Consider the following 144179-nt stretch of genomic DNA (forward strand, 5'->3'; position numbering starts at 1 on the left):
GAATCATAAAGATTTTTAAAGTGAGAGCATAAGAGACACATTGGTTGTGCTCCAATCTGGACGATTACACTGGCTGCCTGTGGATAGGAGGAACTGGAAAAGGCAGGACTTAGTGGGAAGATCAGAGAGCAACTGCTACCCTCTCAGTTAAAGGTGGTGAGGCAGGAACGAGGGACAACAGCAGAGATTACACAATCAGTAACTGGATGTGGTGGGGAGCTGTCAACTAATTTGAAGCTTTGGCACCTTGTTGGCTGGTAGGACAGTGGTACCAGTAACTAAAATTGGAACCAAGTGGAGCACCAGATTTGGGAAGGGAAAGGAGTTTGGTGTTCAGTAAGGATTCTGTTCCTCTGTGTGTTCCTTTGGAGTCAGAACTGGGTTAACTCCTGTCTGAGATGGTAGGCAGAGGAGTGCTGCTGCCACTTTTCCATCCCATCAGCTGCCTGAGGGCTAGAATCCCTCAATGAATACAAAGTTCTGTTAAGGTTTCATTAAGTCAACACTGAGCTAGGTGAGGTGGATACAAAGAAAAATCTTTTATCATCTTTGATTTCCTTTCTAAGCCCTGATGCATAATCCTCCATCAACAGTATTTCACTTTGTTCATGTCCTTCTCGAACATATAATCAAAATGTTTATGTTCAACACTGTAAAACACTCTTAAGGGATTAAGAAAAAAAGAGAAGTGTAAGAATCAGTCCCTGTCCTCTCAGAACTTAAAATTTTATTGGGAAGCAGTGAATACAAATTGAACTGTAGTCAGATTCTGAGAAGCCAATAAGCTTATATGGGACAGGGAATTATATCCTATAGTCAGGGAGGTCAGTCAGGAAATGCTGCAGAAATTTGGACATGAGTTGATAAGGGGGAGGTGAAGATGTCTCTAGCAACTAAGAACGGAAATGCTTGACAAGGGCTGGATTAGACATTGAGTGTAAAAGGGAGTATGTCCACGCTGCAAGCCCAGGTGGCTGAGGCAGGTAGCTGCACATACCTTCACAGAGCACACGCTCTACAGGCCAGTCTGCTTCTTTCACTGGCACCTTGCCTGTACAGAAAATTAACATCCTTTCTTTCTTTGTGGGCAGAAATTTTGTTATTTTAGAAAAATAGGAGGATCTCAGCATCCAAGCCAAGGCTCAAGTTGAATAGCTTCTCTTCAGTTAAGGGAAGAACACAGCTATTATGAGAGTAGTTAAGAAACAGACAGTGTACTAATACTTCCCGGAAGGCTGAGGAAGAGAAAGGAAAGGAATTTATCACTACAAATATACGGTTAGCTCTTGGTGCTAAACTTGCCCTTCTGTGATTTTTTTTTTTGGATACGGTAGGTAGAGGATTTTATCAGCTCAGTAAAAAAGGAATATTTCCTTTACCAGGTAGCTTCAAGCACTGTATTATTATTATAGGGTTGAGGAGAATAATTCAAGACTGGCTCTAGTATACAGAATAGAGCTGGTGGGAAAAGGCCAGACATATAACTCTTGTAAATCCCACTGCCTTGAAGTTTATCAAAGCCAGAAATTCTAAACCTATTTAGTGAGCACCTACATGCCATATATTCTACTACACACAGATCATATCTCTAAAATGAAGGTAGAACAGAAAATTCTTGTGGGGAGTGTGGAAAGCAGGTGCACATTCCAAGGATGAGAAACTTTACTATTCTTCCTCCCACAACATCATCTTTCCCCTCTGCTTGGGCAGCCTGAGCTCTGAGAAGCACAACCCCAAACATCAACTACTGGTTCACAGGAGTCTATTCCTTGATCACTTCAAACAAGATGTTATGTGTAACCTATAACTCCATCCCTTCCCAACTTGAATGGGGCAACAATCACAAGAGACTCTACTAAGTTTCCACAAATCATTGGTTTATTAGAAAGTTCCTTTCCCTAATTTTACAGCATATATATCTCTATCATATGTGATAAAGTTAAATACAATCTTTTATGCTTGTAAAGAAGGATAGGCTACTTTGTTTTTCTTTAAGTTTTAAGATCACTATTCTGGAAGTTAAAGAAAACTGCCCCCAGGAAGGCAGAGGCAGCCAGAGTATGGCTCAATCTACAAGCTAATGGGAAGCAGCACAAAAATGTTAATACTGTATTATTTAAATTATTTACATGGGCTGCGAGCAAAGAAAAATGAGTCCCTTCACTTCAAAGACATGATTTCATTTTTCCAGTGCTAGTTATTAAGAGTGATGCTTCTGGATCACAAGAGGAGCACTGAAAAGGTTGGAGGGTCAGTCAAGACCCTTATTTGCCCAACACTTGCTTCTCATAAACTTAAAACCTTTTTTTCAAGAATTTGAGAAGAAAGGCAGAACACAGAGCCTTGGCCCAGGTAAGTAGGGTTTGTTTTCCCTGTAGGTGACAACCTAATCATTCTAGCCCCAGGAATAGATAGGGAACTGCCAAACAGGGAACTGCTAACTACACCAAAGAAGATGAGACGTGCAATATAAACACCTTTGGGTCAGTGTGTTAGGTCTGAGAGCCTGGGTGAAAGGCAAGAAGAGGAAGAGGAATGAAGTGGTACTTCCTCTGGTAGGTGTCATGGTGTCACACACAAAAGAAAAAAGGAATCTTTACTGCTTAAATTACGCTGGGCTGAAGGCATGAAAACTATGAAACAAAAGAATTTGCAGTATCTGTAAATGTGCTCACCTCCCAACAAAAAAAGAGAAGAAAACTGTCTCAACTCTATCATCCCCCAGTCTACTTCTACTTGTTTCTAGCCAACCCAAAAGGCACATTAAAAAAAAAAAAAAATTGTCAGAGGAGGCTAAGTACTAGGAAGGCAAATGCACTGCCTGGAACAAGGCACCCAGGAAACCCCCAATCACTCTGAATCTCACTGCTTTCAAATAAAGCTCTTGAATGACTTCCTCCTCTGTGGGGCCCACCTGTTTCTCTGTATAAAACAGCAAAGCACATAAGGGAGACTGTCATAACTGAGTATCCTTCTAACACTCCCAGCTGATTGTGCCCATTAGTTCAAAAATCCCAGTGCTGGAAGCACCATTTAATGCAAATTACTGAACATTTTGTCCCAGCAAAAATGTTAAACAATGTTCCTTTTTTGTTTTAACATTTTTATAGTTCGTAACTTCAAAAAATACATGAGCTTGATAAAATATACATGCTTAAGTCATTTTTGCATCTAGCAGAAAACAAATACTTTATTTTTTTGTTTTCATTTTATAGTCTTTAGTTTCTTAGTCCAACTAGGGCAAACATATTTACACAAAGCCACCAGAACAAGGATCACTTAAAGAGCTGGATGTAAAAAATATTATTGCAGTATACTACAAATATGGAACCTTTTTTATGAGCTACAAAAAGCAGCATTTATGTTTATAGAGTTCAGTGCAATTTTTTTTACATTAAAAAATCCTATAAATTAAGAAAGAAACATCAACGTGACAGAAGAAAATACACCCTTCAGACATACGAGCTCCTCTCTGGGGAAGCACATGAGCGACTCTACGTATGTTCCGCACAGCTTGTAATCACGACAGGATCTTCTTCTCTGGGATATGCCGATGTCTCTTCTGGGATGTGGGACACGAGGACAACAGTGCCAAATGTGTGGTTCTATGTGGGAAGTGAATTGAATAACAGCACGAGTAACATCTGATTCCAGGTCAGACTCCCTTTTCAACTCACCCGGATAACACAAGGTCACCAAGGGATGGTCAAAGACAATGGGAAGGCAGGACCAGATGGACAACCCGCTGACCAGAGAGGAGGAAATTGGTTTAAAATTTATAGAAGAGCAGAGATAAAAAAGTAGTGGGAGGAGGGGAGTATTTAAACCTGACCTTTTGGAGATGTTGCCTCAGAGGGGTGGGTAGCATTTACTGGTGTTCCCTAGCTTAGAAACACAGAAGAGGGAGGGACAAAAGGGAAAAACAAATCCCTGATAGTGAACCCAAAGCAAACCTCAAATCTAAAACCAGCCCTGCAAGCCAAAACTCAATTCTTTGGCTATCAGACACTGCCCATCCCAGCTTCTACTTGCTGGTATCAATGGCTCAACACCCCCAAGGGAAGACTTATGGATCACTTTCCCTGGTCCTACCTGGGCTCCATCCCCCTACTCACGTGCCATGGCTGGGAGGGTGCTGCAGGTCCTGACCTGAGAAGATGGGGTGAAGTAGTGGGTGCAGGTGGAGGGCAGTGGCAGCTGCTGCAGCAGGCCGTGGGGCAAGGAGGGTAGGGTAGAGGGCAGCATGGGGGACAGGGTGGAAGGTGAAAGGTCCAGGATGGATGGCTGAGGCAGGAATGATGTGAATGGGATGGCTAGCAAGAAAGGTGGCAGGGTGGCCCGGGATGATTGAGTGAGTGAGGTGGGACAAAGAAATGGGGGTCAAGTGGGGCTGGGGGATATGATGTACTTGGGCAAGTGGCTGGGGATGAGGGTGGGGGTGAATGCCAATGGCAGCAGCAGCTGCTGCAGCATGATGTTGTAGGATAGCATGCTGAACAGTTGTGATGGAGGTGGCAGAGGCTGTGGCCGGCTGCTGAATATGGATGGGCTGCAGAGCTGGAGCGGCTGGGGCCAGGGCAGCAGAAGCTGGAAAGGCCTTTACTTGCTTGGCCAGAAGTTGCTGTTGGATGTGTTGCTGTGCGGCCTGCTGGAGCTTGCTGTACTTCTCCATCTCCTCAGGGGTGAAGGTGATGGGCTGGCTCTCCAGGGGAGCCAGGGAAGCATCTTCAGCCCCATCAGCTGACTCAATACTAGGCTCCCCACTGGGAGGTGCAAAACTGGGAAAGTGCTCAAGTTCTGGCACTATAGGCAGCAAGCTAGATTCCACAGGGCCTGGCTGACTGCCACTATCCAAGGACTCTAGGGTGTCCCCGTCACTGGGGTCAGGGAGGTAGTTATGGGACATGGCTGGGTCCCCAGGATAGCAATCAGAGTGCACTGGGGTGCCTAGTGGAGCCACAGCGTGATCAGCAGTAGCTTCTTCAGACTTTGGCTCTTCTGGAGGTGGTTCTGATAGGGGGCCACCTGTTTCCTCTGGGAGGTACTGGTGTCCAAATGGGGCATCACTATTCCCTGGAGGCCCTTCTTCTGTTTCTGACTGTTCTTGCTCTTCTCCCCTTTCTAAGCCAGACTCTTCACATTTCTTAGTGTTGGGCTTTCGAGTGGCTGGGAGCTTCCCTATCAGTGGAAGGACAGGTTTATTGCCAAGAGAGGGAGGGAGCTTGGGCCCAAAGTAACCTTGTGGGGGGTCCTTAAGCTTGAGCCCAGCTTTATTAGGGGTGGCCAGCACCTCCTCACTCACACTGGGTTTCCTCTCCACTTTCCTTGACTGGATCTTCTCCAGTAGCAGTTTGGCAGTGAGTGAGTTCTTATCTTCAGGGCTGCAATCACCCTCTGACCCCCTTCCTGAGCCAACATTGCTGTTTTGAGAGGGTGGGCCTGTCCCTTTACCATCACCTCCTCTGCCATCTTCCTTCTTCTCAGGACCTTCTCCCCGGCCTGATCGGAAATAATGAGGAGACTGGGAGCGATAGATTTTTGAGCGAATAAAGTCTCGACGACCAGAACGCCTTTCCTCAGGGCTCTCGTGACCCCATGATCCCTTCCTGGAGCCTGATCTCTGGGAAGGGCTTCTGGTGCTGCGGCTGTGGTCCCGGCTATAGCTCCGGCTCCGCTGCCAGCTGTGTGCAGTGGTACTACGACTTCTCCGTTTGCTCCGGCTGCGGCTACAACTACTGCTGTGGCTCCGGCCCCGGGATCTTGAGCGCTCTCTGGTATGACTCCGAGACCGGCTTCGGGACTGGCTGCAACTGAGGCTATAGTCATCATCAGAAGATGAGTATTTATGCCGTTTGGACCGGTGCTTGGTGTAGTCCGAGTCGTCAGAGTCATGGGAGCGCTTTGAGTGCCTTCGTGATCGATCACTATAGTCACTATAGCTGTCATCAGAGTAACTGCGCTGCCTACTATAGCAGCTCTGGTCTGAAGAAGCATCTGAGCTACTTGAGTAAGAACGCCGAGAGGAACGGTGTGAAGAATGGTGCCGGTCTGATCGTGAGCGGCTATGGGAATGCTCACTGCCTGAGTCTTCCTCCTCCTCCTCCTCCTCCTCCTCCTCCTCACTATACTGGGATGGAGACTTCTGGTGTAGCCGGCGTGAAGAAACATCATCACTATCCTCATCTCCACTACTGGGTCGACTCCGATGGCTGGACCGGCTGCTCCGTTTGGTGCTAGCCCTTCGCTGGCAGGATGAAGTTGGAGGCTCACCTTTGTGTTTCCTCCCACCATGATCCTGGGAGCTGCCACCACCCCCACCCTCATCCTTCTTGCCACTGTTGCCCTCTTCACCTGGGAGGGATCTCCGTTGGGAATCATCTTGAGCTCGACGCCGTCTTCTTGGTGGTGCAGGGCTACCACTCCCAGGAGGTTCTGGTTTGGGTCCCCGTTCAGAATCTGCCTGGGCTGACTTATTCTTCTTTCGTTTTCGTTTCTTGCGCTTCTTAGACTTCTCCCCAGACTCAACCTTAGAGTTTTTCTCTTCTGGGTCAGCCTTGTGTTTCCGTTTGTGTTTGCTAGATTTTTTGTGCTTCTTTTTCTTTTTGTGTCGGTGGGACTTGCTGGATTGTTCTTTCTTGCTGGGAAGGCTTCTCCCTGTGTCTTCTGTTTCTGACCCATGGCTGCCACCAGGCTCCTGTTTATTCAGGCTGAGAGAGACAGACCCTGAAACAGGTGCATCCACTTTGTCTCCTGAGAAATGTTCTATGTTCTCTCCTCCTTCCTTGCTTTTGTTTGGCTCACCAGGATCAAGGACTTGGAGATTGTCCTTTGAGGAGCCTCCTATGTCCTTTGGTTTTTCTGTCCCTTTAGCTCTGGCATCTTTGTTCCTTGAAAGTTTAAAGTCAAAATATAAAGGGTTACAACTGTATGAAATGGAGGGTTCTGCCTTGGTGAAAATTAATAGCTCCGATGGCCACTGGAGGGCAGTGCTTTCATCTTTGCTTAAAACTGGAAAGAAGGGACCAGTAGGATGTTTGGGTCCCTCCTGGCTTTCTTTCCCTACTGGTGTGGTTTGAGAGGTTTCTTTACAAGGGTTAGACTCACACATTTGGACCTCTGAAGCCTTCTGACTCTGACTCTCTAATTTTGGCTCACTTATATCCCCTTCTGAGGCCTTCTTTGTTTCAGCTTTGCTTCCAGGTTCTGAGGGCTCAGCCACACTAGTTTCTATCTGCTGCTGGGAGATTTCACTAACTGTCTTGTCTGCTCCTTGGCTTGCTGCCACCTTGATGAAGCCTTTAGGCTTGGGAGAATTGCTTTTTTTGCTTTCCAGGGCATTCTTCGGGTGTGTGCTATTATCACCTTCCATTTGTTCACTGGCTCTCATAAAGAGCAGGAAGGGAAAATTAGGTTTTACTTTGCAGTGTGCTGGGGGGATGTAGTGGTAATACTCTGGCTCTGTAGCCCCAGCTCCTTCTTCTCGCTTCATTCTTTTTAACTTAGATAATGTTGAGGCAAGGGACCCTCCATCCTGAGGGTCTTCATCCTCTTTTTTACCATCGAGATTACTACTACCCTCCGAGTCTCCCACCTTCTGTAGTACCTGGTCAGAACCCTTCTCCTCAGCTTTTGTTCCATCTTCAGATGTCCCTTCCTCTGCATGGTCCTTGAAAACTGATGCTATTGATTCAAGTTTAACAGGAGCCTTCTTGGCAAAAGAAAATGATACTCCCAATTTTTGCAGTGGGGTACCCAGATTATTCTTAATGCCAAAGCTGACACCTTGGGAGGCTAACCCAGGAGCCTGTGCCAGTCCAGTGGTATTAGTGATTTGTATTGCAGTGAAAGGACCTCCTTTATCTGTGGAGAATTCAGATCCCAGGCCACATGAGGTGGTGGCACTGATGCCACTGTTTGTAACTGATTCATCTTTATCGTCATCTCCAACTTCTTCATCTACAGCCACTGTAGTTGGTCTGAACATAGGACCACTTCCAGGTGCACTACACAATGGTTTAGAAAAATAAAAAACAAAAAAACAGGTTTAGGGGTACATTTCATACTTATTAAATACTTACCTCATGTTCTATCATTCTTCACAGGTAGGTCTAAAAGACACCAAGTGGTAGTCGTTTCTTAGCCTTGTGCTAATGAAGAGAACGCCCTCAGTGAAGTGAGGCAGTCTCATACTACTAATCTATCAAGCTACATTTTCAAAACTAGACAGTTACCGCTATTTCTTCCTAAAGTGTCCAAAATTAAAATACTTTATCATTATTATATGGTACAGTCCACCCATCCTATATCCATGCTCATTTCTTATTGTATCATGCTACCCATCAGTTTGCTATCAAATATATGGCTGAATATTTATTCACAAAGGTTTTATTCAGCTAAAAAAAACCAAAAAACAAAAACCCAAACAAAACCGAAAAAAACAAAACTGAATTTCCTCTTTCAAATTTCATTTTTATTAAAAAAATTTTCAGGGTGCTGGGTGGAGGGGAACAAGGGGGAGAAAATTGGAACTGTTGTAACAATATAATCAATAAAAAACATTAAAAAAAAAGAAAAAAAATTTTCATTTTTAAAAATTGCTATTCTATTACAGTTGTCCCAAAATTTCCTCAAATTCCATTTTTAAAAATGTACATATTCTCTGAGTTTAACATAGCTAGAAATCTCCACTGTGCTACTCTACGGCAATCTGTGATTAGCATGCCTGTTTTAGAAACTAAGTCTCTGCCTATTTCCTGGGCACCATACCCAAGCATTTGTTTTGGTTTTGTGACTATCTAGGCATTCCATTCAATGATCATGATACTACCAAGGACTTTCTCAGCGTTGAAAACAGGGACACTGAGAAGACTCAAAGCCAGTGTTTTAAACTTCTGTTATGCCTGAAATTTATACAGTGTGTGAACTATAAAGGTATCTCTCAAGGCAAACTGAAGAATGAAGAGAATTAGATATCTACCTGGATGAAGTCCCTGTTAACCTGAACCCTAGTTGTCCTAAACTCAGGAATCAAATATATTTGGATCACGTGGCATCCCTTGCTATCTGAACTTCTGCTACTGGAAGATGGAAACCTAAGAGACTTGGATAGCAAGATACTTACACTGTGTCATGAAACCTACCCCACAGCAAAGAAAGCATCAAATTAAATAAAAAGGAGATTTTATTTTGATCTTTTGCTTAACCTTTGCTATGCTACTTCAGTAATACTATGGGGTCATGCATTACTCTTAAGGTAATGAAATACCTTGATGCGGGTTCAAAACCTTCTTTTATCCACCCAAGAGATTACTTGGTCATCTTTTAACTGTTTGTTTATAAAACAGAACTAAAAGTCATCTTTGAAGAAAAACATCTATTAAAGTATGTCCTGAACTAGATAATGGCCTTTTATATAGTTTTTTGGGAGGTACCCTTGCAACACGCCCAAGAGGAATATACTTACTACATACATAAAAAGCTGCCAAAAAAGGAATCTATAGACAGTTTAGCTCAACATTAGAGCTCACAGGTTAATTCTGTTTCAAAACTTACACTCTATGTGTTCTCACCCTTCCTTCTGCCTCCAAAACACACGAGAAGTACGAAAGAAAGAAAGAATCGAGAATCAAGAGGGAAAGATAAACCTAGTAAGTCTAGGAACTTCAGAAACTCTGACCCCAACTGGGCTGTAAACTTTTTCTTTAAATATTTTATTTATTCATTTTAGAGAGGGGAAAGGAAGGAGAAAGAGAGGAACAGAAACATCGATGTGTAAGAGATACATCCATCAGGGACGTGGCCTGCAACCCAAGCATGTGCCCTGACCAGGAATTGAATCAGAGATCCTTTGGTTCACAGGGCGGTGCTCAATCCACTGAGCCACACCAGCCAGGGCTGGGCTGTAAACTTTTAATAGTCACAACCGGTTTCTCCTTTGACTGTAACCTGTTCCTTCCTTTGGTCCTGGCCAGCCATTAAAAACAAACATAGGGGGGCCTAGTCCTCCTTTTTCTTATTTAATCCTCACCTGAGGATATGCTTACAATTTGAGAGAGAGAGAGGAAGGTAGAGCAAAAGAAAAACATTGATGTGAGAGAGAAACAATGATCAGTTGCCTCCCATACCCGCCCCATCTGGGGACTGAACCCGAACTCAACAGTGCTCCAACTGAGCCTCTTACCAGGGTGGACCTAGTCCTTCTGATTGGAATGTATATACCTCATGAATCCTCAGGTGCCCAAAGACTGGGCCCCCAAAGTCTAGTTGCTTAAAAATTTAGCCCTAGGTGGAATAAATTCCACCCAAGGCAAAATATCAGCCCCAGATTGTTAATCAAGAACCATGAAGGAACATTAGAAAGAACATTCAAGAAGAAAAGAACCTTAGGGAATTTCCTAGGTTTCAGAGTGGTTAATACTAACTGTATAGTACTTAAAAGGCAGTTACAACACTTGAATCTGTGCCCCAGTACTTTTTAGCTATAAAATAGAATACTGCAATATATGTGGTTTTCTATATAAGAAGAACATTGGAGACAGGAACAATTAACAACTCCATAATTTACTAAGCATCTTCTATGTGCTAAGCACTCTCATAAGCACTTTCTATGTAATAACTTAATCACTCCTCACAACAACTGTAAGTAGTAGACTTTTATTACCATCTCCATCTTATACATAAGATGGCGTAGAGGTTAGATAATTTAATGTCACAAAGACTGTAGGATATGGCTTCAGAAGAGCATATTCTTAATCGGTATAGTATACTCCAAGTGTAGATATGTTTTTAGGTTGAAAGAAGGATCTATTAAAAACTTAAATATCATACTTCTTAAATTATAATCTTAAATGTTAAGGATTATAATTATCTGTGAGCCTTTAAGAGAAAATATCCTCACCATTCAGCTTGTTTTCGTTGCTCTGCCAACTCATGGAGGCGCCGAAGGGCTTTTTCCTGTTTCTTCTCATCCTTGCGGGATCTTGAAGAAACATTTCGAGCAAACTCTCTCTGCTTGAGATCTTTCAATCTCTAGGGTAACAAAAAAGGGGAACAGATGGTAGGTGATTTAGAGTAACTTGGGGATCTTGGAAGCAAGGCCTTTAAAATTTATCCTCAATCAATGGTTATAGTGCTAGCGTAGGATACATTCTTAAGCTCTCTTCTGGTAACTGAAAACACAATGGTTCATTACTTTGGCTAAAACACTCAGAGTATATGCCTTTCTAATTAGGATAGCATACCAGTTGCTTTATTGGGCAAACTTAAATGATGTCAGAAGCAACAAGCAAATTTTAGAACACTAGGAGGAAAGAAAAGGGACTATTTAATCACCTGCTCTTCCAGGATGCAAAACTAGACAAATTGAACATGAGATAAATTGTAATAACACAAGCCAAGGAGAACAGAAAGGGGTTAAGCTAGTACAGAAAATTACCCAGGTGTAAGATCTTAAAAAGCAATGTACAGCTTACATGGGAAGTTATTTGAATCAGAACAAAGAGAAAACATGCTTTAATTTCACCGTAAAAAGGTGCTATTATTTCTTTTCAGTATGAACAGTTTTCCTGTAACTCTCAAACAAACCGTCTTCCAATGCTAGCATGTTCAGAGCTCACCAGTCTGACCATAGTTCATCAGGTCAGTCTGCTGAAATTAGACAGTAGCATGTGTAGCTTTTCATTGCTGCATGGCCCTGAGAGGAACATCCAGGGGATAAGGAGGGAGAATAGAGATAAGTCAAAGAATTTATTACTTAAAATCCTAATAAGAATGGATCTTTTACTGTCAGAGCTATTATATAAATTTTCTTAAAACAAAAGTACAATTACCAAAAAAGAACAGTGTTATGACACACTAATGACAGAGTCCAGACATTTCTATCTGCAATGCAGAACTAAGATTATTTTTGACACACTAGATAATATAAAAAACAAACAAACCAAACCAGAACACATACATCATCTTATGCTTTTACAACAGCATTGGGAAAAAGAACTTGTCCCAATATAAAATGGACATTGCTTTGTGGAAAGGCATGATGTTCAACAGACAGAGGAATTTTCTTATCTTATATTTAAGAAATGTGCATTTTGCATATTTTTGAATTGGGAGGAGAAAAGGGAGGAGACACACACACAAAAAAAGATATACAGCTAAAAACACTAGTAGAAAAACTCACTCTTGTGATCTGGGCTCCCAAATTAGAAGGATTTGCTTTCATTACATCAGCTGAAAATGTCACATCACAAAGAAAAGAAAGTAAAAAATAAAAGAGGAGTGGAAGAGAAAAAAAAAAATAAAGCAAGCATTACTACATAAGCTCTCTTAGTGAATCTGCAAACTATTATACTGAACAATCAGGGACAAAGCCATCAACTCTACAAGGGCTGGGAGAAGGGAAGCACCTGCACAACACATATATGTGTACATACATACAGACTGACACAGTAATAATCCCTCCTAGATAAATGGAAGTACTGCATCTTTTTAGGAAAAATGATTATAGAACTTTAGGTAAGACCGCTGCTGTCTAAAAGCAGTTAGTCTTATTTTTATTTACCTTTATTTTGGGGATACTCAAGTAACCAACAGTTGGCAAAATTGTTTTACTGAGGCTTGCTGCTCAGAATTACAATTTTTTAAAAAAGATTTTATTTATTTTTAGAGAAAGGGGAAGGGGGAGAGAGAGAGAGAGAGAGAGAGAGAGAGAGAGAGAGAGAGAGAGAGAGAGAGAGAGAGAGAGAGAGAGAGAGAAACAAACACTGATGTGAGAAACAATCAGTTGCCTCTCTACTGCGTCCCGATTGGGAATCGAACTGGCAACCTTTCACTTTGTGGGATGATGTCAAACTGAGCCAAACCAGGAAGGGCCAGAATTAACACTTTTATAAAAACCACTTTAAGATGGAGGATCAACTATTTTAAATAAATATGAATTCTAATTTCCTCCTTCTGAAGAAAATGAAACAGATATAAAGAGCCTGTCAGGACTATTGTATGATTACTGTAGGCCACAAACCTAGTCTCTCTTTTCTTCTGCCCACTTAACGGGCTCTCTAGCCAAGATTTAAATAGAATGTGTTTTTTTCCACATCTGCTGTCTTCTCTCAGCCACTCAATCAATAAGCCTAGAAAATCTCCCTCTGTCCAGTCATTCCCTTCCCTCTTACAAATATTAAATCACTTTTAGGAGTTATTTCCCAAATCCCAGGAAACTGTCTAAAGAATGAGCATTTTATCCTGGAGTTCCCAGGATAAGTCAGAGATTAAGCTTTCCAAGTTGAAGGGGACAGCCAAGACCGTCTATCTCAAATTCCTACCACAACATGGAGGCAGGGAGGGAAGAAAATTAGATGTTATCAATAAAACAAATCCAAGGTGCAGCCCCTTCTGTGCAAAGTTATCCTGGTACTATATACGGTGTAGCAAATACCTGTATCACCTTTACTAACTTTATTTGAGGTCTCTTTCAGGTAAGAGCATTCTGATGATAAAAATGAATTCCTAACTCAAACTCTGTTCTTTCTACTCAAGGTCAAACTAAATTCCCCTCACAAAATCTCTACTCATCTCTCATAAGATAGGATTCTTTTTCTTTTGAACTATCTTATTAGCACTTCATTTAGCAACCATGATATTTTGCTGACTAAATGCATAAAAATTTCAGGTCAGAAAACTTTGGGTTCAAATCCATTAAGTACTAGCGAAAGTGGTTTCAGCTCTTTGAGCTCCAGTTCCCTCATCAGAAAAAGAGGATTATCTAGCAAAAGATTTATGAGGTGTCAAAATAAATGTAAAGCACTTGGAATGTCAAAACTGTACAATACTGTCTCCCCCACACCTTCACTTGAGGAAAGGACTAGGTTTATCTTTATAATAAACCCTGCAATGCATGGAGCAATACTGAGACTACAAAATGTGTAAATGACTGGTGAATAATTTGGCCTAAACATTGGATCCTTGACTTTTCCACATATAAATTTTTATCATTTAAAGAAAAATCTGATTAGGAAATATTTTCATATCTCTATCAGGGACATATTCAAGTTATATGACACTATGGGTTTCCTAACTATTACTCTCAAATAGCAAGGAGTCTCATTCTTCAGAGAATCAGAAAGTCTGAAAAGCTCCTTACTGCTAGACAGAACTGGGCCAAATGCCCCAAAAATTCTGACCAGAAACTCCTCAATTTCCTATCTAAAAAGTAATTTTTATAAAAAGGTACCAGACCATAATTCAGAGTCAGGTTTTCTAAAGTTGCCTATTTTATTCCAAAACACTACCAAGCCTGGGCTCATTTGCCACTGAATATCCGTATGAAATTCTTTCTGTGATTTCTACTTTCACCTTCCTCTTAAGTTCTAAAGAGAAACACAACTTTAGACAACTTCTTCTAGGTGAGACTGGAGAATTCACGCACCTATTAGAGAAGAGACAGAGCTCATGCAAGGAGAACAAAATTACAGATGTACCATCAATCCAAAGCTCTTTTCAAAGGCTGAGCAAATTCCATGTCACACACAAAAATTCAAGTTAGACTCCAAACTGGGACACGATCTAATCTGAATGGCATCATTAATCATTTAAGCTTATTTCAAAGCCAATATATACCCTTATCTCTGAAAATTATAAAGTATGTTAATGAATTTACTTATTTATTAAACTACTAATGCTTATTAATAAAAAGTTAACACAAATAAAACATTTTTAGCTGGAAAATATTTGATTCACTAAAAAGGAGACTGAACCCTATTTAAATGAAAAGGTCTGATGACCCTGTTTTCCTGAAAAAAACCAACAGCATGTTTCCAAAAAGATAGATGTTTGTGGCAAGAACACAAAGAAAGAAACATTTCTCACTGATTCTGAGTCACATGGTAGCTAGGGTTTCCATTAAACTTCTCAAAAGACAAGTAGAGGGAAGGCCTTAACAAACAAGCCGGCGCTTTTAGTACCCATCCACATAAACTATGGCTATTTGAGATAAAGACCACTTCAAATATAAATGACATTTCTGTTCTTAAAACACAGCTAAATAGCTCTATGTTGGCAGAAAAAAATGTCTCCTGCAGAAACAAACTCCTGCTCCACTATGCAACTGTAAACAAATTACATCAGGGAAATGAATCTGGTAAATCTTACCAGGTTTTTAATATGGGTGATAAATTTGCCCTCATCATCAATAATTTGAAGTGTCAATAGCAAGGAATGGCACTATGTTTAAGTTGAAAATGAATGAAATATAGTTCTGTACAGCTTTCCCTAACAAAATCATAAGGGTCTAATAAAATATTTTGTTATCTTTTGGTGCTACTCTTCTTTCCTCTATCAAAACAAAATTTGATGCCACAAACTTGTTGAGTATACTTTACTAGGAATAAATCTTTCTCAAGTACTTTATATCTATTATCTCAGTTTAAGAAATAAAAACTATTGTTTCCATGTGAAAAAATAGGCAGAATATAGTCAAGACTATTTCCTATCACCACTAAAAGTCTTATGTTCTAACATTTACCTCAACTCTATAAAGAGAAAAACTAATTTTGTCTCTTTAGAGCCGTAAGATTATCCATGGTCTCTTTCTCTTACTAGATAGCAACCCCATTTTCCCACAACAGGGATTCCTTTTTAACTAACCTTGCAAATGCACACACCATTGCCTATGGCACAAGAAATGCTCAATAAACACTTATCAAACTGGTTTCAGTTTTAAAATGAGTTGTTGGGAGAGGCAACACATACATATACTTCTATGTATTATTTCCTGGATATGAAGAGAGATGAGAAATAGTAAAGAAGGGCTGGTTGTATATAACCTCAATCTCTTTTTTCTGGCTAAGTATAATCTGACCTTTTCTGGACCCCAACCACTCACTTTCCGCTATATTAACAATCCTGCACACCCCAAATCCACGGCCTCATCTTCCCACTGTTCCTTACTTCGCTCTCATAACATAACGTTAATGTCGATTTCCTCTTCCAAACTGAAGTAATATAGTTGTTACTTGGCCAAGTTACTCTGATTCAAGTCTGATATTTCCGGATGAGATCATCCAGGACATCACCATGTTTGGTGAGGGAGGGAAGACCAGGAGAGAACACAAAGTCTCAGCATTAAAGTACTCAGAGAAGGAAGACTATAGTTAAATAATTAAGGAAGTCCAAATTACTAGATAGATGTAATTCTTTTAGCACATGCATGTCAGTAAGTGATGAAAATGAATTTTATTCTGTAACACAGAAAACCAAATGTTTGGTAACAAAACACTAAACGCACTGATTATAAATACTGGAAAAAAATCAGAGGGAAAGAGAAAAATACACATTCTTTTTGCTGGGTAATAGTAGTACTAATTAGTCATTTATGATAATACTTATCTTTTATGCTCAATTATTTTGCAACATAATAACTATTAATATCATTTAGTAAATATCAAATAAATGTCACAAAAAATCAGTTTTGTTGTTAAAAAATTCAGCAAAAGGCCTTAAAAGTATGGTATATTCTTTAATACCAGATGTGCCTGTTTTAAAGTATTTTATACACATACACACAAAGGTATAGACAGTCACCATCACCACCAAAATTTAAGGTGGGAAATGAGGTTTTAAAAATAATTTTATTGAAATAAAATGTATTTACCATAGAATTCATACATTTAAAATGTAAAATTTGGTGGGCATAGTACATTTACAGAGTTGTGCAGCCATCACTACTGAATTTTAGAACATTTCCCTACCCCAAGGAAACCCAATGCCATTAGCAGTCACTCCCCATTGCCTCTTCCCACTCAGTCCTTAGAAACCTAACCTATGTTCTCTATAGATCTGCTTGTTCTAGACTCTCCATATAAATTAAAAACATACAATATGGGAGTCTTTGTGACTGTCTTCTTTCACATAGCTTAATATTTTCAAGGTCTGTGCATGGTAAATTTATCAATAAGCCATTCCTTTTTATTGCTGAAGAATATCCCACTGTAGAAATATGTCACTATTCATTCATTCATCAGTTGATGGATATTTGGGTTGCTTCCACTTTTTGGCTATTTGTGAATAATGCAGTTACAGACAATCTTGTACAAGTTTTTGTGTGGACATATATTTTCATTTCTATTGGGTATATACTAGTCATATGGTAACCCTATATTTAACATTTTGAGGAACTGCCTGTTTTCCAGAGGGAATATATCACTTACAACCCCATTAACAATGTGGGAGAGTTTTGATTTCTTCACATCCTCTCCAACACTTGTTAAAGTGTCTTTTTAATTTTAGCCATCCTAGTACAATAGGTGTGAAATGGTATGCCATTAAGGTTTTGTGTATAATGAGTTGTGTTTTTTTTTTAAGACTTTGTCTATTTTTAGAGAGTGAGGGAGAGAAACATCAATGTGTGGTTGCCTCTCACGAGTCCCCATCTGGGGACCTGGCCCTCAACCCAGGCATGAGACCTGATTGGGAACTGAACCGGCAGCCTGTTGGTTCACAGGCTGGCACTCAATCCACGGAGCCACACCAGCCAGGGCGATAACGAGTTTTAAGTTAGGCCTCTAGGTCACATCTGGAGGTAAAGATTTGCCCTCTATGTAACATTTGAAGGTTCATAAGAGCTGGGTGGGCCAAAAGAAAATGGAACAGCAACCCAGTCCAGAGCTCTTTTCAGCATTACCACTCAAACTTATCACTCCTTGAGTTGCTTTACGTTTCAAATCTTCACCACAGTGCAATACTGTGATAAATATGAGTATACAGCAGGTCCTTGAATAATGTCATTTCATTATAATGTTGATAAGAAAAATTGATTCCTTGCTAGGGCCACTGTCTGTGTAGTTTGCACATTCTCCCCAGGTCTATGTGGGTTTTCCTCTAAGTACTGCAGTTTCCTCTCACATCCCTAAGATGTTGGTGTATCTACACATTGTCCCAGTCTGAGTGAGTGTGAGGGCGTGTAGGCGCACTCTACGATGGAAGCACATCCTGTCCAGTGTGGGTGCCTGCCGTGTTTCCTGAACTGCCAGGAGATGCTCTGACCACCTTCAACCCAGATTAGAAAATAATTAATCTTATTTGTTTTTATTACTCTTTCTTAAATTTATGTATAGTTCGCATTTATATCAACGTTTAATATTAGAAGTATTTTGGGCCTTTATTTACAAGTGTGGTGATATTTCTGTGACCACAGAATATGCCATAGGAACTTAGCTTGTCTATATCCATTAGCCTATGGCAAAATTGGTTTCGTTACATGTTGTTTTGCTTCAAGTTGCAGTTTTCAAGAACCTATCGACAATGTTAAGTGAGGAGTTACTTAACAGGGGCAGAGAAGGGCTTGAAAACTGTGGAACACTCATAAGGTAAAATCATTTTTACTCAAATTTGGATTGTGTGGCAAGATGAAGAGTTAGAAATACACAGTAAGAGAATACAGGGTTTACCAGCAACCTTAGCTCCAAAAAGGTCTGTTTAGGGTTACCTCTGCTCATAAGCAAGACAGCTTTCCTAAAAAGATGCAGAGTTTTCCAAGGTTTACCAGGTTGTGATAGCTAAGTCTAAGAAGTCTATTCCCAACAAAAGCAGAGGTGGTGAGTAGGTAAGATTTAATAGGTGAAAAGCCTTAAAACATGCTCAATTTTTAGAAGATTGGCCAAAGGATGTCAATTCTTTTATTAAGCAAAACAGTCCCAAATAAAATGGCATCCATAGTGGTACAAGGTATCACCAAACCTAAGACTTTCATCTCTCTGATACAGGTTATTAAAATAAAACTACAATGTGTTCAAGTTATAAGATGTATACTTCTCTTCACAACTGCTTTACTTTTCGAAGCATGACCTCTTCAGAGGTGAACTGTGCTGTTTAAGTCAAATTTATGAAGCTTTGGAATTCTTAAGTACTTTAAAATTTTCTTAGCCTATTTCACATCTTTAAAATAACTTATGGTTTTCTAAGAATAAACATTCCATAAAGACCCAAAATATAGAGTACCTATGGAATATCTTCATGTATACGATCTTACTGGTTTCATTTCTTAGAAGGGTCATTTTCTTTTTACGTTAGCCCTAAAATTATCTTCTCTTGCCTTGGTTTTTTAACTTTTTGAGTTCTGTGTTTCTCCTCATTGAGTATCAAAGTAGCTCTGAAACAGGGACCCAGTCCACATTTCTTTAAATCTGCAGTGGCTTGCCAGAGGTCCAGTTGGTTTTGATGTGATTATTGTTCCTGATGCCAAGCACACAGAGGATCAAATGCAATAAAATATCTTGAGAGGCAAAAATCCAACCAGTAAACAATGAAAACTTCAAGTGGAAAGTGACCACTCCATACTTGAATGAAAGCTGTAAGTGATCATTCCTCCCATCACCATGGAATTTCTCAGAAAACACTTAAAGTCAGAACTTACTTCATTTCTAGAATAAGAAAAACTAATAATATTTCTGTTCCTTGGTGATATACATTACTGGGTACTGAAACAGTCAACTAAAAGTATACAATACTATCAAAAAATAATTCTAACAGTTAGACAAAGTTTACTAAATCATATAGTGATAGAGTCTATTCTGCACAATTTAGAATAGACAAGTTACTGATGGTTGCTACAAGTTTGGTTCAGCTATTTAAAGCTCAAGAAACCACCGCTTTTACAGCTAAAACTGACCTTGGTATTAAATGAGCTTTCAGTCTTCCCTAAAAATGTAAAAAAGTCAGGGGTTTTCATGCTGAAGCTATCTGCAGAAAGAAGAGGCCGTCTGAAAGCATTCTTTCCTCTCACCAAGATATCGATTCTACAAGTTAAAGGAATTTCTCAAAGCTGCTTTACAGTACCAGATTTTGATAACTGGATCTGGCTACCACAGATAGTTTTGAAATTGCAAGGAAGTTGCACCCAATCCTAAGGCATCTTTTGAATGTGCTACTTCCCCAGTAGCACTTAGAACCTGTGTTGAGGAGGGAAAGGTCTAAGACTGGATCACAAACTCAAATGTTTAGAGGAGTGTGTTTTGGAAGGCAATATAATGAGTCAACACAGGTTGGATGCAAGAGAAAAGATGAAGTAGAAACAACAGCTAACTGGAGAGTTAGTGCATATGTATGCCTTTTAAGAGATGGCAACTATTCAGCATTAGCCAAATGTTATGTTGAAAATGTATAACTAATGTTCTCAGATATTTTAATTTTTCAAGATAACCCAAAGCCTAAATTATATAAAATCTCATTTTTAAAAAACTGGGAACCAACTAAAATTAAAGGGGAAAAAACTGACATCACAAAGGCCAGACAAAATACAGCTATGGGACAATTTTTGGTCTCTGATTTATGTATTAGAGGCTGGTGGGCGAGGAGGCCCTTAGTGGCACAAATAAAAGAGAGTAAGATTGAAAAAATCCTGAGTAGGTAACAAGGCACCAAGAAAGAAAAGCAAAACAACAACAAAAATAAGGCACTATTACTGTGCCAGATTTACCTCTGGGAAAAAAAAAAGTTCTTTGGAGTTTGAAATTTAGGCCCTCTGAAAAGCTTAAAAAGTTTCCATTGTGATATCAATCAGCAGTTTGTTATTTTTTAAATAGAACTTTAAAAAAACCAAAAACCAAAAAAAGAAACCCTCACCCAAGGGTATATTTACTGGTTTTAGAGAGAGGGGAAGGGAGAGAAACACTGATGGGTTGCCTCCTGTATGCGCCCTAACCAGGGATCGAACCCGCAACCTTTTGGTGCACAGGAAGACGCTCCAACCAACTGAGCCACTTGGCCAGGGCAGCAGACATATTTTAAAAGATATTCAAAATAAAGAAAAAGGGAAGTAGAGATGGAAAAATGTTTAGTTTCAAAGTCAAGTTTAACTTATAACTAAGTCAACAAAAGTAGATGGATATTAACGCTTATTGAGCACTCAGGTATATCAGAACCAACTTACAATATAAAAAGGAATCATTGCGCTATCTGTTGAGGAATGTTAAAGCATACCTTTGAAGATCTCAAAATGTACTAAAATTATTACTTTAAAACAAGGTTTAAATTGTGGAACAGAGCCAAATGTCTAATTGGCTCTTTCATCTTTGAAGATGAAGCTGGGTCTTGATATTTGGGTATTAATGACTTGCTTCACAAAATATCTTAGAAAATTTGAGGAAAAACCAGTGGAGAGTGAGATGGGGAAAAAAATCACCACAAAGGAGGGTGACTCCGTAGCCCCTTTTTGAGAGATTATTTGTGTTTAATGAAGATAAGAGCATGGTCAGAATCCTGCCTACACTAGTAGTTGACTAAATGTAATTGATAATTTCTCTGGAAAATTTTAATGGTGAAAATTTGATGGAAGATGCAAACTAGGGATTACTAACATAAGGTTGAATGTACTTACCTATTATCTCAGATTCATAATAATCCTGTGTGCCTTCCTGGAAGACAAGACAGGGTGTCTTTATGATTTTAGAGCATAAATTTGGAAAATGGTAGGTCCATTTGTATGGTAAGTTCATGTCCATCAAAGAGGAATAAAAAGGGGACCTACCTCCTCTTAGGATTATTTAACTGTATTGTACCATGGTCAATTAAAGGCTCCTTAGACATTCTAAGTGAAGGGAAGAGTGTAACTACACAAAAACTGAGTGCTGTGCATTTTTCTGTTATTGTATTTATAGTATTCTGTTTCAAGATTCTGCCATTTGCATTGAGAGCAGTATAAAGAAAGATGAAAAAGCCTACACTGCAACCAAATAAAGAACATGACACCAAAAACAAAATAAACTCATACTACATTGGTTTTAACACCTAAGAGGGGCTTTTGATCAAGGTGGAAAAATAAGCTAACATGTATCTGCGTTAATTATACCAGCTAAAGATTATTTTCGTAGACCAGGGATCACAGATACGTTCTATATTAATGAATAAGGTAGTCCATGAATCCTCTATAGGAAATTCTGATTTTGTATTTTCATTTTGATTATAATCTAAAAAAGAATAATAAATAAATATTTGAGATCATCTAGATGAGCACTTTATAAATGTTTATAACATAACTGGGGAGTTAAAATGATAGTGATTTGTTTGTACCAAGCAAAGGCCAAATGATATCACAATACCATATATATTTGAATGTTTTCAGTTGTCCTAATAGTACAAGGTGTCTCAACCTCAGCATTACTGATTGACATTTGGAGCCAGGTAACTTGACTGCAAATAGCTTTCTGTGCATTTTAAGATGTTCAACAGCACCCTTAGCCTCCACCAATCAGATGCCAGTAGCCCTATCCTCCTGTAGTTGTGATAATCAAAAATGTCTCCAGACACTGCCAAGTATCTCCTGGGGGACAAAACCTCCCCAGGTGGATAAGCGCTTCAACAGGAAAAGTGGTGAGAGAACTGAGTCAAACCTAAATGCATAGGAGAATAAACACATCAAATTCAAATGAACTAGAGCTGTAACAATTTCTACTTCTCTCAAGTTGCATGAAACATCACTAAAACATTGTCATCTATCACATTAATGTTGTCAACGTGAATTTTATTAGTCCTACATTTAATTATGAATCTGTTTTGCTTTGACAGATTTCTTCCATCTTAAAAAACAAGTGTACACAATATGCAAATTTGAATTACACGTTTCCTGGTTTATTCTTTTCTAATTAAAACTTTACTCAAGAGACTGCTCATTAACTAAAAATGTAACCTTTCTAAATGCCCCTTTGGTCCATAAAGTTTCTTCTGAGTCTTAAACTAATCACAGCGCTTAACTGGAGAAATTCTCAAGAACCCAAAAAGGTAATTTATGTACTTAGGTGTAAAACTGTAAAATGCCTTTGTTAATTCCATAAAAAATAACCCAAAAGTTTGAATTATATATACACTGAAAAGGTGGAAAAGTTACTGAGTTAGTATTATTCACTGTTCCATTCTTCTTTCCTGACAGATGATTCTTTGAAGGAGTAAGGTAATTGCTAATATATCTTGTCCGTATATGTGATCTATCAATTTCTCTTTTTCAAATCAGGCAGAATTGACAATATATTAAAATAATGTACAAAATGTTGAAAAGTTGTCTTAAATAAAACTATCAGTGAAAATCTTAAATTGGTTAGGTGTGGCTGAATGTGGAAGAGATTACTGCATAAAGAATAATACTACAATCAACTTGAAAATTATCCCTGTGGTAGTAAAAGGAAAGCTTAGTAAAAGCCTGCCTTTTTCCTGTGCTCTGAAATCTTTGGTTGGTTGAAAAATAAAGCAAAGTAAAGGTTAAAATTTTGTTTTTGTTTAACAGGACCAGCTTAAGAGAGCATTCCAGCAATACCTATAAATCTTATAAGTTTAACAGATACAATATGTACCCCTCAAAAGACCTGACACCCAAGATCAAATGGCTCAAAATTCTTTAATAAGGCAGAACTGTGCTATAGACTTAAAGATTAATTTCCTCCTTCTAAAACCCCTCAGAGGCATTATTGCTGCCTTCTTTATGCCAGTAACTAGTTAGGTACAAGTTTCGCCCCTCCCTAAATTAATGGGGGTGGGGGGGGAAGGGCTGCAAAGAAAGTTAATTCATTTTTCAGCAAGCTCTTCAACATTTGGTGTCAGAGTTTTTTGTTAAAGTTAAAATCCTTCTCAAGATTTATCTACCTTCCAAAGGTATAACAAAATAACTTACTGATAGGAAAGAATACCTAATAAAGCATGAATTCTTCTATACAGAAGATTAAATGACCAGTCTGGGATAACTGTTTAATATGTTCAGAAAGGGGGAGAAAGAAAAACAAAGCTCCCAATGATCCTCAGTTGAATTACCAAATCAAATACAAATTTAGAAACCACTCAAATAAAAAATTTTATGCAAGATTTAAACAATTCTTCAGTCTATGTTAAATGCTGGAAGGGTGGGTCAGGATATTCGTCACTGAAAAAAAGTCAAGTCAGTCAGATGACTTCATATAGAGACCTGCAGATACAACCACAGTCATCAAGTTTTTTGGATCCACTCAAAATTCAATAGTTGTAACAACAAATAAAGTATTTTTTGTTTGTTAGAAAATAACTATTTCTCACCTGCTTGTGTGCATGATCATAGGAGTTAATATGGTTGTCAAATTCCTGATGTTTCTGATATTGCTTATCACAGAGTTCACAGTAAAAGTTGGCTCTGAGGTCTTCTAATGCTTTGGCAATTGCCTTTTCTTTATCAACATAGTCCTGTAAAGAACCACAAAATAACATCAAAAAATGAACTTGGTAGGATTTTAAGTGAATGTTGTAAAAAAGTAGTCTTACCTGAAGAGAGGCTAAATAAAAATATGCACCTGGACAAACTTTAGTGAAAGTACAAGGGACTAAAGACAGTGAAATCATAAAACTACCCAGGAAAAAAAATCACCCACAGTAAGATTGATAACAACAGGTGGAAGACAGTGTGCTTCAGTGTGCCAAATAAAAGTATTTTTATACTAAATAATTTTTCAGAAATGATGAAATGAAGGCATTTCTCTATATAAAGTTACCACCAACAGATTCGTCATTTTTCTCTTTCTCCCTTCCCCTCTCTCTAAAAATAAATAAAATCTTAAAAAGACAAAAAAAAAAAAAAAAAAAGAAAAGAAAAAATCCAACTGCATGCTGATTAGAAGAGATCCCCCTAAAACATGAGGACTCAGAAAGTTAAAAGATAAAGACAGAAAAAGATATGCCAGGCAAATACCAGAAGAAAGCTGGAGTAACCATATTAATATTCAACTTTTTAGACACTACTGTGTGGCCAGTTACGGAGTTAAATATTACGAGATTGTTTTCCAAATAAGCTGCACTGCTAATTTTAAAATGCCAACACAAATATGTTGGTTATTCACCGGTTTTAATGAGGTTCTGGCTCAAAACTGTGGGACTGATCCAAGAGATGGTCCAATATGCCTCAGAAAAAGTTCCACTTAAAAACTAGACATCAAAAGACATCTTAAAGCAAGTCGAGTATATTCATTTGATGTATGCAGAACAGAAGAATGAGAAGGGGAAAGAAATAATAAATGATTTACATATTTGCTCGTCTTTTACAGCAGGGTAGATGTACTATTCTCACAATGAGTAGCTCCTTTTAGTTAACAGACCTAAAGAGAAGTCTCATTTCAAAGGCTTCTAAAATTGGCCTTTCTTCTATTGTTAACTTTTGGATATACTTTCAAAGCAGCTTTAGCATCTATAATCTCTCTACCTATTTCTCACATGAGCTACTTCGTCAGAAAGAACAGGTTGTTATATTTTTGTGGAATGCCAGTATAGAACTACTTTGGATAAATTTATTAAAATTAAAAAGTGAACATACAGCACATTATGATTTTTGCCCTATTCAATCCTTATAATAATTTTCTCTAAATATTCTGGGCAGTTTCATGTTGCATGGCTGTTAAGCAACTTGTTGATATACCTCCTTACCAGTGCTGGTTTCCCCTCAAGATAGAAATCAGAAAGCTCACTTTCCCAACCTCCCTTAAACCTAGGATGCAGGAATGTGATCTACCCTCTTCCTATCAGAGGTATCTACATAAGACTTTGATTTCAAAGTGAACAGTATAAAGTAACAGGTACCAAGCAGAATCCATCTTCTAGCACCAGTGACTGCAGAAAAATATCTTAATTCTACCTTGGTTTTTACTTAATTATATAAGATAATCTTTTTATAGTGTTTCTATAGATTTAGAAGATTTACTCTTCCAAAAAAGAGATCAGAACACAGGATTTAAAAAACCACACACAACCTAATTAAATTTTGATTATAAGAGATTCCTTAGCCCTGGAGGGATGGCTCAATTGGAGCATTATCCTGTGCACCAAAAGGTTGTGGGTTTGATCCCCGGTCAAGGTGTGAACAGGGGGCAACCTATCAATGTTTCTCACAATGATGTCTCTTTCCAATTGACTCTCTCTCCCCATCTCCCTTCCCCTCTAATATCAATAAACATATCCTCAGGTGAGGGTTATAGAGAGATTCCTCATCGCACCTCATGCCTTTCAATGCAAATCACATTTCTTCTTCCTAAAGTATTTCCCTAGAAATTTCTTTAAAAATTTTTTTAAATTATATTATATTGTTTATTCTATTATAGTGGTACAGATTTTTCCCCCTTTGTCCCCTCCCTCCTGCCCCCCCCCCCCGGCAATCCCCACACACTGTCCATGACCATGGATCATGAATATATGTCTTTGGATACTCTACTCCCTATGCTGTACTTAACATCCCCATGACTATTCTGTAACTAACAATTTGTACTTCTTATTCTTTCACCTTTTTCACCCATCCCCCAACCACCCTCCTATCTGGTAACCATCAAAACATTCTCTGTATCTATGATTGTTTCTGTTCTGCCTGTTTAATTCTTTTAAGATTCAATTGTTGATAGATATGTATTTACTGCCATTTTATTGTTCATATTTTTGATCTTCTAAATAAGACCCTTTAATATTTCATAATGGTGAACTCCATTAGGTTTTTTCTTGTCTGGGAGGCTCTTTATCTGTCCTTCAATTCTAAATGATAGCTTTGCTAGGTAGAGTAATCTTGGTTGTAAGGTCCTTGCTTTTCATCACTTTGAATATTTCTTGCCAATACCTTCTAGCCTGCAAAGTTTCTTTTGAGAAATCAGCTGACAGTCTTATGGGAGTTCCCTTGTAGGTAATGAACTGCTTTTCTCTTGCTGTTTTTAAGATTCTCTCTTGGCATTTTAATTATGATGTGTCTTGGAGTGGGCCTCTTTGGAGTCATCTTGTTTTGGTACTCTGTGCTTCCTGGACTTACTTGTATGTCTATTTCCCTCACCAGGTTAGGGAAGTTTTGTGTCATTATTTTTTCAACTAGGTTTCCAATTTCTTGCTTTCTCTTCTCCTTCCAGCACCCCTATGATGTGAATGTTCATATGCTTTAAGTTGTCCCAGAGGCGTATTCTACTGCTCTTCTCATTTTTTGGATTCTTTTTTCTTCTTGCTGTTCTGATTGGTTTATTGCTTCCTTACGTTCTGAGTTGCTGATTTGAGTCTCAGTTTTACCCACTCTATTATTGGTTCCCTGTAAATTGTTTTTTATTTCAATTAGTATATCCTTCGTTTCTGACTGGATCTTTTTTATGCTGTTGAGGTAGTCACTAAGTTCCTTGAGCATCCTTACAACCAGTGTTTTGAACTCTGCATCTATTATAGATTGCTTGTCTCCATTTTGTTTAGTTCCTTTTCTGGAGTTTTGTTCTGTTCTTTCATTTGGGCCACATTTCTTTGTCTCCTCATTTTGGCAGCCTCCCTGTGTTTGTTTCTATGTATTAGGTAAAGCTACTGCATCTCCAAGGCTTGGTAAGAGTGGCCTAATGTAGTAGGTGTCCTATAGGGTCCAGTGGCACAGCCTCCCCTATCACCCAAGCTGGGTACTCAAGGTACACCCACTCTGTGGGCTGTGAACACCTTCCTGTTGTAGTTGAGCTATGATTGCTGTTGGCACATCCAAGGTCAGCCACCACATGTGTTCTGTCTGGGGTCATTCAGCATAAGCTACAAAGCGATCTGCAGATGACCGCTAGTTGTGCTGGGCTTGGAAGTGCCCAGGAGGGGCCAAACTGTATACCAATGCTGGCTGCTGCTAGTGCTGGGCCTGAGGCAACTTAGTGAGAAGTACAGGGCTTGCTAAAGCCAAGTGCTGCTTGTTTGAGAGAATTAAGGAAAATCTGAAGCATGGGTCAAAGTAAGCCATTCATATGGAAAAGCCACTGTAAACTGCTTGAGTGGGCCTGAAAGTTGGGTGGGGCAGTGCTTCAGAGAATCACCAGGGTGGGGCATGCAGCATGAGCCAGGTGTGGTGCCTGCCTGCAGGCTCTGTGGCTCTGTGTGGGGCTCAAAAAGGAACAATGGCCTCTGCCAGCACTTCTATCTGGAGAAAGCCCACCCCCCCAGCTCTTACCCTGATACTGGGCAACTGAGTTCCTCCCCATCTGTCTCTGATGCCTTTCAACCTGCTGCCCTAGCGCTGAATCTCAGAGACAATGAGTCCAAGTAAGCCTCTGCACAGACCCTTTAAGAGAAACTGCCTGGGATTCCAGCAGTTTCTGTTTTCCATAGCCTCAATCCCTGCTGGTTTTTACATCCAGAAGGTATGGAGACTTATCTTCCTGACACTGGAATACAGGGCTGGGGCCTGCAAGTGAGGTATGTGCCCTGACCGGTAATGAAACCAGCAACCTTTTGGTTTGCAGGCTGGTGCTCAATCCACTGAGCCACACCAGCCAGGGCTGTCATCTAACTCTTAACCACTCTCCATATTTTCCGTTTTTCTCTTTTGCCCTCCCTCTTTCTACTTTTTGCTGCACTGTGGATATTTCTTCAGATGTGTTATAATTTAATATTCTGCCTTGTAAATTATGCTATTAAAGCCTCTCACTGAGTTTTTATATGGTCTCTTGCTCTTTACTCATAATCTCAATCCTTTTTATTTCCTTAAGTACATTAAATTTGGTTTTTATATTGCATTTTTCCTTTCTCCTTGGGTTATTTAATCCATTCCTGCGACTTTAAAATCATCAGTATGCTAGACACCTCCCAAACTTATATCTCTTGCTGACACCAATTCCCCTCTTATAGTCCAGGTTTGAATATTTTGGTTATCTTTATTGGATATAACAAATTTCCACAGATGATGCATTACAATTAAAACTGCAAAACAAACAAGAAAACAAACTACTGTGAGAAGTCAGGAGAAGAAATAAAAGATAAAAACATATATCAAATATTACAGATAACATAAAATTTGAAAGGAATTATAAAATAAGACCATTTAAAATGTTTAAAAATAAAAATAAACAAAAATAATAAGCAAAACGTAAAAGCAGAGCATTATTAAAAAACAAAAAGCAAAACAAGGCAAATTGGAAAAAGAATCAAAGCGCTATCTTAATAATTTTAAAAACGCATTGAGTGTTAGATCTGTTTTTTAAAGTCACTGATATGTAACAAAACAGTATTTCTAAGAGTTAATTGTAGAATACAGGTGGGTAAGTATATGGGTGTTCACTGTACAGTTCTTTCACTTTTTCTGTATGCTCAACAATCTTCATAATAAAATGCTGGGGAAAATATTACTAACGTGAAAAATAAGAAAATCGTTAAGTGCATGAGAGACTCCTCTATACTATATTCTAAAAGCTTTGATTTTTCCTTTTACATTTAAATCTTTAATCCATCTGCAATCGATTATCCTATGGTATGAGGTGGGGAGTACAAATCTATTATTTACCACATGGGCAACAACTATCTCAAAATCTTTTATTGAAAAGTTCATTCCTTTCCTCAATCTGCAATACTATGTTTTGTTTTATCAAGTGGTCAAATATATAAGGCATCTGTGTCTGGACTTTCTTTTTTTGTTCAAGTAATCTATCCTGGAACAAAATATCACGATGTCTCATTTACCATAGCTTTATAATAAATTCTGATAGCTGGTAAAGCAAGTCTTTCTATTTCATCATGTCTTGAGACTGCTTTGACTATGTTTGGCCCTTTATACTTCCATATCAATTTTGAGATAACCTTGTCAAATTCCATACAAAATCCTGTTGGGGTTTTGACTTGACTGCATTAAATACATGGAAAATTTTGGGGAGGACAGATTTCTTTATAATATTAAGTCTTCTAACTTATCAACAAATTATTTTAAATCTTTTTATTCACTGTTCTTTAATATCTCAATAATGTTTTTGAGTAAGTCTTCCTCATCATGTAGTCTTCATTTTGTAACTCTTGTTGCTCTACAGACACATAAATTTATTATTTTGCATCTAGCATCCTGCTAAACTGTTATTTGTATAATTTATCTGTCTGTATATTGTTTTGGGTATCTATATACATAATCATACCTGCAAACAAAAAGTTTTGTCTCTCCCTTTCACCTCTTCTACCTTTGTTTGTTTTTGCCTGTCTACCTTACTGTGCTTAGGACCTCCAGCATAGAATTTAACAGAAGCAATGACAGCCAGGCATCCTTGTTATGTCTCTTCATCTCAAAAGGAAAGCTTTTGACTTTTTAATCTTAAGTATGATTTCTCCTACATGGTTTTTGAAGGTATTCTATCTAGTTAAGGAAAGTCCTTTCTTTATCAGGTTGAATAAGGCTAATCATCATAAATGAATGCTGAATTTTATTATAATGCTTTTACTTTTTGCATCTATTGAGATAACAATATTTTTCCCTTAAATCTCTTAATGTGGCTGGCTACATAAACTGATTTCTAACATGAAGCAATCTTGCATTCCTGGGATATCTTGGTCATGATATACCCAATTTGCCCTGTGTTTGCTAGTATTTTAAGATGTACTTTGTGTTATAAATTATAGTTGTCATATATAATTATCCTTCTGATACTACCCTTATCTGGATTTAGCATCAAGGTGGTATTACTAATCTCTCATTAAATAAGGTGGGAGTTTTTCTTCCTTTTCAATACTCTGAGAATTAGAAATTGCTAGTTAGGACTTGTCATTTCTTTCATGAATATTAACAGAACGCACCGGTAAGGTTATTGGACTTTATGTTAAAAACATTTTTAACCACAGATTCAATTTATATAATAGTTATAAAACTATTCAAGCTTTCTGTTTCTTTCTGAGTCTACTTTAACAATTTATATATTGTCCCCCCACCCCTGATTTTATTTATTTATTTTTAGAGAGACGGGAAGAGAGGGAGAAATACATCAATGTGTGGTTGCCTCTCGTGCACCCGGAACTGGTGACCTGGCCCACAACACAGGCATGTGCCCTGACTGGGAATCGAACCGGTGACTCTTTGGTTCACAGGCCAGCACTCAATCCACTGAGCCACACCAGCCAGGACAATTTATATTTTTAAAGAAATTGTTCCACTTAAATCCAATTTTACATTCAGTGGCATGCAGTTATCTTTTAGTGCCTGCTTCATCTGAAATAATATCCTCTTTTTTCACTATTGATATTGGTTTTTCTATATACTTTTCTTAATATCACAACAAGTATATTAAAGAACTAAGTTTTGGCTTTGTTGGATGTTTGTTTTCTGTTTCATTAATTTTTATTCTTATCTTTACTATTTCTTTCCTTTTACATTCTTGAGGTTTATTTTGCTATTTTTTTTAATTTCCTGAGAAGAATGTTTTTACTTCGTTTGTCTCCTGCTGTTCTTTTTTCCTAACATAAGCAATAATGATATGTATTTGCTATCAAACATCATATGGCTCTTTAGCTTATCATAAGTTTTGATATCTGTTTTTATTTTTTTATTTTAAAATATTTTCTAATTACCACTGTGATTTGATCTTTTACTGATAGGTTATATAAATGTGTTTCTTAATTTCCAAACAGAGATTTTTGAATTATCTTTTTATTTGACTGCTTTATGGTTGATAACTTGATTTCAGTTCTTTGAAACTTGTTGATACTTTTATGACAGATGATAAAAAAAAAAAGGTTTGTTTAAATAAATGAAGTACTCCTTATGATGGAAGTTTTTTATTTTCAAAGTGATTAGATACATAATTCCTTTTATGTGAGGTTTGTTTATTGTGCTAAGTCTTCCAACTATCCTTGCCAATATTTTTCGTCTACTTCTTCTCTTAATTACTGAAGTATATTAAAATCTCTCACTACTGTGGTGGCTATAAACATTTCTCCTTAAGAGTTTTTGCTTTATATGTTTTTTATGGTAGAACACATTTAAAAAATAAATCTCTTTCTCTCTTCTTACCTTAAGTATCATCACCAAATCAGTTTCTATATGATAATCTTAGCTTAGAGTGTTTCTTACCTATTTAAGACTGGGCATACATACTACAAAATCTTGATAAACATATTCCCTGATCAATCTTTTTGAAAGCTATATTATGACATGTTCTAAACTGCAGTTTTCTATAACTACACCCTTTAAAAAGGAAAATACTGAGTGAAGTTCTCAATTTGTTCGCTATTCTTAAAACACCTCATCCATTAAAAAAGAAAAGGTTTATCAATAGGTATCAAGCTCCTAAAGGACTCAACAATTTTTACTGCTATTACTACCTACTGTACACTGGGCATTGTGTTTTCAAACACTAATGCAATCTTCCCAACAGATGTATAAGGTGGGTATTATTACCTCTATAGTTTTTACAGAGGCAATAAATAGGAAAGTTCAGAAACTTGAGATCTACTACTCATCACCACCAAATGTCAAACAAATGCTGTTAAGAGAGATCCGTTTCACCAAAAATACCTCTTTCAGTGTGAGCACCCACATGCAAAAAAGGCTTCATTTAAGTACCTTGTACTTCTGTCTCAATTCTTCTGTGTCTTCTTTTTCCACTTCTAGGACACGGCGCCGTTCGGTAGCATCTTCGGCATAATCAAGCTTAAGAAAAATAGATGCAATTAGCCTTAATTTCTAAAGTACCCCCAATTAGCTTTTAAAAGGCATCTGCACAACTACAGTACTCTACAAAAATAAAAAACTCTGTGTTTGCTCAGCAACCTCTTGCTTTATTGTCACTCCACAGAGAAAACAGCGTGCAGAAAAAGTTCATTAATCCTTTCATGCTGGTGGTTCCCAACAGGCACATTTTTGATGAGAACAGACTTTAATTCAATGTTCGATGCCAAAGAATTAGGAGTAAATGGAGGCAATATTTTAGGCAATGAAAAGAAGATAACACAGATGACAGCTGCACACATCTCCATAGGGATAAAGCTTCTACCACAGCAAATATTCTAAGAGTTAAGCAACACTGCCTACTGAAATGGGTACCAGGGTCTGGGTTTAAGCCTTATTTTGCGTTGTGGCATAACCTTGGGCAACCACTCAATTTCTTTATGCCTCAGTTAAAACAGAATTATTATTTGCAATCTACCTGCCTCAAAGGCAGCACTAAATAAAAATGTAAAATATATTTTTAAATTTCCAAAGAAAAATATTAGAACTACATTTTATCTAATAAATGTATTCTTGCATTGGCATCTGAATTTGGAATTAATATCTTTTAAAAATATCCCATAAAACAAGTGAACTAATGAGATAAATTTACCTCCATTTCCATGCGACCCATGCCCATGACATCATACTTGACAACAATTGGAATGGGATCTGTTCTCCCTGTAACAGGAACACATAATCAGGGTAAGATGCAAAGCTAAGCCGACAGCTCACTTTACACATTAAGTTTGGGTGGTTAGAGATCTTGCCTTGGAGTGCAGAGACCAGAAAGCTACAGTGAACCAAACACAAGCCATTCTCACAGCTTACAACCAAATCTGCCTCTTCCAGTTTAAGCCCAACTATCCACCTTAATTGTCTTTCCAGAGAGGATAATTCCAGATTATATGGCAAAATTAAATAAGCAATTCAAAGCATTTCTAAGCTTTGGCACCAGGAGACTTAAAACAACTTTTCATCAAGAAATCACTTCACTCTTACTGTCCACTGACACCCTCCCATACACACTTTTAAAATGGGTAATAAATATCTTAATTGACATACTTAAATTCAGAGAAGCACAGTTTCAAACATGATACAGGAAAACTCTGTAACTGCAACTCAATATATCTAATATTATTTTGTTTTCAAAAGATGCTTTACAGTAAGTGGGGCTATGAAATATTTAAATAAAAGGCAACAATTAGTTGCCCTTAGAAACAAAGAATAGTGTTTCTTTTGAACTGGTGCTCTGAGGTCCCATTTTCCAGAGTGGATTTAACACTGGCTATGGTGAACGGTAAGCTGTGAAAAGGACTAGTTGCGAAGAAAATTGACTTTAAACTAATCGATCTATGCTGAAGATCTTAAAAAATGTATATTTAATCCACTCATAACCAGCCAAACAAAGCAAAATGGGGCAGACAAGCACTTTACTACCACAGCTGTTTTACATCACAACTTGCGCTGTTTATTGTGATGTAAGCCCACTGATAAGAGGACTTACCTTATCCGTTGTACACCTTTAGTGAAAAAACACAATATTTATTTCCCTCATCATTTCACTCAGGCTGGTGTAAACAATTGGTTTTTGTTTTTCTGTTTTTGTTATACACACATAAATATTATACCTTTGGGCTAAAAGTTAAGCTTTGTCAAGATAAATCTGAGGTATCACCAAAACCAAATTAAAAATGACAAATGCCATTATCATGACTAGGCTTGGTCCTGGAGAAAAAAGAAGAAACTGTTTTCAAAGTGACCGGCAACCACTTGCATGTAGTTGCTCTGTATTTGTGGGATTACTTTTTATCTTTAAAAAATAATGAAAAACAAATTCATAAGTTTACTTATCACCAATACCCCATTATTTTATAACCAATAAATAAGGATATAATTAGGAGTAATTATTATAGAGAAAAAAGTTTAAGTAAATAAAGAATATCTCATGCCAGAAAAAAAAGAAAAAATACAGCCTTCTTTTAGATACTATCAAAGACTGCCAGTAAAACAAAATGAAAATGCATTACTACCTTATGCCCAATGGTATAATAAATAAGCAGTGACTGCAATCTTTAGCAAAAGGACCAAATTAAGACAGGTTATAAAAATGACTTCCTAGGTGCAATATCACTTTCATAACGTCTCAATCAGGGATTTACTGGTAAAAACAAATGATCCAATGAAAGAATTGAAAAATGACATAGGAATTTACTTTTTTTGTTGTTTGTTTGGTTTGTTTTTTGTTTTTTGTTTTGTCTATCAGAATTTGTTAAACAAGAATCAAGAAAGTTTTGGTAGATTCATTACCTCTGTAAACCCCTGTTTATAAACTCTGCGTTAGTACTTTTGCCTTCTAAGGCAGTCAACATTTGTTTTAATTTATTTATAAATTGCAGTAGCAAGTGCTAGTGCCCATTACATTGTGGGGAAATCAAGTTTTTGACAGTATTAGAATTTAATGTTTTAACTGATTTTTTTTTTGTAGTTCTAACACAAACAGATACAGCCCTCCTTAACATTACCCTTTAATGAACGAGGATCAGACAAGTTGCATAAGGAAAGGAAAGGAAAATGAAAAAAGACCAAGCAGAAGGATGAAGGCTACAACAGAGAAAGTAAGCCTAACATATTGGTGCACTGATGACAAAGGAGTAATTCAGTCTGAAAATAAAAAATTACCACTGCTAAGTTTACCATCACCACAACAAGTCCAGGATCATAATGCTGTAAAAAAGAAACACCATTTGTTAGGCAGAAACCATTAAGGTAGAAAACAGGCCCTCTATAGCAGGCAGACAGGATGGGGTAAAGTAACAATTGGACTTGGTCCCTCCCCCGATTTCAGCTGGGGACAGAGGAAGGGCACTTCTTGCTACAGTATTTTCATACTGGTTGGACCAGGGTGTGAGATTTTTCTACTGCTACTTGAGGATATAAACAATCCCCTCTTTAATAATGCAGGGGGTAGGAGAAAGTGTTAGTTCAAAGTGAGAGAACTAGCTCTATATCTTCTAATCTCTCACTACTCATTCTGCTAAATCAGTATTCAGGGCCGAAGGTGTAACTTTTCCTTAAAAAGGTAACATCAATGGCAGATCAGCCAGACCGTGATCAAGTTATTTGCTTCACTAAAAGAACTCTAAGAGGTTTTGAGGGGCAGGAAGGGAATCATCAAGAGCTTCATATATATATATATAAAATAAGTAAAAGGTCTGGAAAATAACCACAGATCTTCAGTGCCTGGAAAACTAAGTGCATTTGAGTTCTATTATGAATGACTAAAACTTGAATTAGCTTTCCTTAGAACTCTGGTCTTTTAATGAAGTCTTCTTTCAAGGCCTGCAAACATCTTTCTGCATACAACAAAGCCAAGCTTTGAACTGGACCAGGAACTCCAGAGAAAGTGGCATCAAAGGGCTGTTGCAGTTAATTTAATCCATTCATAGGTAACTAACAGAAAATAAACAGTTTGACTTTAAAAACAATCAGCAAGTGACACTACTGCCCAGGCCAAGTAGTAATTTCTTTCCATTATTAAAGAGTTTCCAGATCAAGGAATAATCTCAGAGGGAAAGACACCAAACAATACATACAGGAAGAAGTTAGAACATTAAAAAAAAAAAAAAAGAAAAAAAAATCCCTTCAATTTATTCATTTATGATCAATGATAAAATCCTATCATAAAAATACCACTGTGGAACACCTGAATAACAATTTATAGTGATGAATTTCCAAAAGGTAGGTAGCAACAGAATGTTTGCTAATATGATATTCTCTAGGAAAGTCAACTTCTTTTAAAAATAAATTGAACTCTATCCAAGTTCCATATTTCTTGGTTTCCTTTAAAGGGGACAAATATTTCTTAAAATTAATTAAATTAAGGATTTTTGTTTATTTCATTCCAAAGAAGGCAACTTCAACCAAAAAAACCTACTTTCCTAAAAAGAGATAATCCTCCTTAGCCAAAGAACTAGATACTATGACTATGATCTGACCAACTAGAGAAGGGAAAGAAAAAAGAAAACACACCAAATCTAGAATGTGCCAATAGTTAATTCATGTGATGAGGGAAAAAACTGATATTCACAGTTTAAAATCAAAACTTTAAATATATATGTATATGTATCAAATTATGGTGTATACCCAAAACTAATATAATGTTGTATGTTAATTATACCTCAATGAAAAATTTTTTGAAGAGAAACTTTGTTTCACTGACCAACAAGAATTGTACTTTCTATATTTTAAAAGGCAGTTTTACTTCCACAATGACAAAAATATTAAAATGTTCATATATGCATCTCCTGCTAAAATGTAAAGGTATTTATTATGACATTATTAGTGGAGAATAAGACCAAATATAAAAACCCACTGATTGCCTACAGCCACCCTGTTTCTAAGAACAATCCCTCATGAATTAGTTTTTATTTTAAATTAGTTAAGGATATACCAGTCTACAAAACTGGCCCAAAGAACTAGACTGTAGAGAAATACCCTTTTTTGAGAAACATTTATGTTTAAAGAGACAAAATTCAGGAACAGAACAATTGGGAAAACATATTAAAGCACCAATAACTGGTAATCACCTATACTTCAGAAACAGAAGGCACATGATTCTCACAGAAATAAATTAGAAATGAAGAAGCTTCCAAAGTGATCAACAGATATAAGAACATAATTTATCGCCACTGCCTTTCCCGCTACTGAGATTCATTCAACAATAAATATTTACTGAATTGCTACTACATATCAGGCACTATTGGAAGGCACTGGGCATATGGAAGTGATCAAAACAAAGTCCTACACTCCATGAATTATCTATAATTAGGAAAAATAACCTTATCACTTTAAACTTCTGGCATGAGGGGGAAAAAACAGAACATTTGTGGAGCCAAAGCTTAAAAAAGGCTGAAGTTGTCCTTTAAAGATATCTAAAATTGTTTTTAAAGACTAACCCTATATAAAAGCCATCAAAGTCAAAAGGTCAAGAACCTGACATCTTTAAATCTATTTCTTACTTTAAGCAATTTAAATACATATATGAAAACCAAGAATAATACAATATTAGAATGATGACTATTCTCTGATTTATAAAACTATCCAAAATAGGTATCTACAGTAAATTTTATGTTGGTGCACTTAAATATAATTTCATTTATTAAAATTATAATTACAGCCCTGGACAGTATGGCTCAGTTAGTTTGAGCATTGGCCCATAACCAAAAGGCTGTGGGTTCGATTCCCAGTCAGGGCACAAACCTAGGTTGCACGTTTGATCCCAAGTCTGGGTGCGTACAGGAGGCAGCCAATCGATGCTTCTCTCTCGCATAGATGTTTCTCTCTTCCTTCCTCTCTCTCTAAAATGCAATGAAAAAATGTCCTCGGGTGAGGTTTTAAAAAAGGCTTTTTAAAAATAGTGATTACATACAATTTTGAGAAACAGTTACTGAGTAAAAATGGTACATCTATTCCAAATCAAAGCTTTACTTTTGTAAACTCCTGAAACTAATAGTCTTCATAGCATAAAAACAATAATCACTTTTAACATCTCTGAGGTATTTTTTCTTAGTAACTATGACACAATACCTGCTGCCTCTCAGGAAACACTAACTGGAAACATCAAGCACATTAATTATTCCCTTTAGTTCCTACTTAAGGGGAGGAAAAAAAAGACTTCTAACTCAAAATAGAATTCATATTCTCCAGTACTACAAAAACTAACTATTCTTGCCATAGTCTCTTTAGTGACTAATACAACAACCAGATTAATTTATTTGCAAATATAGACATTTTCTAAGGGCATAGTTTAATTGTGACCTAAAGGAATCTCCATCCTTCCATCTTTCCAAAGTATGAGAGCTGGCTTTCTAGAATAAAGAAGTTCAAAAGGAAGTTATACTTTTACTCCAGATAAGACTGTTTTGGCTAAAAATTGTATCAACTCACTGAAGCCTATCTCATGCTAACCATTACGCTAAGATAAATTTATTTTTTAAATGAAAAAACCAATTTAATAAATACAATTTCAGGGTGAGTAATCCAAACCATGAGACTTAGGGCAGAGGGAAAAACAATGTTAGGTCTGGTGTTTAAAAAAAAAAAGATAGGAAAACACTTTTGTGCCCCCAGCTTTACTTATGTTTGTATCCTAACTAATTGACACAGTATCTGGGAGAGAGTGGCCACTTAATTTAAAAGTATTTATTGACTCAAGAGAATGAACATGCTCATATAATGGGTCTCAAACTCACTCAAGTATAAATACAGGGTGGGGCAAAAGTAGGTATATAGTTGTTTATATGGAAAATACTGCAATACAATAATTAATAAATAACAATACAAGAAAAAATTCTGTGTTTTGTGTACTCACAACTGTAAACCAACTTTTGCCCCACTTGTATTTAGTCATCCTGGTGTTTTCTGCTTAATGCCACAAGATATTGAAGATTTATAGTTGTCTTGTAATTAAGGAATTATTTTATCAAATAGAACATATGGCTATATTTATTATACAGGTCTCCATATCTCAAAAATATGCAGCCTATTATAAAGAAATATTTTGAATTTTGCATTGCTGTTCATTAGAGGCTTGTTCAATTTGTTTTATCTACGGTCACTGATTAGCAGTCAAGGAGAAGCAGGCATCAAATGTTTAAGGAGTAAGAATTAACGGTTTCTAAGGTTCATTTCAATTCTTGAGTTTGAAGAGTGAAAAATATTTGAGTAGAAAGTATTTGGGGGAGTTATGCATATAGTAGCCAGTTCTGTGGTATTGTAATAATACAATAATCCAATGCCTTCTTAGAGTTTTATTCTCTTACTCTTAGTTAAGTTTTCCATAACAACACTGAGAACTTTTTACTATTCCATGATCACTCTATAACTCAAAAAAAGACTTGCCAGCTTCATTTAAACTGTTCCTTCTTTATTTTCCACAATAACCCTTTCCCTAATTCATTTTTAATTATATTCTTTCTATATACTTGTATTTCTAGGGAGTCCCTAAAAAAGCTGGGATACAAAATCTTAGTTCTCTAGTAACAGATAATCTCTAAACACTTGTATGACTTTTGACAACCAGAACCCATCTCAGCAGCCTCCCCTGAAAAATGGAGGTATTATCCTTATTGTTAGGATCATCACACAATCAAAAGAGATAACACACAGAAGAAGCTTTGTAAACCATAAATTATTACATATAGGAGGTTGTTAAACTCCAACCCAGTCATCTCCGTAGGCTTCAGAAAATTAAAAATTAATTTGTTTTCCTTTAATTTCCAGAGTTGGCATTTTTGAAAATAAATACCTTAAAACGAAAGATACTCTAAAACAGAAGCTGTGATGTCTAATGTTTTACATAAAATTTGGTGATAATGAAAGAACTCTGATGGACAGATGGAGGGAATTATTATCCAGGATCAACAACCAAAGTACTATCCAAAAACCCTTCCCATATATCATTCCATTAACTAAATGAGTAAATAGTGAGTTTGAAAAGCAATTTTATACAAATATTAAATCCAAGCCAGAAGAATGAACTTAAAAAAGCATAATTTTAGTAAGAACTTCTCCAAATTAAATCTATAGTACAAATCACCGAAGAAAATAAGCCTAAGCAAAACAAAATAAATTAAGCACTGTCAAAATGCTTACTATTTTACTATTATCATCACTTGGAGGAGGACCATAGCACCGATGTATCATAAATAGGAAGTATTAAGTGTGGTATGTCAAATGTGTACTAGATGAAGTCCATGTGGAATGTCACAGTAAATTCAGAAAGTCAAGTAGACTAAAATCTCGAAAATTGCCTTACTTCCTTTGAAAACTCTGCTAAGACCCAGAGATCTTAGGTCATCCCTAGAAATTTTCTTTTTCATTTCTATAGTCTATGATGCCAAATAGCTTTGAAAGCACTAGTCTCCTCTTAGTTCCAATGTATCAAGTATTAACTAGTAAATTTTTATATTTTCAATTATTTTCACCTAATTAGACTATTCTACTTACAAAGAAATCACCAATACCATATACTCAATATTGCTCATTTTAAGTTTCTTGAACACTCTTTCTTGCCTAAGAAACAGTTTCTACATAAACCAGTTTCATTTTAATCATGCAAATTAATCTAGGGCAAAAAGTACATATGTAACAAGGTAGGAAAAACATAAATCAAGCTAAGGATAAGACTATTAAAAAAAAAAAGTATTAAACTAATCTAGTCCAAAAATCACTAACACATTTTGAATGAGTAAAATAACTGTCAAGTCTACTTGCTATAATAAAGGTAATTTTCTTAGAAGCCTATTTTATTCATATGGTCAAAGCAAATTATGTTAGGGAGCTTGCTTAAAATGTGAATTTCACGAATCCACTCCAGACCTCCTGGGTTGTGCTGGCTGGGAATCTACATTTTAAACAAGTACCCAAGGTAATTCTGCTGCTTCACTAATGGAAAAAGCATTGGGATAGAGGTCAAAAGACGTTGCTATAAACCCAGCTCCTTTCTTTAGGGGTTTGATATGAATATACACCTAAGTTTCTCAATTTATTAAGTGGCATTATCTCTCACTCTACATACTGGAGAGGAAAGTGAGACAGTATACAGATATAAAACATAGATATATACCATCATGCTTAATTCCCAAAACAACCCGCAGATCTTTTAAAAATATGGGTATACCTGAGGGTATATAGCAAGGTCACACTGCTTACTAGTGGCAGAGCTCAAATGTAAACCCAGATCAAATTTCTAATGAGGTCACAAAGCGGTAACCTGTGGGTCAAATGTTTTGTTTCGTTTATCCCAGAATACCTTAAACTCTGAGCTAATATTTATTAGAAATTTTCACAAAAAATAAAATAAAAAAAATTCCGGTTTCTTTTTACAAGTTGAGAAGCTCTAACAACACCTGAGACTATATGCATATTCCTACAGGGTAAAACAATGAGCAGGAGCTAGCTCACACTCCTTCCCACTGTCTCACACTGAGTGGACTTCAACTGTGTATGTTACCACCTGGCCCCAACAATATCTGATCTGCAACTCCTACTCCGAAGTCTATGTATTCTTTGCTCCTTCCTTCTGAGCTCCCACTGGATTTTCTCTGTAACTCTTATTTGGTAGCCAGATTTTGTCTCTAAATGCTGCTCACAATGCCATCATACCCTACACACCAAGTACTTTTATACAAAAATAAACGAGAATCTCTACTTTCAAGGAACTTAAAGCAATCTGTCAATTAAATATTCAGATCGGCTCTGACTGGTGTTGTTGGCTCAGTTGGTTGGGCTTCGTTCTGTAAAGCAAAAGGTTGCAGGTTCAAGACCCCAGTCGGTCAGGGAGCATATGAGAGGCAACCAATCGATGTTTCTTTCCCTCTCTTTCTCCCTCCCTCTAAAAATCAATAAATAAAATATTTTAAATAAATATTCAGATTGATCACATAATTCTAAGCATGGAAAGAATACATAAAAATATAAAACAGGGTCTCTAGACTCAAGAAACCTTCAAAGTTTACAGTAGTTAAAAAAGCAAGACTTGGGGACTAGAAAATAATCCTGAAGGGGAGGAGTAATGTCATATCTACTCTGTTTATGGCTTATGATATTTACAGTGGATATGGCTAAAATATGTTATTAGCTCAATCAGTATTTGTTGGTTGTTTTATTGAGATATGAAATAATATAAGGCCCCATTCTTATTTTGTAACTTTTGAAATGTTTTAATAAGCACTAAGGGAGAACAAAAGCGAATACGGGAAATTCAAGTACAAAAATAAACCCACCTCACAAAGTAAAATTTTCTATCCTGCCACAGAGAATTTTGTTCCTGAGTCAGCATGCACTATTCCCCAATCTATCTAGTGACAAGATATCTGCACTATAGCCCCAAGAACTGGCACTTTGTAAAAACCTTGCATGGGTCAAAATAACTTTAAACATTAACAAAAAAATCCTGAAAAGATCAGGTTTAAAGATGTTAGAGCCCTAAAATCAAATAAGGAGCTGAAAGTTAACAGTAAACTAGTAAACACAAAGAACTTACAAAATCATAAGCCTAGAAATTCTATGCAGTGACTAGTTTATGCAAAACTAAGGCGACATTATCATTTTCACTAGAGCAACAGGGCTTTATTCAGTGGTTATTTATAGCAAAGGCTAGGTACAATTTAAAAAAAAAAAAATCTGCCCTGGCTGCTGTGGCTCAGTGGATTTAGCGTTGGCCTGCGAGCGAAGTGACGCTGGTTCAATTCCCAGTCAGGGCGCATGACTAGGTTGCATGTCAGGTCCCAAGTTGGGGGTGTGAGTGAGAGGCAACCACACAGTGATGTTTCTCTCCCTCTCTTTCTCCTTTCCCCTCTCTCTAAAAATAAATAAATAAACAAGTTATAAAAAAATCTGTTGTGAGTTATCTCAATATGCTGTAAATGTGGCTATATTCTAGGTCAAAGCATGTGTTTACTACAGGAAGTTATGTAAAAGAAACCAGCACAATGCCTGTACACTGTTGAATCTGACACTAAAAAATAAAGGGCTATTTATAAGACAATTAAACTTGGCCCTTAAAGTTGCAACAGAATAAGGGTTCCATTCATTTTGAAGGGTGAAAACACTGTACTAGCCATTCAAAACAGATGGGCTTTGCACAACAATGTGAATTTAACCCTACTAAAGTGTACACTTAAAAGTAGCTAAGATGGTATTATTTTTTTTCCACCACAACTCAAAAGAAAAGATGGGCTTCAAATTTCTCTTGTATTTTAAACAAATAATAAATTTATGAGTTATTGAGTGCTTATTCTACACCTTTTACCATGGAGATGGAGGCAAACTATGGGTAAAACCTAATTCCTCTTTTCTTAAATTCATTCCCTGCCTTTCTGCAGGTTCTAGGTATACTTTCAAGTATCTGATGATTACAATGAAAAATTCTGGGACTCAACCAGATTAGCTAGCCTGTAAGAAATGTCCCAAAATTCTACTTCCAGTATGCCTGAAGAAAATAAGATTAACAATGCTACCAGGCATCTCTGAATAGGAAAAAGATGTTTCAAATAGCAGGGAAAGATTCTAGTCTTCAGACTTTCTTCTGAGCAATCATCTCCATTCAATTCAACCCAACACTGAGAACTATGCAAACCACAGGGAAAAATCCTATCAAGAAGTCATTTCTGTTTCAGTTCTGATTACCCTACTATCTCTCTTTCAGACTATTAAACAACCTATGGTTAATCCTATACAAACTGCTCTTTACTGTATTTTTTTTATTGTTTGCAATGCATTCTTGTGCCACTGGGGAAACAAACTTAATGGTAATCAAATCTTTCTATATCCCCAAAAGAACAGGCTAATGCTTACTAATAAACATTAATTTGAAATATATTTATTAAACATCTCCTTTGTGTCACCACTGAATGGAATTTGTAGAAGCATAATTTAAAAAACAAAGGTTTTAAAGACTAAAACGTTCTGCTTCATACCCTGTCCTCTTGTTCTCTTTCCTAAATGTATAACCTGTTTTTCACATTTTGGTAGTCATTTTTATGAAATTTTTTTTTTTAGCTTTTGAAAAAAAAAAACAGATTTCTTATAAAACAATTTTTTACTTTGTGTTCTTTCCATGTTTACATTTGGTACTACTTTAAAATACCAATGCTTCTATATGAAAGAATGAGGAGATTCTACAAATTCACTAACAAAGTTGTGATGTAGTTGCCTGCTTCCGTATTCTCAGTCTGAGATTTTTCACTTAAGTTATTCAAGAAATAAACTGAAATTCTATGTTCAATTTTCTATGAAACCCCCACTGTACCTTTAATTTCACAATTATGATATCATGATACTGCACTACATTTATTTGTTACATTTGTCTCTCTATCAGACATGTGCCTCTGGAGGACAGAGGTTATTTATGTACTTGAGCTCTTAAAATTTTTATTTTATTTATTTATTTGAGACATGGGAAGGGAGGGGAAAAAGAGAGGAAGAGAACATCAACTGGCTGCCTCTCACACACATCCCAACCAGGAACCCAACCTGCAACCTAGATATGTGCCCTGACTGGGAGTTGAACTGGTGACCATTCACTTTGTAGTATGATATCCGACCAACTGAGCTACACCAGTGAGGGCATCCTCGAATTCTTAAGACTTAATACAGATCTGGCACATTCTAAGGATTCAGTAAATGTATGCAGAATTTAAAAAAAAAAAAAAGAATATATATATATATCTATATCTATATATATATAGATATAGATATATATATAGATATATATGAAAAGCCACAACAGAGATACATGTAAACACAGAGCAATCACTACCATTTAGGAGTTTATAGTCTAATGAAGGTTAAGAGACTCATAAATAAAAGTTATATAAGGTAGAACATTAATAATGCCACAAGAGAGAAAGTATTAAAAAAAAAAATAAGGGAGGGAATAACAGTATTTTTTTTCTCCCTAGACACCAATTACCAACCATTCCTAAAAATGAGGCCAAGGTTCTTACCACTCAATTTAGCCTCAAGTTTCTAGTTAATATATACAAATCTATATTAATCATGCCCTGAGGTAAAAATATCACATTCAAACTAATCTCCAATTTGGGGGGCCAGAATAACTATTTTTCAATTCTGAAATAACTATATTTCAGTTCTGTAGTACCTGCATTGCTCATCACCATCACATCCTTCTAGAAAACAGAGTTTACATCCATTACAGAATTATCACCTATAGCACAGGTTTTGGCACCCTTATTCTACCCCTTATTTTTTTAAAAGATCTTGGGCAGAGTATTGCTCAAAATGTCAATTTCCTCATCTGTAAAATAGGAATGATACCTACCACAAAGAGGATTTAAGTAAAATAATCCATGTGCAAACACTCAGTAAACAATAACTTCTTATTACAAAGGATTAACACTAAACCCAGGAAACAAGGGCTTGCTGTACGAGAGGGGACCTCCCCCCAAAAATGAAACTTGTGGAGGACGGGCCCCTTGTAGTACAGGCTTCCCCTGCTAGGTCAATGTTCTAGGAACTTATCTGTATCAGTGTACCAGCTGGCGTTGTTGTGAGAGTCTACGTTAGGCTTCAGTGAATTTTTTTGGAAGCCTCTTTCAGTGCATTTGCCCATTTCATGACGGGTGATTTACCAGTGCACCTCCCACACCGCGCTGTGTTCAGTTTCTGAGCAGAAAGGGTATGATCCCTATGCACCATGCTCCCTAATCACCCAACCTTACCCCAAGGGACTTTTTTTTGTTTCCCCAGGTGAAAAAATGTCCTCAAAGGGAAATGTTTTGCCAATGTGGAAGAGGTGAAACAAAAAACGGTAGTAGCACTATCAGGCATCAAAATGAGTTCAAAAACTGTTTTGAGCAGTGGAAAAAATGTCTCAATAGGTGTGCTGCATCAAATGGAGAGTACTTTGAAGGTGACTGAAATTTTAACATGTAAGAATACATAATTTTTTATAAATAAATTCCTTTTTTTGGGTCCACTCCCTCGTACACTGTGCTTCATAGTTGATGTGTTAATCAACCTTTATTCTAGGCCTTCAATTCACACTCAACTTCCTAACTGGTTTTCCATCTTCATTTTCAGACATATTTTGACCAGACTTTCAACTTCTACCGCAAATGCCCTGGTTGGTATAACTGAAAGAACAAATCACAAGTCAGAGAACTTAGGATAGTTTTCAGCACTACCACTAGTATATTTTGGAATCTTCACCCTAAACGTCTTCATCTGTAAAATGAATTTTGGTTATTATCTTTACTATCTCTTAATATAAAATCTATGCCTCTCCTGCCCTGGAAGGGTAGCTCAGTTGGTTAGAGCATCACCTGGATAGACCAAGGTTGTGGGTTTGACCCCCAGTTAGGGCACCTACAAGAGTCAACCAATAAATGCATAAATAAGTGGAACAACAAATCAATGTCTCTTTCTCTTTCTCTAAAATTAATAAATTTAAAAAATAAATAATTAATTAAAGTCTATACTTCTCTGATCAAAAATTGCCCTTGGCTTACAAAACGTTCCAAATTGGAGGATCATTAAAGCCTTTCACGTTCAGTGTGGTAGTTAACAGCATGGGTTTTGGAGTCAGGAAGACCAAAATTTGAATTCTGATACTGTCATTTACTGATTGCTTTTTCTTAGGCAACTTTCTGAACTTCTGTAAACTCAGTTTCTTCTTCTACAAAATGGGAACAGTTAATTATCTCACGTATTTGTTGTAAGAATTAAAGTAGATATCTGTTAAGTGCTTAGCACATAGTAAATACTCAGTAAGTACCAATCTGTGCCTATTCAAACCAACTTCCCATTAGTGCTTTCTAGTTATGGTTTCCAAACTACTCCTGGAGCCCTAGAACTGTTTTTTAATCAAAACAACTGTGGTTCACCCCTCCCTTTTATATATTAAGGTTAAACATTAAAAAAAATTTTGGAAGGTTCTTCTGCTAAAAAATATATGTACAAAATCCACTGCCCTATGGACATTCTCTGATTCAGCCAGCCATGCTGACTCTTTGCCAAATATAAATACCTTATATTTGTTAATACCTATTATTCTTTCATCTTTAAGATTATGCTATGAAGTCTGCCCTAGTTATCACTCCTCTGAGCCCCTTAACACACACTTGAGTTGATTAAGACTTCCCGTTCAGATTATGAAACTCTATTTCCAAAATGCAAATAATTAAGTCAACAGTAGCACACCTCTCTCCAAAAATTATTTTATACAATGACACCCTTCATGACCAGATGTAGAAGTATTGTATAATGATTCCTATCATTTCCGAGGTAGTGTTCAAATCTGCAAAGAATAAACAGTAGCTTTTGAATGTGAGGGAGAGAAAAAGTGAAAGAAGTTGGCTGGTTTCTAACCAGCAAGAACTTGGAAGCAGAAATACTAACTAGTATTTTGTCTTTATCCAAATGATTAACATAGTTAAAAGAAAAAAAATAAATGTAATGGAAACTTTAAGCCATGTTATTTTCGACAGCCTGATCTGAATCCAAGAAATGGCCTCTCTGTTTTGAGAGCCACAGGAAACCTCTGCGTCCATTTTATGTTTCATATAAAATGTGTAAATTTTTCTCTCTACCACTATATAGAATCTGACTGCAGAGAAAAAGAGCCAAGGCAATAATCAGTTTCAGGAGAATGTGTGTGTATGGGGTGTAGGGGTGGAGAATAGCACAAAAATTAAACTGCTGTTGAATGGTTCTCTTTATAACACTGAAGCCACAATGTAACATCACTAAACGACACAAAGCACACCCTGCTACTATGTATTTCTTTTATTCCACCCACCCATCACCTCCACCAAAATAATTTAAAACAGGTTGAGCCATAGACAATATGTTTGAACAGAAAGTATTCATGACATAGCAGCTTACTCTTACAAATTTTTAGGCTAATAATAACTTAAAATACACTTTTAGGAAAAATAGACTGTTCTAGGAGGGGGAAGGCAGATGGAAAAAAACGCAAACACTTTTTTAAAAAAGGACAACAAATATATTCAGGCACAAGATCTACATCAGAAACATTCTTTTCTTTATTTTTTTCTTTCTTTTTGTACATTAAAAAAACTTACCCTGAAGAGATTTTCCCAATCCCTGGCCCAGCTTCCACCCATGTTTCTGGAGTAAGCGATGTCCAATATTATCCTGACAGACAGAACAGAGAGACAAACCAAAAATATTCCAATAATATATTCTTCCCTTCCTAGTGACATATAAATAGGTGATGAGCAAGAGATAAGTCTACATATATGCATGCAAAAAGGTGCTAATAGTAGGGTAAATGTGTCCAATAAAGGGACATTAATGTAAAAAGAAATGCTGGCTAGTATTTTATATGGAAAGAATATAGAGGGCAAGGGTCCTTTCTGATGGTGTGCTGGGCAACTTTTGTACATAACATTTTAAAAAGGAGAAAAAGGGGAAAGGGAAAAGAGGGGAGAATACATTTATGAAGTTTTAAATTAACATTAAAAAAGCATAAAAATCAAGGTACTTATACAATCATATCCACCACCTAGACAGCACCACTTCAAGATTTTTTTAAAAAGAAAATCTACATTGTGTTTATAGTTATTTTATGTGTCAGACTTTCAGGATACAAAGTAAGTCATAAGTATAAGACTGCCCCACCACTAGAAATGAAAACACAATCAGAGCAAAATCCAGGCTAGACTTGATTGGTTTTTAAATATATATAAAATATAAATATTTAACTAGCATGCAGCCAATATTAAACTGAAAAAACAGTGAGGTTAGTAAAACAAGAAATTAAACTGATTAAACAAAAATAAAATGAGCTCAAGCACAGACTGAGTGATGCATTTCAACATGTAATCTAACAAAAATGCTAAAATGTTAGAATGAAACAGGCCTAGCAATAAGTTAACAGTAAAGAACCATTAGTGCATGTAGGGGGAAAAACCAATATACATAATGTCTCATCTTCCTAGGAGCACACTGGAAAAGGTATTTCAATGTAAATTGTATGAAAAGACAACAGAAACAACAATTAAATGTCAGCTTTTGTGTAAGGAGTCATGATCTTAGAAGCCTCTGCATACCTTTGTCCAATTCTTTGCTTTTTACAAATACTGTCCAGTATAGAGACAAAGCTAAAATAACCAATAACTGTACCAGAGAAAACAATGCTACTTATTCAAAGGAAGACATTCAAAAATTAACACAAAGTGTTCTGTATGTATTAAAATGTATTTTACAGTGCTAATCTGGTATCACCATTTGAAAATAATCTCGTATTTTCTGAAATCAATTTATAAAGCTAACAAAACCATAAAACTCTGTATAAAAAGCAAACATCTCATATGAAACAACCTTTCATCTTCTTTTTTATTTAGCCCCATATCCATGATAAAATGTTCTTTGGAGTTATAAAGGAAAGAAAAAAATTATTTTACTGTTACCTTCTCTGACAGAAAGTTAGAAATGGAAGGTTAACCCTCCCCAAGATTCTGCTTTTGTTTTGTTTTGTTTTTTTGTTTTGTTTTAAAGGACAATTTTCTTCTACAAGTTTATGACAGCATATAAACTGGATAACTGGGCTGAGTAGCTAGCTGATTACTTCACTGATGGGGGAAAAGATATCAGGAGACTTTTTTAAAAACAAAAATGAAGCAAAAGATAATGAAAAGCTTGTTTCTAAAACAAAAGATACTACTATTTTAAACATATGCATGTCTATATGTATGTACATATGTGAGTATACACAACACACATACATACACACACACATGCACACACAATCATTATGGTACAAAAAAGGTCACTAGAATTTTTTGCTAGAAACTGAAAGAACTGGAAAATGCTATGATTATGTCATCCCAGATGATAGCTTCCATGTTATTATACGTCATAAATACTTAATCTAACACTGGTGCCTCTCCTTCCCTTCTCTCCTCCCAAACGAATTGTCAAGAAAAGCATCACCTTAACCAGTACTGAGTACCTAAATATTTATAAATAACCTCATTGTAAAAGATAAATAAATAAAAAGTCTTAATACAAGCAATGTTAGCAAAATATAAAAAGGTAAAGAGGCCGTTATTATACTACCATGAAAATAAACTTACCTGTATATAAAATCCTTATTTTATATCATAACTCCTACAACTGAATAACTACAGAAAGGACAAAGAAAGCAGAATGACTCTAAGATTATGTGGTTGGTTAAATTATTGCTTAATCTTTTAATAGATTAATGTTATAACTATAGTAGGCACAGAGATTTGAGGTGTTTAAACCATGCTGACAAAAATTGCTGCCTCCTTTTTTATTTAAGAAAACTCAATCTTCGGCTAAGTGGAGATGAGACATTATGCTGACTGTGTTATAGTATGAATGCACTAAAATAAACAGACAGATGAAGCAGTATGCTATTTCCAAAAGCAGTGCAAGTGGAGTGAAAGCATTTCCATACGAACCTGGCTTTAAAAACTGGGCTGTCAAAAGAACAGTTAAATGTAACACAAAGTAAGAAACTGTCCATTCACTAATGGTCGTTTTTTTTTTTTTTTTTTTTTGTCTTGTTTTCAATTCACTGCTTGCAATTAATGTATTTACTAAAGAGTGAAAGCATAAGTAAATTCACGAGTCAAGACCAGCTGAGAGGTTCAAGAGCAGCGTGTTGTGACTGACAACAGTGAAAGGAAAAGCAAATGTTAAAGGGAAAGGAAGGAAAAAGAAAAATTTAGAGTTATACACATTAGCACCACTTTTACAAAACCACTCAAGATGGCTGTCACCTTCTCAAAAAAGCTAGATACAAAATGGTAATGGGCTTTCACTTCCAAAACTTTAGGTGAAAATGGTTCTTTAATTAAATCTACTTTCCTAAGTATGAATAGGGAATGAATCGTCAGGGACTATATTAAAATTATTAAAATGCCACTCTATGTCCTTGTTGATTATAACAAAGACATATATCCCAGAAACAACAGACATACATCCTAGAGCCTCTTATTCATCAACCTCCTAGATTAAGGGAATGACTAATAAGAGAAAATCTGGACTCTTCCTATTTTTCTAGACTACCTGCTTTTGAAGGAAAAAAGGCAGCTCTGTGACTCTGCAGAAAGGACTAGTATTCAATATAGTCCCTTTTCCTACTAAAAAAGAAAAGAAGTTTTACAAACACTTGTCAAAAATCCAATAGGTTTAAGGATGATGGTAACACAAGGAAGGCACATCAAAATACCTTATACAAAGTAGGACAAAGCAGACCTGTCTACCTCTGAAATGATCAAAATGTTCATTGAACTTCCACAGTTAAAGAACACAGGTTTCAATTGCCAGCCTGTGAAAATAATTAATCTACTCTCTCTGGGTAGGACTGTGATTTTGCCAATTATTCTCATTGTTATGTATAGCCCTAACAGGTAATCTAGACATAACAAGAGCAATGAGCCCTAAATTAATTTCTAAAATAGTAACAATTACTATTTCAGCCACTATAATAGTTGAGTATAAACTCTCTTTCAGTTTTTTATTTTTTATTCTTTTTATGTTTTTAAAGATTTTAAAACTCACAACCCAGGCATGTGCCCTGACTGGAAATCTAAACAGCAACACTTTGCTTCACGGGACGATGCCCAACCAACTGAGCCACACTGGTCAGGGCTTCAGTTTTTTATTTTTAAGTAGAATGTAAAATTTGGTGTTTAATTATAATCTTATAGAACTAAAAATAAATAATTTTTTTTCCTTTTTAAACAGTCTAGTTTATGATTAACAAAGGGGCACCATAGCCTAATTTAAATGCACATGGAAGAACTATGGGAAAATATGAATTGTTAAATAATAAAGCAACTGAACTTTACCCAAGGGTGGTAGGCAAAAAGTTGGTTTTCCAAAACCTATTAGCTACCATCTATGCTCAAGACTCCAAAATGGTGGCTGGGTGGCATTTTCTTTGGTTAGGCATGAAGTTCTTCTTAATTCTGGTTAAACTATGAAGCTGAGATGAAAATCCAAACTATTTTTACCTAGATTATTATCTCACAAGTTAGCTTTTAAAACCTTTTTTTTCCAGTTCAAAACTTACATGTATAATTAAAATGCTAATTTTTATCCTTTGTTCCCCTCTATGTATGAAAATATAATTTTTAAATAAGATCTTTAAAAGTGTATTATAAACAATTATCAATATGCTGAAAACACACCAGCAAAAATTTAAAAATTTAAAAAAAATTAAACCATTATTAATTGTTTCAGTTATCCCTCAACATTTTTTCTATTTACTTAATATCAGGTAGAAAACATTCCCAGGAAATTTTGCTCTGCTCCATAAAGTTGTATACTGTTCAGAGTAACAATAATCATTTTGGCAATAGCACCACCAATCTGTATAATGTGAGCCTGCCAAAAACACAGATAAAAATTTACTTCATTGTATGGGGCTCATTCAAAGTTTTAGAATAGCAATCATGTCGCAAAAGAAACTATACTACAGTTACATCAGTGACTGAATTAATATGAATTCCACACTGAATTTTTAGTTGACAGCCACATTCAATTTATACCATTTAGTCTATATTCAACAGTGACAAAAATGGTTAAATCTCTTGAGTGGATTGTAAGCTTTGCTGATTGTGTATTAAGGACTCTATAAGCAAAAACCAAATGCTACTAAGGTGAACCCATGCAAACAAGTTGTAAAAATTCCCAAAACAAAAGATCTATAGCTCACTACAGATGACACAATGAAGACTAGAGAGAAAAGCCATATAGTAATGCTACACCATTCAGCTCCAAGAAGCACATTATTTATAGTGCAGTTCACATATGGTCACTGCTGAATGTCAAATCAACAGTCTTACAGAGTTACAGTTTGGAACTAGTGGAGTCCACAGATCTAAACAGATATGTAACAGGACAAAACCCAATTACAGACTTCTAAATCCCTAGTGAACGAAGTGAACATCAGCAACTGGAGTCTGAAAACTTACATTAATTTTTTAAAACCTGCTTGGTCAACCTGAAAACTATAAAGATAGAATTTTAATCAGTCAGGTAGAACTAAGACCAACTAATAGTTGATGCATAGTTTTACTTCCAACTGCAACAACGACAACATATTTTAAGTCTATGATGCAGGCATTTTGCCTCATGTATAGCTTATAATCACCCTCCCATCTGATTTCTCATCTTCTTTCTATGGTAAAGGTCATATAGAACCATATACCCTAAACTGCATCAATCAATTCTTGGAACTATGGTGGAATCCTAGATTGGGCAATCTACATCTTTAGATTAAGTTTTATTTGTTTTCTAAATATTTTATCTTTAAGTACGTGAAGGTCATAATTATTATAGCTGGGACCAAAAAAACCTCATTAAGCAACAACTTAAAATTCAAGTTCTGTAAAGTTTTTTGTAATAAGGGTAAAATGTTAACACTTTCCCCCTTCTCCTTAATTCATATAAACAGGTTGTCTAGTGATTCTTTCATAATTTTCTTAGATGGTATTTTATTCTTGACCAGAAATTTTACTATATTTCATTGGTTAAAATATAGCTTTATAACAAAGATTATGAAATACTTTAAAAATGCTAGGTTTTTAAGTGCTTTCAACATTTCCTGATTGAAATTAAAATACCTCTATCATCTCACTAACAAATCCAAGCTTCAGAAGTTTACTAAAAGCATAATGCATTATTGCATCTTTGTATCTCATTTCCCATCTTGCTGGTTTGCAACAAATTTACCCTATTACAAAACAAAAGACCTTAATCCTATACTCACAATAACCTTTCAAACAGGCAAATTCTTGGCACAAACCTGTGCAGAGACTTCCACGGTTACCAGCTGCTGCAGATTACCTTTGTTAAATAAAAAAAAAAATGACTAGACCTTTAGCTCCTGCAATGATCTGTAGACTCCCAAAGCTGCATATTTCCAGCCACTTTTGAGTTGCATGCTGTAGCAAAACAGTCAGCACCTCTCATAGATATTGCTGCAGAGAAAGATTTTAATTCAGCAGAGACTCTTTCTGTGTTTGAAGCAACTATTTCCCCCCTTAGAACAAGACAGCTCAATATAGCCAGCCAGTCATAAAACTAAATACACACCTACTCGGTGGGCATTCCTTATGTTATAGGGCACTTCCTTTTTTTGAAGGGAGGGTGTGGAGGAAGTGGGGATACCACACTACCTACTTTAATGCCAATCATTTTAAATGTCTTTATAAACTTAAAATTTATCCCCAAATGATTTCATAACAGAAATAAAATCCCCCTATCTTGTGTGTCCCACCTCTATTTAACATAAAACATAGGCTATGAAGTTCCTCCTCCTATTTAAACTACCACAGCACAAATAATAAATATATTTATATATTTCAGGAACAAATTTGTATTAGAAGTATAATTTATTGATATATATCTCTGAACATATGCTTTTTTATTTAAAAATTAAATATACAGTCTGAGTGCTGTATAATTTACAATTTTAAGTCAGGAAGACAATACTATTTAATAAATGAGACATTTATCAATTCCACTCTAAAAATATTCTTCACTCAGATTTTCTTCTGATAGTGTTCTCCCTATGACGTGTGCTGGAAAAAAATCCTGGACAGTGTGAGAGAAAAAAGAATATTAATCTCACGTGCCAAAGGAATGAATGTTCCAAAACCCTTAAAATTAGCCATAAAAGAAGGCTTAAAATGTTATATACCATTTAATTTAAAAATCTTTGTTGAGTATAATGATAATAAATACTAGGCTGAAAACTCAGTCTAATTAAATTTCCTATTACTGTTAAGGCAGAGTACCCACAGAATTATAGCCTGTGTGAGACTATTAACCAACCATGTACCTTGTAGAATATGGTACTTGGACCTTCCTTCTAGTTCTGTTCTTAAACTTTGACCCCCCCAAAATTCAAATTAAAATAGGAAAATGAAATTATTTTTAAAGTACAAGATGCTGAGTAGTTAGCCTACAGACTTCATTGTAAAATTCTGCCTTGTGATAATTCCCAAGATGATATAGAACAAGGCAAAAACGTCAGTGATTTTTTAACTGAGCAAAAGGGGCTTGGCATTTATCCGTAAGTTGAAACAAGACTGGGCTTTCAGTACATCAGATGTGAATTCTACCTCTGCAGCATTATCACATGCGTCATTAATTACTGCCATGCCTAAGTCTAGCATCATGCCAGCACGTTAAGACAGAAGGTACTAAATGCAGTGTTCACTGGACCAGAAGAACAGAAATAAGAAGGGGAGGTGGGGGAGAAAGAAACCCTAGAGAAGAAATTAAAAAAAAAGCAGACCGTGCAATACAAACCAGATCATGGCTGCTTAGCTAATATGGGCCAACTGCTGTGGAAGAAAAATGTCGAACACCCCAAGTTGTGTAAATTTCTGTAAACATCTAAACACACACACAAACACACAACACCAACCTAATTAGGAACATAAATATATGTTGATCCTTTACTATGTTACAGTTGTGAAAATAAAAGCTGAAGTTAAAATATCTGTGCTCTCTAAATTGCCTTATTTTCCTGAGGGAGGAGAAGAAGCTAGTGTTTCTTAAAGGGAGAGAGGGGATGTCTTGATTTTTATAAAGGTTTAAGATTCCCTCTCTGATCATGTTTCACTCAAGCTTAAATAACTCACTGAAACCCATATTAAATATGTACACTTAAGCACAAATATTAAATACTGACAATACTGACAAGTTTAGACATTTTAACAATGGACCGTGTAATTTGAAAATAAAGGGCTCCTCAAAATAAAAACAATGATCAAAAATGAAGATTTTTTTAAAAATTAAGAGTCAGAAAACTAAATCTCCTTAATGTATTGCTTTCTATCAATATCCAAAACTAAACTATGTAAAGAGCTAGAAGGAAAGAATCAACTTTTGATAAAACCCAGACATCTCAAGCTATAGAAACCAAATTTATAATGTTTCACAAGAGTCTGGTAAATAAAATGTGTTAGTCCTTAACTATTCCTAATCGAACATTATATGATTGTGCTGCCCAGGAAAAGTGAAGCTTTTAAAGGATCAAAATACATTTTACTCCTTTATTCAATTAATAAAAGCACTAAACTTTTAACCTGCTATCCTTAACAGGATGGGCCAAAATGATATTTTTTATCAAAATTCTAAATTATTTCCAGATTTTTCAGACTGATATCCCAACATATTAGATTATACCCCAAACTCTATTTGATTACTGTCAGGCATGCATGAAAATGGCTCTAGACTATACTGTAAGTTACTTTATTAAGTTTTAACTTCATTCACATCAAGTGTCACACGAACACTACCTAACTAGCGATGACCCAAAATTAAGCACTGATCATCTTACCGATTCAATAGGCTTGTCAAGTGAGGCTTGTTCAATTTCCAAATGTCCTTCTTCATACTGATCAAAATGATTACCCTGAAAGAATAAGACTACAGTTATTTTTTCAAAAGCAATAAAATAAGGGGTTATTTTAACTTTTTACTCTTTTGTAGTAGACAGCCAAAACTGTGCCACAAATTCAGGCTTCTAAAAAATCTAAACAATTTATTAGGAGTCTAGTAATGTGATCTCTTCTTCCTAAGACAAGCATTGATATTGCTAAAACACTACCAACTGTATAAATATCAGCTTTCTTAGATCAACTATATTAGTAAGACTGCAGAATCTTAAAAACAAAGGACCCAATCTTGTACTAAAGAATATATGTCATAGGGACTTCCAATCAAGATGGAAGCATAAGGAGACATACTTCGCTTCCTTGCACAACCACAGTTACAACTACTTCTCAAAACAATTACAACCAGAACTGTCAGAAAACTGAGCTGTACGAGTCTGACAACCAAGGATTTAAAGAAGCCACATTCATCCAGACAGGTAGGAGGGGCAGAGAGGTGCAGAGACTCAGGGTGGCAGAAGGAGCGGTCCTACATTCACATGTGGTGGATAAAAATTGGGAGCAAGCCACCCCAGCCCCAGGCAACACTGTGCAGCCCAGGGTTCCAGCACTGGGAAGATATATCCCTATAACTTCTGGCTGTAAAAACCAGTGGGGGTTGGGGTGGCGGAAGGAACTGCTGGATTTTCAGGAGAATTCATTTAAAGGACCTGCACAGACTTAGAACATACACAGACGGACCCACTCTGGGATTTCATCAGGGCAACAGCTGGAAGGGCACCAGTTGCATACGGGAAGTGGGTGAAGTGTCTGGAAACGGGGCTAGTGCCAGGCAAACCTCCATCCAGAAACCAGGCATTGCCCCCTCCCAGAGCCCTCTCCCAACACAGAGCCACAAATCAGTAAAGCATGTTGCCCTGTCCTGGTAATTACCTAAGGCTCCACCCCACACAATTTACAGGTGCCTTTTACAGGGAGTCAAAGCAGCTCTACCTAATACACAGAAACAAACACAGGGAGGCTACCAAATTGAGGAGGCAAAGAAATATGGCCCCCAAAAAGAACAGAACAAAACCCTAGAAAATACTAAATGAGACAAAGCTAACCAACCTATCAGATGCAGAGCTCAAAACATCAGTGATCAGGATGCTCAAAGAACTCACTGAGTACGGCAAAAACAAGGGAAGAGACGAAGGTTACATGAAGTGAAATAAAGAAAATCTATAGGGAACCAACAGTGGAGGGGAGGAAGCTGAGAAACAAACCAATGATTTGGGACACAGGAAGGAAAAAGCATTCAATCAGGAAGGAAATGAATAAATGAATGAATGAAGGAACATGAGAACAGGCTTAGGAACTTCTGGGACAACTTTAAACATACCAACATCCGAATCACAGGGTTGCCAGAATGAGAAGAGAAAGAATAAGAAATTGAAAATTTATCTGAAAAATAATGAAAGAAAACTTCCCTAATTTGGTGAAAGAAACAGACATACAAGTCCAGGAAGCACAGAGATCCAAACAAGTTGGACCCAAAGAGGACCACACCAAGACACATCGTAATTAAAATGCCAAAGGCTAAAGATAAAGGGAGAATCTTAACAGCAGCAAGAGAAAAGCAGAGAACTACCTACAAAGGAGTTCACATAAGACCATCAGATGATTTCGCAGAAGAAACTTTGCAGGCAAGAAGTATTCAAAGTGATGAAAAGCAAGGACCTACAACCAAGTTTACTCTATCCAGTAAAGCTATCATTTAGAATGGAAAGACAGATAAAGTGCTTTTCAGACAAGGTAAAGCTAAAGGTGTTCATCATCACCAAGCCACCATTACATGAAATGTTAAAGGGACTTATTTAAGGAAAAAAAAAAATCAAAACTATGAATATAAAAAGGGCAACAAATTCACAACTATCAACAACTGAATCTAAAAAAACAAACTAAGCAGACAACCTGAACAGGAACAAAATCATAAGTATGGAGAGCATTTGGAGGGTTATCAGCTGGGAGGGGGAAGGGGAGAATGGGGGAAAAGGTGCAAAGATTGAGTAACATAATTGGTAGGTACAAAATAGACAGGGGGATGTCAAGAAGAGTATAGGAAATCGGTAAGACAAAGAACTTATATGCATGACCCATGGACATGAAATAAGGGGGGGATTGCTGGAGGGAAGGGGTACCAGGCGGAGGGGGACAAAGGGGGGATATTGGAACAACTATAATAGCATGATCAATAAAATATATTTTAAAAAAGAATATATCATAGAGAAATGCAAATAAAATTTATATTATAATACTGTTCAATGCTGACAACTTTGCTTTTAACTGAAACTGCTAACACATTCCATTTTAAATCAGCAAGACTTAATTCCCAAGATTCAAGAAATTAAAAAACACAATCTCTTGACACAGTACCCCAAATACAGCTACTACTCAAATGATTTGCCAAGAGAGATAAACATGCCTGTACAATGCCATATTTGACCATAATCAGGCGAGCTATCATCGCAACTAGAATAAATCAAAAACAGTTCAACTGAAGATAGGTAGAGACAGCTAGAAATTCTCTCTCATTGTGGTTTTTTCCTGATCTCTCTTCTCCACTAAAAGGAAGAATTAGTAATTTGGCTTTAAATCAGAATATCAATTTTCTTGTTCCCTTCTTGTTACAAAGTAAAAGGGAATGAGGATCTGAGTCCTGAAGTGGTATCAGTCAAAAGATTAGACTTCAGTCTAGCCTGAATTAATTTTCAGTCTAGCCTACATTAATTCAATGTGTGGAGTGGTATGACAAATTGAATGTTAACAGAAAGTTTGCTTTTTCAAGGCAAACTTTTAGTTGAATAAATAAACTTTAACCATAGAGAGCTCTAACACAATTTGCCACACTACCATAAATTTGTGCTTACTTGTTTCTTTCATCACACTATGAAGTCCTTTAAAACAAGAACTGAGTCTTGTCTGTCTCTTACAATCCCCAAGATCTAATATAGCAACTAAACATTAGAGAACAATTAAGTGCTAAAATTGTGTGGTAGTAATGAGAAAGTTCTGGAACTAGATAGTGGTGATGATAATGGTTCTGAAACATTGTCAGTGTACTTACTGCCACTGAACTGTACACTTTAAAATAGCTAAAATGGTAAATTTTATGTGTATTTTACCACTATAAAAATACTAAAAATAAAAACAAAGTTGTGTGGTAAATCTTTCCAAAAGGAAGGAAGGAATAACAGGACAGGAATCAGTTTTTCAAAGGCAAAAAAATTCAAATCTTAAAAAATAAAATAGAAGTTAAGATCAGGTATTCCAATACTGAGGAAAAGCAATCATCAACAAATACTAAAAATATGAAAAAATAGCTATCAGTCCTGAAAGTGTGTCTTAAATTAATCTCATGTATTTTGTTAAGTGATCTTTTTAGAAATAACACTTGCCTCTTGGCATTTTAACTTCTATTGCAACATTTAAAAGATTAAGTTACTTAAAAAGTGTTAACTACAAAGTACTTCTAAATTCCTACATGATAAACATTCAAATAATTAACTTAAACCTCACAATACTAGAGAACACCAATATCTAGCCAAATCTCATAATTCTTTTTTTCACTCTACAGCTCTGTATGATTTTTTAAAGATTTTATTTATTTTGTATTTTTAGAGAGGGGGAGGGAGGGAGAAAGAAAGAGAGAGAAACATCAATGTGTGAGAGAAACATCAATTGGTTGCCTCTCGCACGACCTGGCCCACAACCTGGGCATGTGCCCTGATGGATAATTGAAGCAGTGATCCCCTGGTTCACAGGCCAGAGGTCAATCCACTAAGCTACACCAGCCAGAGCTCTATATGATTTAATGTTAAAAAAAATCTCACCCCACCAATAGTTGGGTACTATTTTTAAAGTAATTAGGCCTTCAAAGTATTTAATTTAGGATAAGCATGCTTTCAATCAAAAAAGAATTGTCCCAAAATTTGTCACTACCAAAGCTGATTTAACCTCTAGCACCAGCTTCTTATGTATTCTAGATCTGTCTATGCATGTTTTTAATTTTATTTTGATGTGTAGATCTACAAATTTTAACATATATTCATGCAACCACCATAATGTATTTTACAGAAAGGATTTAAACATTTTTAATGCTTAAAGAATATTTTAAGGGGGAAGATTGACTCCTCCCCCCCTTTTTTCATTAAAAAATAAAAAAGTATTCAGATATAGTGAAATTCACCCTCATTGGTGTACAGTTCTTCCAGTTTCAACAAAATGTATTAGAGTGTAGCAACCACAATAGTCAATATATAAGGTATGTCTGGAAAAGTCCAGCCATTGTTAATATAGAAAGAATGAGTTTGCACAACATCAATGTAACCTGGTAGCCAAGGAGAGTGGGCTGGAATGGCCTGTGTGAACAATGATGACTTCACTGTACTAGTCAGTGCGGGTAATACACACTGTTGAGTGAGCGTGTGTACTGTGTGGCCGGTGAATTCAAAATGACTGAGCAAGTAGAACAACGAATCTGCATCAAATTTTGCATTAAGCCTGAACATTCCTCTGCAGAAACTATTTGAATGATTCAGAAGGCCGAAGCTATGGGTTAATGCTGATTGGCACTTTCATCATGACAATGCAGCTGCTCATGCATCACGTCTTGTGCATTTTTTTGGTGAAACATCAAATCACCCAGGTGATTCAGCACCCTACAGCCCAGATTTGGTGCCCTGCAACTTTCAGCTTTTCCCAAAACTAAAATCACCTTTGAAAGGGAAGAGATTTCAGACCGCCGATGAGATTCAGGAAAATACGACGGGGCAGCTGATGGTGACTGGGAGAACTGTGTGAGGTGCCAAGGTGCCTACTTTGAAGGGGACTGAGGCATCATTGTCCTATGTACAATGTTTCTTATATATTCTTCAATAAATGTCTCTATTTTTCGTATTATATGGGTGAATACCTTCTGGACAGAACTCGTATAGCCCCTGGCAACCACTGATCAGTTTTCTCTAGTTTTCCCTTTTCCAGAATGTCATAAATGGAATCATATAATAACTTTCTGAGTATAGTTTCTTTCATTTAGCATAATACAAATGAAATTCATTCATGTTATTGCTTATAGGAATAATTTGTTCCTTTCTTTTATCAGAAACTTATTTTAAACTGTATTATTTCAAAAATGCAGTTTTCCTTTTAAACATTCAAAGATAAACACAAAAAAGATTGTCATTTCTGTTTGGGTATTTGAAACATTTTTTAAAAGCTTATCATCAGATATAACAGACCATAAGTTCAGTTCATTTTCTGCCAGTCTTTGCAATAATTGACACCAGAATCACTCTTGCCACTGAGAACATGGCTATATATTTTTAAAAGGCATCTACTGATCATCCACAATGTAATCGCAATTGTAATAAATTTCAATTTACGAACTGATAATTTTAGATAAGAAAAAATAATGGTAAAAAATAACAAACCATCTAGATTCAGAAATTTAAAAATCTTATCAAAAAAATAACATAAAAATAAAAATTTCATCAGAAACTTAAAATTTTAAATGAAATGACCTTTCCATCAAACCAACAAATTTTATACATTAAAAAGTAAAAAGCCCTCCCTGCCCTGGCTGGTGTGGCTCAGTGGACTGAGTGCCAGCCTGAGAACCTAAAGGTCGCTGGTTCAATGCCCAGTCAGGGCACATGCCTGGTTTGCGGGCCAGGTCCCCAGTTGGGGATATGCCAGAGGCAACTGATCAATGTATCTCTAGCACATCAATGTTTCTCTCCCTCTCTTTATTCCTCCCTTCCTCTCTTTCTAAAAATAAATAAATAAAATCTTTTTTTAAAAAAAAGGGTAGAAAACCCTGACTTGTATGGCTTTAGTGGGTTGGGAGTTGTCCTGCAAACCAAAAGGCCACCAGTTCCATTCCCAGTCAGGGCATGTGTCTGGGTTGTAGGCCAAGTCCCCAGCTGGGGGCATGCAAGAGGCCACCAATCTTCTCTGGCACATCAATGTTTCTCTCCCTCTCTTTCCCCCTCCATTCTCCCCTCTAAAAATAAATAAATAAATAAATAAACAAACAAATAATTTTTTAAAGTAAAAATACCTTTTTAAAAAAAACGAATTTGCCATTTAAATTAGAGATTTATTTAGAAAATAAAGCTCAAAGTGAAACTCAATTTTAAGAATTTACTCCTGTAATCTTGCTAAACAGTATATTTGTAAAGTTATCTTTTGAGTGCCTATTAATAGGTATTAGGCATTGTGTCCTTCACAGGCATTATCTTAATTAATGCTCACAATGACCCAATAAGATAGATTTATCATTCATTATTTCCATTTTCAAATGCAGAATTCAGAGGGTGCAAGAAATCTGCTTGCTTAGTTAATTCTAAGTAAAGCCCAAATTCCAAACCCAAACTGCTATAATTTAAAAGTTCATGCTCTCTTATGCTACTTTGTGACTTTCTTTTTTTCCAGGAAAAAAAAGGCAAAGGGGAACGTTGGGAAAAGAGTATCACATTTTCCACAGCCATTACAAATTTAAAATGCAGATGATATGCACTGTAGCATTTCCCTAATGTGTATATATATATCGTCATCGTCGGCAGCCGTCCGTCTCGAGAGACGATGGTGTAGCTTCTTAAGAGTCTATCTGCACCGCCGAGAATGGCTGTGCAGTCCGACTCGGGAGTGACACGGTATCTGTCTCCTCCCGTGTTGAATCGACATCTTGCGATGACGCTGGAGTGTCCTCTCCAGTGAAGCTGAAGCTACAGAGCCTGGGCAGGGTGATATGGAGGGTCTGCTGTTGCCCATGCAGCAGACGCCCCCTCTCTTCGCAGCTGAAGGGTCCAAGGGAAAGACGGAGTCAATACAGCTTGGCTTCAGGTGCGCCGCAGGAGTTGCCGGTGTTGACTACAACGTCAAACCGCCTTAGGGACTCCGGCTCCGGATTTTCTGTCAGGGTTTACTCCCTTAGCCTTTCCCCTGAAGAGGTATGCCGCAAGGCAGCGGAGGTTTTTTGGAGTAAGAGTTTTCCTTCTCTGATGTGCCCTGACTGGAAGATCGAACCAGCGACACTTAGCTCGCAGCCCGACGCTCAATCCACTGAGCCAAACCAGCCAGGGTCTGTGTGTGTGTGTGTATATATATATATATATATATATATATATATATATATATATATATATATATAAAGTAGAAACAAATGTCCAATAGGGGAAGAGTTTAAGACTATTTTATTAAAGCAATAATTAGGGAGTTATCAAAAAAAAGTTTTAAAACTATGTTAATTTTAAGTTATATCAAAGGGGGAAAATAAAAAATGTTAGTTCATTGATTACAACTGTGTAAGACTATGTGAATGAGAACTAAGCAAGTGGTATTCTGCAAATGTAACAGGAGCCGATAAAATATATATGAAGAAAAATATCTAATAAACATCTAAAGTTTAGTTTTTTAAAAAATATATAAGCACCTGCTGATTTTAGTGACAGCTGACTTTAAGCAGCCCGAGAAGAAATATTCCACAAATAACTATAACTAACTTAGCAATTGAGAGATTATTTCTCATTTATGAGTAACTGTTTATCTACATAATAAACCAACCAACACTGGAAAAGTATAAACACTAGTTTATATTGTTCACTTCTTTTAAAACATACCCTAAATTTTAAACATTAGGAACCACAATATCCCATCACAAAGAACAATACCTACCAACAACAACAACCAAAAAAAAGAGTACTTTTCAAACAAGAAAAATGATCACATCTATCTTTTCAGTCCTTTAAACCAGTTCTCATAAATTCTAAGTCCTGACTGTATTGCTAATTTGCTGTATGACCTCATACAAATCATGTTATGTTTCCCATCCATTGTGGATTCACTTATAAAATGAAGGATTTGAACTAGACACTCTTTTATGTCATTTCTGGGTCTAAAACTCTATGAATTTGCAGATTTAAACTGAATTAAATTTGCCCTACAGAAAATGGCTCACTGACTAAAATATGTTAATACAAAAACATAAATACCTCCTTGGCTGGGTAGCGCAGTTGATTGGAGTATCATCCTGATACACCAAAACTGCAGGTTCATCCCCAGTCAGGGTATACACAAGAAGCAACCAATGAATGCATAAATAAGTGGAACAACAGATCAATGTTTCTCTCTCTTTCTTTCATCAATAAAATTTTTAAAAAATAAATAAATACCATCAGTTCCCAAAAAAGCAGGTGAAGCAAAAAACATTTTTCACCTGCCACCAAAATAAATGTAGCCTCATCCAATAACATTAAAAGCAAACAAAAAACTAGGTGACTTTGTGTTTGGTGATGAATTTTTAGATCAATACCAAAGACATGGTCCATGAAAAATTGATAAACTGGACTTATTAAAACTTAAAACTTCTGTTCTTTCAAAGACACTGTTAAGAGAGTAAGAAGACAAGCCACAGACTGGGAGCTAATATTTGCAAGAGACACATCCGATAAAAGACTATTATCCAAAATATACAAGAACTCCTAAAATTAAACAAAAACCCAATTAAAAATTTAAAATCTTAAGTGACACATCACCAAATACATACAGATGGCAAATCAGCATATGAAAAGATGCTCAACATCATATATCATTAGGGAGTTGCAAATTAAAACAAAATACTACTATGTATTAGGATGGCTAAAATACAAAATGCTAAAAATATCAAATGCTGAAAAGGATGAGGGAGCAACAGGAATTTCTCAGTCATCACTGGTAGGAAGGAAAAACAGTACAGCCACTTTGGAAGACAGTTTGGGAGCCTCTTAAAAAATTAAACATATTCTTATCAAATGATCCAGCAACTGCATTCCTTTGTATTTACCCAAATGAGTTAAAAACTTTTGTCTACACAAAATCTTGCACACACTGTTTACAGAAGCTTTATTCATAATCACTAAAACTTGGAAGCTACCAAGACATGTTTCAAAAATTAAACTAACCGTGGTATATCCAAACAATGAAATATTATTCAGTGCTAAAAAGAAATGAGCTATCAAGCCACAAAAAGACATGAAGGAACTTTGAATACTTATTACTAAGTGAAAAGAAGCCAATGTGAAATAGTTACACACTGATTCCAAATACAAGGGTTGGCAAAAGTAGGTTCACAGTTATGAGTATGTGTAACAATTTACTCATATTATTTGTATTAAAACTTTAAACCTACTTTTGCCCACCCCTGTATATAACATTCTCAAAAAATATGAAACTGGGGAAGGCGGGGAGAGGGATCAGTAGTTGCCAGGGAGGAAGAAGACATGAACAGGTAGAACACATATATTTTTTAAAAGATTTTATTTATTATTTTTACAGAGATGGGAAGGGAGAGAGGGATTAAAGAAACATCAATGTGTGGATGCGTCTTGTGCGCCCCCAACTGGGGAACCTGGACCACAACCCAGGCATGTGCCCTGACTGAGAATCGAACCAGCAACCCTTTGGTTCACAGGCCAGCACTTAAATCCACTGAGTTACACCAGTCAGGGCAGAACACAGTAGAGTTTTAGGACAGTGGAACTATACTATCATGGTGGATATGTGTCATACTATATTTGTCACAACCCACAGCACCACACCAAGAATGAAATCTATTGTAAATAAGGACTTTGATTGATAATGTGTTAGTGTTGGTCATTTCTTGTAACAAATGTACCAATCTGTTACAAAATGTTAATAGTGGGGGAGGCTATGTTAATGAAGAGGAAACTGGATATATGAAAACTATACTTTCAGCTTAACTTTGTTGTGAATTTAAAACTGCTCTAGGCCCTGGCGGGGTAGTTCAGTTGCTTAGAGCATCCGCCTGATACACCATATGAGGTTCAACCCCTGTTCAGGGCACATACAAGAATCAACCAATAAATGCATAAATAAGTGAAACAAATCATATTTCTCTCTCTCTAAAAATCAATAAATAAATACATAAAACTGCTCTTAAATATAGCTTACGTATATTTTTTTAATCCTCACCTGAGGATACATTTATTGATTTTGGGAGGGGGGTGCGGGGGATGGGGGAAGAGAGAGAGAGAGAGAGAGAGAAACATCGATTGGTTGCCTCCTTTTTGCACCCCATCAGGGACGGAACCGCAACCTAGGTATCAAATCTGCAACCTTTTGGTGCCTGGGACAACACTTCAACCAACTGAGTCACACTGGCCAGGACTAAAGTCTATATATTTTTAAAAAGTAAACAATAAAAAGAGGAAGTTAATAAACTGAGTAAACCCACAGTCAATATTTCTAAAGCATTTCTTCCGAACAATATGTCCATTTTAAAACTTTACTACAAAACTGTAAAACTGATAACAATGACTATATCTAAGACACAAAATGAAGGTAGTAGGGCTTTCTTTCACTTTGTACTTTGTTATGATGTAACCTGAACTATTTTTTTATTTACTTATTTATTTATTGAGATGGGGAAGGGAGGGAGGGAAACATTCATTTGAGAGAGAAACACTGATTGGTTTTCTTCCACATGCGCTCTGACCAGACCATACCTGCAACCCAGGCATGTGTTCTCATGGGGAATTGAACCTGCGACCTTCTGCTTTGCAGGACACCCAACTAACTGAGCCACACAGGAGCAGGCCACAGCTGATGTAACCTTAACAATATCTACCTTTATATCTGTTTTTAATAATACATTTTAATAAATTAAAGAAAGAACAAAGTTTCCTCTCTTGCAACGAAAATATTGGACTAGGTAACATATCTAGGTATAAAATTAAAGTTCTACTTACAAGTTCAGTGGAAAAAGACTTCTGGAGAAAAGTATTTTACAAAAACACTTTTAAAGGGCATAATTTATAAACAGTGCAAATAACCTTAAAAAAAACCTGAAAAAATTAGGGCAAGATCAAGGCTGTGGAAGTAGTCTTTACAGTGGTTAACTTAAAAAAAAAAAAAATCATCTTTTATTTACATAAAAGGACACAGCAGTCTAACCCAACACACAATATTCACTAATTTTCTGCCATCTGCTAGGAACTTTTCTAGCCCAGGACACATAGATGAAGAAAGAGGGCCTATACTTAGGAACATGCCTCATGGAGGAAGAAACAGGTAAACAGTAATTACATTGTAAGTGCCATGACAGAGGTGTAAATGAAAAGCTGGGGGAGCACAGACTAGAATGTCAGGCAAGACTTCAAAATAGAAGTGAGCTGGATCTTAGCCAGGCGCAAGGGAGAAGTGTGGGTAGAATGGTACAAGGCTGGCTTTATAAGGCATCGGGTTTATTCTCTATCTTTTACTCTGTGTAGCTAGTAGAATGGCATTAAGATTTGTTTTTCAAAATTGTTTGTTAGGATTTTTTTTAAGGAGGGGGGTACTTAATATCCAGAAAACAAAGGGGAAAATTAATGAAGAAGATCAAAGACAATGTAAATTTGAAGGGAATTGCCTTAAAGATTAGATAGTTCCTTCCTCAAAGAGAAGGACTATATTTGTTGGCCATTAAAGTGGTCAAAGATACATGAAACTCTCTTTAACCAAGAAAACTAAATATCCTTAGTTATTACAAGAGACACGGAAACTTTACAGATTAGAGACAAAGAAAAACTAAATGCAGTCAATGTGGAATTATAGATGGTATCCTGGAACAGAAAAAGGGCATTTGAAGGAAAAGTGCTAAATTCAAATAAGATCTATGGTTTAAATTATTGTATTAAACTTAACTTCCTAGTTTTGATCATTATAGTATGGTTATTGTATAGATACTGTAGTAGGGGAAGCTGGGTGAGTGGTATACCAAAACTCTCTTTACTGTTTTTGCAACTATACTATAAATCTAAAATTAGTTTAAAATAAAAACAAACAAAATCTTCTAGTTATCGGATAGTCTCCATTCATGTTATTAAGAGAAAAATGGAAAGTGCTGAAAAATGTGTTTGCATGCTATCTTTTGGAAAGGTAAAGAATGCTTGATTGTGTATTACGTATCTCTGAAAGAACAAACATATAATTTAAAATAGTGGTTGTTTTTGAGAAGGTAAGTGGTTTACTTTTCATTCTGAATCCATGTGTCCCTTTTGAATGCTGTGCTAGAAGTGAAATAATGAAATAAAAAGATGAAGGAAGGAATAAATATAAAATGTGATTTCAAACTCCTAGGGCACAAAGTATAGTAGTGGTGGTAGTAATAAATATTTTATTTCTTGCCTCTCTCCCCTCCTCCCAAATTTTTTTCAAGTCATTCTGAGGAACTTACGCCTAAGGAGATCATTCCTTCCAAAAACAGTACTGCATCTGATTATCTAAAGGCCTCAACAGAGAATTGAAGTGTTTTTTTCTGCTTTACCCTGCTTTCAAAACCTCATTTAAATCTTTCAACTCCCATTAGAGCTAGGGTGATCATATAAATAAATCATACAAACCAGGACACTTTGAGAGTAAAAGGGAGTGTTAATAGTAGTAACCATGCCAGGACAAAAGGCATAAACTGGAACATATGGCCATTCTTGTAAAAATTCACAGATTCCATGTTAGAACATCCCTAAAATTCAGCCCTGTCTTTTTGTATCTGGCTCTATTAAACTGCATATTGTAGACATTCCTGTCTCTCTCTACTCCAAATCTCTCCAACCAATATTTATCTTTTATACTTATTTACTATTATTTCTTTAGAGATGAGATGGTCTAATGTCACTAACTGAATCTATTAATCATAGACCGAAGTTACAACTCAAGTAACATACTTGCCTATAATTTGGACTTTCTAAATTCAAAACATATGATGCTGATATCACCTGCCATGAACAAAAGAAAAAAAAAGTATGTACGCATGTATAGCAGAGCCATACTAGATAGCTTCCATTTATGAACAAAACCAGTCCTCCCCTATAACCAAGTAAATGAAAGACTTCATCTCTGTCCCCCTCTCCTTTACTCATTCCAAATAAATTAATTGTACTATTATCCTAAACAATTCAGAAAAATGTCTCTGGAGGAAAAACCTATTCAAGAAGAAGAAATGGACATTCTGGGAGATTACTGGTGTCATTTTATTGGGATAGTTAGGGTTTATTTCAATTTAGAAAGTGGACAGGAACACCACTGTGGTCAATTCCTCAAAAACCCCATTCTTCACTATTGTTTTCATAATCATATAGTCTTATTTACAACAACATCCAGTATATTATTATAAAAACCAAAGACCTCTGAAGTCAGAGACACCAGAAGTCATTATTACCATCTATCAAGCTGTATAACCTTGGGCAAATAACCCGGTCTCTCTCTAGGTGTAGCCCTGTTTCCCCAGCTATAAAATCTGGATGACTACACTACAGTATTACTGCACAGGTTGTGAAGTTTAAAGAGGTACAAAGTAATAAATTATTATTTTCATGATTTTATTTATTTTTTAGAGAGAGGAGAAGGGAGGGAGAGAGAGAGGGAGAGAAACAGCAATGTGCAAGAGATACATGGATCGGTTGCCTCTCGCATGCCCCCAACCTGGGACCTGGCCCACAACCCAGGCTCGTGCCCTGACTGGGAACTGAACTGGCGACCTTTCAGTTCGCAGGCTGGTGCCCAACACACAGAACCACACCAGCCAGGGCAAATTATTAGTTTAAAGCATTGTTGAGGCCAGTCAATAACCCAGAAGAATAAATTCAGTTATTAAATTTAATTATTACATATAAATTGGTAGGAAAAATAATTGGCTGGCAATCTCAGCAAATAACTTGAAAACACATTGGATCATGGTTATGAACATAGCACACACTCATCTAAAAATACACATACACCTGTTTGACACATCAAATTTTCTGGATAATCTGACTAGAAGGAAGGACTACAAAAAAGCACTACACTGAAAAATCAGTAATTAAAAAAAACTTCCACAGGAAAAAAAATCAACCTGTTTTCAGAAATGCGTGTAAATACAGCAAACACTTCTTGAGGCATTCAAAACTATAGGGAGACAATAGTTAAGGATTCATCTGGGACCCACAGTAAAGCATATTATTTCTTATACCACTATCTGGTATGATAGAGCTCTATGCAGATGTTTAGCAAAACTTCTGTACAACTCCACATAAAAACAAATATATGTATGTACAAATATATCACACAAAAGGAAATTCACAACTAAAAAATGACTGTTGTAATTATATACAATTATAATAAGTTGAGATTATAACTATCTATAACACAATTTCAACACTTGAAATATTCCTCAATTGGCTTTATAGGATATCACAGAAATAACTCAACCTTGGTAACCCCACAGCACAGCAGGAAGCTGAGTCTCCGGTCTGGGAATTCTTCTTAGCCTCTCCTAAGCCTACCTATTTGTCTTTACTTAACCATAAATTTGAATACCTCAGCAACTTCTAGGTGCCAGACCCTGACTCAATGCTGGGGGAGTGGAGGTGAGGGACCCAAACAAAAAAATGAAAAACCCAAAATACAAAAACAAGAAAGACTCTCACTCGAAGGAGTTCCAAGTCCAGTGCAGTGAGATAAATTTTAAGCAAGTACACAGTAGGAGAGGTCATACAGCACAGTGGTTAAAGGCTGAGACTGGTCCAAACTACCTGAAAGCTATCTTTTCAACTAGCTATGTGAACATGGTTAAGTTTTCCATTTGTAAAATGGGTATAATAGAACCTACCTTACTAGGGGATTACATGAGATAATAGTGCATAACATAGTTCCTAATACAGTAAGTACCCTGTAGTGTTAGCGAGTAAAAGTGCTATTACTGAAATATGGCCAAAGGGCTGTGGGAACACAGAAGATGAAGCAACTAACTCTGCCTAGGGAAGATGTCAGCGATAACATCAAATTGAGCCTCTAAGAATGAGTAGTAGGAATTCCATACGGTTCAGAACTTATGTGAAAACAAGAATACTAACAGGTAACAGAAAGTGCAGAATGGCAAGATGAGGAGAAAAGAGATATACCTGTTACACGGGCATCAGATGATTAAGAGTCTTCTTATAAGCCAAGTTAATGAGTTTGGATCTTTTTTTCTTTTTAGTGAGTTTGTATCTTGAGACCACCGTCGTCGGCAGCCGTCCGTCTCGAGAGACGATGGTGTAGCTTCTTAAGAGTCTATCTGCACCGCCGAGAATGGCTGTGCAGTCTGACTCGGGAGTGACATGGTATCTGTCTCCTCCCGTGTTGAATCGACATCTTGTGATGACGCTGAAGCTACAGAGCCTGGGCAGGGTGATATGGAGGGTCTGCTGTTGCCCATGCAGCAGACCCCCCCTCTCTTTGCAGCTGAAGGGTCCAAGGGAAAGACGGAGTCAATACAGCTTGGCTTCAGGTGCGCCGCAGGAGTTGCCGGTGTTGACTACAACGTCAAACCGCCTTAGGGACTCCGGCTCCGGATTTTCTGTCGGGGTTTACTCCCTTAGCCTTTCCCCTGAAGAGGTATGCCGCAAGGCAGCGGAGGTTTTTTGGAGTCAGAGTTTTCCTTCTCTGTTGAGACCACCAGGAACCACATAAAAAGTCACATTTTAGGAGACATCAAAGTTCAAATCTGAGTTTATTGTGTGGCCTCAATTTCTTTTAGCTTATTTTCTCATCTATAAAATGAGGGATACCACCACCTGGTTTGGATGGTTACTTCAATTAAGTATCTCCAAAATGCCTTGGCATGGGACCTGGCATGTAACACGTACTCAACAAAAAGTAGTTGACAATATCATCACTAGATACCATAGCAGTCAACTTCTGATGTTGATATTAGTCAAAGAAAAATTTATAGTGCTCTCATTTGGGTTTCCAGGAAGTACCATTCTCCTCTTCTGGCAACTTTTTTATTTTTAATAGAACAAATGAACAAAATAGACCGATTTTATCTTCTTTACTATCCTTTTATGATGTAATGCTAACAAATGGGCACTCAATAAATGTTTGGGAAATGGAATGGAATTGTCTGCAAGACCTATAATACAGTACAAAGTCTGACAAGAAGCCATAGACAATCAATTAAACTTATAACACTGAGATGTTTCTGGAAAAAATATATAATATTTAATGATAAACACATCAACTAGGTCCTACCAGTTAGTTAACTGGTGAAAAATACTGCCAAGTATTAAAGAGAAACAATGCTTTATAATCTGTAGACAATACCAGCACTCATCTCCTGGAAAAGCAGCCAATGTATATACCATGGCAGAAAGAGCACTACAAAAGAAACCAGAAGATTAAAGTTCAAAGCCCAGCTCTATACTAGGCAAAATAATTTATTGGGACTCAGCTTCCTCATCTATAAAATAAAGAGTTATGCCCTGGCTGGTGTGGATCAGTGGACTGAGTGCCAGCCTGTGAACCAAAAGGTCACTGGTTCAACTCCCACTCAGGGCACATGCCTGGGCTGTGGGCCAGGTCCCCAGTTGGGGGCAACCACACACTGATGTTTCTCCCCTTTCCTCCCCCTGTCTAAAAAATAAATAAAATCTTAAAACTTTTTGAAAAAAAAGTAAGAGTTACCACCTAATCTATTTACCTCACTGAATTAGAAGAAGAATTAGACAAGAACATTCATAAGGGTACTTATTAAACCATAACAGCACACAACTATACAATATTACCATTCTAATATCCAGGTTAGACGATTTTACAATATCCTGCTGCCTCAGTTCCTTAACTTCCTTTTCTTTAATGATCTTGTCCATTTTACCTTAGCCATTTCACTCTCATGATCATTACCAATATTCTCAAGCCTTCTATAATCTCTATCTTTCCCAGTTCGTTTCCTTGAATACCTCCATTACAATTAAAACCCACTGGAACCTACAATTCACTGATCCACCCGCTACCCCTCAACCCCGAAAGTCCTCACTTATCTTCCCGTCAAGCTTAAAATCACAGAATCACTCCCTTGTATAAATCTTCTCCTCCCTTGTCCCCACTCTGGTTAACGGAGACTGGTTATCACAGCTTTAACTGTATGTACAGCACATCTAACACAATTGTATCTGAATTAATCTTCCCTGAAGGAAAACTGCTTTGAAGTCTATCCCCCTTTTTAAACACCTTAAATAGCTAGTTTCGTTTCGGCAGCCGTCCGTCTCGAGAGACGATGGTGTAGCTTCTTAAGAGTCTATCTGCACCGCCGAGAATGGCTGTGCAGTCCGACTCGGGAGTGACACGGTATCTGTCTCCTCCCGTGTTGAATCGACATCTTGCGATGACGCTGGAGTGTCCTCTCCAGTGAAGCTGAAGCTACAGAGCCTGGGCAGGGTGATATGGAGGGTCTGCTGTTGCCCATGCAGCAGACGCCCCCTCTCTTCGCAGCTGAAGGGTCCAAGGGAAAGACGGAGTCAATACAGCTTGGCTTCAGGTGCGCCGCAGGAGTTGCCGGTGTTGACTACAACGTCAAACCGCCTTAGGGACTCCGGCTCCGGATTTTCTGTCGGGGTTTACTCCCTTAGCCTTTCCCCTGAAGAGGTATGCCGCAAGGCAGCGGAGGTTTTTTGGAATCAGAGTTTTCCTTCTCTGATGTGCCCTGACTGGAAGATCGAACCAGCGACACTTAGCTCGCAGGCCGACGCTCAATCCACTGAGCCAAACCAGCCAGGGTCAAATAGCTAGTACATTCCTGCTTAAAGCATTAAAATAAAACTTACTTTCATAGCCCTAGTTTTCACTTTTCCCTAATGCCCAATGGTTTTATTCATTGTCCTAAAAACAAAGAAACAAACAAACAAACAAAAACTGCTTGTTTCAATTCTGTACTTTTGCCCTGGCTATTTTCTCCAACTGAATGCCTCCCATTCTTTTCCTTTGCAAGGATGTATTTACTCCCATCATCTTTCAACATCAGCTTAAATGCTCATTTCTTCATCAAGGCATGCCCAATCATACAGCTTTAACGGTTCTCTCCTTTCCTTAGTTTTGCATTTATTGACTATTCTTCTCATCTGATAATCATGCTGGCCTTATGAGTAATAAACTAAATATCACTGTTATTTTTTGTTGTCGCTCCATCTAGAACAAAAGCGCCTTGAAAAACACCACTTCTTAACCAACTTCTCCCACAGACATACTCACACATACTTCTTAGAACAACTATTATTCAAATAGTTTTATTTAACAATCTTTTAAAAAATTAGTTTATATTCTAGAAAATAATCTCAAGGTAAATACATCCCTCGGTATCTCTTATGCAAATGATACCCTCAAGTAGTATTTAACCAATTAAATTTTCAACCACTTTTGCTTAATCATATAAGACATTTCATATTATGCATAGCAACATGGGAAATTACTGATACTAGAGTAATATAATCCACAAACATCAACCTTAGCTTCTTCTGTAGTCAAGACCTAGGGTATGAAATTCATTTCTTGGTTTATGATCAGTACTGCCTACCAAAAGGGTGAAAAATTAAGCTTCTGTTCTCTCATCAACAGTGGAAAAATGTTACATGAGATCCTAGTACTGACTTTTCTAACAATTATTTAAAATGTCAGCCACAAAACATGACCAGTGACTTTTTTCTATTTCAACTTTATTATTACTATTCTTATCCTCACCCGAGGACATTTTTTCATTGCTTTTTAGAAAGAGGTAAGGAGAAGGGGAGGGGGAGACAGACAGACAGACAAGAGACATGAAGTGGTTGCCTCCAATTCACGACCCAGTATGTGCCCTGACCAGGGACTGAACCCGCTACCTTTCGGTATAGAGAATGACACTCCAACTGAGCCACACTAGCTAGGGCTCTATTTCAACTTTAAAACTGTAGAACTGTTTTGTATTTTGCTTCTATAAAACAGAGATAAAGCCCTGGCTGCTGTGTCTCAGTGGATCGAGCATCGGCCTGCGAGCCAAGTGTCACTGGTTCGATTCCCAGTCAGGGCACATCACTAGGTTGCACATCAGGTCCCCAGTTAGGGACGCGAGTGAGAGGCAACCACACAGTGATGTTTCTCTCCCTCTCTTTCTCCTTTCCCCTCTCTCTAAAAATAAAATAAAACAAGCAAATAAATTATTTTTAAAAATTATTTTAAAAAAAACAGAGATAAACTGAAATTCCTCTTTGAAATAAATGTAATTGCCAGAAAGTGGCAAGGATGACAATAAATAATTGATACCTCATGAGATGAGACCAAATGTACTATTACAAAGATAGTTTCTGGTTGCTTGAGTGACGCACAATCAAGATTTATCTGACCTCAACATTGTCAATAAAAATAAGAATTAGGGCAAATAACAGGAAACTCATGTTTTGGCCCTAATTTTAATTTCTTACTATCTATATAGAACTTACTAAAACATTATATGCTATTAACCTATGGAAAATGCCAAAGCAACTAACTTTTTTTCAATACAATCTTAAATTAGATATAAAATACTAAATGTATTTGTTAAATCCCCAAGAAATCATTTAGTATAAGTATGACAATACAGTATTTTGTCTTTCACCTTGAGCATTTTAAAATTTTTGCATTGACTAATACAATATGTATTAAGCACATTTTATTAGACTTCCATAGTTAAATGGACAATTCACTTTTTATAACTGGAAAATCATTACAACATCTTCTGGTATTCAAATCAATGACTTCTTTCAGTATTTGTGGTGGTCATTTGTAATTCCTTTGATAATTACCATGAGTCAGCTCTCATTTAATACTAAATGGCAGTGCTAATATGAAAAGAGAATTAAGGCCAGATACACAAACAAGCAAAAGCACCAAGTTGTTTCAGGGAAGGAATTTTAACAGAATTCAAGAATTGGATGTCTACCTCAAGCTGGAATCCATTTTCATTAATAAAATATTAGAAACTTATTAAATCACAAGAACAAAGATGAAACTTCTATATGGGTTTCAAATCCATAATTCAAGACCTTATCAACTTCTGCTTTCCTTTTCAGAAAATAGTAATTTTGACCATATCAAGAAAACTGTCCTTTTTTTCATTTTATCATGTACCCAAATACAGAAATTACATGGAAACGTATCTCAGCTATGAAGCTGCACAATCAAGAAAGCTAATTATGTATGCATTGTTTTTTAAATGTTGTCATAAATTTTAGTTCTAGTTATGTAGCTTATCTTAAAGACCCAAGAATATGTGATAAAAGAATCTCTCTGCAGTACATGCATATATTACAAGAAAACAGAACACCTATTTTCCTCTAATGTTGATGGCGCTAGAACAGCCCTATAATAATCAGTCTAATAATATTTGTTTGGATCTGTTTCTTCCTGATCTCCCAAGCATACTTTGAAATCAAATAAGCATACCATCACATGTAGCCCTATGGGCACAGTTCCTGTCATTCCCATTCTCCCTCCAATGCAACTTGTTAATGTCTTTCTCTGTGATGTTATTCCTTCATATCCCATGTTTTTAAGTGCCTTTTACCTTCAATATATAACCTTACCCTTCAAATCACCACCAGGGGAACCTTCCCTTATGCTAACCTTATTTGGTCACTCTTGATCCCCTGAGATTAAAGTAAACAATAATTTTGAATTTATTAATAATCATGATGATTCTTTTTCAGTATTTTGAAACCTGTACAGCCTTAGCTCCAATACTTTCCACCCACCACAGTATGTATGGGAAAAAGAATAGTAATGATTTTTTATAAGTTTCATTATTGCAAGCAAAGCTGGCACTGATTTTCATTGCTAGTGATACCTCTTCCAGATGATGGGAGAGAGACTCAGAAAACAGAGATAAGAACACTTGCCCACATGTCACCTCTAGCATGCCTGCATTAGAATGCTAACTCTATGGCACAGTACCTACCACGCAACAAATATACTAATATGCTACTGTGACCTAAGTATTTTTAAACTGTAAACCTCCTCATTTAATGGTCTCAAATAAATCTGAAGGTTGTCACATCTTGGTATCATACATGAAACACAAGGAGGGATCCTACAAACATATTACATAGAACTAATACATGATTTACTTGTTGTTATTTACCATTATGATTACTTATATAGATTGCAGAAAATGTTTGGGTAATTTTAATATTTTTATTATGACCTTTATTGATAACATTTGTTTCTCTAATTACTTTACCACTCACTATTATCATAGCTCCTTTCATTAGAAATCTACAGCAGAATGCATCCAGAACAAGATGGACGAGAGGCTCCTTTATATCACCAGTCTGCTGCAGGTACACTAACTGAAGAACATTGCCTCACTAGTATTCAGCTGCATCACATTAACAGTTGCACAATCATTAAATGCTAAGCTGTGTATTTAATACCTCATAGTTGTATGTCACTGTAATAAAACTTACTTTAGTGAATCTATTATTCAAAGTGCTAAATACATCTATACTTTAAATTTTAGTATATATTTTCCATTACTGTGTATAACATTTCAGTCTGTGAACAAGTATGCTTTAATCTGGTAAATGTAGAGAGAAGTCACGTCTCATTCAGAAACTAAGGACAGATTCTTAAAGGAGTAATTAAAACTCTCAAAGTATTTTAAAAAAATAAATACATCAGCCTAGATCACAAAGATTTCCAAAGATAAAATACCACTTAAAAAGGCTACACAAAAGAATGTCTAAACTAAAACAACAGTTAACAATATATCCTCTATGCCTGTGTATCTTATCACTGTCAAAGCCTCCCTAGAAGGCCTTCAGAGACCAACAAGAAACAGATCTGAACAGAACAGAGTAAAAACTAATTGTCTACTCTAAAAGCTTATTTATTCCTTGTGACCTATAAATTTATCCTCCATAGTTGATGACTCAATTAGCTATGTAAAATATATAACTGCCAGTAGAGATAATGGTCCTGAGCACAGGTAAAAAGCCAAAGTCTGAATCCAGCCATTTACCAGCTTTGGGTACTTGGTCAAGTTATATAACTCTCTGTGCCTCAGTTGCCTCATTAGAAAATGTGAGTAGTAGTACCTATCTCATAGAGCTATTGCGGAGATTGAGATAATACATATAAAGCCTGTAGAATAATTATTATTATTATAAAGTTATCAAAAAATTTTTAAACCTATAAGTTTATTAATCAATGTCATCCTGATAAATTTAATTTTAACAAAGTTTAAATGTATATCCCTGATAATGACTACTCTTTATAGTCATAAGTGCTTCAAATGACACACCACGGTTATGCTCCTCACTATACCATACAAAACACCCTTGAAACTTTAAGGTATTCACAAAATCTAATAGTGAACCCACCTCTGACTCCATTCTAAGTTCAAGAAATAACCTGATGTTGTCTCCAAAACTGGCACTTGATGGTAAATTGGCAAAGAAAATGATAGCCATCTAGAGCTTACCAGAGAAGATGCATGGAAAAATTTCCAATACTATAAGATCTGTTTAAAGCAACAGGATCTATGCACTGTGTTTTGGAAACCTACTTTGGATTTGTTTTCAAGTGTACTGGGTGACTTCACCTTGTTTATCACTTAAAATCTTAAAAGGAGGCCACATTTCATTTTGCATAACCTGACCTTGAAAAATGTTTGATAAGACTATATACAGAAGCGTCCTATTACATTTTCTCTCCAATAACTTAAATCGAAGGACATCATTAATGAAAATCAACCTATACTTTTCCCTTTAGTAAAACACCCAGAAAAATACTTTATTTTAATGAATGCTTTTTTATAAATGTTAGCACAATAATTTACAAAAGTTTTAACATATTATAATTGTCTAAGAGGTTTCATTCCCAATACCCTACTTATCTATCCATAACACTAGGACATCTGACTTAAAAAAACAACATCATTTCCCTGGCTGACTCAATAGAGCAGTAATTGGTTAGTCCAACATAAAAGGAGAAAATAAAATATATATAGTATCTTCAAAGGACTACCAAACAACTGAAAACAGGTTATACATAAGCCCAACAATAGCATCAGAAAAAAAGTCATCTGACTTGAAAAGGTAAAGGCTCTCTCAGTTTTTTCAGGTGACAGCTTTCATACTCTGCTATTCACTTTTCAAAATCTTTCAAGACCCTGCAAGTTCTGTTTTTGTTCGTTTAAGCCTACTGAAATTCTGCGGTTGACAAACATTTTCCCTCAAAACTTAATAGTTCATGGTATCTATTTTCAATTTTACTAGGTCACCTTGAAATTCTCCCCTCTGAAAGCAGTTGAGGGCTTTAGTTATCAACATGTCTCTTTAAAAATTACTAATATACCTCACACATCTTGCAGCCTACTTATGTTTTATGGTGCTAGCTAAAGAACAATTTTCCTCAGGGAGCAAACTGCTAATATTAACTGCTGCAAACTTCCCTGGACCTGCATTATATCTTTAAACACCTTGAGATCATGCACGGTGCTGCAGATCGCTGTACAGCAGGCACATGATCAGAAGGCTTTTCAACAACTCCCAGGATCCCTTACTGCTGCAAAACTTCTCTGAAGTGTTCTATGCACTAGGCTGTTCAGTGTTAGTTTTACCTGTTTATTTACCAACCCAGTCATCTCAGGGAATTCGAACCCTTCAAATTGCCTTCTGAAACATATCTAGCATATTCCCGTATTACTTGGAGGAAGATCAGCAGGATAGAAACTAGAGTTCTGATTCATCCCCTGACCCAAATTGCGGTTGCCAAGATATGCGGTAGTAATGCAGTGGTTTCTTTGAGACTCTAGAGGATGTATTTTATCCTAGAAACAGCCAATCTTTACTAAATCCCTTTTAACTGCCGAGATTTCTGCAGTAACAATGCTCAACAGGAAGATATTTTAAACAGCCGAAAGACGAGTTATTCTAACTTGCCTTTATTTTTTCCTCAATAATGCTTGCAATTACATGGGCATTTTTCATTTGCAACCGAAGAGAGAAAAATTACGCTTCTGCCACTAGTTATCACACGCTTGCAAAGTCCACTATCATTCTGCTTCTTTCGAATCTTCTTTTCGAGATAAAATTTGGGGAGAAGCTCACATCGCGGATAGCCCTATAAACTTACTATTTTTCAAGCCCAATTAACGGCCTAATAACAACAAATACAAAATATGTAGGCCACGAGAAATTTCAACGTTTGACTAACCAAGAAGGCATCTAATAACTAAAGCATTCTTTTTCTGGGTGAAAAACTGGAAGAATAGACAATGTAAGGGATTTACTAGAGAGATAAGAGGGATGACACCGCCCCCCCCCAAAAAAAATAAGTCTTGTAAGCAAAACTCAGGGGTTCGGAAACCCTGGACCAGCAACATTAGCCCCAAACCCTCCCGACCAACCCTCTTTCCCCCGGGGAGCCAGCCCCACGCCTCCACAGGCCGGGCAGACCCAGGGGAGCACAGCCCCCACCAGCGCCCAGGCCGGGGTTCCGAAACCCGAAGTACAAATAGGCCGAAGCCGCAAACCCAGTGGCCTGAGTTTAAGAGGTAAGAGAATAGGGGGTGAGCAGAGATGCGGCCTCGCCTCAAGCCGGGAGGCCCCTGGAGTAATAGGAGGCTGAGAAGAGCAAGCCGATTCGTAAGCCGGAGCAGAACCTGGACCGAAAGAGAGGTGGAGCAGAGAGGAGAGGAAGGTTTCGGTTCGGCCAGCGCCTTCCTCGGATCCTCGGCGACGCCCGTGTTTACCTGAAAGTCTCGATCCTCGTTGAAGCGGGAGAAGCGGTCCGCCATTTTGCCGCCTTCAGTGCTCAGAACGACACTCTCCGGTTCGCTCCTTCCCTCCCGCGACACCCGCTTCCTCGCTCCCCTCCCCTGTTCCCCGCCTCCTCCCACGCCCACCCAGCGCGCGCAGGTGGGGGAGGGAAGAAGCGAGAAGGCGCGTCCCGACCGGAGCCCCGGAGGCGCACGCGCTTTTCAGCCTCAGAGGCGGAACCTTCCCTTCTCCCTGCCCGCTACGCGCACCGCCCAGGGCGACCCCAGCGACGGCGCGTGCGCACTCGCGCCGGAGAGCTGCAAGCGCTTCCGGAAGAAAAGTCGTGTTGGTACGGTACGCACTGGTCCGGATGTTTTTCTACCTGACTACTTCCCTGGGTACAGTATATCTTTTATCACACTCCCGCTTCCCTGTGTTCGCAGAAGCAGTCCCGGCTCTGCTTTCTTCGTCAAGTTAGCAGCATAATGTAGTGGCTGAAAGCGCGGATTTTGGAGTATGGCTGCTTAGTTTCGAATCTCGGTTCTCCCTGAGGATTAAACGGTGAACGAGACAAGAAAGATAACTTATTTCATAGGGTTTACATTCCAGTGAGAAATATCAAATAGGTAAATAATAAAATAATCACACGACTGCTACATAAAGTAAAACTGGGTGCAGTATGAGAGAGACCTCTAAAACGACCCGAGGAACAGCAAAGGGCAAAGGAAACATTAAAACCAAAGACTCAATGACTGCTAAACACTTGGCAACTTGGCATTTTTAAATGGTCATTCGGGAGAAGTTACTTCTCTAGAGACCAAAGTTGATTCAAATGAATCAAAGTTGGGCTACAGTTTCCTTTTTATAAAATAAGGAAATTGAATTTGGTAATCACTACTGCCTGTGCCCAGCACTAATTTTGTATGGGTTGAAACAAATTTTTTCCATTTTATGACCTTCCTGAGGACCCCACCCAGTCCTCTTGCTCCCTTAGCCAAAATACATAAAACACAGGAGGGTTAGCAGGACTTGCCTGCTTTTGAAAAGAGTAGTTGACTGAAACAACAATGGAAAAATCGCTCTTACCTCCCTTGAGAGAGTCAAATTGCAATATAATTTTTTGGAGGGTGTGTATGTTCTGTTTTGTTACCCTGTGTCTCACCCAACCCCAAGTCCAAGCAGAATACAGTTCTAAGTGGTGGAAAGACCTCCCTACCTAAGAGGAAGCAGAACACAGAATTTATATTATAAAGAGACTTGAGGGTAAATGTGGAAAATTGAATGATGTGGCTACACATGACACAATTATCCATTCTCCCTCTACCAGCCCCACTAAAATGACAGTAAACGAATGAAAAGGGCATAAATTCACATAGACAAAGAGACCTGAAGAAGGGACAATAGCAGACAAGAGATGTCAACATTTTGGAAGCTGGAGAGCATAGATAAATGGAAATGGTTTTAGTAGAATGGAGAAAGCAAAGTTCTGGAGTGGGGACGCCAGGGAACAAGCTGAATAATGCTGAGATTAATTAGAAAGGCTCAGGAACTGGAATTATCAGATAGCACTGAAGGTGAGTGTGTAGATGAGGCTGAAAACAGGAGGATTGGTTACAAGGCAGTTTAGAGAGCAGTTAGACTAAATTACTTTCCCAGCACTCTGGAGGGTTCTCCTTTGGAAAGGCTAAACCAGAGAGACTAACATCTCTGGCACAGCTAAGGAAGGAACTACCATGCTGAAAATGAAGATTTGGTAACAACCAACATTATGGTTAAAGAGTGGGGCTTCTCCAGCAAGAGATCATAGGATGCCTCTCTGGGAAATTGGCTTAGAGGGGAAAAACATATATCAAACAATAAGAAATGAAGAGTGGAATCTCCACAACATAAAGGTCATGTTCCTGCCCAAATAGCCCACAGAATGGTCCATCATTTAAGAAGCCCCATCTACACAGAACTTCCACTCAACTTTTTGTTATGTAGGAATGGCTAGATTATTAGACATTTGAAGGAAATGTGTAACAAGAAAGATAAAGACACCCCCACCCCAAAATAAAACAAACAGAAAAAGGAATTCAGAGGAACCAGAGATAATGGAAGAAGCAAAAGAAACCATCACAAAATTATAATCAGTACGTATTCGTGAAGCTATAAGACCACATCAGGAAACAAGGGACCACATCAGAGAGCATGGGATGCCAAAAAAAGAAAAAAATATTCAGACATTAAGAAGTAACTTTTGGAAGTTAAAATTTCTCAAGCAGAAATGAAATATTCAATAGAAGAGTTAGAAAATAAAGTTGTGGAAGTCTCCCAGAACTCAGTAAAAATGTGGACCAAGCCACCTTCACTTCCTCCTTAATTACTGCAATAGCTACTAAGTGTTCTGCTTCCACCATGACCCTGTACTCTCAACAAAGGAACTTTGAGAGTCATGTAAAAAGATCAGTCAGATTACATCAGTCCACTGCTCCAAGCCTCCAGAAGCTTTCCCTATCATTCATGGTGTAATGTCTACCTACCATGACCTCACCTTTCAGACCTCAATTTCTTTTCTTTCCTTTCTTTTTTTTTTTTTTTTTTTTTTCAGATCTCATTTTCCTCTCTGCCCCCTGCTTCCCACCTCTCTGGACGCTGACCTCCTGGCTTTATCTTCATATTACGGGCCTGTTCCTGCATCAGCCTGCCCCACTTAGTAGCTTGTGTATATACTGTTCTTTCTGCCTGTCATTCTTTCCCAGATATCCACATTGTTTCCCCTTCATCTTCTGGTCTTTATTCAATGTCAGTTTCTTAGTAAGATCTACCCTGATCACTCCATTTAAAATTACGAAGTCTTGCATTCTGAACTCCTTAGCCTCTTTCCCTAATTTTTCTATAGTACAGTTCCGTTCCGGCAGCTGTCCGTCTCGAGAGACGATGGTGTAGCTTCTTAAGAGTCTATCCGCACCCCCGAGAATGGCTGTGCAGTCCGACTCGGGAGTGACGCGGTATCTGTCTCCTCCCGTGTTGAATCGACATCTTGCGATGACGCTGGAGTGTCCTCTCCAGTGAAGCTGAAGCTACAGAGCCTGGGCAGGGTGATATGGAGGGTCTGCTGTTGCCCATGCAGCAGACCCCCCCTCTCTTCGCAGCTGAAGGGTCCAAGGGAAAGACGGAGTCAATACAGCTTGGCTTCAGGTGCGCCGCAGGAGTTGCCGGTGTTGACTACAACGTCAAACCGCCTTAGGGACTCCGGCTCCGGATTTTCTGTCGGGGTTTACTCCCTTAGCCTTTCCCCTGAAGAGGTATGTCGCAAGGCAGCGGAGGTTTTTTTGGAGTCAGAGTTTTCCTTCTCTGATGTGCCCTGACTGGAAGATCGAACCAGCGACACTCAGCTCGCAGGCCGACGCTCAATCCACTGAGCCAAACCAGCCAGGGTATCTATAGTACAGTATTCCCTCACTTATCGCGGGTATTACGTTCTAGACCCCCCCCCACGATAGGTAAAAATCCGCGAAGTAGGAACCTTACATTTATTTTAGTATTTATATATAGTTTAAGGATTTATAAACCCTTCCCACACACTTATAAACCACTCCCCGTCCCTTATTATCCTTTTCCACACTTCTATAAACACTACTTACGTTCTTAAACATATTCTACACTCTTAAACCTACGTAACTAACAACATACGTATACAGTACCGCAAAATCTTCGACAGCGAAAAATCTGTGATAAATAATTAAATATAATATTTTTTAAAATCCCGCGATACAGTGAGGCCACGATAAGTGAACCGTGATATAGAGAGGGACTACTGTACTTATTACTTTATAAAATGTAATAAAAAGTCCATGAGACTAGGGATTTTTCTCTGTTTTGTTCCCTTCTATATCCCCAGCACCTAAAATAATGAATGGCTCCTATAGGCACTAAATAAGAATTTGTTGAATGAATGAGAGGAAAAATGGAAAATAACATAAGAAAATGTAAAGATTAATCCAATATCTGAATAGTAGGATTTCCAGAAAGAACAGGAAAAATGGAAGGAAGAACATATTAAAAAAGTAATATGACACATTTTGTAGTACTAAGGGCCTGAGTTTCCAAATTGAGAGGGCCCAACACAACAAATTAAAAATAACTTGCTGCCAGGTACAGTGTTGTGAAATTTCAGGACACGTGAGTCAAAGAGAAAGTCCTGAAGGTTTCTAAAGAGGAAAATTAGGTCACGGATTAAGAACTGGAATTGGAACAATGTTGGACTTCTCTAAAATATCAGAGGGAAGGAGAATGAGGAATAATGCCCTGAAAATTCTAAGAATGGATGGTTTCCAACCTAGATATCTATATCCAGTCAACCATTCATTGTGAAAGAAAAAAATGATACTTTTGACTAAAAAAATTATTTCCCATGAACTCATTCTCTGGAAGCCACTGGAGGATGTTCCACAGCAAAACAAAGGCGTAAGACAAGAAAAAGGGAGACCTGAGCTCCAGAAAGCAAAGATACAACCTGACAAAAAGGCAAAGAGAATTCCCAGGGTGACTGTGGTAGAGACATTGCAGGATAACAACTGTGCAGCAGGCCTAAAATAATCTGGTCTGGATGAGAACAGAAGGACACTGGAGGACAGAAGCCCCAGGGAGGCTGTTGGCAAGACAAAAAGAAATCTGATGGAATATCTAGTGGGTCTGAAAGAGATTTAGACTTCTCTAAAATGTGTGTGTGTGTAGGGGTCAGTGATAATAATATAGAAAACTAAGCAAATAAAAAAAACACATTAATTTTATGAAGGAAAACAGTACAAAAAATGTAATCATAGTAAGCCTACTATACAGTATGGTTTAATTGTGAATAATATTTACAGTCATAATAATATAAAGACCAAATATTGATCTAATAGAAATATTTGGTAAAAGCATATTGTGAGGGTGTGGGAAAGGGAGGATAATTTGATAGATCTAAATCTTCTTTCATAATAAGAATTCAATAGATAATGTCTACATTTTAAAGCAAATATTAGGATGAACATATTCAATATTATTTAGAAATAAGAAATATCTGGAAATAAGTTTTATAAAAATAAGGAAGAATGACATAAAAAAGTTGAAACTGGTTGGCTCCTAAAAATAAGAATTGGTGGTGATAAGAACTAGGGAAAGAATATAGAATTGCCATTTTTCTTCCAGATGTCCCCACCCCTCACCCTCACCCAAGGTCAGACTCTTGGCAGCCAAATGGCAAGAGTGGAACTGCGTCTGTGTACCTCCAGCCTGCAGAAGTGTCCGGTCAGTAAGCATGAATGGAGGGCTGTGCAAGAGATGAAAAATATCGTTTTCCTCTCCCCTTTCAAATTCTTGACTGAGACCCCTGTAACAAAAGATAGATTAACAAGAGAAAAACATATAAATTTATTTAAGATAAGTTTTAAGTGATATGGGAGCCTTCATAAGGAAATGAAGATCTGAAGAAATGGTTAAACCTGAGTAGTTTTATGCTAGGTCAGATAAAGAGTGGAAAGCTGTGGAATGATGTGACAGGACAAAGAATACGAGCTAAGTACAGTACACTGGGGAAAGTTAGCAAGACCTGTTCATTCAGTTCCATTCTGTGTTCCTTAGTTTTCAAAGATAAGGATCCTCATTTCTTCCTGGTATAGGGAAGACACTTCTCACATGAAGGTTTTATGAGCTGCTTTAGGGGAAGGTCAGACAGTCCTTCCTAGACATGCCAATTTTAAAATTCTTCAGCTTGAAATATGCCATATGTCACGCTGCCATACTTGGAGGGAACATGTTCTGATCCCCATCAGTTGGAACCTGCACATCTTGGAAGGCACAAAGGGTAGCTTTTCTTTTTTTTTTTTTTTTTTAACGTGGTCATGGGTGGGGAGACAATTTGCTTTGTGAAATCAGACTTTTGTTCCTTTCTCATCCTGGAGAAATGCCTTTTGGATAGTGAAACCAAAAGCTCTCTGTTTGGGCTTTGTGTACTGAGCTCTCTCTCTTAGGGGTTCCAGGGTACAAGGCAATGGAGTGTAGGCCCCTGGTAGCATGCTCCATCAAGGAAAGGTAAGAACATCTCATATGTTCATCTCAAACTTTCTCTGATAATCCCAACAATACTGCGAATAGCTGTCATTGTTTGTGGAAGAGAACAGGGAGTCTCAGGCTGGTGGAATCACTTGGCCAAGGTCACACAGATAGTAAGTGAAGAGCTGGAACTAGGACCCTGTGTCCTTCCCATCTCATCTCTGCCTCTCTTAAACTAATAACAGTGGCATTTATTAAACATTTAATATTTACCTAGTTTGTGGGTATCATTTTATTTAATTTGAAAATAACCCAAATAGCTGGTAGAATAATTATCCTCATTAAGCAGATGAAGCAGCAAGGCTCAGGGAGATTAAATAAATTGTTCATGGTCCCATAGCTAATAAGATTCAGACATGGTCAGTCCATCCCTACTCACCTAAACCAGAATTAGGATAGAATTAAGGAGTGGGAGGAAAGGAGCCTGTGGTATTCAGAATGCCCAAAGTCATTAAAATGCAAGTCAGAGTGAGGCAGGATAGTAAGAAACTAGGAAAATTGCTGGGCAAGTGGAATGGGGAAACTGAGACAAGAAAATTAAACAAGGCCAAACAGTTTGAGTAACTTACAGCCAACTGGTCAATCGCAAGAACTTCCTCCCCAAATCAAGGACGCTTGAGAGTGAATGGTTTATACTTCTCCTCCCTAACCAGTGAACACAGCTTAAATCTCCTTGGTCTGGGAAATACAGGACAGAGACCCAATTAATGTCGCTTGTGCCGCCTAAACCCAGGGACAGATGAAGTTGGGAACAAATAACAAAAAAACCATTAAAAGCCAGACAGACTCAAGATAAAAGTAAAACAGTATAGGGGACCAAAGAATATTCCCTAAACCCCACATTTGCACTCATTTTGATGCATCAACATATTAAAAATACATATGGAAAGCTAATGAATAGTCTGCTAAAACCCTCCCCTAAGATTCTCACTCACAGAAGAAAAGATAAAAAGCCCTTGGAACAAAGATGCAGCGTGGGCCTCATCCTAGAGCATGCCCATGCCCCTTCTCAAGTATGAACTTTTCTAAAAAAGATTTTACTTATTTATTTCTAGAGAGAGGGGAAGGGAGGGAGAAAGAGAAGGAGAGAAACACCAATGTGCGGTTGCCTCTCGTGTGCCTCTAACTGGGGACCCGACCCTCAACCCAGGCATGTTTCCCTGACTGGGAATCGAACCAGCGCCCCCCCCCCCCCCCCCCCCCCCCCCCCCCCCCCGGTTCACAGGCTGGTGCTCAATCCACGGAGCCATTCTAGCCAGGGCACACGTGAACTTTTTATTTCCTCCTAAACTCTAAGGGTCTCTAGGAGACTTGGAGCTAGGAGAGCAGTGGGCAGCAACAGCTCGACCTAGGCTTACCCCCCTAATGCTGTCTCCAGGGCCCCCTTTTTCTCTGACTTCCAGGTGAGCTAACAGCAGCCCTGCCTTAGCTCACTCCTTTCCTATAACATTTCTAGAGAGGCAAAGCAGCCCCGCCTAGGCTCTCTCCTGTTACAACTTCCACCCTAAGTCCTTCCTTTGTTTCACTGTCCCCAGCTTTAACAAACATACAATTAAAAGCACCTGGATTCATGTTGTGACATGTTTCCTACATGAAATCAAGAACCCACACACTACAAGCCAGCCTGAGGCAGACCCACTCCAGGCTGATGCCTGTTCAGTAGGTGGCCAATATGCTAGACCAACTTCCTGGAGTGCATTCTTCAGCATATTCATTCCTTTACTCATCAAATATTTATTATTGCCTAATTTGAATCAACCTTGCTGTAAGTGCTGGAGATACTAAGGTGACATAATGGGGTCGGGGGACAACAGAAAATACACAAGTAAACAAATGACATTATTTCATATATGGCCAGGTGCTGGGAAGATGATGTGATTGAGGGCGAAGTGATAAAGAGGAGCTGGTGAGGCTACTTTAAATTCAGCAACAATCAGGTGACACCTCTAAAAGAGGTGACATTTGAGCTGAGAGCAGGGTGCTATAAACTGGGGCAGACAGTGCCAGGCAGGGGCACAGGCCTGTTGCACAGGACTCTGTACTCAGAACTCTATTTGTTTTAATGCTCACTCTCTCCTTTTTCATACTTTCCTTGGCACTCTTTATCATATAGAAAGTTTAAGATCATTGTAACCAATTCAAAAAACAAAAACAACAAAAAATATTTTGAACTGAGAATGACTAGGAGAGCAGATTGAAAGCGAGAGCATTTGGCCCTGGCCGGATGGCTCCATTGGTTGAATGGTCCTGCCATACACCAAAAGGTTGTGGGTTTGATCCTAGGTCAAGGCACATAGGGAGGCAAGCGATCAATGTTTTTCTCTCTCTCTCTCTCTCTCCCCTTCTTTCCATTCTTCTCGCTCTAAAATCAATAAGCATACCCTTGGGTGAAGATTTTTAAAAGTTAAAAATAAAAGGGGAGAGCATTTCAGCAGGTGGTACAGAAAGGACAAAAAAACAACACTGGACCGGAAACTGGAACTTGGTGGGGATTGCCTAGAACGAGGCCAAGTGGAAGAGGGGACAGGGAGACGATTGGAGAAGAGGTTGTTTACTGTACTCTATTTTGGGCATTGGGGACTAAAAGGAGGTCCAACTTGAGACAACCACATTCCTTTGTGCCCTGTGAGGTCATGGCCCAACCCGGAAGTGCGCGCACAGTTCTCAAGGCTGCAACGAGAATGCGTGTGCTGCCACTTGCCGTCGTGCGGAGGCAATGCAACGGCTTTCGGGACTCCTCACCTGCCGCAAGGATAGCTCAGACCGGAAGCTCCCTCTCCCAGCAGCCTCCAGCTATGGGAAGAAGGTCTGTTGGGGCTAATAGGGGTTTAATGCAGCAGTGTTGGGGTAAAGGGTCTTAACCTGCACCCCCAAATTCCTAGTCAAACACCAGAAAGTGCTTCAAACCTATTGAACCCAAATCTCCCTCATCCTTACTAAACCCTCTAATTTGCCAGGATTTGGAGCCACTGGTCGGGGCTATTCCTGCCTCCCCTGAGCTGAATCTAGTATAGGAGACAATAAATCAATCCTTAAGTTATTGATGAGTTAACAATGCAAGAGAAGTCTCAAGTTGCTGCTACTGAATGGGAGACAATCAGTTCTAGTTCTGGGGCAGGAAAGCTCAAAAGGGACAGAAAGAGGAGGGCTAGTGGAAAAAGTGGAATTGGAGGAAGTTCTTGGAGAATGCCTCCAATTTGGGGAGCAGGGACTATATGCCAAGCAGAGGGAATGAGGAGGATGATAGAACTTCCATTTCCAGGAACGATGGGCTAAGTTATTCAGATCAACCCTCACACTAAAAACAACTACAAATGCTGTATAAAGGACTTTTTAATATCTACTTAACAATATCACAGATTTTTGGCAAGAGAGTTATGAATTCCCAAGGAAGAGCCTAAGGGAAAGTAGATCCCAGAAAGCCATTGGAAAATAGAGCAGATTAAATGACCCAGAATGCAGAAAAGTGGGGGGGAAAAGAGAAAAGAGATTGAGAGATACTGAAACAGTCTAACACAGTTTAATCAGAGGTCTAAAGTAAAAGACAAGAGACTGTGACAACAGCAAGATTTGAAAAATAATGTCTGAGAATTTTCCAGTACTGATGAGGCATCAATCCACAAGTTCTAGAAGCCCAAAGAATCCCAAGCAGAATAAATAAAATAAAATCCACAGGTAGAAACATCACAATGAAACTTCATAATGCCAACATAGAAAGAAAATCTTAAGAGCAGCCTTCTCAATAGCAATAATAGAAACTAGTAGACAGTAGAATAATATCTTGAACGTGCTGAAAAAAAACAACAACTCTGACCTAGAGTTCAAGAGTGAATTTTCAAACAACTAAAAACTAAGAAAGTTTGCCATCAGCAGTGCCTCAATGAAGGAAATTCTAAAGGATCCAATTCAGACAGAAAGAAAGTGATCCCAGATGAAAGGGCTGAGATGCAAGAAGGAATGAAGACTTGTACACAAATATGTGTAGCAGCATTATTTAAATAGCAAAAAAACTGGAAGTAACCCAAATGTCCAAAAATAGATTAATTCATAAACAAAGTGTGATATATCCATACAGTGTAATATTATTCAGCCATAAATAGGGCTGAGGGACTGATACATGCTATGACATGGATGAACCTTGACAACATTATGTTACATGAAAGAAGCCAGACACAAAAGGCCACATATTATATGATTCCATTTATACAAAATGCAGAATAGGCAAGTCCATAGAGACATAAGGTAGATTAGTGGTTGGCAGAAACTAGGGGGAGAAAGACGTGGGAGTAACTGATAATGAGTAAAGGATTTCTTTTCAGGGTGATAAAAATGTTATGGAATTAAATAGTGGTGATGGTTGTACAACCTTGTGAATATACTAAGGACAATTGAATTGTACACTTAAAATGGTAAGTTTATCAATAAAAATAATTTTAAGAAGAAGTAAGGGGTAAAGATATGTACATAAATATAAACAACCATTGACTATATAAACAATAATATGAATATCCAGTGAGGTTTAAAAAACACTTAAAATGTACAACATAAGTGATTAATGAAAGCAAAGTGATCTATGGTCCTGGGGAAAGGTAAGTATAGGTATTAATTAACTTTAGACTTTGATACACATTGTAGTTTTTAGGATACAGGCCGAAACAATATGCCCTGTATATAACTACAGGCTATAATTTGTAGGGAAATTACTAAAATAGAAACAAAGGCATGGAAATGGCAATAAGTTCTGGTGTGGCCCATCTGGGGAATCCAGTCAAATCTATTCACAATAACAACTGGCTGTCTGGGACTTGTTTTACAAGATAAAAAAGACAGACATTATAGTAATCACAAGAAGGACCTTAAGGGTTATTTGATTCAGTTCCCTATTTTCACATGTCCATTTGTTGTTTATCAATTATGTGCTGGTTCCTGTAAGTGCTGGCACCATGGTGGTACATAGTCTCTGTTTTCATAGAACTGCATGTCCAGGAGAGGTTGCTGGAGATGTGAACCAGAGCCCAGCCACACAGGGACGGGTGGGTCAGACTAAGGAGCTCATCATTGATGCCAAGAGCAATGGAAAGTCACTGAAAAGTTTTCAGGAGTCAGTGACGTGATCATTCCAGCTGCTGTGCAAAATGGATTGAAAGGAGTCATGAAAGTGGCAGAGAGCTACTCTAGAGATGTCACTGAAATACAGTGAGGAGTGGTGGGCAGAAATGAGAAGAACAAATGGAGAAGATTGGATGTGGAGATGGGAGAAGGGAAATTGAGAGACAGAGGTCCAGGCACTTGCCAAGATCTTCACAAAGAGCTGGTGGCTGAGCCAAGGCTGACAAGGCTGTCACCAGACCAGGGTCTTTTCACCACACTATTTGAGATGTACTGACTCCCAAGTGAAAATGAGATAAGAACCAGGTAGTCTCGAGTCAGGAGGACCAGATTTGGCACCCTCAACCTGCACGTGACAGTTGAACCTACAAGAGGCCAAGTTCTTTTGGGAAAGAGTATGAGGGAAAGATGGGAACCTTGTCATACACCTGAACTAGCACATGGAAGTGGAACCAGCAAGAAACAGAGTGGGGTGTTTCTAGCAGAGCCATTAACATTTCACCAACTTTACCACTGCATGACCTGGACCTCTACCTAACCTCTCTGAGTCTTAGCATCTTTGGTGAGCAGACTTTCAAGATGTTCTCATTTCCTGGTGTTCACTTCCCTTTATTGTCCTGGTGTTCAGGTGGGCAGAACCCACAACTTGCTTCTAACTTTGTAGAATATGGGAAAAGTGTATGGGCTATCACCGCCAATTCTAGAGCGAGTTGCTGGCTTGGTGATGCAAGTGGCTATGGGAGAAAGAGAAGGAGAGAAACATCGATATGTGAGAGATACATTGATTGGCTGCCTCGTGTGCGCCCCCAACTCGGGACCTGGCCTGAAACCCAGGCAGATGTCCTGACTGGGATTCAAGCCGGTGACCCTTTGGTTCACAGGCCAGCACTCAATCCACTGAGCCACACCAGCCAGGGCTAAACTTCCTACATTCTTGTCAAGGGATTTTGATTGTGTGATCTCCTCAAGACTGTCTGAAGATGAAAAAGGTCTGTAACTGGCACAGACCTTTCCCTGCACAGAATTTTGTCACCCCCCCACTACCCTAAACTACAGCACCACTCACTTTCGCTGCTGCCCTGGATCTCAAAATCCAGCAGAGGGCGCTGTAGCCTCAAAATGTAGCCCTCAGACTCCTCGAAGAGACCCACCGCTAAGACAGGGAGGAAGGGTACCTGCAAGGGGTGGGCCTGACTCCAATCGGACAGACCATTTGTCCTAACTAGCCTCTTTCTCCACGCACTCAGCCAACTCCTATCACCCGCTGCTGGCTCGTTTTCCAAACCTCGCCCTGCTCTGTAAGGCCTTTTGTTAAGTTTCCAGAGCTTTAGATCTCCCTACTTTGAACCCCAGAAGCTTCATTTCAGCAACAAATCATCCCAGCCTATGCAGCTCTGTTACTATTTCCAAATTCCATGGCAGCACATCAGTAAACCTGGGTCTGGCCCTGTAAGGAGCTTTCTGCCAGCCACCCACAGCCTTTCCCCCTCAGTCCTGCTCCAGCTTCTCCAGACAAAACTCGCTAACTCTGCCCAGCTTATCTCGCCTTGATCTGTGTCAGAGCAAAGAACTATTTCTTTCATTCGGTCTCTCACTAATTGTTCGAGGCTAAGGTTAGCATCATACAGAGGTGAAAACATGTTAACTTTTACTGAGCACCTACTGTGTGCCGGCTGTTGTTCTAAGCACTTGACATAATCCTTACAACAACTCTGGTGCTTGTTAGACCAATTTTATAGATGAAACGGTTAAGATACAGAGTGGTTAAGGGACATAGCTAAGGACAAAGCTAGTAGTTGAGCTAGTATTCAAGCTCAAGCAGTATGGTTTCAACAACTGGGCTTTTTAAACAAGATGCTATCTGGACTTTCAGTGTAGACCTGGGCCTCCATTCCTGATCTCAATACAGTGCTATCTGATACAGTAACTACTAGCCACATGACCACCGAGCACAGGACTAAGCCAAATTGAGTTGTGCTGTAAGTGTAAAATACACACTAAATTCCAAAGAATTTGAATGTAAGAGTTTAGCTATATTGAGTTAAGTCAAATATATTATTAGAATTTATTCCACTTGTTTTTTACTTTTTAAAATGTGGCTACCAGAATATTTTAAATGGCATTAAGTGGCTCACCTTCTATTTCGGTGGGGCAGAGTCATAGGAACTCTCAGTCCCGGGAAAAAACAGATAGGAGCTCAAATAATCCTAAAACAGGGAAAAATGTGGTGTGCATCCTGAGAAGTGAGAACGAAGTGGCCTAGGAAACCAGGGAAGTTTCAACATGAAGGTAACTTCAAGTCAGAGTTCCAAAGGTCTGTAGGATTTGGCTCTGGAGAGAAAAGCAACGGGGACAGCAGAGGCCAAAGCTGCAAAGAAGAGGGAACCCCCCCGGGTCAACCAGGGAGGCTAGGGCATCTAGTGTTCCCAGGATAAGTAGAAGGAGCCAGGGCTGGTAGACCTCTGAAGGGGGGGACTTTGACTCTGGGGCCAAAGGCCCTTGGCAGGATGGAACTCCAGGCACCTAAGGTTGGGAAGGAGCCTGGGGGGACTGTGGAAATTGCCAGCAAGAGGCTCCAGCTGGGATGGGAGAGGGGGTGGGAAGTAAGTGGCAGGCCCTGCCTCCTCCTGCCTGCTCCTTCCTCCACTCCAATTTCTCTCCCCTCCCCAGGTCCTCCGTCCTTGCAGCTCCAGGAGGGCAGCTCAACGAACAAACTCCTCTAAGGAGGTTGGCTCGTGGGAGGATGGCTCTTGAGGAGAATTTCCTGCCTTTAGCTCACAACTGCTTCCTGCCTAGAGCTCCAGCACTTGACCCCCATTAAATGCCTTCCTCCCAGGGGAGGTAGGTGGCTATGAGGGCCTCACAGGCTTTGCAGGTCCAGAGACCCAAGCACTTAAGCAGCTGAAGAAGGCAGGATCCCAGATGTCCAGATACCCAGCCTCCCCCATCCTCTGAAGGCCTGGAATCCAGGCAGAACAGGGGAACTCCCCTTGGACAGATTTTAGAGGCATCTCTTCCCTGGGGCAAGGACCTCACTTTCCTTTTGGTCTGTTTATCCCTTTGGGCCCCTCAGCTCTGGGTGGAAACTCACATCCCTTCTTCATTTATGGGTCATTTTTTCTTTGCAAACAGAGGTTGGGGGTTTCTGAAGGGAAAGGGGGTCTATGTGCAAATTTCACAGGAAACAAAGCTAAGTGATTCCTTCCCTAGAACCACCTGGGACCTCCATCTGATCTCAGTTTCCTCCCTGGTTCTGCTGTGAGGTTCTAAGGATATGTGTTTTGATTTCTTTCTTATTCCTAAGCTTAGACCATGCCCCCCTCCACATTTGCCTGGGTAGTGTAATCCTCCTCGTCGGCAGCCGTCCGTCTCGAGAGACGATGGTGTAGCTTCTTAAGAGTCTATCTGCACCGCCGAGAATGGCTGTGCAGTCCGACTCGGGAGTGACACGGTATCTGTCTCCTCCCGTGTTAAATCGACATCTTGTGATGACGCTGGAGTGTCCTCTCCAGTGAAGCTGAAGCTACAGAGCCTGGGCAGGGTGATATGGAGGGTCTGCTGTTGCCCATGCAGCAGACCCCCCCTCTCTTCGCAGCTGAAGGGTCCAAGGGAAAGACGGAGTCAATACAGCTTGGCTTCAGGTGCGCCGCAGGAGTTGCCAGTGTTGACTACAATGTCAAACCGCCTTAGGGACTCCGGCTCCGGATTTTCTGTCGGGGTTTACTCCCTTAGCCTTTCCCCTGAAGAGGTATGCCGCAAGGCAGCGGAGGTTTTTTGGAGTCAGAGTTTTCCTTCTCTGATGTGCCCTGACTGGAAGATCGAACCAGCGACAGCTCGCAGGCCGACGCTCAATCCACTGAGCCAATACTGAAAATGGGGAGAGGGCTGCCCAAAACAACCCAATTCATCTCAGCTCAACCACGAGCCTCCTGCTCTGGAGAGGGAGTGCCAGCGACCCCAGGGGAGCCTTAGCCCCTTAACCTTGCCTTATCTTTTGATCACCAGATGAACCAGTGTTGGACATCTCATCTCACCCCCCACATACACTGTAAAGCTGAGACAGGATCCCATTAGAGTATGAGCTCTTCTCTCCCAGGTATGCTCACTCTCCTCCATGGGGAAAGGAAATCCAGGTGGGTGTAGGGAAGTGTGCAGACCTAGCGGGATATCCCCACTCCTTGCAGGCCTGGGACCCCCTCCCCCACCCCCAAACCCCGCGCTGTGCCTAGGGCTCCCCCTAGTGGTGATAAAAAAAAGTCTACCAGAGACTTGGACGGAAGGGAGGAAGCTACTCTTGGGGATGAAGGGCTTGGAGCTCTCCCCTCTCCCTCCCTCACTTGTACCCTAACCCCTACTCTGCAGAGTCCAGACACCAGCGGGTGGATCTGTGAGAATCTAAAAGGGGTCCTGAGATTCTATCTCTACTTTTTCATTTTCCAGTCTGTACCACCTTACCGTTGCCTGGCTGGTGTTGAATCAGGCAGGGCTCCAGGCCCCCTAAATAAAGGGGGAGCCCAAATTGCAGCACCAAGGGTCAGGCCAGCCAGGAGAGAAGAAGAGGTGAGTCCTGACTTTAGTGAGACAGAGCCTCCTCCCCTCCCTCACCACCCACGCCCTATACCACCAACTCACCCTCTCCTTGTCCTCAAATCCTCAAATCTCTAAAAACTTCTCTTCCATATGTCCCCTCCTACTGATCCACAAAACTAAGCCCGATTTTGAGTGGGAGAGGCAAGTGGGAAGAGCAGAAGGAAGGGGCAGTGTGGGTTGAGGAGTCCCCCAGCCTAGGTGGTCCCAACCTCACCCCACCCCACCCTTGGTTTGGCCTCTCTGGGTGCTTCAGTCTTTGGACAACTCCAATGAAGCCAACATACTAGTTTGAGAGGTGGGGGTGGGACAGTGAGGAGGGGACTGGAGGGAAGAAGGAGAGAGGAGGGGGATGGGAGCCCAGGCCTAGAGGCTGGGTTTGGGAGGTGAGGGCACTTGTCCCCCTCAACCCCGTGGGTTGCAAAGAATTGCTAATTGCAACTAAACGAGGCCTCAGTGTGGGGGAAGGGGCAGTCTCTCGGCTGTCAGGGGCTACCGCCTCTTTGAGTGCCCGGGTAAGGCCAGGCCAGCCTGCTCTTCTCATGTAAAGCAGCTTTTTGTCTGGGGGAGCCAGGGCTGGGGCCAGGGGCTGGGGAAGGGGCCCAAGCCATTAGCAAGCTTCTTGTTCCCCAGAAAGGGAGAAGGGTGCCGAGGCCTCCTCGGAGTGAGGACAACTCCCTCCTCCTCCATTCTCAAGTTTTTTATGGTGGGGCTTGATGGGGTGCTTCCCAGCAGGAGGGGGTGGGCCTGGGATCCCAGCACCCCCTTGCCGGGCTGTGGGAAAAAACTGAGCACAAAGAAGGGGGCTGGCCCAGCTGAGTTGGGAGACAGGGCAGCTCTGATCCAATGATGCCCTGAGCTAGAACTACCCATCTCCAGAGCCCCTTGTCCCCAGAGAATGGCCCCAGTGGCCATGTGTACCTTATCTGGTCAGCTGGGCCCCCTTTCGGGCTTTCTCACCCACTTTGCCAACCCTCTGAACCCTTTGCACTATGGGGGGTGGGAAGGGTCTTGAGGATCTAAGTTGGCTTCCTGCTTGAACCCAACCAGGCAGGAGAAGGAATCAAACTTCAGGAGAAATCCTCTAAACGTAGCAATAATGTTTCCAGACCCTGGGGCCACATAGCTTTTAAAGACCAGAGAGTCTTACCTTCTAATCTGGATGCCCCATTTGATGAGTTTCTATAAACTTGGACAATAAATTACATAACCTATTGAGCCCTAGTTTTCTCATCTATAAAATGGGGACGATGGTATCATGCTCTTCAAGTCCTTGTGAAGATATAAAGAGATGTGAAGCACCTCACATGGCAGTCCCTGATTCTCAATCTTTCCCTGGGAGCATCCATCCATTCACACACACACACACACACACACACACACACACACACGTGCACGCGCATACGCCAGGGATAATGACATCTTGGTACTTCACATTCCTATAGCACTTTACAGTTTCCAGAATGCATGTCGGCTCTTGACAATATGCTAAGTGGAACAGATTTCTTTCTTTTGGTGAAATCAAAGTTCAGAGGGGAAGTCAGAGCCTCCGGCTCCTCCCCCAGTGCTCACCTCCCTGCCCTGTGGCCTCAGAAAGCCCATCTCTCAGATTAAACCCCGGAGCCTGCAGCCAGAGTGAAACCAGCCGCAGCTGCCACAGCCAGGCCCTGCTCAGGGTTTCGCAGTTGCACAGCTTGTGTTGGTGGCCACCTGGCCTCTTCCCCTAAATCGATGCTTGTGTGAATACTTGAGGACCATGTGGCTCCCCTCATTCTGTTCCACACTGGGGTCCCTGAGAAGCAGAGGGCTGGCTGGAGGGTAGGGAGGGGTGTCCACTCCCCACCCACCCTGGGGACCTCCGACAGGAAACCTCCTCTCTGGGAGGCTGCAAGGAGACACAGGTGAAGTAGCTGCGCGAGTCAGTTTGTTCCCTCCCCCCTTTTCTTACCAGCAGTTTGCTAGTTCATCCAGGAGTGTCTCCTCCCTTCCCTACTCTCCTCTATTTTGGGGACTCCTTGGTATCTCCTCATCCCAGTATGTTGTCCTGGCCGGGCTCCTTGGCCAGGTGGATAGGGCTGACCACCCGTCCCACTACCCGCCCCCCTCCCTGCCTGCCAGACACCCAGGGGCTCCTGATCCCAGAGGGCCTTCGGCCAAGGGGCTCTGGCTGTGGGCCAGTGCCTTTCTCACAGCCTGGCTCCCTCCCCACACGGCCCTAATCCATCTCACCCAGCAGGAAGCCAGTAAGCTGCCTTTTCAGCAGCCTTCCCCAGCCCGCTGCGGGCTCTGGGCCTTTCTATACCACCCTTGGCAGGAGCTGTGTTATACAAGCTGGAAAGAGCAGCCCCCGCAAAGAGGTCACCGTGCCTTAGGCAGCTTCCAGCTCCAGCAGCCTCTCCTCCCTGGTCACCTCCCCAGGGTTTCCCCTTCTAATACATTGCCTGGCCATCCGTGGGCACTAACAGCCCTCGCTAACTCAGATCAAAGCCCCAGGCTGGGTCCAGGTGGGGGCAGGGATTCTAAAGGGACAGCAGGCAGGAGGCCAGCGTCTGGGGAAGTGTGGCAGGCAGGAGGGGCCCCTCTGGCTCTGTGCCTTCTATCCTTTTGGCTGGTCTCTCCATCTTTTCTCTCATTCCAGCCCCTGCCCCCAGCTCCTCAGAGCTCATTCACAGCCTTCTCAGACTCACTGATGTAGCCCAGACTGAGGACTAGAGGATCTTGGCTCCTATAGGGGCTACAAGACCCTCCCTGGCCCATCACAACTGACTGCTTCAGATGGGCAGAGAGAGAAGCCAAGAATAAGTGGGGGAGGGGACTGACTGGGTTCTTTCTCTCCTCCTGGGTTATATTTGGGTGACTGCTTGCCAGTTCTGGGCTGGGGAATTCACAATTTAGATTATCCTAGGACAGACTCCACCTCAACCCCATAATCCCATAGTCCCTGCGAGTACACTTCTACTGGTTCTGATTTTTGGCTTAGAAAATATGGTCCTTGTATGGCCTAGTTCCTACCCTGTCCTCAGTCCTTCCCTCCCCTCCCTCTCCAGGAAAAGAGTACCCCCGCCTGGGCCCCTTCTCCCCAGCCCAAACCCCAGCCCTGCCTCTTAGTCTCCGCTCCAGGAAGCCAGCCTTTTGCTAGCTTGGAGTGGTTAGAGGAGAATTGGGGGTGCCTCTGGGAGGTCTGTTTGTAGTTCAGATTCTTCTCATTCCAGGCTCAGCAGGCTCTCTCTAAGGGAAGGGCTTGGGATGGAGGTGGGGGGGAATCTTTGGGGCACCAGCTGCTGGGAAGGAAAGCTTCCTGGAGAGAGGAGGGAAGTGTGTTTTCTTCTTCTCCCAATGACTCCCATCCACAAGGTAGGACCTGCCTCTTCCAATTCCATCCTTGGGGTTCCCCCAGAAGCTGCCTCAACATTAAGTCCCCTCCCAATAAAAGCAGATATTCAGAGGGCTCAGCTAAGGTCCTTATCTCTTCCTTTGCTTCGTAATGAGTCAGCTTCTCTCCTTTTGGGGTGCTTAGAGAAGTTTGGAAGAGTTGGGGGGCATCAAAGATAGATGCTTGAAGGGGGAGAGTAATGGGTCAGCCTCAGCTTCAAAGAGGCCTTGTCGCTCTGTCCCCCAAACTGAAATCCCCTCTAGATTTTGACTTTAATTCAGCATTAGCATATCTATCCCTCTATACTGCCAGCTCTCAGGCCACGAAATTCCTCCAGAGTTAATCAGAGTGACCGAGCCTCAGGGAAAAGCTTCTTGAACCCCTCAGGTCTTAGAAGTCTCATATCTGCCCTAATTTCCTTGGAAAACCTCCTCTCCAGCTGCCTCTACCTGTTCTAGGGAGAGGAGGAAAAACAAATACAAAAGAGTGTCCATCACGCAAAGTGACTGCTCACTTACTTCATCTGATCCTCCCAACCCTTTGAGAGGGAAGATTGACATCCGCATCTCCAAGATGAAGGCTTGAAGAGCTTGAGTCACCTGTGCAGGGGAATGCAGTAAGAAAGTAAGGAGCCGAGAGTCAGGTGGAGGCCCATGCTCTGCCCCAGCACGCCGCTGCCGCCGCATGAGCAAGTCTGGACCCCTCCTATGCCTGTGTTCAGGGCTCTGGGTGACCTCTGGTTAACATTCTGCTTCCAGGTTACCGAGCAGCCTGTGCCACCCTAAGCTTCCCTTCCCAAAGTAACTGTCCCTACAAATCCACTTTCTAATTGAATTCTCACTTCAAAGGGAACAAGACATTTTTTGGACCCATTCTGCAGATAGAGAAACTGATGCTCAGAGAAGCAAAATGGCACACTGAAGGTCAGAGAGCTAGTAAGTACCAAGGCTAGGACCCAAGCACTTAGATCTCCTTGGTCTACTCCATGGGTTCTCCTCCTGATGTTAAATTTGATTTTCCCTTCACACTAAGGGAATTAAATATTAATGTATATTGGCAATTAAATATGGCTTTAAGGAATTAGATAATCTTGGCAAAACTAGATGCTTGAAACTTGGACCTTAGAAACCTGGATTGCTCATTTCTCCTCCTCAGAGCTTAGCTTCTCTCCTTCCTAAATGTGGGTTCCAGAGGTGGGCAAAGCAGTCAGAATACGGGGCTCAGGCTGGGTGTCCAAGTTAGGATACTTTGAAGTCTCTAGACTACCCAACCTAGGGGGCTCTTCAGGCCCTGCCCTGCTTGTAGAAAGCCTTGATTCACTTAAATGTTTACTGAGCACCTACTATATACCAAATATTATAGGCATTAAGATGTGCACAAAAACTAAGGCACAGCCTCTGCCATCAAGAGACCATCTTGTTGAGACTGGGGGTTGTTAGACATACACAAATAACACATACCAAATGCTAAATGCCATAAGCATGAACCCAGAAAAAGGAGGGTGGGAATGGGATCAGGGAAGCACTGAAAAGAAGGGACCTTCAAGGATTTACAATGTGGAAGGGCACTGGGGCAAAGACATGGAGTATGAAAGTACTAAGTGTTCTGCTCTGTCTAGTTCATGGATAAAGTTAGTGTTTGGGGCAAGAAGGAAAACCATTCTAGGCGCTTTATGCAGAAGGATGTTTAATTATTTAATGAAGGTGCTGTGGACTAAATTGTTCCCCCCCTCCCCAATTCATATGTTGAAGTTCTAATCCTGTATTTGAATGTATTTGGAGATAGGGCTTTCAGGAGGTAAATAAGGTTAAAAGAGCCCTAATCCAATAGGTCTAGTGGCTTTACATGAAGAGGAAGAGAAAAAGATTTCTCTTTCTACACACACACACCAAGGAAAGGCCATGTGAGCCAGTAAGAAGGCAGCTGTCTGCACTCTGGGAAGAGGACCCTCACCGTGGACTTTCAGCCTCCATAAGGTGATAAATGTCTGCTGTGTGAGCCACTCAGTCTGTGGTATTTTTTTTTTACAGCAGCCTGAGTAGACTAAGCCAAGAGGGAATGAGGTGCTTGCAAAATTGTTGGATGGACTGGAGGAGCAGACTTTATAATGAAGCCACAGAAATTATCCTCCAGTAGGAGCTAGCACGTCTGCCACAATCAGGTAGGGAGAATCAGGAGGTTGCCACTGGAACTAAGATCAAGGATGGAACCCCATAGCCCCCTAGGAACCAGTCCATGCTGCTACTGCTGTCACAGAGACTGAACACTGGGTGCTGCTGCCAGGGAAAACCCTATTCCAGGACCTTGTCTACTAGCAGAAATAGCCGGAGAAGCAAGAACTTGGTCTCATCTCCCTTCCACCTCCCAAGTCTCAGGTATTAACCTTTTGCATCTAGAATTCTAGCTGCTAGAGAGGCTAAGAGATGAGGTACTGGGTGTTCCAACTTCTGCAGTACAGGAAGGTACCTAGAAGGAAGTGGGGATGGATGCAGTCCATCTTGTCCACCACAGTATGGCAAGTGCAGAAGTCCATGCTGGAAAGATATGTTGGTAGTTGATTTTGAAGGGTGGTTTGGAGTAGGGGAGAGAGAGGACTGGGCAGTTGCCAGGATTAACCAGGGCTCTGAAAGCTAATGTATAAGAATCACTGGTGTGGCTCAGTGAATTGAGGGCCAGCCTGTGAACCAAGAGATCACTGGTCCCCGGTTGGGGGCATGCGAGAGGCAACTGATGGATGTTTCTCACATCCACGTGTCTCTCCCTCTCTCCCTCCCTTCCCATCTTCCTAAAAATGAATAAATTGAGCTTTTTCAAAAAGAATCACTCATGGATTATAAATTCAGATAATTGGGAGGGCTGAGGAATCTGTATTCATAACAAGTGAACCCTGCCCCAACACCCCTTCTCCCATGATTCTAATGCTTGAACCCTGGTCTCTTAAGAACATTGTCCTGGGGTAGGAGCTCACATAATGCTGTGAGCGCTGAAAAGGTTTGATTGGGGCGGGGGGGGGGGGGCACACACCAAATTGGTCCCTTCTTTCTGAGAGCTAGTCCTGAAGGTTGGATGCTTGAACCCTGAAAAATATCACTGAGGTAGGGGGCTGCGCCTGGAACCCAGGCATCCAGGGATTTACACTCCACGCCTCCACGGAGGACGAGGTGTTTAATCAACAACATGCACAGCACCGCCTTCACTCACGGCCCACTTTCTTCTCTATTCGGGCCCTAGCACTGACCTTTAGGACCCTTTTATGACTACAGAGGTCCCATTAGAGACCACCTTAAACCTTGAGGGGTTTGACAGAGAAGGAGCATGGTGAAAGAGACACTGGATGGGAAAGGAACAGAGGGGAGAGGTGGCACTGCAGTCCAAAGTGGCTTCGAGTCCCCTGGCACCCAGTGTTGTCCGTAACCCAAATTTCAACAAATGAACATAGATTTTCATTTTCTTCCTCAGTCATTTTCTTTTCTTGGCTCTTTCTCTCTCTATCCCTGAGCCCCAATCCCCCAGTTCTGAGGGAAAGGCCATAGACGGATGAAGGAGTCCTGGCCTCCTCTTGATACTCCAACCCCATATCTCTGAGGAAGAGGGTCTGCCCAAGCCAGAGCAGGGCTGAGACTGTGGGGCGAGGCTGCATGGGCAGAGGGGCTTTTGTCCTTCCCAGGGGTCTCTTCTCGCACCCAGCTCTTGAAACCCAGGGCCCCCTTTAAAAGCATCTGCAGCCCAGCTTAGCCAGGGTCCCCCCAGGCCTTGTTCCTCCAGGCTGATTCTCCCAGCACAAAAACAGGCTTTCAGCCTGGGGGAGGGAGTCAGCCTCCCCACCCCCAGTTAACACCACAGAGCAAAGTCCAGGGAAGAAGGGGGATTGGACAGGGCTGGGGGGGATGGTGGTTAGAGAGCCAGGTCGTTGCTAGTAAATCAAAGTTGGTTTCCCAGATGGAGCTGCAGCCGCTTTGATTTCTCAAGTCGCCCCCCCTCCCCCTCTGCCTCCCCTTACCCCCAGCTCCATGGTTTCAATTCCTCCCTGAAAAGCAGTGGGGCCTCCTTTCAAACCAGCCCAGCTCCTCCAACTCCCAACAACAGCTTAAGTTACAGGAAAGAGAAAGGGGAGGGGGTGAGGTAGCCCAGCCTAGAAGAAAAGGAAAGAAATTCTGGGAGAAGCAAGGGGGACAAGGAAGAGTGGGACCAGAGAGAGAGAGAGAGAGAGAGAGAGAGAGAAAGAGAGAGAGAGAGAAAGGAAGATAGAAGGAAAGAAAGGACAAGTTAGGAGATGGGGTACAGCCAGGAATGGAAGGAAGCTTGTGCTCTGCTGGAGCAGGAGGGGAGCCCCAACTAGAAAGCAAACCTGTCTCAACCTTCCTTTCCCAGCGAGCACTCCCATGCTCATCACTCCTGAGGACACCTCCACATCTACAACTCTATGATTCAAGCTCTCCCATTCCTCTCCTCTTGGCATTAGGTTCTAGAAGATTCCAGAAGACAAAATATTTGACTGATACCCAGGGATATTTATTTATTGGGCCAAGAAGGCATAAGAACCTCACTAACCAAACTCAGCACTGATTTTTCAGCTTCGTTTTCTCCAGTCTGCTCTGAGCAGCCCACACCTTGCTTTTGCTCTGCCTAGGCCTGGGCTAATTAAAATCTTTAATTAATAGATCATCTGTTATATCACTTCAATCCTTTTATGGCTCATTTTGCCATTCAGAGACCTTGGGGAAGGGTGCTGGAGAGATAAAGGTGATAACAACTGTACTCTGCTAACTCCCCCTGTCCCTCTGTCCTCAGGGCCAGGGGCAGCCATGGAACTTGGCAGAGGGTGGGATGTGATGCACTGAAGGGGACCAGTGGGCAGGAAGTGGGGGCTCCAGGAGGCCTAGACGTAATTTTTCTGTGGCCAGTTCTAATCCCTGTTTCCAGAAAGCTAAATAGAGGATGGAGTTCAGGGAGAGGGAATTTGGTGTCTCACCTGACGGTGGATTCCAGGTCTTGGTGGCCAGGCTCAAGGAGAGAGCAGGAAAGGGAAGATTCTCACAAAGCAGAGGACTACCTTGTGGGTTGCGGGAGGGGGTAGCCAACTAGATTCTCTGAAAGCTCAAACCTCTTTTCCACAAAGTGCCTAAGACTTACCCCATTGAGAATAGACTGTTTTGCTCTCAAAGAATAAAACCTTTGAGGATTTCAAAGTATCTGAAATAACATTCTCTTCCTCGCTTCTCCCCATGCTAAACAGATTCACGTACCCCTTCTCCTTTGAGAAGGGAGGGACCTCAGTGCTTTGAAAAGGAAAGAATACTGACCTGGGATTGAGGAAACAAAGAGGGAACCCATTGTTCTGCTAAGGAGGATGATTTCTCTGGAATAGAGGGGTTCAGCAGGAAAGACACAAGGAGACAAGGGCACATGCAATTACCTAAACTGTCCCCTTGGCAGAGTAAAAGGCCAGAGACAAGAGGATTTTTGCATAAGAGTGGGGAGCCTTGGGCAGAGACCCCAGATTTCCTTAGTTGGGAGATGTTCCCTGTGCTCTCTGAGCACACCTGTGCTGCGGTGGAAATTACTGACAGATTTTCATTGTATTCATCTGTAACACACAAGCCTTTCACCTTGTCCAGGTGACATCAAGCAAGGACAGTTTCAATATTCCAAACATATTCTCATAGCTCTACATCAATCAACGTTTTTATGATTCTCTTATACAGATGAGGGAGCTGAAGCTAAGGAAGGAAAAATGACTTGCCTACGGCCACTCAGCAGGTATGGGTGGAGCCAAGCCTGCAGTCTGGACATTCTGAGCCTCAGACTAGGTTTCCTTTTGTTCTGCTCCTGCCGACCCTCTCGTAGAATGGAGTATGTGACATCTTTACAGTGGACACTCAACAATTGTCCCAGATATTGGATTTGTAAGACCAGAAATGACAGTAGCGTTCCAGGATGTGGGGTGAAAGTGGCTTTGCACCGTGCACTGGGGACACCTAGGTTCCCAGCCCATAGCGGGAGCCCCAGACCAACCAGAAATGTTTCTCAGTTGCCTGAGTCGCCAGAAAACTGTTGCTCCCCCTAGACTCAAAGCTCCCTGAAGCTGGAGCCTACATCTCTGCTGACTTTGTCTGCTTTGCATCTCGTAGGTGCTCAATAATTTATTGGATACAAATAATAACTATTATGTACCAAACTTTTAGCTTAGGATCAGGTCAAGTGAGTGCTATACACTATATCATTTCTCACAACTGAAACAAGGTAAATAAAAATTCTGACTTGAGGCTCCCAGAACAGGAATAACAAGGATTGTGATATTCTCTTCTGGCCCTACCACTCCTTTTCAGTTTCCCTCCTCAGTCCCATGGTCCTTAACTGTTGGCATCCTCAGAGCTTTGGTCTTTTCACCCAATCTACCTTCCCTAGGTGATCTTAGCCATTCTGACAACTCCCAGCTAAAGGTACCAAATCTAAATCTAGCCCAGAGCTCCCTCCTGAGCACTGAGTTAGACTATCTGCTTGTGTTCTGGACACCTTCCCTTGGACGTACCATAGGTTTGGACTGGCTTGACTGTGCTCACTACCCACCCTGTCCCTGTGTTTCCTAGCCGGTTAATGATATCAGGGTGTCTAGTCAGAACCCTTGGGTGGTCTCCTCCCTTATCTCTCTCCTCTCCACCCACAGCTCCGTTTATACCTTCACCATCTCTTGCCTGGTCTCTTGCAATCTATTTCTAACTGGTGTCTCTGACTCAACCAACTCATGCTCCTCATAGCTGCCTAAATGCACTGTCTATAACTTAAGTGAAACTACTTCTTTTCCCCAAACAATTCAGTGTATCTCCATCTCCAGGAGTCTAGATTATGTACATGGTATACAAAGTCTCTAGTTATTTAAAACCTCCTCTGTCCTCACTCTCCAGATGTCTAGGGGGCCCTAAAAGGGCCAAAATACTTGTATACTTGTGCTCCCTGCTTATTCTATTTATTTCACCTGCTGTGCCCTTGCACACACTGTTCCCTCTGCCTTGAATGCCTTTCCCTGCTTTGAGATGGTGGTTTCATATTTCTACACCTAGCACATTACCCATAGGATCTGATACTTGCTGGCCTCTCTTTCCCTCATCCTGCTTACTCCTCATTCCAACCACACAGACCTCTGCTACCCTCCCCCACTCAGAGTCCCTCCCCCATTATGCTTTTCCAGCACCATGGCCTTTTTCTTAATAGCACTGAAACCTATGGCAATTTTACATCCATTTAAGTGATTGTGTGATGAATGTCTCTCCCACTAGAATATAAGATCCACAGATCAGGGGTTAGATCTGGTGGTCAACATATTTTTGTTAAGTGCATAAAAGCACACAATTCTTATAGATATTAGGGGCTGTGTGGAGTAGGAGACAGAACAAAATTTTAAGGCCTGGTTTTAAGTCTTAGTTCTGCCACTTACTATGTGACCAAATTTCACTTAAGGTCAAATTCTTCCTCCATAGCCCTGACTTGTGTGCTCAGTGGGTTGACCCTCCTCCCACAAACTGAAAGGTGCCTGATTGGATTCCAGTCAGGGCAGATGCCTAGATTGTGGGCCAGGTGCTCAGCTGGGGGCCTTAGAGAGGCAATCGGTTGAGTTTCTCTCCCTCTCTTTCTCCCTCCCTTCCCTTCTCTCTAAAAATAAGTAAATAAACTCTTTTAAAAAATCATCCGTAAACAAAATGCAATACCTTCTTTGTAGGCATATACATAATGTATGTGCAGTGCTTAGTAGGAGTTCAATAAATGGTAGCTATTACCCCAGGGACCCAAGGATGTTTCTTGATTGAATATTAATTTATGTAACTTCTTGTTTTGAAAGGTGCTTTTTGATTGTTATGACATTTATCTTTTTCATTCAGAAATTATTTTGGTTGTGTAGTTTCATATTATAAAAATCTGTTGGGTCATTCCCACTTCACAGATGGGGAAATAGATTCAAAGAAGTGAAATAACTGTTACCAGGCCACACTGCTAGTGAAAGGGAACAGGTCCAGGTCAATGCTCAAGCTAATTAAAAAAGAAAAATCAGAACTAAGTGCTGTATCTATCAAATTACATCATGAAACATTTAAATGGAGAGCCTTTGATTTCCTTCAGTTACAGACCTGCTTTAATTAAAAGGCAGGTTGGTGGAATGGAAAGTGCTATGAGTAGGCCTGTAGTCTAAAGATGCAGGTTCTGGTCCTGTTCACCCTCAAGTCCCTCACATGAAGCGCAAGAGTAATCATGAAATATCTTGGTTTCTTATTACATGTAAAAACTGCTAGATAAATATAAGGTCTTCATAGAGTCACTTTCAAACTTTTGAAGGGCAGGGATGCTGTCATTTTTCTCTATATTCCTTACAACCTACCACTGTGGTTTGAAATCAGAAAACCCCCCAAAAGTGCTGAAGGAATAAAAGGTAAACTGAGGAATGAAAGAATATGTCTTTTATTTCTTTTTTTTCCAGCCTCAGCCTGGCCTTTGCCTTTGGGAGTGACTGGAGAAGGGTGTCACTCAAGCCTGGCCTTAGGGGAGGAAAACAAGTTTGTTATGGAAGGAAATTGAAGATGCTGCATTTCCATTGGAGATTTGCTCTCAATTTCCTACGTGGAGTATAGGAGCCTATCTTATTCATTTTTGTTTTTCATTGCTCAGCTCTTAGGCTTGGCACCAGTTCTAAAGATGCCCTGGAGGAGGTAAAGTAGGAGGGGAGATCTGAAGGAGCAGCACCTCAGGCTTAGCTTGGGCCACGTAGAGCACGAGAGCACTACTTTCCCATCCCCAGATGGCTCCCTAATAAAAATGGACTATCTTGGTTTTGAAGGAAAACTTTTTTCCTAAAACAATGAAAAGGCAGCTTCTCCAGGATGTCACATTGTAAAGAACCTGAAAAATCTGTACTGCTTATCATTCAACCAAGAAAAATAAATAAAATACTGTCAAATTGGGATCCATTGTATGTATCCACTTAGAAGAATTTTCTTTCCTTCTCCTTACTTTTCTCCCTACACTTTCCTTCTTTCTTTTCCTTACATTTTGTTGTTGTTGTTGTTATTGTTGTTTTGTTTTGTTTTGTTTTGAAGGCAATCTTTTCTAGATTGGTGCAAGAAACAGCTCACCAAGCTGGGAGGATTTGGCCCATACTGAGAAGCAAAGGGGTTTTCTAAACTCAATTTTCTTTCTTCTTTTTAAGTGACCCTCCGGAGAGACAATAGAAATAATTGATTCATCATCCAGTATCAGGCCCTGGAGATTTACATGCAAATCCTCCCCAGGCCCCCTCCCCCACCCCTCCTATATTTAAAATCCTAGAAGGGCAAAAAAGAAGAAAACCCTTTTAAATTAGCAGGAACCCTACTGGCCACCACCACTCGCCCCAAACCAGGTGGGAGATAGGAGGGGGTGACGATCCACAACCCCCAGCCTCCTCCCTCGCCATGCACACCACCCCTTTCTGGTGTGGAATCACTTAAGATTTGGGTAAAACTCTTCTCTCTCTCAGGAGACAATATCTGGAAGCTTTTTAGGGGGCGGAGGCAGAGCTGGGGAGAGAGGAGTAAAATTCCCCCAAATGGCCTAAGAAAGTCATCTCTTCACTCAGAACTGCCCGTCATCCTCCACCCCCCACCATTAACCTTCGATTAAGACCTCCTCGTTATGGCAACTAAACTTTACTTTGCATAATTAAGATTTGCTTCGGAAGAAGGGGGAGGTAGAAGCCCCAGCTCCCGGCCATTCTCCTTCGCCTCACCTCCCCGCCCCAACCCTCCAGCTCTGGGCCTCTAAGTTCCTGAGTTTTCTCACTTTGAGGTGCCACCGAACACAAAGAACCATAATGGGCTCCTTTGTGCTCGCTACGGGGCAATTACGCCCCGGAGCCTAGGCTCCTTTAAGAGCTTCTTAAAGAGACAGGCTCTCATTTTTCAGAAGGTTATTTAAGTGTGTAGGGGAGGTGCGAGGCAAACTCCTAGGGTTCTACATATAGGGTGAAGTAAAACTCTTGTCTGGACTCCATGAGAAGGGGCTGAACTAAAAGTCTTTGTTACCTGTTAGCTTTTTAAGTCTCTCTTTAAAAAAACTTTTTTTAACTTGAGTTTTTTCACTTGATGTGAAAAATTGGACTGGAATAGGTGGGGTTCGAGGAGCAGGGGAGGAGGCAAGGATTTAAAGAGGCCCTACCCTGGAGAGCGCCTTGGCCCCCAGAAGAAAAGTGACCCAGGCTTGAGTAGCTTGGGTCCGCAGCAGTGCTGGGGAATGAGTGTCTACGGATTTCGTCTCCGCGACTCGTCAAACAGCCCTTAACATTATAACAGCGTGTCTCTTTAAAAAGCAAAAGGAGGGGGGGAAAGTTTTGTTGGCATCTGGTTTCTGATCTCATTATATTGTGGTCGACCAATCCAGCCCTCGGGGCTGGTCCTTGGGTTTAAATCTGATTGGTCGAGAGCACATTTTGGGATGGTGCTTAGAGCTCGACGGGGCGGTTTCAAGGTTCCCTTTTTTGGGGGGCTGAGGAGAGGGCGGGGCCGCCGGTGGGGGCCCCCTTGAAACGGACTAATTGGGATCGGAGAGGCCGAGGTGAGGGCTGGAGGAAGGCACAAAGGAGTCGCTGGGCGGAGAAGGGAGGGGAGAGGCGAGAGGAGGAGGAAGAAGAGAGAGAGCAAGCAGCGCTCGGTGTCTCCGGCTGCTCAGTCGGATTGAGGCGAGCTAGCGGGCAGGCGCGCCGCCCCCTCCGCCGCCCGGCCTCCCCAACTCTGCGGCCGCGAGCAAAGTTTGCAAAGAGGCTCGGGTGGCGGTAGCCGCGGTGAGGCGGCGGCGGGGAAGGCGCGCGGTCTCCGGACTGGGGGCGGGGGCGGGGGGCCGCCCCGGAGCCGGGTGGGGGGCGGCGGCCAGCATGCGGCCCCGCAGCGCCCTGCCCCGCCTGCTGCTGCCGCTGCTGCTGCTGCCCGCCGCGGGGCCGGCCCAGTTCCACGGAGAGAAGGGTATCTCCATTCCGGACCACGGCTTCTGCCAGCCCATCTCCATCCCGCTGTGCACGGACATAGCCTACAACCAGACCATTATGCCCAACCTTCTGGGCCATACGAACCAGGAGGACGCGGGCCTGGAAGTGCATCAGTTTTACCCGTTGGTGAAAGTTCAGTGCTCGCCCGAACTGCGCTTCTTCCTGTGCTCCATGTACGCACCCGTGTGCACTGTGCTGGAGCAGGCCATCCCGCCATGCCGCTCCATTTGTGAGCGCGCACGTCAGGGCTGCGAGGCACTCATGAACAAGTTCGGTTTCCAGTGGCCCGAACGTCTGCGCTGCGAGCACTTCCCGCGTCACGGCGCGGAGCAGATCTGCGTGGGCCAGAACCACTCGGAGGACGGTGCGCCCGCGCTACTCACCACTGCGCCGCCACCCGGCCTGCAGCCCGGGGCTGGGGGTACCCCAGGCGGCCCGGGCGGCGGAGGCTCGCCCCCGCGCTACGCCACGCTGGAACACCCGTTTCACTGTCCGCGCGTGCTCAAGGTGCCGTCCTATCTCAGTTACAAGTTCCTGGGCGAGCGCGATTGTGCGGCGCCCTGCGAGCCGGCGCGGCCCGACGGCTCCATGTTCTTCTCGCAGGAGGAGACGCGTTTCGCGCGCCTCTGGATTCTCACCTGGTCGGTGCTGTGCTGCGCCTCTACTTTCTTCACTGTTACTACCTACCTGGTGGACATGCAGCGCTTCCGCTACCCCGAGCGGCCCATCATCTTTCTGTCCGGCTGCTACACTATGGTGTCAGTTGCTTATATCGCGGGCTTCGTGCTCCAGGAGCGTGTGGTGTGCAACGAGCGCTTCTCTGAGGACGGCTACCGCACGGTGGTTCAGGGCACCAAGAAGGAGGGCTGCACCATCCTCTTCATGATGCTCTACTTCTTCAGCATGGCCAGTTCCATCTGGTGGGTCATCCTGTCGCTCACCTGGTTCCTGGCGGCCGGCATGAAGTGGGGCCACGAGGCCATCGAGGCCAACTCGCAGTACTTTCACCTGGCGGCATGGGCCGTGCCGGCGGTCAAGACAATCACTATCCTGGCCATGGGCCAGATTGACGGCGACCTGCTGAGCGGCGTGTGCTTTGTGGGCCTCAATAGCCTGGACCCGCTGCGGGGCTTTGTGCTGGCGCCGCTCTTCGTGTACCTGTTCATTGGCACGTCCTTCCTCCTGGCGGGTTTCGTGTCGCTCTTCCGCATCCGTACCATCATGAAGCACGACGGCACCAAGACCGAGAAGCTGGAGCGGCTCATGGTGCGCATCGGCGTCTTCTCCGTGCTGTACACGGTGCCCGCCACCATCGTCATCGCCTGCTACTTCTACGAGCAGGCCTTCCGAGAGCACTGGGAGCGCTCGTGGGTGAGCCAGCACTGCAAGAGCCTGGCCATCCCGTGCCCAGCTCACTACACGCCGCGCATGTCCCCCGACTTCACCGTCTACATGATCAAATACCTCATGACGCTCATCGTGGGCATTACGTCGGGCTTCTGGATCTGGTCCGGCAAGACGCTGCACTCGTGGAGGAAGTTCTACACGCGTCTCACCAACAGCCGGCACGGCGAGACCACCGTGTGAGCGGGTGTCCCCAGGCCGGGGCCACTCGGCGCTTTCCTCCGCCCCGGGTGGGGGTGGGGGGCTCCTACAGACTCCTTATTTTATTTTTTTAAATAAAGAACAATCGAAACCATTTCTTTTTTAGGTCGCTTTTTAAAGATAACTCTGCCCAACACCCCCACCGGGTTGGTAATTAAAACTGTAAATAGTCTTTGTAAATTTAATTATATATTTTCTATTTGAAAAAAAAGAAAAAAACAGCGACGGGCGCCAGGGCTGAGGACCGGAGGAGGGTGAGTTGAGGGGGTTCTGGCCTTTCTTCAGCGCCCTTTCAAACACCAACCCCCACTTCGATTAGGAGTTTTTGGTGATTTGGCAGGGCTGAACCTGCTGGAAGAGGTGTTGGCTGGTTTGTTACATTTAACTTCTAAGGCCAAATTGGTGAGTCTTCTCTCTGACGCTGGACCTGGGGAAGCTGGTGAATATTTTTGAACAAGACTTCGATTCTTCTTGTTTTATTTCCCTTCTCCCCTTTCTCTCTACACTTGTCTTGTCTCTTTCACTTGATCTTTGCTAGAACCTTCCCAACGGAGGTGAAGACCTGGGGTGGGGGGTGAGCGGAACTAAACCAACGGGAGGGGTGGTGAGGAGAGGCCATAGAGCCAGTGTGGAATGGCCTCCACCCCGCTGGCCCACTCCCCTCAGGCAGGAAGACCTTTCTCCTTAGCTTTTATTCTTTTTAACTTGCTGCCCCAAGCGCTTGGAGTGGGACGAAAGTGCTTTGTGAAGAGTGTTTTGAGACTAACCCCTTTTCCGCCTACCCACACTACCTTGAGTGCCGATCCTTACCCGTTACATTTTTAGGGGGAGTATTATTAGCTTGCAAATGTTGGGGTTTGGTGATGCTCTTGCATCCTTTCCCTAATTTCTCCACTCCCAGACCGCACCCCAATCCCACTCCCTCAACGGAGTATCTTCTCTGGCATTCAGGGTAGCAGTTTGTGGGGTGGTTTGTGTGTTAGGAGTGGGTTTTTGTTGTTGTTTAGGGCTATTTTTTTCAAAAAGCAATAAAAAAATGGGTTGGGTTGGAGGGAGGGGACAAATGGGTTGGTGGGATTTTTAGTTTTCCTTTGACAAAAGACTGGTTTATTTTCAAACTTGTCCAGAAAGGGGGGGTGGGGAAAGGTGGGTATCTTTGCTTTGGAAGAAGGCTTTGCGCAGGCTCTTTGTGACTGTGGGGGTGGGGTTGAGTGTTTACATGACATTCTATATCACAAGATTGATAGAATGTTTATAACAGATGTTTCTTATCTTCCCCCTACCCCCCACAAATAAAAGTCAAGACTTTTTCTTAAAGTATCTTTGACACTGGTATGAGAATTGCAGTTTCCAATACACATCATCTCCCTCAACTATTTGGAATATTTTAGAATTTTAATTCCAAAGAATTGATTTGAGGACCAAGGGGGTGGATGGGATAAATATGCCACAGAACTCAATTTTTCACCATTTCCTGTTTCTTGATAATAGTGCAAATTAAAAGCCAATAATCATAATAATAAAGTGAATTTAATTATCTTCTAGAGATCTAGCCCTTTAATTGTATTTAACAGGGTTGTAACATTTTATTAGTTAACCAAACCACACCTCCTCCTTCACTCTCCCCCCAATTGTTCCTTTGGGGATGGGGTAGAGAAGAGATTTCCCCGCTCCAGACCTTTCTTTTTTAGCTAAATGGTGAATGGGGAAAATTGTGCCTCACCACCCTTTGTTGGCAGTCTTTGGGACAAGGGAGAAAGTAAGTTAGAACCCCTACTTCCAAGTGTTTGCGTGTGTTAGTTTATGTTGGGGGAAGGGATCTGGAAATGTTTGGTGGTAATTGAAGTCGTATGTGGGGCTTTGTTTGGAATTGTATGAAGTCTGAGGATTTCAGCAGTCCCCCTTTCCCAAAATATATAACCTTTCCCCCCATCGTTTGTGCTGATGGCCAGCATTATATGTTTAAAACTAGCTTTTTCACAAATGATGATCTGTGTGAAGTCCCAACATAAGATTCTCTCAACTATCAAGGAAGTAGGCGGGTAAGGTGTCACCAGGCTTAGGCTCCATTTGTTGCAGGATTTGATTCAAAAGGAACCCCACAAGGGCTGCAGGAAAGAGTTAAGTTACAAACAAATTGTGAGTGCCTCTCCTGGAAAGAATGGTGAAAGCCTGTGAATGGGGGGTGTGGGGTGTAGATTTTCCAGTGGCTGGATGGAACCCAGTGGGAAGAGAAGTGCTGGTCTCTTCAAGATTTGGGGAGGAAACTTCCCCATCCTAAGGCCCTGGTGCCCCAGTTCTGTGTGATTTAGGTACATTTGTCAGTGGGCACCCATGCTATCAGCAGGAGGAGATGGTAGATGCGCAACGACCTTTTCCTTCCAGGAGTGGTGGGGAGAGGGAGAGAATTTTTGGTAAAGATTGTTCTTAACTCCCTCCTTTAAAGCCTCCCACCAACAGAAGGGAAGAGGCCCCAAAAAAACGAAAAAAAAAAAAAAAAAAGAAAGGTTTTATGGTGGTGGCAGGAGGATAGATGATAATTGTCTCTTGGAAGGAAAGGCCTTCTGGATGTCCTCCCCTTCTCCAAAGAGGTAGCCTAGGGCTGAATGACCTTACAGAGAGTAGTAAGGAGCCCCCCTACCCCCACCCCATGGCTGCTTTCATTGCTCTAATGAAACAACTCTTAGGGGAAAGGAGGTAAGAGTTAGTTCATGGTGTGGGGAATTTAGGGGAGAAAGTGTCTGGAGCAGAGATCCAACCGGCCTCACTGCCACACCTGGAGAATGGGTCTCCGCTCTGTTTGGAAAACCCAGTTAAACACATGGGCTTGGAGGTCTGCTTCTGCAGATCTTTAGGTCGCCCTATGGGTAGCTGTAAGTAGATTGGTGCCTCCCTTTGGAAGAGGGAGGCTTTGGTGGAAGGTCAAGGGCCCAGAAGGAAAACCCTTTACCTGAGGCCCCAGGCCTGGGACAAGTCTCAAACCAAAGCTGCTTTCTACCTGACCTCCCACCTTCACCCTATCCTACACAGGAGCAAGGCTGCTGGTTCTCAAGATTCAGGACATCTCTCCTCCAGATCCTTTCTCATTGATCAGACTGGCTTTTCCTCCCCCCTCCTCAGACTCCCCTCCTGAAAAAATAGTTCCATTAGAGACAAACTTTGTCCTTTTAAGAGCCAGTCCCAGAAAAGGACAGTAACGTTTCTCATAACAAAATTCTTCTGAATGTCCCCAAAGAGTGAGGATCAGTAAGATCTGGAGCTGCTGACTTCTGGATTATTTTCTAAAGCCACTCCAAGAGTGTGTCGGGCACCCTAGGTCTGGGCTGGATTCAGAAGTGGGTATGGCGCAGGGCGCAAGTGGCATGTGGCTGGCTAGGGGAGACCAGCCCAAGCTCCTGCCACTTCCCAGGCATCGCCCCTCTGATAATCTCACTGCTCATTGTAGTGGGGTCCTTTTCTTCTCTGGACTCACCCTCCTCTCCTCAAAATGGGTTTTAGACTGAGGACCACGGACTCCTCTGAGAAGCTGAAAAATCTTTGGCTCTCCTGGGAGAAAATAGTCAAACACCCACGAACATACAATTTTGCGTTTAACTTTTAGGGGTTTATGGACCCTCTAGCTGTGTCCCTCATTCCATGCCCTGCCCCCAAGCTAGTTTTCCAATTCCTGGTTTAGATGTTTTCTAGTCCTAATTATTGGGTATCTTCATTTCTTCTAGGGGCAGCTTTAACCTTTTCAGACTCTAGTGTCCCTCGTCTTTGTAATCACCTCTGCTATGGAAAAGGTGTATAGAAGAGAAAACCAGCAGGCCTACAAAACCAGGAATATCCCACACCAGATTATTCACTCAATCCTGTTTCTCCCGCAGGGAACAAGTTATCTAGATGCAGCAGTGGAATGAATGTGTAGTACCTTTGTAGTCAAGAGGAAAAAGCAGGAGAAAGAAACATAGAGACCAACCGTGTATAGAGTACAGGCTTTGGCACGAGACAGGGCCTGGCTCTGAGCTCCAACCCTTACATCTGTAAGGCCAGAGTAACTGTCCAGCAACGTTGTTGTAAGGATTAGATCAGATAGTGTATATACAGAGCCAGCACATAGTAGAAGCTCAACAAATTGTCACACACTTCCAAATGCTTAGGATAAGTTCCTAAAAATACCATAGAATCCTTGGAGTAAAGGATGTGAATTTCTTGAGGACTTTTTAACCTGTTGTTACTGGCAGTTTTTACAGAATAGAAGGATTTTTTTGTGCTCCCAGTTTTTCTATCTAACTCAGGATACCAGCTCACAGTCTGGAGGTTCCTCCGGGTGGTGGTGGACAGTGATTTTCTCCCTCTCTCCTCTGATTAGGACAGAAATGTCTTAACCGCCTGAGTGAGCAGGGCACGCAGGTGGGCGGGCTCTCTCCCCAGCTGGCTTTGAAGCTGGCTAATTAGGGCTAGGGCTGTCACAGCTGGCTTCCCCAGTGCCTCCCCCTCCCCCTGCCCTGTCCCATCCTCAGACTCACAGCCTGTGAGTGCCCCTCCCTGGCTGCCTTGCCTTCCACTGCAGACTTGCTGCTTTTCCAGGACATATGGGAAGGGCTGAGATTTGAGGCCTGGGGAAAGGACAAGATGGGACTTGGGACGTGAAATAAGCTCAGAGACCATTGACTGGTTTAGTGAGGACCGCCTATGCCCCGGGGCCCCCTCCTTATTCCTAATGAAGCCTGGAGAGGAGCCGGCCTGGGCTGGGGGCTGAGCCCTGGGTCCTTTGTTTGAAAGCCAAGCTTTCTGAAGGCTCCAGCCTCCCAACCTGGCCCTTGTAATTAGCCCCAATCAGAGTGTTTATGTCGGGGCCTCGTGCGGAACTCAGAGCCCCATGATTTCATTCCAAACCTGGGGGGTGAGGGGAGGTAAAGGGATTTGTATGGGGACATGAAAAAAAGAGGATGGGGATGAGGAAGACCTGAGGGTAGGGGAGAGGTGGAGGTCCTGAGGCGGGGACAGGACAACCACTCTCCATTTGTCCATTGCATGGGTCAGGACCTCTTTCAGGTTAGCTGGTGCTCTGGCATCCTAACCCTGGCCCAGCCTGCATGCCTTCTGGACAGGCTCTGTGGGTGGGTGGGCTTGTGCCAATCGGAAATGGCTTGGATATAATTAACCCAGCTAATCACCAGCCTTAGCCCGGTGGAGGGGAGGGGAGAGCCCAGAGCCACGGCTCCCCCAGAAACCTCCAGTGCCTTTATTCTTCCTCTGTCTGGGGCCTAGCATGTGCCAGGCTCCGCAGCTGATTAAAATGGTGGAGTCAGAGAGTGGGCAAGGAAGTAAGGGTGCTTAACTTTCATCTCTGGCATCACCCTCAAGGGGAAATGTGACAGGAGGGAGTGAGCCTGAAGAGGCCATGCTGGAGTGGGGGTGGGAGGTGACAACAAGAATTGTGGGAAGAAGGGTGAGGATTCCCAGCCACTGCTCCCCGGTGGCAATGGGTGTGTCCCAGACTCAAAGGGCATTTCCCTCTAGGTGTCCCAGGGAACTCTCTGGGGAGGAATGTGGTTTTTAGGGAATTCTGAATATTGGGTTTAGTGTCCTGTAGAAGGGGAGAGGGGCAGAATGTGTGTCTAAGCTTCTAACACTCTTGCTTAAAATCCTGCAAGACCTCCAAGGAGTGTTCCTCCTCACTCAGCACATAAAGCTTTCCAAGATCTGGATCTGGCTTCTAGCTCTCTAGACTCACTCCCCAGGGTCCTTCCCTATACTCCTATGTGCCAGCCTCTGGAACTCTTATGTTTCCAGACCAACCATGTTCCATGACTTGGCACATACTGTTCCTGTGGCCCTAATGCTCTTTTCTTCCCCTAGCCTAGATATTAGCTGCTCCTGTTACAGAACTTACCTGAGGTCAGGCGGCTCCTCTGTAGACAGCCATATCCTAGGCCAGGCTTGTTCCCACATTGTATTCTTTCATCACAGCATATCCCACTATTGTTAGTTATCAATTTCCTTTCTTAACTGTGATCTCCTTGAGGGAGAGTCTCAAGGAGACTCTTTTAGCTCTGTCTCCCTGAGCCCAGCAATATGCCTGGCACATAGTAGGCGCCCAAGATCACAGGCTCTGAGGCAGGCTTGAATCCTGCCTCAGCCCCTTGCTAGCTATTGCAAGTTAATTAATCCCCTCTGTGCACTATCTGTAAAAGGGAAAAGTAATTATACTTACCTTGCAAGACTGGTTTAAAGATTAAACAACTTAAAGTAAAATGTTTAAAGCAGTGTCTGGCACATAGTAAGTGCTTAATAAATGCTCGTTAAGCTTATTCATTTATGTGTTGGATCTGTGGATGTGTATTTAGTGCTTACCACAAGTCAAGAACTTGTTAAGCTCTAGGAGATGCACACATTCAACCCCTGCCCACAATCAATTGCATTTAGTTTGTGGAATGAATGAATGGATTAGTATTAGGTATGGTACCTTCTGAGTTTGTTTGGTATGTGTTTTGTTAAACAAGCTTGCTGTGTAAGTGTTTGAGAATGTGCCCAGGCTCAAACATGGAATCATGATGTATCTATTTGGATAGTGTAAAACAAGGAATGAAATTGGGGATGATCCCTTATAAACTTGGCACATGTGGGGAAAATTGTCCTGGAAGCCTCCTGCTGAATCTTCACTGCTCATGAGAATGTTAAAGTTTTTTTTACTACCAGGCAGAATAATTACTCTCATACAAATATACAAAGAACACATCAAAATTTTCATTTAACTCATTCATTAATGTGGAAACCAATGTCTTCCTATTTTCCATCCCACCACTCACATCCCTTCCAATTGTGCAGCCAACCCATTTCTCCCTACATGGTAGCTATCATTTTTTGAATACTTTCTACACACTAGGCACTGTGCTAAGCACTGTACGTTCATAATAGCACTTAATGTTCAAAAGATCTATGAAATGAGTTCTATCTTTACCTCAAGTTACAGCATATTAAAGTAACCGAAGTTCATGGAAGCAGCTGTTCCAAGGGCATCTAGCTCACTAGTCAGAGCAGAACAAAGGCAATCAGACTCTTAACCACAATACCAGAACTTCATATGAAGTTGTTTCTCAGGTCAACTGTAATACCTGGTAGTGGCTTCCTAGAGTACTGTGTTCAGATGGATTCTGAGGCATCCTCTTGGTTTAGTGAGAGAGATAGTGCTGGAATCCCCTAGTGATGTCTGTCATGTTACAGAATCAAAAAGAATGTAAAGGTCGGCAAGCATACTAGATATTTGTCAGACTGGCTTTATTTTATATGGTCTCCTGCATAATTTCTTTGACTTTTTTTTTTTTACATTCTTGATGGCAGCCTCTCCCTTTAAGGCCTGAGCCTTGAAGCCCTCAGTGTCTGAATCTTAATGCCAGTTTTATAGGATTTTGCTACTCAGATTGTGATTCCATCTGCTTTCTTCCCCGCCCCACCCACCCCAACAGTCCCATCACCTTGTGCTTGTTAGAAAAGCAGAATCTTGGGTCTGACCTTGTACCTACTGAATCAGAAGCTGCATTTTAACAAGATTCCCAGAATATTTGTTCTTACATTTAAGTGTGAGAAGACACTGGTCCAAGGGACTTCTTTCTCAACTGTATCTGTTTCTACCTCAGCAGCCAGAATCATCTTTCCAAGAGGGTGCTGGCTTAGGCCCACGTCTGAATATTCCTTATAGGCCCTAACACTTAATTCAGCAGAACCAGGTGGGTTTACAGAGTATTTCAATTGAGACATGACATCTTTAAGACATCCTCCCCAACACTGATAAAACTGCAGGATTCTCTGGCTTTTCCCACTAGGAGTGTGAGTGCCTCTGTGGCTGCTGGCTGCATTGCTATAACTCAGCACCACGTCTTTTCCTGTTTTCTGAGTCTCTACATACTCTCCCTGGGGCCTCAATAGTCCAACCCAAAATATCCACCTAGCCGTTGAGACCTTTGCCCTTCTTACAGGGGCTGGAGAGTTGGGGTGGAGCTGGACAATGCAGAGATGTGAAGGAGAAATAGTTGTTGACTCTGGGAGCAATAGCTGCTCATTTAATCATTGATTCATCCGGTATTGTTGAGGACTATTCTGTGCCAGGCACTAGGGATACACCAGTGAATAGAGCATAGTCTCTGCTCTTGAAGAAAGTGGATATGTAAGCAGAAATTGCAATATCATGTGATATCAGAGGCAGACACTGGGATTGTCAGGGAAAAGGCAAGGATATTCTATACAGAGGGTACACCATGGGCAAAGCCAGGAAAGAACATGACATGATCAGAGAACAGTGAGGAGAGTGTGCTTGAGACATAGAATGAGTGTGAAGGAGAGTGGCAGGGCTGATCTAAGTGAGGATTTGGGCTGATCCCCAGCAAAAATTAAATCTCACGCTGGCTTGGCCCTGCTGCCCATGTCTGAACCAAACCTGCCTGCTTTCAACCCCAGATCTCATTTCTTTAGTGATTTGAGCCAATCAGAATCAGGAGACATTTATACACATGCACACACCAAAGAACATGTTAAAGCCAAACATTAGTGGGTTTTGGATCTATGCCCTCTCTCCAATCAATGACTGACTGGATTCCATTCCTACCCACTCCCCCTTCCCCTTTTCACACCAATAGGAGCAGGAATGGTCAGTGAAATTTAACTTCCTGGGAAATAATTCTAGGGCAGGACTTTGGGTCTCCCTAACTTGAGACATGGCTAGAGATGGGGTGGGGGCTGCTTGGCTACATGTACGTACCAGATTTGACTGTGTGACTGTGCCTTTGTGTGTGTACGTATGGATCTATATGTGAGTGTACACACGTACACTTCCAGAGAGGTGTGTGAACTGGTTGCCTTGAAGTCTCAGGAGACAGAATCCCAATTCTTTGTCAGAGTAAGAGGGATAGACTGTCCCATTGATGCCCCTCTGGGATTCATACAAAAAACTTCCTCGAGGTTCAAAAAATGAGGTGGTTTTGATACATTACTTCAAATTCTTTGATACTTCCTATTGAGAGGTAGGGTCTATATCATCTCACCTTGAATCCAGGCTACTTTGACCAGTTGAATATGGTGAAAGTGATGCTTTATGACTTCCAGTCTGGGTCATGAAAACGCATGCAGCTTCAAACTTGTTCGCTGGAACCTTTGCCCTTCAAGATGCCTGAGCTGCCATATAAGAAGTCAGACTACCCTGAGGCTACCATGCTAGAGAGGCTACATGGAGGTGTTCTGGTTAATAGTTTTAGCTAAATCCAGCCTTTCAGCCATCCCTGTTAACACACCAGACATGTGGATGAAGCCGTCCTGAATCCTCCAGACCTGGTCATCCATTAGCTGAATCCTCAAATATTCTCAATCTTGCCTGTGGAGTAAAAGAATCACCCAATCAAGCCCTACCCAAATTCTTGACCCATAAAAGTGTGGACTATAATAAAATGGTTATTGTTTTAAGATACTAAGTTTTAGGATACATTGTTATCAGCAGCAGACAGCTGAAACAAATGGAACTAATAATAATTAAGTTTATTAAGGACTTACTATGTATCTGGCATTGTTTTAAGTTTTTGACATGTATTAACTCATTTATTCCAAAGAAGAGGATGCAGAAACCAGAACAGTTAAGTAATTTTTTCTAGGAAACAGTTTAAAAGTGTGATCACTTGAACTTAGGTGCTTTAACACCAGAGCCTGTGCCCTAAACCCTTACCTTAAATTGTAGAACAATGGAGAGTAGAAAGATCTTTTCTTTTCTTTTTTTTTTAAAGATTTTATTTATTTATTTTTAGAGAGAGGGGAAGGCAGGGAGAAAGAGAAGGATGTGCAATCGGCTGCCTATCTGCTGCCTCTTGCAGGCCCCCAACCGGGGACATGGCATGCAACCCAGGCATGTGCCCTGACTGGGAATTGAACTGGCGAGCTTTCGGTTCACAGGCCAGTGCTCAATCCACTGAGCCACACCAGCCAGGGTAAGAGTAAAAAGATCTAAGATCACAGGACTGAACTCTTATTTTACAGATAAAAAAATGGAGAATCAGGAGGATTGAATGAATAACCATAGTACCCAACAATGTCTGTGCTAAGTCAGAATCAGATCCCAAGTTTGCTGACTCTCAGTCTAGGGGAAAAAACAGAATGAAACATTCTTCTATCTAAACACCCTTTTCCTCTGGACCACCACACCACCTCCTCTCCCAGGTCACCATACCAAAAATCTTTGTTTTAATCTCTGACATTCACTGAAGATGTGCAAAAATTACTAGCTTCTTCTCAGGACCTCTGGGTGCACACATGCACAGAAATGTACATGCACACACATTCATTTTCATTAGAGCTAGGTAAAACTGCTGTTGATACCATCTCAGAGATCAGGATTTTTGCTTTCAAAGGTATTAACCTGGCTCAAGGTCCTGTACTAAGAATTTCTCTTGTCTTTCTCTTTTCCATTCTTTCCTCATGTCATTTAAAGTAGAAAAAGTATGACTACATGGGGTCAGCAGCTTCTAGGTTGGCACCCAGTGATCCCTGCTTCCTGGTGTTCATGTCCTTGTGTAATCTCCTTCCTGTGTGGTGAGGGACTGAAGCCTGCCAACACCATGTGAGTGAGATTGGAAGCAGGCTTTCCCCACCCTATCCTAGTCAAGTCTTTGAATGAGGCACCAACCTCACCCGGCAGCTTAACTGAAACCTCATAAAATATGTTGGACCAAAGGCACCCACCTAAGCTGTGCCCAGCCTCATGACCCACTGAAACTACAAGATAATCAATGTTTTCTTTTTTCTTTTATTTATTTTTAGAGATAGGAAAAAGGAGGAAGAAAAAGAGAGAGAAATATTGATCAGTTATCTCTCTTGCACATCCTCAAATGGGGCCCTGGCCCACAACCCAGGCATGCACCCTGACTGGGAATTGAACCAGCGACCTTTCATTTCATGCCAGCACTCAATCCACTGAGCCACACCAGCAGGGCTAAATGTTTGTGATTTAAAACTACTAAGATTTAGGGTAGTTCTTTGCAGAGCAACAGATAACTAATACATGTCATATTGAGGAAAATTTGGGGTGTAAACAATGTATACATTAAGTAAGAAATAGACATAAGAAGACCCTTTTCTCAATCCATATATCCATTTGTTCACTTGTTCTCTCAACATGCTTTTATCTGCTTTGCCCCAGAGGTACAAAGATTAATGATACCATTTCTGCCACTGAGGAGCTTTCGGTCTAGTGGGAAATGCAAACTTGTAAATGGATTATTAAAATTTTAGTAGAAAATGCTAATAGAGGAAGGTTCAAGGTGCTGGGGCAATATAAAAGAGGAATTAAACAATTCTGCCCGGAGATATGAATAAAGCTTCAAAGAGAGGATATTCGATTTGGGTTTTGAAGAATGAGTAGGAGTTTGCCAAGGAGACAATGGGAGGAAGGGCATTCCAGGTGGTAAGAGCTACATGTACATGGACTGAGAGGCTAAGAAAGTCTGATATGTTTGGGGACTTACAGGTCATCCCATGTGGTGGGATCTCAGAGTACTAGGTTGCAGGGGAGGCTGTCAAGGTAGGTTGACCATGCATTCAAGGTACTTTTGGCTTTTATCCTATAGAAAATAAAGAGCAGGTGGTTTTTAAGGTGAGTGTGTGATAAGATTTGTGTTTTAGAAAGAGAACTTTGGAGGCAATTTGGAGATTTGCTGGGGAGAGGAGGTAGAAGTCATAGAGTTTGGATAAGACGCTAATTCTGATCCAAAGAAGGATAGTAAGGCCTGGACCACACATTGTCAATCAGGAAGAAGGTGAAGGAGCAAGGAGCTTGAGGTAGTTTCTAGCTGGGATGATTGGGTGGATGATAAGCCATTTACCAGTGGAAGGAATTAAAAAAAACACATGCAGATTTGGGAGTGAATAATCTATTAGTCAGGATCATGTAGATTATGCGACAGTAACAGATAATCTCAAAGTCTAATTGGCTTAAAAAACAATTTTTTTTTCTTACTCATATTACAAATCTCATGTGGTCAGGAGGGGCCTCTACTCCATGCCACCACCCAGGGATCCAAGCTGACAGAGGCTCTACCGTCTTAGAGCTACACCATTTAGAATGCATGGCTAGTTCAGTCACCTTCTCTGTTACGTAGAAAAAGAAGAGAGCTAGAGAATTGTGTGTGGACTTTTTACTACTCCATCCCAGTGATGATGCACATCACTTCCACTCACAGTTCATTGGCCAGAACAAGCCTTGTGGCCTCTCCTAGCTACAGAGGGATGGAAAGTGCAAGGGAGCCATAGAGTGCTTAGCGGACGTGATTGTCTCTGCCACAAGGGGGTCTTAAACTCAGTTTTGAACACATTTACTTTGAAAAAGAGATAACCAGTAGGCAGTTGGAAATGTTCAGATAAGAGTTGGGAACTTGAGATGTAGGTTTGAGCACTAATCTTGTCCTTGCCTTCTGGAGGGCTTACATTGAAGACGGAGAGAAACAGACACAAATAGCTAGTATCTACAAGACATCAAGTTACGTGCTATTTGGTTACGAGCAAAGTGCCATGAAAAGAAATATGGAGGAGCAGTGAATTCCACGAGAGTGAGGAGTCCCATAAGCGAAGAGTAATGATAGAGAACCTCTTAGTGGACTGGTACACCTATACAGGTAAGGAGAACATGGGAATAGCAAAGTATGGGGGATTTGGGGAGAGAGGATACAAGGCAAAGGAAATAAGTCTAGAAGGGCAGGTGGGCAGGGGGCAGATGGTGGAAAATCAGGGGACACTTCAGGAAGGAACAGGTACATGTGTGAAGAATGCATAGGTAAATTTTTTTCATTACTTTCCCACCAGATTCCACACACACACCTCTTCTGCCCAGGTCCCAGTTCCATACCTCACTCCTAGATTATAAATGATTTACCACTGTTACCAACTAGGCAATTTACCTAAATTTCTGACCACACAAAATTCCTTCCTTCCTTTCTTCCTATCTTCTTTCTCCCTTCCTCCCTTCCTTTCCCTTCTACTTTCTTTTTTCCTTTTTTTCTCCTTTCTACCTTCTTATTGAGATATAATAGAGTAAAATGCATGAAGTGTATTTTTATTTTAAGTACAGATTAGCATCTACATTCATGTAAACACTACTTAAATAAAGATACAGGCCATTTTCTTCCTGCCATCTTCCAGTGCATACTGCCTTAGAGGTAACCATTATTCTGACTTCTGTCACTATCAATTAATTTTACCTGTTCCAGAACCTCGAGAAATGGAATAATATAATATGCCCTCTTTTGTATCTAATGTCTATGACATCCATCCACATGGTTGAATCCTGGCCACATCCTGAGCTGCTCCACTTTTAAACCAGCTTATCTTTCTTCTCTTCCTCTCCCCCTTTCTTTTCTCCACCAGGCACAGGTGCTCAGGAAACAGCAGTGAGCAAGGCAGACTTGGTTCCTGCCTAACTGGAAGTGTGTGCTCTAGAGAGACAGACAAGGTGAAGCACCAGGTAATTACTATAGAGCTTGATGTGTACGGTGCTCGTCAAGTCCAGGGTGCTGTGGGAATTCATAGAAGAGGTGTCTAAACCCCAGCTTTAGGGACCATGGAAGACTTCCTGGAGGAAACATCTAAGCTGAGATCTGAAAAATAGAGTGTTGTAAGCAGTCGCCTGTGTAAAAACTGCAAGGCAAGAGAGAAAATGGTGCTTTCAAGGAATCGTAAGAAGTTCTGCTCTGCTGGAGCATAGAGTGCAAAGTGGGAAGAGATGAGGCTGCAGGGCCAGGCAGGGCAACTGGTCAAGGACTTCATAAGCTCCATTAAGGTGTTCAAACTCTATCCTAGGAGTCATGGGCCATCATGGAGGGGTTTTCCATAGAAAAGTGACTCAGTGAGGGTTTGGTTTATTTTATATATTATTAAATTTGATTTTGAGTCCATTTTAAGAGATGTTTGAGTTTTTAGAAAGGTACACACATGGTAAAAAAGGGCACATAATGAATCACAGTCTCCCTGGTCCTCCTGTCCCCCGCCCACCAGGCTTTTAGAATGATCATTCTGGTGCTTGCTTCAGCAGCATAAAGACCAAAAAAATTGGAACAGAGAATGATTACTCTGGCTGCAGTGTGGAAAGCAACATGGTAATGAAGCAAGAGTGGAAACAGGAAACTTGTTAGGAAGCCAGTGAGCATTCCAGGTAAAAGAGGATTGTAGAAACCCATGAGGATGATGATAGATTCATCAAGGAAGCAGAAACAGTAGAACCTGGGCACTTATTAGACATGGGGTGTGAAAGAGAAAGGGGTTAAGGATGACTTCCCAGGGAGGAAAGTGCCCTTTGGTGAGCCAAGGGGGAACCAAAGGGGAGTACAGTTAGGAAAACGTGGCGGATGGTCTGCAAAAATAGCCACCAGCAAAACCTTCCCTGTACTTTCATCTGTTTCTCTCTCTTTTTGAATCTGGGTGGCCTTGTGACTTGCTTTAACGAATAGGATGTAACAAAATTGATGTCTTGACAGTTCAGGTCTGGGTCTTAAGAGGTCCAGTACAGCTTCCACTTTTGCCCTCTTGGAAACCAGCCACCATGTAAAGAAGCAAGAGAGGCTACGTAGAAAGAGAGGGGGAGAGACATGCTCTGGAGGATGAGAGACTGACAGGAAACAGAGAGACCCAGCCAGCCCCCAGCTCTTCCAGCCATGCCCTCGGAGGCGCCAGACATATTAGTAAAGCATCCTGAGTGCTCCAGGACCAGTGGAGCTGCCCAGGCTTCAGCCAACACCACAGGGAGTGGAGGCAAGCTGTCCACACCAAACCCTGCCCAAATTGCAGAATCATGTGCAAATAAAAGATTGTTCTTATTTTAGGCCACTCAGTTTTGGAGGGGATTGTTACTCTCAACAGACAGCCAAAAGAGATAGAGAGAAGTGAAGAAGAGAGGCTGTGAGTTTAGTTTGTTGCCCATCTCTGCCTTAGAGATCCATACCATGGCCTGCTGCTTTTCTACTTTTCAATTTTAAAATCCCCAGTATCTCTGCTAAACACCTGCACCTTTATAATCCAGAGCTGCTTCCGTCTAGGAGGTTCAGGTATCCTTGTCTATGGTTTTTCCAGTGCCTACATCAACAGCTCTGAAATCCAATTGCAGGTTGGTTACTATTTCCTTGGGTCAGCCTAGGGTTGGTTGGTTCCAATTCTACCTTCAGTCTTAGGAAAGGGATTTTTATTTTATTTTAAAATATTTTGTCCACTTATTTTTAGAGAGAGGGGAAGGAAGGGAGAAAGAGAGGGAAAGAAACATCAATGTGCAAGAGATACATCAATCAGTTGCCTCTTAAACGCCCCCAACTGGGGACCTGGCCCACAACACAGGCATGTGCCCAGACTGGGTATCGAACCAGTGACCTTTTGGTTCTTAGGTCATCACTCAATCCACTGAGCTACACCAGCCAGGGCTTAGGGAAGGAATTAAAAAAGTTTTTTTTTCTGATTTCACACATTTGGGGGAAATGTTATTTCTTTGAATTCTTCAGTTTCTAACTCAGGACTAAAGATAAAGTAGCTGTTCACTAAGTGTTAAATGAATAACTAATAAGGCTCATTTGGAGAAAATCCTAAACTGAGACCAATTCCTAAGATCCTGCCACCAGCCAAAACCCTTCAATTTCTCCATTTATGCAAGGAGAAGTTTTCACTTCATCTTCTTTCTCCAACTCAGGAACTGGTCCCGTAGCTGGGAGTAGAGTGTAGGGTGGAGACATATGGTACTGATGAGAGCTATCCCCTCTGGGCCTCCATGTAGAAATGGCAGGGCCCACGAGAGGAAGTGAATGATGTGACATGGGGCAGGGGATTGACAGGGACAAAGACCAGAAAGTTCTGCCTATATTCCTCTGCAGGGGCCTGGGGGTAGGGGGGAAGGGTGTGTCTGCTATGTGTACATGAAGGAGATGGGGTGACTGACCCCATGCTTGCTGTCTCAGTGACCCTTTTCTTCCCTAACACAAGACTGCCATCAAGAACTCAGCCAGCCCTGGCTGGTGTGGCTCAGTGGATTGAACACCAGCCTGCAAACCAAAGGCTGCCAGTTTGATTCCCAGTCAGGGCACATGCCTGGATTTTGGGCCAGGTTCCCAGTTCTCCCTCCCTTCCCCTCTATTTAAAAAGAAATAAAATCTTTTTAAAAAAGAAAAAAAAAAACCTCAGCAATTTGGGAGAATCTGCTGTTATCTGACTCCATGATTAGAGTTCTCAGCCTCTCCACAAAATGGGGTTCCCCAGGACAGGAGCCACCCCCCTTCCTCAGAATTGTTCCTCCAGAGCTAGGAGACCTGGGACACGCCTTGCAGTTCCTGCTGACTGCTCTTTGTGACCTGTCCAGAGTCCATTTCTTCCCTGTGCCCCCAAACCCAGCTCTACTCACAGTGGAATCTAAGAAGGGACTCAGTGGAGACTAGCTCAATCTTTTCATATTAAGGTAAGGAAACCAAGGCCCAGGTCAGGGAAGTCGCTTGTCCAAAGTCCCCAGCTGGTTCATGAAGCCAGAACCCACATTTTTAAACTTCCAAGTAGGTGCCCTCTGCTGCCTACATGGCCTACTGCAGGGCTCACCCTCACCCATCTCCCTTTTCTTTTTGCCATTCTCTCTCTTCCCAGCTTCTCTCTGACACATGCCCACGGTAGGGGCACTTCCAGGCGGGGAAAGGGGTCACCAGTAGGCATCCTTTCCTGGTAAGTGTGGGACTTTTTAGCATTTCTGAACACCACAGGCTGATGTGCGTGTGTTTGCTCACACTCTTCCACTTCCAAACACCATCAAGAGGTGCCACTTAATGCAGCTGCTCATGCTGGCGCCCCGAGAACATGAACACCCAGAGAGTCACACACACACGTCCATTAGAGTCACCTATGCCCTCCACCAGTCCCCCCACTCACACAGACCCTGGCACAAACTCGAGCCACAGGACTCCTCACTTGGCCTCAGCCCTCAGTGTCCCACAAACTAGCGAGGACACCTGAATGACCCATTCTGGCCCTTGATCCAGAAGTGGAAAAGAAAAGACAGACAGGTGCAGAGCTGTCATCACCACAGCACATCTTTGTCCACTTAGGACTCCTGCCACTGGTCCCCAAATGTCTCTCCCTGAGTGGATAATGGGAGGGTGAGGACCCCACTTACTTTCTTCCTGTTCTATTGCCACCCCTCTCTCCCTTCTTGATAAGAATCTGTTTGAATGAAGTGCCTGCCAGGCTGCAGATTCCATCTGAGACACAGCTGGATCTCTTAAAACACAAGGGGAGATGTTTATCTTTCCTCCCACTTCTGTCCTATCACCTCCTCCTGGGCATTGCCAGCCAAGGGCACTGCCTGGTGAGACAAATTAGGTAAGACTGAACTGGGCCCCTGGTTCCGACTGCTAAGAGTGTGAGCAGTGTTGGTGGAAGGTTGGGCAGCACAGCAGGAAGGGGAGGGGCAGGCAGGGCAGGGACTGAGATGTCCCTCCAGAGTTTGCTCACCTTATCCTTTCCACCCTCCTCCCCACCGCACACTACCCCCAGCTCCAGCCGTTCCAATGTCCCCCACCTCTGGAAAAGCTGAATTGGGATTCGATCCCGAGGCAGTTGCCGGAGTTCCGGGAGTTCCGGAGCAGCTGTCCCAGGCTTGAGGGGGAGGGGGCCAGGAATGCTGGAGCTGAGGCCTGGGCCGCCCCAGACAGAGCCGGCTCTGAATTCTGGGAATGTTTGTGCAGCTGGAGCCCATTAGGGGAGGGAGCCGGGGCTGCTTATTAATCCCAGCCTTGCTCCCCGGGAGGGGCGAGGGCCCTGCACAGAAGGGGGCGGGGGGGTGTCAGGGCTCTACTACAGGAGGCCAGGCTGCAGCCTGCAGCCCCCTGCTTGGTTGAGTCTCAGACAGCCAGCTTGGAGATCTTGGGGCCCTGCACCTCGCTTGCATGGTGCACATGTGTGTGGGAAGGGTGTGGGGAAGCAGGGGTGTGGGCACATGTAAGGGGCTCATAGGGGCATGGTGAGGTTTGACAGAAGTGCTCCTACCTGGGGAGACAGGAGGCACGCAGTGGATCTGGGAGGGGATGCTCTGTACCCCTCAGGGATCCTCACCTGTCTCCACCCCCATTCCTGCTGGCACCCTAGCTAGCAGGGGAAGAGAAGGAGGGGATGGGTTCCTGTTGCCTCAAGTGTTTGAACATGTGCACAAAGAGGGCTGAGGAGTGAGTGGAGGCCACCACATAGGTCACATCCTGCAGCAACAACAAGGGATGCCATTAACAGAGACTCTAATGTGAGGAGCCACCCCTGGGCTAGTACAGTGTATGGCCTGCACAACCTCACACAGAGCCCCTGGGTGCAGAAACTCTGGGAGCCTGGGTTGGTTCCAAGCTAGCACTGCTACAGGGTATGGTCTCAAGGGTGGTGCACTGAAACCAAAAAAAAGGCTCGGCACGGTGTTTCAGCCCTGCTGATTAGCTGTGGGGCCTTGGACACTTTGGTACCCTCTCTGAGCCTTACTTCATTTACCCACTAATTAGGATGGGGTCTGTCCCATGCACCTTATAAGGTTCTTGTACTGATTGTGTTCCTTTGTCTGTCTGTGTATCCATCCATCCATGCATCCCACAGACTTGAATGGCTATTATATGCCATAAACTCTGCTGGGTAGTGGGTCCACAAAAGTGAATAAGAATCCTGACCATTAGAATGCCATTCTTAATAGGATAGGGTGGGGTTAGTCACACACACAAATATAGTATAAATGTGGAGAGTGCTCTAACTCTGTGTGATGGAGGGTGGAGGAGGAAACACTGCTGGGCATCCTGTTACACATGTGTTCCTGGGATGACATCTATAAAGGTGCCCTGTTTACTGTAAGGCCCAGAACAGTGTGGGAGAAGGCTGGGGAGGATCCTCTGGGACAGAGCTGAGGTCCCCTGTCCTTACTGCACTCACTCAGACCCTATCTCATCTCTGGCTGGGGGCTGGGGCTGTTGGATGCTCAGGGTAATAATACCCAAAAGGTTCCAGAATGAACTCCACTAGGACTTTGGTAGCTTGGAAGCTGTGACAAAAATCCAACACCCTCTCTGGGGGACAGAGAGGAAGGCTCTATGACCAATTCCTTAGAGAGGGAAAGAGAGAGGTGGCTTTGTGCCTTTGCTGAACTACAGCCTCAGCTCTTCAGGGAGATGGTGAGGAGGGCTAGGGCCAGTGAGAAAGTGAAGGTCAGTGAGGGGCAGGGGCCTGGGGAACTTTGGAGAGGGGTCACCTGCCCCAGCCATTCCCAGAGGCCTTGGCCAAGGCAAGGAAGAAAGGCCTCTCCTCCTATCCTCATTCCCCACAGCAGCCCCTTAACTTCACAGGGTCTCTGGCTTAGGTAGGGTGAGCTCCCTTCAAAACGTCAAAGAATTTCCTAGGAGGACAGGAGCCACAGGACACCAAGGCTGGTCATTACTGTGAGAAAAACATTTGGAATCTTGGGATGGGCAAGGAAAGGGAAAAGCTGTCTGAGAATTCTCAAGTCACATCCCAAAGTGCAACAAGCCATTTCAGGTGTAGCCTCTAAATTGAGTGCTCCTTGTCCAGGGGCCTCACGGCGCTTAGGGCCTGGGTCACATGGCCCAGGGACTAACACCAGGGCTGCGTCTCTATTGAAGAGAATTGTGGAGATGAGAAGGAGGCCCACAAAAATTCTGGACACTCAATTTCTGCTTTTAGGGAACCCCAGTCTAATAAGGGAGATGGCCCCTGCCCTCAGGGAGCTCCCATTCTTATGGAAGGGAGACATCATTTGTCCTCTAGAAACACCTAGTCTGATGGTAGAGACATAGCTTCTGTCCTCAGTCTGACGGTAGATGCAGAACATGGACGCGCACACGCACACACTCCTAAGGCACAAAAAAGTGTAAACATGGAGTGAATATGAGATGGCCTAATGAACTGAGTGTCGAGAGTAGTAGAATGAGTGATGGGGGGAAGAAATGCAGAGCTGACTAAAGAAAGCTCCTGGGGGAAGACCCCAGGTGATGAAGTGGACTACAGTTGGTCAGGGGAGAGCACTTTTCTATGCACAGATGCCCTGACTCTCTCTCCCTCTCTGAGAAAAGTTGTAAAATGTCCAGGCTACACTAGTTGATCACTAAGATCCCAACCAGCTCTAGCAGCCTAGACTTCCTGGCCCCAGCCCTCTCACCCCTGCTTCCTCTCCCTCAGAGCCTCCCCCACCCTTGCCCTCCCTTCAGCCTTCCATTTGGTTTCTCCTGAGGCAGGTGGTCCAGCCAGCTGCTTGGCCTCTGTGGAGATGAGATCCCACCCACAGTGTGGAATGGTGCTCAGTGGGGATGGGCTGTGACCTGAGGAGCTGACAGCTGGGTTTGGGGCTCAGGCTGGGGGCAGTGGGGTGAGAACATGGCTTGTGGCAGCTTTCTCCAATACCCTCAAGAAGGAGAGATTTGTGAGGAAGGAGAGAAGGGTTCAGTGGATGTCATGGGTTCAGGCTGTGGTGGGTCTGGTCCCTTGTGGAGGGCTGGGAGGGGCTGTCAGGGAAGAACGGGTTGAACTCTACTTCCCCTGAGCTGGGGGATATTGGTGCGAGAGGTGGGCCAGGCTGGATGGTTCCTGCAGCTGCTGGGTGTGCTTGTTGTGAGAGAACTGGGGGTGTGTGGGGGGGTGTGGATTGGGAAGGACAGCTGGGTCTGCCAGGAAGCCTTGCCTGACATCCCTCCTGAGACACTTCCCCTCCTCCACTCAACACACATGGGCTGAGATCGGGGGGCAGTACTCTCTATCCACCCACCCAGAACAAGAGGCCAGACAAGGACTGACTGGGAAGAGATTAGAGAGGGGGTTGAGCCTAAGGAGCCATGTTATTTTCATCTCTGTGCCTTTTCCTCAGAAAGGCTTACATGGAAAACACTTGGGTCATACAGAATACCCAGCAATAGATGATGGCTGGGTGGCTGAACAGATGACTCAGCTCCTATTTTCACTGATTCAGCCTAGAGCACTTCACACCATTTTGCCCTCTGTACCACTGGTTCTGAAACTTTAGCAGTATCTGAGAGTCACCTGGTGGGCTTGTTAAAAACATATTGCCACGAAGGCCACCTCACATCAGAGATTTGGGTTTAGTAGGTCAAGGGTGGAGTCTGAGAACTTGAAGTTCCAACAAGTTCCTAGGTGATGCAGATGCCTGGTCCACAGGCCACATTTTGAAAGCACTCTACCCCTTTTTCTCTTTGTGCTCAGCTGTCTCATCCCTCTCAGCTCCTGCCTGTCCTCCCCCAACCCACAGCACAAGCCACCCCAGCTGTTGGGGTCTGAGCGCATGGCTGGGTGGCACAGGGCCAGGGTCAGATTCTCTAGGAGGAGGGTGTGAAGCTGGGCTCAGCCTGGCTTCTATTGTCCAGCTCAAGCCCTGGAAGCCTACTGAGGTGATTTTCTACTTCTCTTTTCCCCTCTTCCTCAATGCAGTGACCTTCAACCTGTGGGGGCCCTGTGAATTCGTAAGTGGACTAAGTATCATCTGTAGAAACTTCCTACTGTCTTCCAGGTCTGAATGCTGTTCTTCAAATATGTGTGGGTGGTGTTGTGGTGAAAAAAAAAATCCTTTAAAAGTCTTAATAAATTTATGCTTTCTTTACTTTAAAAATTATAAAACATATTGGCATTTTGTCAAGTTGACCTTTGTCAAGATGAATGATCCTTAACCCATCCTGTGAGAGTGTGTAAGGCTTGGTTCAAGCTACTGCTCCAGCCTTTTCTAAGCTCCCTCTCTCTCCTCATCACAGAGGCCTTATAGCAAGTACTCAAATGGACGTCATTCCCTCTGGCCTCAGGGCCTTTGCACATGCTGTTCTAGCTGCCTACAACAGTCCTGTAATCTGTCTCTATTCACACCCATTCCCTCTACTCCTTGGCCTGGGTAACTATTAGTTTTCCCTCCAATCTAGGCTAATCACTTTCTTAGTGAATCTTTCCTGCCCCCCTGACCATGTTAATTCCCCCATGATGCCCTCAATGTTATTTTCATTTTACATTATATATGTGGCTTTGATCAATTTCTGACTCCTCATTAGTCTGAAATTTCAGTGAGGCAGAGCCCATTTGTTTCTCCCACTTATTACCCAAAAGTTTTTTTTAAACAGTTCATTTGTTATTGTAGTTTTTTGATGAACATTTATCCCCCCATATCCTCTTCCACCTCCACCGCCCCTCCCCCCCAATCACCACACTGTTATTGCCCATCTTTGGAGCTCTAGAGCCAGCCACAATGCTGATAACTGATGTAGTCAATTAGCCAATGGACACATAAAAGATCCAGAGGCTTGCTGCCAATCTGGCACCAAAAGACAAAAATTAAGAACAACCTGTACACACAGATAGTCGTCATTGGGTTTCTGACCACCTGTTCTCATAGGTAGACCCTGGCTTTGGCTCTTGTAGTGGAGGTGAGAGAAAAGCAGAGGGTTACTTCAGGCAGCCAGAGTCATAGGAGTGGGGAGGAAGAGAAAAAAATGGAGGGAGAAGGCAAGATGAAAGAGAAGAGAGGAGTGAGAAGACATGAAAAGGAGAAAAAAGGATCTGAAGACGAGAAAGAGGACAAAGCCCCCTTAGGATAAAGTGAAAGGAAGAGCATTTCCAGAGATCAGGATAAGGTCATAGGGTGGGGTCAAAGGGTGTCATTTGACTGCCTTGTTTGTGACCTCCTCTAGCAGATCAGCCACCTTCTTCTCTCTTTCCTCATCCCCGGCTCCCGCACCCTCTGCCCCAGGAACTGGGCTAGTTTATTTTCCTTGGGCAGGCTTCCTGAAAGGGGAGCCTGGTTTTCCTGACACATGAAAAGTGTCTCAGACTGCCGTCTGACCCTTCCTGCAGAGCCCCAGCCTCAGGGAGTTTGTCTGACACGCAGTCACACACGTGGACACATGCACATATTCTGGCACATGGCACGCACATGCACCCAGGGACCCCAGGGTGAGTCTGGGAGTTGTGTGACCACAAATGTGTCCACATACAGGCGCCGCTCACATGTAGATAAGATGTAAGGCACATACACCTAAATCTACTCCCACATGAGTATCTGGTACCTGTGCTTGTATGCTCAACACGTAACCTCACTTATTCATACATGAACCACTATTTCAAACACTCAGCTATGCCCATTTCCACTCTTTGCCGTACCATTGGTGGCAAGAAGAGTTAGAGTGATGGACACATGTGGTGTGACTGGCGGTGTGAGTGGTTGGTGTGGCCTAGAGCCAGCTGCAGCTTCTCCCTGAGTCAGAGGAGGAGCTGGCCAGAGAGACCACCCACTGTGTTGGTGGGAGGTGGGATGTCTGTGTCCTTGGGGCCCCCCATCTGTACTTCCAATTGGAAGGCAGTTCTCTCCTATACACACACTTTGTTTGCCTATCCTCATAATCCAGTACCCAAACCCACTCTGCTGGACCCAGGGTTTCTGCCCTCTGAGACCATCCTTGTCAAGCAGTACTCTGCCCCCTCCCCAGTTATGGAACTGTGCAGTGAGAATAATCTTAGCCTCTACTACATAGCACTTGCCAGGTATTTCATGCACAATATCTTACTTAATACTTCTAGCAAACCTTTGAAGAGACCTATGCCCTTCTATTAGGGATGGGGAAATCAAGGCTTTGGGGGGTAAAGAAACTTGCCTCATTCATAGAGTTAATGAGGTCATGAGCTGGGACTTGGTTTGAGGTCTATCTGCCACCCAAGTCCATGGTCTTAAACACTGTGCCTTTCCACCCCCACTTTACTGGCTGTAAAAAATACCCACCTCAAAAGCTTTCTGAGAAGGAATTGAGTTAATTTTTGTAAAATGACCTAGCACAGTGCCTGGAACACAGAGAGCATTTGAAGACCCAGTTTTCTCTCTTCTCTGGGTTCCTGTGTGGAGAAAAGGGGGGCATGCAGCACTTCCCTGACCAGTGGGTGGAGGCTTCGGCAGCAAGGAGTGAGGTGGGCAGGGTAAGCAAAGAGGCGAAAGTCAGACTCCCCCCACCCCCGCCTGGGTCCCAACCACCACTTTAACTTGTGAAGCCCGGTCCTAATGGGAAGCCAAAGAAAGAGTGATCATCAACCAGACCCCCAACACTCACCCACGCCGATCCACCCACTATCAGAATTATGAGGCTGGGAAGGACAAGGAACCTCCCCACCCACTGCCTGTCCTCCTCTCTGACACCCCCCCCAGAAAAAGGAGGCATTCCCAGACTCCCAGACAGAAGGAGGAAGGGGAGGCGTGGGGTGGAAGGGGAGGAGGGACTGCCACACACTGAAGCCTTTGTGGGACTCCCAAGCGTGGAGGTGGAAACACTTCATATATCAAGTATGTTTGTCCCTCCCTGGGGAAGGTGGGGCAAGAGGGAGGGAGGACAGGGTGGAGGCTGGGCAATAGGCAAGGGCTTGAAATAGGAAACACCAGTGTGTAACCTGAGTCAGTGGAGAGGGGGCTGCCCAGAACCTTTCTTGAGGAACTGACCTGTTCTTGGCTTCTGGGATTCCCACTCAGAGGCTTTGACTCCCCTTCTCCAGGCCCCTATTCACTTTGCAGAAACACACAGCCCGGTCACTTCTTCCAGACAGACGCTGTGCTCTTCCTACCAGGCCCCACAGTTCCCTTCCCTGCATCCCACTCCTGCTCATCCCCTAGCCTGCCCTAGGCCCTCCCAGAGCCAGCTCTTCCCTACGCCCACCCCCAACTCTAAGCCCTGGTCCCTTCCAAACCCTGTCTTTTTGAGCCTATGAGATGCCTGGCTGCCATCTTTTCTGGATGGCCTTCTGGAACTCACATTCTCTTCAACCTTCGCCTTGTCTCCTTCTCCCAAAACCGTTCAGGATCCCAGCTCAGTCTCCTCTAAGTCTTAACAGGTTCCCTGCCGCTGTTCTTGACTCAGGGCCCTGACCCAGCAGACGTAGTAACAGGGATGCTGAGGCTGCACTGAGAACCACTGTTTCAGTAACCTTGTAATGAATAGCACTGTGATAATTTTGGAAAAGTTACTGGTATTCATTTGCTTATTCAAGAGGCATTTATAAAGGGCCTACTAAATGCCAGATCCTCTGCTAGATGATGGACAACTTCATGGAGCTCACAGTTGGTAAGTATCATCCTTGGCTCTAGGCAAGAGGGTTCCCTGTCTTGGGAGCCTCCAGATAGATGCTCCCCACTCCACACAGCAAAGAGTCCGTGGGATGTTCCTACCCAGAGCTTACGTGGCCCCTTCCATTCTCCCTTCTAATACCATACTTTGGATTCTGGCCGAGGGTGATGTGGAACCATATTGGAGTCTGAGGAAAAAAGAAATAAGTGATACTTATCCTGTCTTGCTTACAAATTTTGATATGTTGCTTGTTATGGATCTTTTGCAGTAATTTTTATTTTTAAAATATGATTTATCTTTATTTCTTAGTCTTTTAACTTCCCTTAAATTTTACACCTGAGATGATGGCCTCACTGATCCTCATATTCCCTATCAAAGTATCTCCAAACTGTTTGCAAGGACTGCAGAACTCTTTCCCCATGCATCCTCCCAAGGGCAGGCCAAGTGCAAGTGTGCATACCCTCAGGGCTGAGGGGTAGTCAAGGGATGGCTGTCTTTGGGGGAGGCAGAGCTTGCACACATGGGCGGGGGAGCTAGCCTCACCTAAGCAGAGCAGAAAGGAACTGTTGGTGGCAAGAGAAGGCGGGTAGGTGAGAGGATGGGGCAGCACTGCTTTGTTCCAGGGCAAAACTCCAAAGTCATTATGAAAGTAGATTTGTCAACCTAAGAGGCTAGGATATATCTTACTTAACATTTCTTTGCTTAATTTATAACTTTTAAATATTTAGAAATTTTGTTCGTGGTCTTTCACTTGCATTCTTGCCCCAAGCCCTGTCAATATTAAGGGCAGGCCTACTCACAGGCACGGTGAATGGGAGGACAGAAGTTACCAGGATGGAGTAGACACATCTGATCTACTCCCTGCCATTGAATTCCCACCTGTGTACCTTTGCTCCTGCTCTTCTCACTACCAACTCCTGCCTATCCTTTATGCCCTTCTCCTCCCTGCATAAAGTCTTCAAGGATCTCTGCTGTCCTTGGTGGCCTCTCCTTTCTCCAAACAGTGACATTGACTGCCAGTACCACTCCCTGGGTCCTCACCCACACTGCCTGATATCAGCCCTCCAAAAACGATTTAGTGCTATTATCTAACTTTTAGTATGTGTGTACAGTATTTGTGTGTGTGTGTGCTGCTATGTCCAGGGAGCTAGATTGTCAGTGTTTTAATAGCACTGATGATGTATTATTTTATTCTTTTAAAAAAAAATTCTTTAAGTTTCTTATAGTGCTAGGCTTCGAAAAGAATGGGTGTGAAATTAGCCAGAGACCCAGGGTTGATGCTGGCCCTGCCCCTTATTAGTTACATGATCTTGAGCAAGTTAACCTCTCTGAGTCTCAGATTTCTCATATATAAAACAGAATAATAAGGCCTACTTGGCAGGGTGTTATGAACACAAGAGGTAGTATATATAAAGGGCCTGACAAAGTAGGCAGTCAATAAAATGTTAACTATAATAATTACATTATTACACATAATATATTAATATAGAGTTTACATTTATTATGTGCCTGCTATTATATTGTTAATATAACAGTTATAATTATGTATCATTAACAGCATTACATAAATTAAACGATTGAATGGGACAATCAGGAGGCCTGAGAAACTTAAGGGAAGGGGAATGGAGCCCTTCTGACTGGAGGCTTTTCTGCCTGGGAGAGGCTGAGCAGGCCTGAAACTGGACTGCTTTGGTAAGGGGATCCTTGGAACCCATGGTTCCTCCCTGAGCATTTGGCACAGGAGTGAGCACTACAGGGCTCAGAATTAATCCTTCCACGTGGCTAAAGCCTCTTGACCCTGGTACTTCATTTAGCCACACCAGCCATACCCTTGGCACATCCCTGTCCCTGCCCCACTAGCAGAGGCAGCTGTGCACCAGGCACCCCCTCCATCTGCTGCAGAGTTGGCCAGTTTTCCCAAGTGGTTCCCCTGACCCAGCATACCACCACAGTGCCTGCCGTGGAGAAACCACAGGAACTGAGGGCTGGGGAAACAGGAGACACTAGATCCCAGGACCACCCACCCTGACCTCCTCCCCTATGATTATTAAAAACATATTTACTAGGGATTAGCAACTATGCTAGGATGTTGATCACTAACCCTCATCCAATCAATGGTTTTAATCATTAGCTGCAGCCACATTAACATTAGTAATGAGCAGCCTGCTAAGGCAGGGGGGACATTAGGTGAGGGGTTGGGATAAAGACAGAGGCACCTCCTGTATGACTGAGCCAAGGGGCCACCCTGGGAGAAAGTGACTTAAAACTGCCTGCCCCTTAATCTGGAGAGCAGTTTCTCAGGGCATTGAAGACACTGGTTTGAGGATGCGGAGCCTGTGTCCAGGCATTCTGAATTAGCACATCTTGGGGGAACCCTCAGTGAAGTTCCCTGTGGGAGAGTCCACAGAGCAGGGAGCTCACTTGTGCCTGGCCAAGTTTCTAAACTGAAGCCTGTAAAAACCTAGCTCCTGGCTCCAAGTGCGTGCAAAGTAAAGGAGACTCAGACTCAGAGCCTTGCCCACTGTCTCATGGCAGGGGTGGTAGCCTAAGTCCACTCCTAGTCTTACCTCCATGTCTCCTAGCTGCGCTCCCACTTTCAGCAAACAACTGTAAAGTATCATCTAAAGGAGGAGGCTAAAAGGTAGCCATTGGTGCCTTCACAGTCCTTTTGTCTGGACACCTCAGAGAGCATGGGAAGTTAAGAAGGCAGGAAAAACATAGCCCAGGAAGATAACAGGAGGAAAAAACAGAGGCAGATGAGTTGATGGAGGGAGAGGAGAATAATTGAGAAGAGCCTGGAGACCCCTCTGGCTCTTAGGAATGCCCTAGGAAAGAAGGAAGTTAGCCCAGAGAGGACTCTCTTTGAAGAGCAGTGCTGGCAACTGTTGCATTTAACAACTGACCATCAGAGACCTGGCTCTATTTTCTATCCTTTCTCCTCTCTTTCTTTCTCTCTATTACTTCTTCCCTTCTGTTTCTCTGTTTCTGTCTTTCTCTCATCCTTTCCCTGTGTCTTTTTCCTTCCTTGGTTCCTGTTCTAGCAAATGGCTAAGGCCTGGAGTTGGCTTTCCCTTCACCCACTGCAGATTCCCTCCCTGCGTTGGGAGACTCCTGGGAGCTCTGCCTCCACCCAAGCCAATAGCTCTGCATTCTTATTATCTGCCCCCACGAAAGCAGCTCCTCCATCCACCTCACCTGGGCAGAGCACCTCTTCTCAATGTGCACACCCCGTGCTAGGCACTAGAGAATGCATCACAGGAAGAAGGGGACCCACTAGAACCTGCAGGATCAGAAGTAAGAAAAGTACAGATTCCAGAGTACAATGAACCCTAATGTGATTGCAAATAGCTGAGTATATATTCAGCCAATTAGATTTCAGAAAGGAAGGAACGGCTCTCCTGAAGAAGGGCTATGGGGGTATAGAAGGAGCTGGGGTCCAGCCAGCATAGAGGGGCAAAGATTGGGAGCCGGAGAGTGGAGAGCTGTCTGCCTGGAGTGAGCCCAGGGGCTCTAAGGTGAGGGCTGGTGTGGGGGAAGGGAGATGTGGTGAAAGCTTGACCTCTAAAGCCCAAACTAAACTGTCTGGCAGAAATGTGAGGGGAATGGAAGCTCCTCTGTGGGGCCCTGGGCAAAGGAAAAGGCAGTCTCCCTTTCTGTGCCTCTACGTACCAGGTAGAAGCAGGCTTGGGAGAGAGAATGTCCTGGGGCAGTTGTCATAGAAACTGTCCTGTCACCTTCCCCCCAGGCCAATTGATGTCTCTGAAACCCGAGGGCCCCAGCAGCCCCTCCTGCCCCACCCTGCACAGCCGGTGACAGCAGAACTGTCTCTGAAATAAACACCATATAAGAACAACAACCCCCAGAAACTCCAAAGGGGCTTTGATGTTGGGGCCAAGGGTTTTGACTAAACAAACTGGAAGCGATTTAGGCCAGAGAATGCTGGCGGCGAGCACTGAGGCGGCTGCACTGGGGAATTGAGTCAGGCCTCCAGGAGCCAGTAGGGGACTCTATCCTCCCACCCCTCAGCCAGCCACTCTGGGGCTGCAGAGACCAGTCCAGAGAGGAGAGGATGTGTGCATCTCCTCAGCTTCCCTCCTTCCCTTTGCCAGAGGGGCTGGGCCATCTAAGGACACCATGTCCACCCAGGGGGTTCTGGGCTATGAAGTGAAGTGGTAGGCAAACTGTCTTCCCCTTCTCTCCCCCTTTAAGCCTCCAGAGCACATATCCACTGCCCTCCACTTCTCTTCCCCAGTCAGTCCTTATTTCAAATGTCTTTACAAAGAACAACTAGTCCTGGCCTAGTAGCTCAATTGGTTTGAGTGTCGTCCCCATATGCCAAGGTTGTGGGTTCGATCCTTGGTCAGGGCTCATACAAGAATCATCCAATGAATGCGTAAATGGGTGCAACAACAAATCGATGTTTCTCTCTCTCTCTTCCATCCTCTCTTTCTCTCTCTCAAATCAATTTAAAAAAAAAGAAAAAACAAACAACTAATTCTGGGAGTAAATCTTGCTCCAGTCTGAAACGTTCTTGGCCCCACAACAACCACCTCTTTCTAACACTGAGAGTGAAGAATTCAATCCTTGGAGTATCAGTCATTCCCTCCCTAGAGGGTGGCTTCTGAGAGGACAGGAACTGTGTCTTGTTCATCTCTGATATCTAGCATATTGCCTGATGAAGATGGGTATCAGTATATGTTTGCTGAATGAAAAAAGTGAATTATCACTTGGGAGAATCATGGAGGGTTAAAGTCCTTATTTTATCATAAACCTCAATTTCCTCTGCAAAAAGCTAACACCCAGCTCATAAGTGGTTTTATATACACACATGTACATACATGCATTGAAATAAAATGTACATAAAGTGAGCACTGAGCCCTGGGTTGACCACGCAGCAGGTACACAATGGCTGGCTTAAGTGTTATGATTTAGGTTACTTCCCAGCTTGGTCTGTATCTCACTTGTAACAGAAAAGAAAAAGACCCTACATTTGTAAATGTGCACAGAGGGGCTTAGGGGAAAGGGGTGTGACTGTCCTTCCAGGGTGGCCATTCAGGCAGGAAGGCAACAGCAGCTCCCTCCCCTGCCCAACCTCAGGAGTGTGGAGAAGGCCGAACCCCTTGGAAATGTGTGGTGTCTTTCTCCATTAGAGAGGTGAGGAACCCCCTAAAAGAGACCCTCTGCCCTATAAGAAGATTCCCCTTTGCTCTCCCCTCTGACTGTTACCATCCCTCATATCCTCTCCATGAAGGCCATCTGCTTTCCTGTCTTTTCTTTTTTTTAAATCTTAATTATTGTTTTACATTTAATCGCCAAGTCTTGAATAATGAGATCCTGAAAGAGCTAGTGAGGACTCCCCGGCTGGACTGACTCACAAAGAAACAAAACAAAAAAACAAAGCAAGGGAGCCACTCCCCGTGGCCCAGACACGTGCTTACACACTTTCTTACACATACACACACGCACAGAGGTCTATACACTAACAAAGAAGTACAAGGAACATGGCGTGCCATACAAACACACACGCATACATTTAGACACACACGCTGTTTCAAAACACAGGCTTCTACACACACACGTTCAGTATTAACAAAGAAAGCAGGCGCGCACAAACTCACAGGAGGCCTGATGACTGCACTTCAAGCTTCACCTCCCAACCCAAGCCCAAAAATCTGTCTCCAATTATCTGGCCCGTGTTGGGAGCAACAGGAAATCCAGAGCTGCCTCTGTCTTCTGGGGGAGATGCCAGGATTTCAGCCATTTCTCCATCACTGGAAAACAAAAGCTTCCTGGCCTTGCCTCCTTCCCCCTGCTTCCAAGTCAGCTGGGGCTAGGAGGGTGTGGGTGGGGGTGTGAGGCCGGTGTAAAACTGAGCCTAAGAACAGCTTGACGAGGCTGGGAAAGGGGCCAGAGGATCTGTGCCCTGAGAATGTGCCTTTTCAACTTTCCCCCAAACACTGAACAGGGCAGTTGCTTGGGTCGAGATAGAGGCCTACGCTGGTGACCTCAGAATCAAGGCTCACACTAGACACCAGCCTCATGAGGTGACAATGCTGCATAGTGGAACAACCACCGGACTTATAACGGGGAGACCTGGGCTTGGGTCCCAAATGTGCAGTAAGCCAGCTGCCAGTGATTTCGCTTCTCAGAGAGAAGCTCTCACTTAGAAAATGGGAGTGACACCAGTGACGCACCTTACACGATGGTGCTGAGTAGTGAGTTGGACCCAAGCACTATGTAACTGGGAAAAATGGCCACACAGGTGTCATTATTGGCTATGGGATGGTGTCCCAAGCTGTGTAAGTGGCTAATTGCCCTACAAAATAGGAACCTTTTCTCTCTCCTCCAGATGCACCTGGCTTTTCTTA

General features: G+C 41.4%; 2 protein-coding genes across 4 annotated transcripts; one reads left to right on the forward strand and one right to left on the reverse strand.

Moving 5' to 3' along the window:
- Positions 1–1856: 1856 nt before the first annotated feature.
- On the reverse strand, positions 1857–81057 carry GPATCH8 (G-patch domain containing 8). 3 transcript variants are annotated; one of them, XM_090291535.1, is made up of 10 exons: positions 56313–56328; positions 55277–55311; positions 50410–50427; positions 48043–48115; positions 35114–35158; positions 33045–33112; positions 32288–32374; positions 24046–24189; positions 10898–11028; positions 1857–8003 (listed from the first exon to the last, which is right to left on the reverse strand). In XM_090291535.1, the coding sequence occupies exons 6-10, from the start codon at positions 33069–33071 to the stop codon at positions 4112–4114; spliced, it is 4281 nt and encodes a 1426-aa protein (XP_090147661.1). In that variant the 5' UTR covers positions 33072–33112; positions 35114–35158; positions 48043–48115; positions 50410–50427; positions 55277–55311; positions 56313–56328; the 3' UTR covers positions 1857–4111. The 3 variants fall into 3 exon arrangements, with proteins under 3 accessions (XP_090147661.1, XP_090147662.1, XP_090147660.1); XM_090291536.1 differs by lacking the exon at positions 55277–55311 and having other exon boundaries at positions 56313–56358; XM_090291534.1 differs by lacking the exons at positions 35114–35158; positions 50410–50427; positions 55277–55311 and adding an exon at positions 80945–81057 and having other exon boundaries at positions 56313–56387.
- A 29934-nt stretch (positions 81058–110991) lies between these two features.
- Positions 110992–112802, forward strand: FZD2 (frizzled class receptor 2). The gene has a single exon (XM_090290743.1). The coding sequence runs from the start codon at positions 110993–110995 to the stop codon at positions 112688–112690; it is 1698 nt and encodes a 565-aa protein (XP_090146869.1). The 5' UTR covers position 110992; the 3' UTR covers positions 112691–112802.
- Positions 112803–144179: the final 31377 nt, after the last annotated feature.

Source organism: Furipterus horrens, unplaced genomic scaffold, assembly GCF_987537825.1.
Source record: "Furipterus horrens unplaced genomic scaffold, mFurHor1.1.pri manual_scaffold_11, whole genome shotgun sequence".
Classification (NCBI taxonomy): Eukaryota; Metazoa; Chordata; class Mammalia; order Chiroptera; family Furipteridae; genus Furipterus; species Furipterus horrens.

Bases quoted from the DNA above. Each gene is read 5' to 3' on its own strand.
- GPATCH8 (XM_090291534.1), bottom strand. From the start codon at position 80,989: ATGGCGGACCGCTTCTCCCGCTTCAACGAGGATCGAGACTTTCAG. The intron at 48,116-56,312 runs GTAAGATGATCA...TCTGTCTGTCAG, and splicing joins TTGACAAGCCTATTGAATCG to GATAATATTGGACATCGCTT. The intron at 11,029-24,045 runs GTGAGAAATAGT...TTGTTACCCTAG, and splicing joins ATGATCATGCACACAAGCAG to AGATTGAAAGATCTCAAGCA.
- FZD2 (XM_090290743.1), top strand. From the start codon at position 110,993: ATGCGGCCCCGCAGCGCCCTGCCCCGCCTGCTGCTGCCGCTGCTGCTG.